Consider the following 144,179-nt stretch of genomic DNA (forward strand, 5'->3'; position numbering starts at 1 on the left):
CTCAGATCCCAGGATGAGTCAAGGATCCAGAAGTTGAAGCCACTATGGCTGAGTTTGGTTCCCAAGCATAGTGGTGCCTGCATAGTGCTAGAAGCCAGGTGCAGGAGGCAGCGGAAAAGCTCCCAGCACTGTCCTTGCTATCATGGCAGTGAAGCATGCTGGGATAGTTGGGCCTTTGATCCAAATCAGCAAGGTTCAGCACTACCTTTCTAGAAAAGGAGGTGCCAGAACTCCCCATGAACGCTTCCTGGTTCTCTTATAATGGCAATGGTGCCCACCTGAGAAGGGCCAGAACTGAGTTCTGCTGAGTTCTTGATGGGGGAAAAATGGCCCTGGCAAGGTTTATATTATTAAATCTACCATTTATAAGGATCCTTGGTCAAATGGACTTCAGAATCACGTGAAGCGAATTTACTTTCATTCTTACATATGGATATTTAACCTATAAAATGATACCATGCTACTTAGAATTGTGTTACAAAAGTGTACAAAAAAATTGGACAGACAAGCACTTGCCATTTCATCATGTGTAGATTTGGGGCACAATCTAACCAAAGTTGATTATTTATGTGAGAAATAAATACAAGCTAAGTACCTTTAAATCCCATTGATTTCAATGACAGAGATTTAGGAAAGTGTTCAACTCTCTCTCTGAAATTGATGGGTTTAAAATTTACTTAATTGATGGGTTTAAAATTTACTTAATTTGGGATGGATTATACCCTTTGTTTTTTAAAATAGCATGTCTGTTAATCGGCTTTAATATTACCAGGTTTAAATGATATAATGTAAAAAAAATACCTCTCAACATTCATAGAGCTCTTTTTAATCTAGATATGGAACACTAATTTAAAAGCCTATTGTGAGCCTTTGAAAAATTGTAGAACTAGCATTTAAATGTGGCAGTAAGCATTTTAACAAGATCAAAACATAAACTTGTGAGGTACAGCCGGGAATAACATTGAAAAATCCTTCTGGTTTCCATCTCAAATTACTGTTTACATGGATTTTCATTGAAGCCAACTCTACATTTCAGTCTCTGGATTTAGGAGTGTGAGCAAACAAGACAGCATGTTTATTTATTGTTTACATTTATTAGTTGCTTCCCAACCAAGTCCCCCAAGCAGAGTACAATAGAAGCATCTAAAACAAACATCAAGACAGAACTCAAGTAGAGCAATCAAATGTCACAATAAAGCCCAGACCCAGCACAGAGAATACAAACATGTTATATCACCATACTCAGATTGCCAAAGGGCATAGGGGGAGCTAAGAACAATCTCAAAGGGCTAAGATTTTTTTAAAAATATATAAGAAGACAGAACAATGTCAAAACTAGTAACATCTATCTTTAGATCAATATTATTGTTATTGTTATTGTTATTATTATTATTATTATTATTATTATTATTATTATTTATACCCCTCCCTCCCCAGCCAAGGCCGGGCTCAGGGCGGCTAACAAGCAATAATAAAAACAAGTTGAAAAAATACAACTTAAAAACAAGATTAAAATACAACATTAAAACACTGAAATATTAAAATGCAGCCTCATCACAGGAGGAGAAAGAAAAAAAGAGGGAGAAGGAATCAAATTGACTCCATGCCAAAGGCCAGGCAGAACAACTCTGTCTTACAGGCCCTGCAAAAAGCCACTAAAAATAAAATAAACCACCAAAGTTATTAAATATGTTGAAATATATTGCTAAGATGTTAAATGGCATGGGATAATAAAAATGTCTTTGCCTGGTGCTTGGAAAATATGTAGGTGCCAGTTAGGGCTCTCTCTGGAAAGAGTATTCTACAACCCAGGCGCCATGATGGAAAACACTCTCTGCATCATAGCCACCATAAATTGTTGGGGCACTCAGAGAACCTCCATTGATCTTTTCCAAGTAGGTGCCTATGGCAGACCCTCCAAGTGTCCCTATTTTCCAAGGATGTGCCTGATTTAGAGAAGCTGTCCTGGTTTCTGATACGATCCTGGAATGTCCCACTTTTCCTTAGGATGTCCCTATTTCCATTATAGAAATGTTGGAGGGTATGGAGTTATCCGACCCCTGAGCTGTCTGAAGGCAATCCTGTATATGGAAGTTCTTTTTAATGTTTAATGTTCTATTATGTTTTTATATATGTTGGAAGCTGCCCAGAGTGGTTGGGGCAACCTAGTAAGATATGTGGGGTATAAATAGTAAAATTATCATTATGCAATGAGACATTTCTATTTTCATCAGAGAAATTACTGGATGGTATGTTATAAGAAGAGGTGTTTGTTTAGGTCCTACTGAGGTCCACAGCCATGCTGGGCTTTACAGCTCAAAACCAGCACTTTGAATTGGGCTTGGAAATGAATCAGAAACCAAGGGAACCCAGACAGCCCTGAATAGAACTTTGGCTGTGTTATTCTGAACCAGCTGCAGTTTCCAGACCACCTTCAATGGCTGTCTTCAAAGGCACCAGTCCCATTCTCCCAGAGCCTCACCTGATTTAGATGCAAAGGAGAAGCAGAGTTGGATACCATCTGCATACTCATGGCATCCATCAATCCATCGTTTTATTTGTATGCCACCTTTCCATAGTTAAAACCCTGCTCAAGGTGGCTTACAACATATAAAAAGTTCCGTAACTACAAACAATACAAAAGTAGTCATAAGCATCAAAAAGTAAAAAACCAAGAGGAGAAAAGTTTAGCACGCAAAGCTCCATTAGCACCACCGATTCCTTCAATATCATGAGGGAAGAACTGTGCCTTTAAAATCTGTCTTCCTTGTAGCTCTTAAGACCTTAAAGCTCTTAAGACAGCAGAAAATCTGTTGTTCTTGGAAAGTAGTCACCATAACCCATTGCTTCATAGCTGGCCTGTTTGTAATCCAGACACCTGCTGTCTGCTGGCAAAGTGAGGTCCGCTGGTTCCGTAGAGCTGGATGGTCCCTCGCTGGTCCAGCCCTCCCCAGCCCAAGAACTTCTTAAGAGAGTTTTCCCCTAAAGAGCCCTTAGGCATGTCTCTTCCCTGTTGAGTTGGGTGTTTATTTACATATCACAGTTTTAAAACCCTGCCTTTTTGACAAAGAGCCCACAAGGCAGTGTTATGTTTTAAAAATCAAGAACAAACATAGACACTCCCCCAGATATGTTTTTATCTGTGAAGGATGAACAACACAAAGAGAAGGAGAAAGACCAGAAAGATCCAGCCACGACCACTGCAGGCTGGTATAGTGCCTGCAGAAGCTAAGGTTGTAGGTCCATAGCAGCCCATCCTGTTTTAGAACCCATGACCAACATAGCACAGCCACAAAGCGCAATTCAATTTGGAAGCAACTACGGTATTTTGGGAAGGCTGGTAGCATGGCTTATATGCAGCAAGCTGAATTTATTTCTTGGGGAACCTGATTTGCTGTTTCCATCCTACTGTTCCGGTCCATGTCCCAAATCAGTGTGCAAGTTTTTGTGTTCTTCAAAACTCTTCATCAGGCTAGAATGTCAACAAAGCAAATCAGGTGTGTGTGTGTGTGTGTGGAGTAGAAGGGAAAAGAAATGACTGGTGGTAAAGTTATGAGACTGTATATTGTAAGAATCCTAAGGTGGAATGTGCATGTGTTGTCACCACATGTTACAATACCAATATCTCTGCCCGATGCAGCCAGCTTGAAGACTTCTGTACTCATGTCCTCAGTGGCTACCCAGTTCAAAGGAATCATTGACTTATTTACTCCCCGCCTCTCTCTCCCTCCCTCTCTCTCTATTGGGGATGGATCAAACTGTCAGTTTTTGTTTTCTTAGTTTCTCATTGTTCCAATCTTAAATTCAGTTTTCTGCAACAATTCACGAGTTGTTGTTCTTGTTGTTTTAAAAATAAAAATCATGGAAATTCATCATTTTAATGTGAATTGCTCCAAATTTTGGTATGCCTAACATGCATGTTTGCAAAGCATTTCCCCCCTAATATGATGCATTTTATGTGTTATTTTATTAACATATGCATTTTAAAGCACACTAATCCTAGCTTATGCATTTATGTACATATTACTTGTCTGGAGGATTGCATTGCAAAATTCAGAAATGAGAGAATGTTGAGGGATGGGCTTTTTCTTTGCCTATGGTTTCGTAAGGTACAAATTTGGTAGGACCGCCTTGAAATGTGACCTGAATTGAATTTCTCCTCCATTCCCACCCTGTGCTGAGGCCTACTGCCATATCACATTAAGTATCTTAAATATGTGGGGGGACCTTCAAATTAAGGTAAAGGTAAAGGTACCCCTGCCCGTACGGGCCAGTCTTGACAGACTCTGGGGTTGTGCGCCCATCTCACTTAAGAGGCCAGGGGCCAGCGCTGTCCGGAGACACTTCCGGGTCACGTGGCCAGCGTGACATCGCTGCTCTGGCGAGCCAGAGCCGCACACGGAAACGCCGTTTACCTTCCCGCTGGTAAGCGGTCCCTATTTATCTACTTGCACCTGGAGGTGCTTTCGAACTGCTAGGTTGGCAGGCGCTGGGACCGAGCAGCGGGAGCGCACCCCGCCGCAGGGATTCGAACCGCCGACCTTTCGATCGGCAAGTCCTAGGCGCTGAGGCTTTAACCCACAGCGCCACCTGCGTCCCACCTTCAAATTACCTAGCACCAAATATATGAAAGCTTAGTAAGCATATGTTTTTTTCCTGAGGCAGACCTCCTATTGCTACAAATCAGTTTATTTCAGTCCATGGTGTAAATGAAAAAGAACCACAGACATTTATTGTGTTCAATGGGACTTTTCCCCGGGTAAGTGCATACAGGATTAAACCCCGCATATACAGTAAATATGAATGTGTTGTTTAAGTAGCATTGTGCAAACTCAGTTCTGACATTCTATTCTGCGTTCCTTGTAAGCTTTAATATGTCCCATATGTTTTGCTTTTTGGAGAGGAATGACAAAACCTGCAGTTTCACACCTGATCAGGAGCATTTCTGGAAGAGAAAAACAAACGGGAAAAAAGATTACTACAAATTTAAAAAGTGTACCCTAATATATTGACTTGTGCAAATTGCTGTAAAGTTTAGAAATAGCACCTAACATTTAGATTTTTCTGTACTTACTCTGCCACCTAGTGTTTATGCAGTTAAAGTGTTTTTATATAGCATTCCCAATGATGCATTGCACAACAAACCCTTGTTTCCCACTAGCATATACTTACCAAGGAACCATGTGGAACTTCCAGCCCTTGGGGAGGGGTTCAGCCTTCTTCGGTGCTGAGTTCTCATCATCAGCTAAAGATCCATCTATTTATCCAGGCCTTTGGAACATCCTGGTATCTATGCAAGGTTATTTGTATTATGCAACCTGCTGCTGGACTGTTTCTATGATGTGCACCATTATTATTATTATTATTATTATTATTATTATTATTATTATTATTAAATTGTCCTATACCTGCAGGTCTCAGGGAGGTTCACAGGATAAAATCACAATATAAAAACACAGAATACGTAATCAAAATAAAAACAAGAACAACCCAATAGCCACCCGCAAAACACATTAAGAGGGCATTGAATGTCAGTCAACCAAATTGTTTTGTTGAATGCAATGCTATTGTTTGATTAGGTACTGTAAAGCACACTGATTTTTTTGATGAAAAGTGATTTATAAAAATGCAGCTGCACATGTTTTACAAGTCCATCTTTAAAAAAAAGTGTGAGATGGCATCTTTAAAAAAAAGTGTGAGATGCACAAACTGTACAATGTTTAGGACACCTGTGTGCCATTTAAAGAAACCAGCTCACATAAAGAAGAGATGCTGAACTACAATAATTAAAAAAGGCTTGACTTTTAGAGCGCTTTCATAGTGGGATGGCTCTAGACTTAGAGTAGACCCACTGAAATGAACCGTACTTTAAGCATGTGTGAGTCTGTATCCAACCCATCTTTGCTACAAACTAAAATTACACTCCCTTTGTTTTCTATTACAGAAGAGGCTACACAAGTCCACTGAAATAAATAGGACTTGATTTCAAGATGCTCTAGGCATCTGGATCCAACCCATTTCACTTTACTATTATCACTGCTGGCCATCATTGCATTGAGGTAGGAAATGAACAAAAATGCAAGTGTCTCTTGTTAAAGCAGCTTTAGATATTATATTGAATGCAAAGCCTTTATAGTGGTAGTGGATGTGTAGCATGGCAGTGATGCTCCCCTGACCTTCAGCTGGTCATGTTGCTGCTGCTGACGGGGAAGAGGAGATCAGCATGGGGCAGATGCACCAGCGGCGCCAATCTGGCACCCCCACAGTGCTTGTGCCCCACAGTGCCCTTGCCCTATCCCTTTTGCCTCTTGGTAAGCAGCAGCCGCAGCATGACAGATCAGCGGTAAGGGGAGTCCTGCCACTTTCTCACATCATCTGCCGCTGATTCGTAGACATTTTATGTTCTGCAAATTCATATGGGGAGAGGTATTATGTTATTGCTCCTTTTCAATGTTCAAGGGCTGTTTATAATTGTTTCTGAATACATTTAATAGTCCAGCAGTAATTACTACACAACTGAAATTAATTCTGCTTTCAAAAATATATGTCAATCTCAGAAGAAGTTTGTCTGTGTCAGTGATTACCCAAATATATGAAAAGGACTGATGATTACGGTACATTTTTATTGTAAAGGAAAATTCATGTTGTTAGCAGTGGATACATATTAAAATGATAAATTATGTCCCACTAGGGGGAGTTGCAACATAAAGAGATTTCGATCCATATTCTGGTATAATATTATTTGATTTTATATATATGTATATATATATATATGTGTGTGTGTGTGTGTGTGTGTGTGTGTGTGTGTGTATAAGCTGTGATCTCCACAAACTGCATTTATTTTAGGTTTCAACTTCTGCTACTGCCTGGTTTGTACATTGAGGATAATGAAACAGACCTACCTTACATGCACGTTTTGAAAGGCTGCTATAAACATCAAGTTACACAATGAAACAATTTGGGATTCCTGTCCGTAAAACCTACTTCCTGCACCATTTGGTCTTATGAATAATGTTTTTACAGTCCTGATCACAATGAGTTCAATCCAGAAATGTCTGTGTGCAAATCAACAATCAGACTAGCATACAAAATAGCATACAGTAAGACTTGTGTCCAAAAGAATGCTTATTAACCATCCTGTCAGCACATGGAATTAAGCATGTGCAACAAGATTTTCCCTACTCTCCTCCCTGCTACCCCCACAATCTGTTTTGCCTCCCCCCCCCCCCGCCGCAAGCAAATTTGGGGAGGTTGCGGAGAGGCAAAGGAGTTGTGCAAGTGGGAATCCTTGCCAGGGCTGAATTTAGGTTTGATGAGGCCCTAAGCTACCTAAGGCCCAGGGTAATGGGGCCCTTTATATTTCCAGCTGTCCTTTGTCAACAACAAATTGTAACAAATTGTTGCTGTTTCTTGTGTTGAATATATGGTAATTTATGGACCAAATAGGTATCTAGACGTGTGCCATTTGCATACGTTGTCATGCAACCAGTCCATGCAGAATGTAGGCACCCTATATATAGAAATGAGCAAACCAGTGATATTTTAGGGAGCAGGCTAGCAGGCGGGGCCCATTACTTACATCATAGGAGCCTATGCAACACAAAACACTGTTGCTGTATGTAGGTTTTATTTGGTTTTTCTCTTATATTTTGCAACTGTACATCCAGTTTTCTTTCCCTTTAATTTTTTTTGGGGGCCCCCAAGAGAGTGGGGCCCTAAGCTGTAGCTTGTTTAGCTTATACGTAAATCTGGCACTGATCCTTGCACTGGTCGAACAGTTGCTTAGTGCTGCTTTCAATACAAGGCTAAGGGTGCAATCCAACCCCTGGCTGCTGCCTAGGGAGAGGGGGTGCCTAATGGAGCAGTGGAACTACTGCCATGTTCACAGCCCTGCTGTGATCCCTGGCCAGGGTTGGAGGTGGTGGTTGTGGGGGGAGGCAAATCACTGTGCCAGCCTGGAGCTAGTGCAGTGATTAGGCTTGGATCAGGCCTAGTTTCAAGATGTGATGGCAGTTGGGGATCCAAGGGATTCTGGGCGGACTCAGTCTCTCACCCTTCCTGCCCTGGGACAACCTGTTTTGGGACTTTCATTTGGTTTCTGCCAGCAGGGATTTCAGCAGGCAGGAGGGGAAGCTCTACAGCTGGAGGATGCAAGGGATGGGTGGAGGAACACCACCCAGTTCAATACCACTTCCAACGGTGGCTATTAAAAGTCTTATCCTCCATGAATTTGTCTAATCCTCTTTTAAAGCAACCCAGTTTAGTGGCCATCACTTCATCTCTTTGTCCTGAATTGTTCAACATTTAGATTCATTGAATGGCGCTAGGCTCTAACTTTATGAGAGAGGGAGAAAAACTTATCTTTCTCCTCGCTGTGCATAATTTTATACAAATCTATCATGCCCCCCCTGCCTTTTTTTTCTAAAATAAAAAGCCCCAAGTGCTGTGACCTTTTCTCAAAGGAAAATTGAATGATGCATTTGCTATCTGAGCATCTCAGAACATCATCATATATTGCTGAGGGGATCAGAATAAAAAGTAAACAATTACTCCAACAGATTACCTACCAAGAAAATAACAGGATCATGAACAACTCTGAACCTGGATTTATAAAACAAAACATCCCATGAGATTCTTTTTTCAGTTAGTGTAATCTTTTGAAGCCACACTCTATAAACAAACTTCTGTTGAAAAAAGTGACAGATAAGGTGATCAATAGGGCATTTCTCTATCTTCTGTTCTTTGGATTTTTGTTGCTTGTGTTTTTTTTTTAAAAAAATCAAAGCAAATAATTAATCATTATTTGAAAATGTATCTAAATAGAAGCTGTGGAAAATAGTCTTTGACTCTTAACTTTTTCAAAGGTTGTGAATGTATTATCATGAAATAAATAACAGAAAATGTTATTTTTAAAGCTACTGGCAGTTTTTACACTTCAAATAATCCACTTTCGTTAAGAAAACAGAAACAACATTATCTGATAAAAACAAAGAATGCTGCCTTGAAAGCAGTACATTCTCCAGTGAGTAAGTATGCATTTACTTATAAAATACGTTTTAAAATTAAATTCTATTAAATGTAAAACATGTAAAAAAAAAAAGGCTTGTTCAAAATATGTGATTTACCGGTACATTAAACTAATCAGTGCAAAACGATATCTAGGAAGATAAAGCTTTTAATATGATGTATCTAAGCTACAAAGGATAGAATTTTGGAGCATGTAATTATAATACATAAAAAGTAAAGGTAAAGGATCCCTGGACAGTCAAGTCCAGTCAAAGGCGACTATGGGGTGCAGCACTCACCTCGCTTTTCAGGCCAAGGGAGCTGGCGTTTGTCCGCAGACAGCTTTCTGGGTCATGTGGCCAGCATGACTAAACCTCTTCTGGTGCAACGGGACACCGTGACAGAAGCCAGAGCGCAAGGAAACACAGTTTACCTTCCCGCCGCAGCCGTACCTATTTATCTACTTGTACTGGTATGCTTTCGAACTGCTAGGTTGGCAGAAGCTGGAACAGAGCAACGGGAGCTCACACCATTGCGCAGATTTGAACCGCCAACCTTCTGATCAGCAAGCCCAAGAGGCTCAGTGGTTTAAACCACAGTGCCACCTGCACCCCTGTATTTATAATATGCAGATATGATAACACCTGTGTGTGTGAATGTATGTGTGTGTGTACCCGTATATGCAAAGATGGAGCCAGCAGTAGTATGCTTTCTTCATTTTCAGTTTTGTATGGCTTTAGAATTGCTGCAGGAGCTGGACAGTGGCCAGACCTATCTCTTTAGCCCTTCTGCACATGCGGAGACAGATCCTGAAGGGCAACCGTGTACTTATTTTATAGGCAATTTCATCTAATTGAATTTAGAAGCAGGATCTTACATGATTTCACATTGCGACTTTAACCAAGCAATCAATCTGGCTAATTTGAAAGTGTAGAGATACACAAATGGTTGGTTGACTGATGATCGAAGTTCACAATGAGATTATGATCGAGGTGGCAATAAATCATCATGCTACATTTTATTGTACACATACTGCCCTATAGGTAAACAAAGGAGAGATGTGTTCATTGATGGATAACAATGTGTTTTTTGTTTTCAAATCTAGAAGGTAACTGAGAACATCGTCATCATGAAACAAGGAGTCAGGCGGCAAAGGCTTCAATCCAGACTTAGTCATGCTTACAGTAGATCCACTGAAATCAATGAGACTTAAAAAACCATTGGGTTGTATCCAGTCTCAGTCCTACTCAAAGTAGATGTACTGAAATTAATGGTATTAATTAATTAATACTAAGGTATCTGAAGAAGTGTGCATTATTAATTATTAGTTATTAATTAATTCTAAGGTATCTGAAGAAGTGTGCATGCACACGAAAGCTCATACCAAGAACTAACTTAGTTGGTCTTTAAGGTGCTACTGGAAGGAATTTTTTTATTTTGTTTTGAAATTAATGGGCATGACTATTTTAAGCCCATTAATTTATTTGGGTCTGCCTCAATAAGTTCGTTGGACACAATGCACTGATTTGAGCGAGTCTGTTGTAAGCATGACTTAAGTCTGGACCCAACTCATAACACCTGAGTTTCAGAACAGTCACCATTCTGAAATACTATTATTATTATTATTATTATTATTATTATTATTATTATTAATTCATTTTTTTTATCTTGCCCTTCATCTGAAGATCACAGAGCAGTTCACGACATAAAAATACAATATTGGGCAGGGTGGGATACGTAACAGGAAAATAAATAAAAACAAAACTCAATAACCCTTCTCCCACAAACACATTTAAAAGGCCATATGGTATATTCAGCCAAGGGCCTGGTTATCCATCCTTATCTGGGTTAGATACTATGTGTTGTTCCTCTGAAAAGGCTGAATCCAATTCTAAGTTTCTATGCAGTATCCAGTGATGACTCTGTGCGAACAGACTCTGTGCATTTCCATTTGCGCAAACTGGACCATCTGATTTCTGCTGATCCCACCTACCCAATGCAGCACCGTGTGTCTCCCAAGAGCTTCTCCTGAGGGTTGTGGGACCCTCTGGAACAGAATGGGATAAGGCACAGAGAATATGACAGACAGGTGCTTAGGGCTGATGGAACAAGGTTGAGAAAGGCTGGAAGAGGGGGCTGCCATTGCTGGTGGTGGGATGGGTGAAAATGGAGGACCAGACTATGGGCATGCAGAAGCACTTCTGCTAGCGCAAGCCACCACTGGATGCAACCCTCCTGCTTTCAACCTGAAAGCCACTGTGTAGTTGAATGACACTTCAAGATCCATTGTTCTGGTTTTCATTTTTTAAAAAAATGGTGCAGAAACCAGGAATGGAACATAACAAATATACTACTATAGGTCAGGACTGGGGAACCATTCTTGGCCCAAGGGCTGCACACTCATCTGGGAGCCAGTTGCCAGGGGTGGGTGGGGCTTGTCGTAAAAGGCAAAGCAACAATGTGAATTTTAGACTTCTTTCTACAGACATTTGCACACCCTTCTGCATCCAGGCAAGTAAAAAGCATTATCAGAATTCAAGCACACATTCTACCCAGGGAAAACCCGAAGAGGGTGCAAAGCAGGCCTGGTGAGGGATGCAACCTTAGGAGAGGGAATGTGGCTGAGGAGAGGGTGAAGCTTGGGAGACTCCCAGTGACAAGACTGAGAGAAATGGAGGTCTGTGTTTGGTCCCCGTGCTTGAGGTTTCCCCTCCCCTGCTGTAGGGCATATACAGAACTATGGAAAGTTGTTCAATAGTCATCTAGCTTTCCCTGAGTTTCAGTGCTTAATTGTCAAGTCCAAATGACACCGAAAGCTTACATTCTTTACCTTCAGTGTTTTCCCAAGCCTACACGAACAGATGTTAGAAACGATGAATAAAGCGTGACTTCACAATTGCTTAGTTTCTCTGTCCTATTTCTCTTGGTATTCTGCGCCTTATGGACGCATCTGTTACTCTGATTTCATGCTTCCATTTGTTCTCTCTCACTTCTTCAGACTGTTGGGCAACAACCACAGTTACATTTGGGAAATGGCTCTGTGATGTGGTTTCCAAAACTCGGCTCAGCATTTCTCCACCAGCTTGACAGATCTATCCGCCGAGGCTGAGCTAAACACTATTGCCAGTCAATGGTAATTGTGTGTCTAATACAAAACACGGAACTTGGATGATCAGCAATTTCAAAACAGATTCCAAGGATTCTGCATTCTTGCTGTCCTCTGGGTCTCTCCCCCCCCCCACAACAAAAAATTATAAATAAACAGCACTTGCAGTATTGGATTAGTAAACAGACTGCTTTCCCATTTAAAATGAGATTTATTTCACAGCAACCACCACCATGCTTTTCTCCCCATTTAATAGGAAACAAACATCTGCCAGATTCAATTTGTTTTAGTCCTTTGAAATGGGCATAGCTTAATAATTTAAAAGTACTGAGGATGAGAGAATGGGCCTGCTGTCAAACTCTTAAGTTCAGGCAGTGAATCTCTCTAGAGTAAATGGATCAATTCCAACCTCTGATAAATGCACACAAAACAATGGCCATTTAAAACTAATATCACAAATATGTTTCTTAGACACATGAATCTTAGTAAAGATTTTGGAGATTAGAAACAAAGAGTCTGGGACTTCTTGTAAATGCACAACCCCCCTAATGATGCAATATTTACTAGCCGCTCTGTTTAATCTAACTAACAAAATTCCTAGCCTACCCATATATGATTTAAACTTTCTGATTGGCAGTAATTTCTAGAATGCATATTCAGGATAATTTACTAAGGATTAGCATCCTTTAGCCACCTTGTTACATCTTCATCCACTAGCTGTACATCTTGTTGGAACATTTTTTTCTTTTCTCTCCTGTGATTTTCAGTAGTTTTTATTACCCCTCCCCCCCCTTTGCAGGATTTAAAAACCTGTTTCTGTTTAAAAGCACTCATCGAAAAAAGCACTGCAGGCTGCATGACACATGCTGTCAAATGTGGAGAATGTCAGTCATTTATTTTTCGGTTTTTAAAAGCCACCAAATAACATGATTCAATGTGGCTCCTTTGTTCTCTCACAATGCAGTATTTCATGCTTGAATGAAAAGTACAGATGTATTTTAGTGGTCCTGGTTGAAATATATATGGAGCCATTAGCAAGACATCCATTGACTTGGACATGCAAACTTCTACAGCAGCATTCAATCTAAAAGGTCATTGTGCTATGAGCTGATTTCCTGCTTGCCTTCTAAGAGTTGAATTTGTCTCCAATAACACTTGCAAAAGGGCTACGTTCTGGTTCACATCCATGCTCTTAGGATCCAAAGACATTAATAGAAGGAGTCGTCTTCTACACTACTCAGTCAGACCCATTTTCCTTCAAGACTTGGCATCTGCGCCATCTGGTTTTCATGCATTTGTCTCAGCCACTCCTTTTGTAGGCAGCTTGCATGCCCTGGGCTCATACCCTGAAATATTTCTCTGATGGAAATAGGGATGTCCCATTCCATAATGATATCTACTATTTATACCCCGCACATCTTACTGGGTTGCAACATATATAAAAACACAATAAAACATTAAAAAGAACTTCTGTATACAGGATTGCCTTCGGACGGCTCAGGGGTCAGATAACTCCATACCCTCCCACATTTCTCCAGTGAAAATAGGGACATCCTAAGGAAAAGCGGGACATTTTGGGATCAAATCAGAAACCAGGACGGCTTTTCTAAATCAGGGAAGTCCCTGGAAAATAGGGACACTTGGAGGGCCTGTGAGCTTAATACTAGGCAAAGCCCTTCCCTGGCTGCCTATTAGGAAAGGGATAGCTAGCTGTGTCACATAAGCAGATAAACAGAAGGTGACATTGAGAGAAGAGCTTGAGGCAAAGTTGATGAGTGCCCTAGACATTGTCCCAAGATACTTGGCTTACTTGGGATAAAACTGGGAAAGGGACATGGGGTGGCTACTTGTAAGGTAGCAGGAAAAAGGATAAAAAGCAGTGAAAGCAGAGGCAAGGTAAAGCTGAGATGGGAATCAGAGAAACCGGAAGGGATGCTCACCAATCTCTACCTTCCATCAAATGAAGGATGAGCCAAAAGCTACCATCCTTCCCGACTTTGGTATACGTTCACACAGTAACATTATTGTTAATGTTCAGCTGTGGAATGTGCTCCCACAAGAGGTAGCAAGGGCCACCGGTGTGGATGGCTTTAAAAGTTGAGTAGACAATTTCATGGAAGGTAGGTATGCTAGCCATGATGGCTGTATTCTGTGTCCACTAGTCTGCCTCTAAATACCAGTCGCTGGAAATTACAGAGGGAGGGACAGGAAGCTGTGGCACTTAGGTTCTGCTTGCAGACTTCCTGTGGAGGGTGTGGCTGGCCAGTCAGGAATGCAGCAGTTGAATATGAGGTGTAACGGCCAACTACCCAAACAATGCAGCCCCTTTTTTCTGACTTTGCTCTTGCTTTCTTCACCACCTGCTGCCATCAATTGCTGAACCTGTCTCCTCTGGGCTAAATAAGACCCGAGTTAGAGGCGGTATATCTGTCTATCATTCCGCCCCAGCCCTGTCAGTCACAGGTAGTATCCATCCACCAGAGATACACAGCAACATTTTGTTGCAAGGTCCCAGTTGTGAAATACTGCACTGTATATACTGTATATACTGTACTTTATACTGTACTTAAAGTGCTCTACAACCTGAACTTTCATTCTTTTTTGCTACTATTATCCTAAGAGACAGACCTTACCAAATCCAGTTTTAAAGATGACAATCTGATGTTGAGAGAGAAAATGAACGAACCATCAAAAAAAGTTAGGCAAGGTCTCCATCCAAGTTTGCAGACAAAACTCTCTTCAGAAAACCTAAAGGGTTTCAGTCAAGCCAGCCAAGAATTATTTGAAAGGTATAAGTTACAGGTAAATTGTTCTCCAGAGGCGTATCATGACTGTGTCTGGGAGCAAAGCTCATATATGTAAGATCTGTGCCAATAAAAAGTAACATCAGAAGAGGATGTGAGCTGGCTGTGAGCCCAGGACAACATTCCACTCCCAATGAAACACTGACTTTTGAATTAGGTTCCCTCACAGTGGGGGACTAAGAATGCAGAGACACTGACTGTGGTTGAACCAGAACAAAACTGGATTAATGGCAGCCTGCAAAAGGGTGGGCATGATATTCTTTTGGAGTCTTCCCAAGTCCAAGCTGCAGACTAACAAAAGTGTGATAAACCTGGTTCAGGCTGAATTTTAATGGATAAGGTTAAACCAGTATGGGGGTGAATTGACTCTGACATGCTAAATGGAGGTTTATACTATAATGCTCATTTTATTCTGTGGGTTTCATTTTCTTTAAATGCTGCTGTTCATCCCAAGGTTTTGAGATACAATGAGCTAGATGTTTATATAAATGTTTGGAGTTGGAATAACCCTCCTTCAACTGCCTTCTATTAATAGCTATTCCAGCAGGCAGCATGGGAGGGAAAGAACGGAAGAAGGAGCTATTCCTGTGACACAGTTCCATCAGGCTTCTCGTATCCCTCAGTTGTCATCTTGCAACAGTCATTCCATGAGGCTGCACCAGACTGAGGCCACTTTGAGAAGCAAGGTCAGTTGATTGCTGGGACCAGCAATTTTTGGCTCCTCCTTTCTTTGAACTCTTTTCATTCCAGCCAATCATCCTATGAAGTACTGCTCTTAAATTTGTATTTCCCCTCCTCCCTTCTAATCTCTTTAACTTTTGTGTTGTGTATTTTAGATTGCAAGTCTGGTGGCAGGGACTATCTTATTATTGATCTTTGTAATCCATTCCGGGAGCTGGTTTGGACTGAAAAGCTTTAGACCGACAAATAAATAATATTGCAGAGTTCTTCACTGCCATGACTAGTGCTATGAGGCCAGGTGAAACCAATGTATAATTCCCGAGGCAATATGATAAATTCAAAGCACCATTAGTGTGCATGCACCAACATTTGGACGGAATCCAAGCTTTTTTTTTGAATGCTCACTGTGAAAGCTAAAAAGCAATGCAAACCATTTATGACAATCTGGTTGGAATTTGCCCCTCAATGAATAATGGGATAAATTTCTAAGGATGTTTGTCAAAGTTTTCCTTCCTCTGGGAATGAGGCTTCTAGTTTTCTGCTTCATTTTCAGGTTGCTTCCATATTTTGGTGAGTTTGGGGTTTTCAGTTTACCTATTCGTGAGGTGGCCATGGGTGATCCGCCCCCCCACTTCCAAAAAAACCAAAAACCTGTATTCCACAGTTTTTCTTCTTCTTCTTGTATTTCCTCATCTGAAAAAGCCCCATGGGAGGAATTACCTCACAATGTTTCCCCCTGGGCTTTCAATGGAGTACAGGCACACAAGAAGGCTGCAGAGGAGATCATTTGTAGAATGAAAGAAAGGGCACTCACAAACGCTTCTTGGCCACCTCAAAAGTAAAGTAAGTCTGTACCCCTGAAATATACTCAGAGTCACTGTCAGGGGTTCAGGAGCAGAGGCACAGGGGAAAGAGGAAGCGGAGAGCGAAGGGGAACAATCCGAGGGCAGCGTAGGGGAGTATGACAGTGGGCCGAGAGATTCCATGAGCTTCTCCAGCGATTTGGAAGACTCCCAGAAGGGGGCACCGATGGCCAGGGCAAGGGGGGTCCCGGGAAGGACGCACCAGAAGCAAGGGGCCAGCGGCGACTCCCAAAGCAGCAGCTGGAGATCGGGACCAGCTTCTCCACCAGGGCGTAGCGGGGGGGAAGAGTCCCATGTGTCAGGGCCAGCTTCCCCTCCAGTGGGGAGAGAAGATGAGGCAGGGCTGACCACGCCCCTATCGCTGAGTGAGGGAACGGAGGGGAAGTCAGACTCAGCTAACCCCCCCCCCCGAAGGGGGAAGCAGTGACAGGAGCAGTGTAACGGTCAGGAGGAAGGTTGCCGGCTGGCAAATGTACAGGAGTGCGGGACAGCAGGGAGGTCGGATTGGGAGCCAGGTCCTAAAGCACGCCGGAAGCAGGGGGAAGAATCCGGGGAATCAGCATCAGAAGAGTCCAGAAAGGGCGACACCCCAGAGGGCAGAAGGACCCAGAGGAGAAAGGAGCAGAGGAGGAGGTGGAGCAAAGCTAGGGTCTTGAACTGGTGTCGAGGGGGAGGAGATTCAGATGGAGCTTCAGCGGTCTAGGATTGAGACGTAGAGCTGCACGCCGCGGCTTTGAAATGGAAACTGAACCTTAATAAAGACTTTTGTATATAGTAAGAACTGGCGTTGGTCCTTTGTGAGCTGGGACCTTGGGCAGCTCTGACAGTCGCGAAGTGATTTCATGCTCTTTATTCAGCTCATAGTGGTGAGGAGGAATGAATGAAAGTCCCCTCAAAGTATCTGCTTTATATACATTATTTACACAATGGGCTGCACATGATTGGCTAATTCTGGAATTCTACTGTAAGCCAATCAGGTTGTGGATTCACTTCTATCTGGAGCATGATTGGGTGGTTCCTGCCAACCAATCGTACTGCTGCATTGTTCTAGGACCAATCAGACTGCTGCATTCTGAATCCTATTGTTCTAGGACCAATCAGACTGCTGCATTTTGGATGCTATTGTTCTAGGACCAATCAGACTGCTGCAGTTTGGATCCTATTCAACTCAGTACATAACACCCCTCCCCTCTAAGTTCCAGTCCTGCCCGGGAGGTCGCATTCATAGTCCTCAAGGTACGCCGGCGGCCTACGTGTGCGTCGCGGCCTGGGGTGTTCCCTGGTCCGGGGTTCAGGTTCTGGCTCGTGTTCCAAGGATGCTGGCTGTGACGGGGCTGTTTCGTCTGGCGCAACCGGTTCGCTCAGTCGTGGTTCTGGTTCCGGTGTCCTTTCAGCCTCGCGGGCCCTCTCTGTATTTACTGATTCTGCCTCTCCTGCTGACCCCTCCTGCTCTATGGGCCTCACTGCCCCACTGTTTCCTTGGGACTCCTCTAACCTGTCCTCCTCCTGGTTTTCTCCTGGGAATCGTCGCCGTATCTGGTCATAGCAATCGCCAGCATTGGCCCCCATCCTTTAGCACCTCGTACAACACGGGGCCAGTGACCCTGGTGACTGTGGTAGGTACCCATGCTGGGCCTGCCCCAAAATTCTTTGCGTACACTGGGTCCTGGGCCTCGAAGGTCCGGGGGTTCCTGCCTTCCCCCACCACTACCTCATCCTGAGCTCTATCAGGGTGAAGGCAGTCCAATCTGATTGCAAGGCGCCGACCCATTAGTAGTTCAGCGGGGCTCCGGCCAGTCGTTGAGCTGGGGGTGCTCTGCTGTGCTAGAAGGAATGTGGCGAGGCGGTACTCCCAATCCCCTTGCATCATGCGGCGAAGGGTGTCCTTGGTGGTCCGCACCATGCGTTCTGCTTGGCCATTGGTGGCAGGGTGGAATGGCGCCGAACGGATGTGGTGGATGGCGTTCTGCGCTGTGAAGGTTTAGAATTCTCCTGACGTAAATGTAGTCCCGTTGTCTGATACGAGAGTGTCAGGGAGCCTGTGGGTTGCAAACAGCCTGCGTAGTACCCGGATGGCTGCGGACGTAGAAGTGGACGGTACCAGTGCAACTTCCAGCCATTTGGTGTAGGAGTCCACCACTATGAAGAATGTTTTCCCCTGAAAGGGGCCAGCGAAGTCCACATGCAGGCGTGACCATGGTGCTCGGGCGGACTCCCAGGACTGGACTGGGGCCCTTGGGGGATCTGGGTGGGATTCTTGGCAGGCCTGGCAGTGTTTGACCCAGGCCTCTATCTCTCCGTCGATCACCGGCCACCACACATAACTCCTGGCAAGGGCCTTCATTCTTACTAGCCCTGGGTGTGTCTCGTGTAGGGCTGTGAGGACCCTTTTGCAGAGGGGCTGGGGAACAACGACCCTGCTTCCCCATAACAGGCACCCCTTGTGGGCCAACAGTTCATGTTTGCAGGTTGTGTAACCGGCGAATTCTGGCCCGGGGCTGCTACTGGGCCATCCCCTCCACACCCAGTCCAGGACCTGGGAGATGACCCTATCTTTCTTGGAATGGTGTGCAACTTCTTGTGCCTGAATGGGGCGGTCGGGAAGCAGCTCCAGGCTCATAACCTCTTGTGCAGGTGCTGGGGCGGGGCCTGTTTTCGGTAGTGGTAGCCTGCTGAGGGCGTCCGCATGGTCCATCGCCTTCCCAGGGCGGTGAATCAGTGCGTACTGGTAGCTGGCAAGGAAAATTGACCACCTGAGGACACGAGGAGACAGCACTTGGGGGGTCTGCTTTTCGGGGGCAAACAAGCCAAGCAACGGCTTGTGGTCAGTCACCACGGTGAAGGGCAGCCCGTACAAGAAATCATGGATTTTTTTTACTCCCTTCATGATTGCCAGACCCTCCTTGTCAATTTGCGAGTAGTTCTGCTCGGTTACGTTGAATGTCTGGGAAAAGTATGCCACCGGTACCTCTCTTCCATCCGGGAGTTGGTTCCCAGGACAGCGCCAATGCCATAGGGTGAGGCGTCGCATGCTAGCACCACCGGCAGCCTCTCGTCGAAGTGTGCCAAGTCCGAGTTTGAGACAAGCAAGTCCTTGACTGCCTGGAATGCGGCCTCCTGGCGCTGGCCCCACACCCAAGGGGCCCGCTTGTCCAGGAGTCTGTGTAGGGGCTCCGCTACCGCTGCCTTGTGGGGAAGGAAGGAATGGTAAAAGTTCAATAGTCCCAAGAAGGCCTGGAGTTCAGTCTTGCTCTTGGGCGCTGGGGCATGCAAGGGCATCACAAATGGCCCGTACCACCCCAGTTGGGTGGACCCCTTCTGCGTCCACCATAAATCCCAGAAAGTCCACCTGAGGCACTCCTAGCCATCTGGAAACGGTGCAGAACGGTGCGGAGGCGGTCCTCAAACTCCTCTGGTGTGGGCCCGGCAATCAACACATCATCGAAGAAGGGGGTGATGCCAGGAATCCCTTTAAGGAGAGAGTCCATTAGGTTCTGGAATATGCCTGGTGCCACACTGACACCGAATTGCAGCCGCTTTACCCTGAACGCTCCTCTGTGCATCACAATCGTCTGTGCCTCTGCTGTGGCCGCAGCTGTTGATATGCTTGGGCCAAGTCCAGCTTGCCAAAAATTTTCGACCCAGCCAGGGTGGCAAGAACATGGCTGACCACTGGCACTGGGTATGCATGGGCCGTGAGGGCCTTGTTTATGGTACATTTGTAGTCTGCGCAGATGCGGACCGAACCATTAGGCTTGAAGGGTGTGACGATTGGGGTTTCCCAGGGGGCATTAGGCACCGGCTCCAGCACACCTTGCTCCACGAGCTGGTCCAATTCCTCGTCTATACGGGGTTTCAGGGCGAACGGGACCTGGCGGGCCTTGATCCTGACCAGTCGTACTGCGGGGTCAAGCTGTAGAGCAATGGGGGGGGCGTATACTGTCCCAATTTCCCATCGAAAACGCCCGGAAATTCCTTGCATATGGCATCCACGTCCACTTGTAAGCTAGTGTGGTTCACCCCGGTGACGGCTAGCCCCAGTGGTCCAAACCATGCCAATCCCAGTAAGCTAATGTAGGGGCCCTTGACCACAAGCAAGTCCAGTTGCCGCGTCCGCCCTCGGTATTGCACCCTGAAGGTCCCCACCCCCATTGTGGGGACCTTACGTTTCTGGAAGTCCCAGAGGGTGAATGGGGCCGGCCTGAGTTTGGGACCCCCAGTAGGACACAGTTTCCTTAAGGTCCTTGCCGAGATTATGGATAGAGTTGAACCCATGTCAAGCTCCATGCGGCATGGGGCCCCCTCTATCTGTACCTCTACATACATTTTCTCTACGTTGGGGTGGGGCAACTGGTATACCTGGAAGTCCGTGAGCTCTGTCGAGTTGGCTTGGTGCGTTGGGCCCCGGGACCTGGGGCTCTTGGATTGGTCATCTGATGCCTGGCGTCGGGTGGGCCGAGCCTGACACACCCGGGCGATGTGTCCCAATTTTCTGCACTGCCTGCACTCTGCGTTGCGGAAACGGCAGGTCCTCCTCTCGTGACTCTCCCCGCAGCTTGCGCAGTTCCCTCCTTCTCGTCGAGGCAGCTGTGGTCTGTGTGCTGCTTGAGTGTGCTGCTGTACTCGGTGCACCTCCTCCTTCTCAGATCCTGAGTCGTCGGTGAGGTCTTCATGGTGGACCGTGCCTCCTGCGTCGACCTCTTGGCAGCTTCCGTTGCCAGGGCCTCCTCCAGAGCGACCTGGAATGTTAGGTCCTTCTTAGTGTAGAGGCATTGTTGCAGCTTCTCATCCTTCAGGCCACCGACGAGGCGGTCCCGAAGCATGTTCTCCAGCTCTGAGAAGTTGCAGAACCAGGCGGCTTGGTGGAGAGAGGTCACAAACCCAGTTATGGTTTCCCCAGGGGCTTGCTGCTTTGCGTAGAAGGCATTTCAACGAGCCACCACTGAGGGCTGCGGCGAAAAGTGCCCTTTCAGCTGTTCCATTATTGTTTTGTATGGAACAGTAGCGATGTCTTCAGGCGCAAGGAGAGCCCGGGCGATTTCAAACGTCTCCTCTCCGCAGACGCTGAAGAATATCGCCCTCTTCTTGGCGTCTTCTTCATCGGTGACCCCTTTAGCTTCTAGGAGGAAGGTGAAACGGGAGGCGTACGCTTCCCAGTCTCCAGATGCTGGGTTGAACGGCGAGAAGCTGCTGTTGGTTGCCATTCTGAGTTCCTTGTGTCCCGGAGCTGAAGCCTGGATACACGGTGCGAGGCAGTGGTGCGGCAGGTGGCGGTGCTGCGGTGCTGTGTGTGGCAATCAGCTCAGCGGGATCCCACCTTCGTCGCCAGTGAAATATACTCAGAGTCGCAAAGTGATTTCATGCTCTTTATTCAGCTCATAGTGGTGAGGAGGAATGAATGAAAGTCCCCTCAAAGTATCTGCTTTATATACATTATTTACACAGTGAATCATAGAATCATAGAGTTGGAAGAGACCACAAGGGCCATCGAGTCCAACCCCCCGCCAAGCAGGAAACACCATCAGAGCTCTCCTGACATATGGTTGTCAAGCCTCTGCTTAAAGACCTCCAAAGAAGGAGATTCCACCACACACCTTGGCAGCAAATTCCACTGTCGAACAGCTCTTACTGTCAGGAAGTTCTTCCTAATGTTTAGGTGGAATCTTTTTTCTTGTAGTTTGGAACCATTGCTCCGTGTCCGCTTCTCTGGAGCAGCAGAAAACAACCTTTCTCCCTCCTCTATGTGACATCCTTTTATATATTTGAACATGGCTATCATATCACCCCTTAACCTCCTCTTCTCCAGGCTAAACATGCCCAGCTCCCTTAGCCGTTCTTCATAAGGCATCGTTTCCAGGCCTTTGACCATTTTGGTTGCCCTCCTCTGTACACGTTCCAGTTTGTCAGTGTCCTTCCTGAACTGTGGCGCCCAGAACTGGACACAATACTCCAGGTGAGGTCTGACCAGAGCAGAATACAGTGGCACTATTACTTCCCTTGATCTAGATGCAATACTCCTATTGATGCAGCCCAGAATTGCATTGGCTTTTTTAGCTGCCGTGTCACACTGTTGGCTCATGTCAAGTTTGTGGTCAACCAAGACTCCTAGATCCTTTTCACATGTACTGCTCTCAAGCCAGGTGTCACCCATCTTGTATTTGTGCCTCTCATTTTTTTTGCCCAAGTGCAATACTTTACATTTCTCCCTATTAAAATTCATCTTGTTTGTTTTGGCCCAGTTCTCTAATCTGTCAAGGTCGTTTTGAAGTGTGATCCTGTCCTCTGGGGTGTTAGCCACCCCTCCCAGTTTGGTGTCATCTGCAAATTTGATCAGGATGCCCTTGAGTCCATCATCCAAGTCGTTGATAAAGATGTTGAATAAGACCGGGCCCAAGACAGAACCCTGTGGCACCCCACTAGTCACTCTTCTCCAGGATGAAGAGGAACCATTGATGAGCACCCTTTGGGTTCGGTCAGTCAGCCAGTTACAAATCCACTGAGTGGTAGCATAGTCAAGACCGCATTTTACCAGCTTCTTTACAAGAATATCATGGGGCACCTTGTCAAATGCCTTGCTGAAATCAAGGTAGGCTACATCCACTGCGTTCCCTTCATCTACCAGGCTTGTAATTCTGTCAAAAAACGAGATCAGGTTAGTCTGACACGACTTATTTTTCAGAAATCCATGCTGACTATTGGTGATCACAGTATTCCTTTCTAGGTGCTCACAAACTGTTTGCTTAATGATCTGCTCCAGAATCTTCCCTGGTATTGATGTCAGACTGACTGGGCGGTAATTATTTGGGTCCTCTCTTTTCCTCTTTTTGAAAATAGGGACATTTGCCCTCCTCCAGTCTGCCGGGACTTCGCCTGTTCTCCAGGATTTCTCAAAGATGACTGCCAGTGGTTCTGAGATCACATCTGCCAGTTCTTTTAATGGGCTGCACATGATTGGCTAATTCCGGAATTCTACTGTAAGCCAATCAGGTTGTGGATTCACTTCTATCTAGAGCATGATTGGGTGGTTCCTGCCAACCAATCGTGCTGCTGCATTGTTCTAGGACCAATCAGACTGCTGCATTCTGAATCCTATTGTTCTAGGACCAATCAGACTGCTGCATTTTGGATCCTATTGTTCTAGGACCAATCAGACTGCTGCAGTTTGGATCCTATTCAACTCAGTACATAACAACCCCCTTCATGAGAATTTCAATGAATTTTTTTAATAAAAAAAATGCATTTTCTTTTTTTCATTATTTGAAGAATGTTTTTTAAAAAACAAAAACAAAAAACAAAAACCCTACAACTCAGTAGAAACACAAAGAGCAAGAGAATAATGGTATATTTAAATTATCAATGTCCGTGTCTAAAATTAGCTTGTATAGTCATGTATGACAACGAAAACTGATTGGATCTAAACTGAAGAGTAAGAAATGCTAGTAAACTTTGGAGAGGGACTGTAGCTCAGTGGAAGAGCACATGGTTTGTCATGCAGAAGGTTGCAGGTTCAATCCCAGGCAATTCCAGTTAAAAGTACCAAGAGCAAAACTCTTGACACCCTGGTTAGCTGCTACTACTCAAGTGTAGGCCAGGGGTAGCCAATGTGGTCCCCTCCAGATGTTGTTGGAAGCCAAATTTCATCAGTCCCAAGCAGCTTCAGGTCAGGGTTGATGGGAGTTGTGCTCCAACATCTGGAAGGCACAATACTGGCTATCTGTGTTGTAGACACAATGGACTCTAACTTGATATGAGTAAAATTCCTGTTTGATAGTAGGGAGAGGAAGCAAGATTAGTGTTCACCAGACTATTTCAGATCTAACAACTTTAATTCACTGCACCCTTAACAGGATTTTTTTTTTATCCGTAACCTAGAGGGCTAGAAAAAAATGGTGTGCCTAAGTGGTATATTACCTAGGCATGGAAAGAGAATTGGCAATCCATTTCTTGTGGTTGGCAACCCTACATACAAGAACAACAAAAAAAGTTGTTCTTGCTTTAGCAAGTACTCAGTAGCATATTATTTCCATAGCTCTAATACCATTGCTGTTTCTCAATGAAATAGCATATTAAATTTCAGCTTTTAGGAATACATTTGGCAACAGTCTAATTGCAAAAAAATTGAATTAGCAGATGTGCTTAAACTTATTTGAGAAAGAAGCTATCTTCATTAACTCTCCTCAAACTATCACCTGAATTGGAGAGTAGTCGCTTATACTGGGAAATAGATGGAAGTTTAATTGCCTTCTAATGAAAATGGCCTTTTAAAAATGCCTATAGAATTATGGTGGTCAGATTTAGTGCAAGGCAGTTGGTTTTAATAGAGTGCAATCATATGAATGTTTACTTTATTTAGAAGCAAGACCCACTTTGCTTAGTGGAAGGATGCATAGGATTGAGCCACGACAGCATGAAAGGGATAATCCTGGCAATTGGAAATTTCATCTCTGTGCTGAATATCTGGGCATATTGTCTTGCTATCTCTGTCTTGCTATCTGGGCATATTGAATCTGACAACAATTATGAAGAAACAGAGATCAATAGTTTTGAGTGCATAAACATAGCTGAGCATGCTAAATCATCCAAAAAGTGAGATTTAAGAATAAACGGCCAAGGTTTCATTATGCTTCACAGGTCTTACTAACATTAAAGGCCAATTCTGAGGCTTTGCTAACATGGTACTCTTTTAGTTACAAGTAGGTAGCCGTGTTGGTCCGCCATAGTTGAAACAAACAAACAAACAAAATTCCTTCCAGTAGCACTTTAGAGACTAAGTTTGTTATTGGTATGAGATTTCATGTGTGCATGCATATGAAAGCTCATACCAATAACAAACTTAGTTGGTTTCTAAGGTGCTACTGGAAGGAATTTCTTTATTATGGTAATGTTTGTCATCGCAGTGGTTGAGGTTTTGCTTGTGTGCCATTAAAACAAAAACCAAAAACTAGGAAAGCAGATGTATGCAACTGTGTTTTGTCACTTTATAGATTGCAAATTGCACAAATTAACGCAGATTTGTAAATAACCTGATTTTGTAAATAACCATTGTCAGGGAACTGCCATCAGCTCAGAGGCGAGAGGTGGAAGGGCAGTTGTGTTACAGGGAGCCTCCGGAGATCTTGCGAAGCACTTCTTCCTGTGGTGAGGAGGGAAGCCCCGCCTCCAGTGGGGAAGGGATGCAGGGATCAGAAGATGCTAGGGAGAGCCACAGCACCGAGCCTGAGCAAAGCGGAGGGGAGGCAAGTCCCCCTTTGCCAACCCCACTCTGCGCAGTAGGTTTGCGCGCAGAGAGGGGAGGAGAAGGATGGGGGTCACATGACTGTTATGCTGGGGAAGGTATAAGGACCGCCCACTCCCAGATTCTGCTGGCGACTGAGCAGACATGGACTTGCGACGCTCTGCATTGTAAATAGTTTTGTACAGGTAATAAAGCCTGGAAAAGACTGGTGGGAGTCTTGCCTGTTTGCTCTCGAGCAACCACACCAGCACATAACAACCATGAATCAGATAGAACATATCCCCTCTTTTTATTGTTTGCAAGAAAGATTTGGGTAAGGCAGCACTGAGAAAACAATCTATTACCTTGGCCAAACAGGGAAGAATAATGATCAAAAACAGGCTATTCAATGCTCGTTTCATTTTAGTGTTTGCTTCCCTTAGTAGCACAGCCGAAACCTTGCAAATTAAACCTTGCATGGTGTCCACACATATTCTTGGGTATTTTCAAATTCAGCTCAGTAGTGCCTCCTGGAAAAGTGATATGGAAGATAACACTATGCAACAATGTTGGATTCTTGCAGGTTCGATACCCATATGGGACAGCTGCATATTCCTGCATTGCAGGGGTTTGAACTACAGATAATCAGAGTCCCTCCCAACTCTACCATTCTATGAAACTTAATCATGTTATTTCTCTTTATACAGACTATGGTGACAAATGGTGTGTTATAAAATGAAGCCATCTGTTTAAAATTCAAATTTGAAAAAACACTATATGGGATATGGTGTTCAAGAATGGTATTGTCTCTAGATCTTTGGTTAATATATTTCTTTGTAATGAGAGTATTTGTTGTGTTCTGCTCTTCCTTTAGTAAATGTTAAAGAAAAACAACAATTTGCCACCTTTTTTATAGCTCTTTTGACATACAATGTAGACATCTGTTAAGTTGATGAAAATCAGTGACTTGGTATTATATTGAGTTATATGCAATCAAATATCTGAGTTATATGCAATCTAATACCCAACAACACCATAAGGTACATAAATGGAAGACTAATGAATGAAATACAGCAGCAATATAATTATTCAATGATTTAGTAGGAAACTTGCAAAATGAAAGAGGCACACACAGCATCTCATTAAAAGTTAGAGATGTGGAATAAAGAGGTCCAGGAAACTCCCAATATAGCTAAAACCATGGGTAGGCAAACTAAGGCCTAGGGGCCAGATTCAGTCCCATTGCCTTCTAAATCCTGCCCACGGATGGTCCTGGAATCAGCGTGTTTTTACATGAGTAGAATGTGTCCTTTTATTTAAAATGCATCTCTGAGTTATTTGTGGGAAATAGAAATTCATTATTTATCCCCCCCCCCAAATATAGTCTGGCCCCCCACAAAGTCTGAGGGACAGTGGACCGGCCCCCTGCTAAAAAAGTTTGCTGTCCCCTGGCTAAAACGATAGTCCACTTAAACCAGGCAAAGTTTTACCTCTTCAGTGATGGCATCATTTTTCTCTGCCTCTGTTTGGATGACAAACTGAGCAATCACCATAAAGACACAATATTCAGTCATGCTCACATCTGACAGTACACTCTGCATTAAAGAGGGTATAAAATATTGAACCTCAGTCGTCAAAAAGTGAATTGCTGAGGCCTCCACAAAGCTAAGGCACTTCAAATTCTTGAGATGTGCTCCCCCCACCCCCAATCAGATGGAAGGTACAGCACATCCTTTGTATGTAGAAGGTCCAAGGTTCAACCCAACATATCTTTTTTTAAAAGGACTAAGTGATGGGAGAGAACTGGAGGCCCTTGAAAGCTATTGTCCACCAAAGTAAATAATATTGGAGACATAATTGAACTCAGCTTCATATGCACTTTTATGTTCAGAAAGATTTGACATACAGAACAGTCCACTTGAATAGGATATATCAGTATTACCACTATGTTGCAGCCACAATGATAAGCACTGAAAATACTTTAAGCCTATTTGGGGTACAAAATAACTAGAACATCTTTATAAATATTCTTAAAAGTGATATAGCCTTTGCACAACGCTTAGCTATGTATAATACATGCTCTACATCATAATTCTCTATGATGTGTATTAATTGTAATGCATCTCTATATTATTTAGAACAGCCAGCTGCTGAAAAGTGTTCCATCTATTAATATGTATGATGCAGCATTACTCTGACACATTTCTAGCGATCATTTATAAGGAGGAAAGAATCTCCTTCAGGATTAACTATGGCGTGTGTGTTTAACATTTCAAGATCATTGCACTGCATTGCAAATGTGTATTTGAAGGGGTTTTAAAAACCCAGCTGAAATGTCTTCATTACAAAAAGTTTTGATTACTTAAAAATAAAAGTAATCAAAAAACTTTTTGCAGCAGGCATTTTCAAGTGGTGGTAAAATTCACACTTTTTTTAGTTGTGGTGGTAGATAGCTACTTTCTTGATGTGGATAAGCTACTTGACCCCTTCCCTGTTTGCAAAGGGAAGGCAGGGGATCCATATGGCTAAATGAATTTGTTGCTACTGTCTTCTTGCCGGAAAACTGGAACTCAAGACAGTCACATAAAAGAGGATCCTCTGTACTCCCACCACTCCAGTATTGACAGAGACAATTTTTTCACAGAAACAGCACAGCAAATAAAGGGAAGGACTCGCAGGGTTCAAAAGAAAGATTTTGGAATCTAGGGTCAAAACTGCAGTGGCTTGAGACAGCATAGATCAAGGGTAGCCAACATGGCACTCTCCGGATGTTGTTGGGCTACAACTTCCATCAGGCTCATTCAGCATGGCCAGTAAAGAGGGATGATGTGAATTGTAGTTAAAAAACATCAGGAGGGTACATTAGCTACCCCTGCAGTAGACAGTATTTGGAACTATCTTCCATAAGTTTTGGAAAACTTGTGCAAAATAAGCTGCTTTCGATTTCATGCCACAGGGTACCTTCAATTTCTTTAGTTCCTAATACTGTATCATACTTGGGCAACACCAATTTTTGCTTTGATGACAGGTATATTCAGTCTCAGAAAAGGCAAGGCCAAGATAAGCCACTCTCTTTTTAGCTCTATAAAAGGTCTGCAAGCATTCAAGCCCCTTGAATTCTTCTTCAAGCCAGCGTTCAGAGCCAAGAGACCATGGTGCATCTCTTTCACAAAAATGTATTATTTTAATACTTTTTACAAATTGCAGTGATCTTCTGGGTCACAGAAAGCTGTACTCATGGAGCAGCAGAACTTTCAAGCTATGCTCCAGGAAACCTTGAAATGCCTGGGAAGCTTATCAGGAATGCCTCAATGAAAAGATAATGGTGGAAAATGTCCCTGAAAGGAAGCTTGGTTAGCCATCCAATTACTGACCCTCCTGTGCAATCTACAAGACTTCTATTGGCTGCATTCTACAACAAATTGTGGGAGCAGGTGGCGCTGTGGTCTAAACCACTGAGCCTCTTGGGCATGCTGATCGGAAAGTCAGCGGTTCAAATCCCTGTGATGGGGTGAGCTCCCGTTGCTTTGTCTCAGCTTCTGCCAACCTAGCAGTTCGAAAGCATACCAGTACAAATAGATAAATAGGTACCGCTACGGCGGGAAAGTAAATGGCATTTCCATGTGCTCTGGCACTTGTCACTGTCCTCCATGCACTAGCAGAGGTTTAGTCATGCTAGCCAGATGACCTGGAAAGTGGTCTGTGGACAAACACCGGCTCCCTTGACCTGAAGCAAGATGAGCGCCGCACCCCATAGTGCCTTTGATTGGATTTAATCATCCAGGGGTCCTTTACCTTACCTTGCAACAAACTGTCAGGCTACAAAGTGTGATGGTGAGCCCAAGAGTGTTCAGTGTGAGCTAACTGTGTGCCCCACAGAATATGCTCCACAACCCTATGCAGTGTACTGGAGTTCCTTGACAGGAATGGCTCCCTGAAGGAGGAAAAATTGTTAAACTGTTATTTCATAACATAAACTCAAGCCTGGTAGCCCACCAAATGAGTGGTCTAATCTGATATTAGCTATTAAAGACACTGCATTTATTTTAATTAGTTAAAATAATAGTGGCCTTGTTCAAGATTTGGGACTCGTTTTCTAATATCCTCAGTGTCAACACGTCACCATCATTATTGTTTTCCCCTTCAACACAAAGGGCTGTGCATAAGGCAGGCCATTGCTTCCCAAAGTGGGTTGTATTACTGCCTGCGGGGCAGTGTGATCACCTAGGAGAGCACTAAGGCAAGGGGGTGGCGGAAGGGCACTGGAGGTGTAAACGAAGATCACAGGCTCAAGTTCATCAATTTTGTTGAATTAATTAAACTAGTTGTTATGTAGTAAGCTAAATCCTAGAACAATAGGATCCAGAATGCAGCAGTCTGATTGGTCCGCAGGAGCCACCCAATCCAGCTCCAGTGAATCAGCGACCTTATTGGCCTGCAGAAGCAGCCAATCAGGCTTCTAGAGGAGATGAATCTGCAACCTGATTGGCCTACAGAAACAGCACGGAATTAGCCAATCACACGGGGCCCATTGTGTAAATAATGTATACAGTGGTACCTCGGGTTAAGTACTTAATTCGTTCTGGAGGTCTGTTCTTAACCTGAAGCACCACTTTAGCTAATGGGGCCTCCTGCTGCCGCCGCGCTGCCGGAGCACGATTTCTGTTCTCATCCTGAAGCAAAGTTCTTAACCCGAGGTACTATTTCTGGGCTAGTGGAGTCTGTAACCTGAAGCTTATGTAACCTGAAGCATATGTAACCCGAGGTACCACTGTATACAGCTAGACGTTTTGGGGAAAGTTTCATTCATTGCTACTATGAGCTGGATAAAGAGCATGAAATTCACACTCGACTCAGAGTATATTTCACCAGTTTTAATTGGATTTTGAATGAATTGTTACTGTTTTGAATTTGATTGTGTCATCCTCTTCCTCAGTGGGTTGTACAAACCATTGTTCTGAATAATGCTTTGTATAGGGCAGGGGTCCCTTGGTGGTGACTTTATACAATCAAGGAGGTGGTGGCCTGGAAAAGTTAGATTGTGGAGGTAGACTGTGGTTTGAAACAATCGCTCGGGGGCACGCAATAGTGGGGTGTGTGTGTGTTGTAACCTAGCCTATCCCTTTCAGCCAGACCCCATGCACTAAATTCAATGGAGCTTACCCTTGGACTAGCGAGCATAGGATCGCAGCCTCAACAAACAACATTTACTGTGCGCTGTCCGGAGAGCTTGTCAACGGGCGGTGGAAACAGGCAGCCAACAAGTCAATACACGTATAATATGGAGCAGCTATGCAAAACGATCTGTGCTACGTTGATTTCAATGCAAACGGGATCTCAAGTCTTTGCACACCGCCTTGTGGGCGGGGAGCCCCTTATTGGAATAATCAAGCGCGCGCTTGGGATTCTCGCTTGCTCGCCCCGCCCCTTTCCCGGCAACCTCCGCGCGGCGCATCTCTCCCCGGCGCCGTCGCTAGGGACGTCCGTGCGGCGAGCGAGGCTGCGGCGGGCGGTTGCTAAGGGCCGCGCCCGGGGTAGAAGTTGAGCGTTTGTGTAGCAGCTGGAAGGCGAATCCCACCCTCGCTCTTTCTCCCGGAGTGGAGGGCGTCGCTCCGGAGGCTCCTTCCCGGGAGAGCCCGCCCCAGTTCCTTTTCTAGGCCCCTCGGCGGCCGAGGGCAGAGAGCGCCCTCCTCTCGCCCAAGGTAAGCGCTCTCGCTGCGCCTCCCCATCCCGCGCAGCCTTCGGCTGCCATCCTGCCGTGAGGCGCGCTTCTCGGGCAGTTGAGCTCCCCCGAGATTGGCAGCGCAGGGTCGCGGGCGGGCACACCTACCGGGCTCTTTCCACGCTGGTCTCTCCTCGCTCTTGTCCCGCCGCCCCGCGACTCATTTCGGTGCCATTTGCGCAAAGCAGGAGTTTGCGCTGCAGGTGACGCTTTGAATGCCGTGGAAGGGAACGCTTGCCTGATAAACTGCTGCGGACCAAGTTGCTGTGAAAAGCTGTTGAAACTCTTCTGTTGAAACTGTCTCTCCCATATCAGCTGGCCACTCTGCTGTCTCGAAAAATCAACGCTCAGGTTTAAAGCTACCCATGTTGTACTGCCATCTTGCAATGCACCTTTCTTTCTGCCTCTTTACGGAACCTTCCAACTCTTGGTTTCCCCACCCAAACATAGAATATGTAAGGGCAGATGGTTGATGGTTTTCAATTCACAGCTAAGACCCATTGAAATTGGTGGAATCTTAAGTACACAGTAAACTTTTTAATTGCATAATTCTCAGTGCTGGGTTTACGTATAAGCTAAACAAGCGATAGCTTAGGGCCCCACTCTCCTGGGGGCCCCAAAAAATTTAAAGGAAAAAACCCCCTGGATGTACAGTTCCAAAATATAAAATTAAAAAACAAATAAAATAAAACCTACATACAGCAACAGTGTTTGGTGCTGCGTAGGCTCCTATGATGTAAGTAATGGCCTGTTAGCCTGCTCCCTAAATATCACTGGTTTTCTCATTTCTTTGTATAGGGTGCCTACATTCTGCATGGACTGTGCATATTTCGTTATGTGCAAATGGCTTTAAATACCTGTTAGGTCCATAAATTACCATATAGCATATATTCAACACAAACAACAGCAACAATTTGTTGTTGACAAAGGACAGCTGGACATATAAATGGCCCCATTACCTTCAGTAGCTTAGGGCCTCATCAAGCCTAAATCCGGCCCTATAATTCTGTATATGTTTACTTTGGAAGTTTCTTTAAGGAGTTCAGGAGGATTTATTCCTGAGTTCAAGGTGCAGGGAAATGTGACATTAGGGGAGCAACCCTATACACAAGAAGCTAGTGTAAAGTGGTGCCAAGTTAAACTGATTTAAAGTACCATACACCAGAGCCTAATGGGGCTACTTCTGGCTGAGCTGGCCCAAGCCTGGCAGAGAGAAAATAAACCTTTAAAACAGTTACCCCACCCTTTTGCATATCTCCTCCATCCCAGCTGAGCCAAGACCATTAGGTGAGATGTTCCAGGAACATGGCAGGGGCAGGGAAGATAAGCTGGTGTATCTTCCGCTAAGCCAAGGATGGAAGGAGTTAAATCAGAGTAGTCCAGCTGGCAACTCTCAACCAGAGATCTGCTAGATCCTAACCCTGCACATCCTGGTAGCTCTTCCTATAGATTGCTCCCTAGGCACTTCTTTCTCTGAATTCACTTTTGTTTGGGTGTAGTTATGATTCCATATGTATGGCCATTGTTTTTGATGTGGTAAAATACATAAAACATTCATTTAGTCTCACTGAAGTCCTTTGCCATGAAAGTTTCAAGTATTAACTGAGTTGTCTTCAGTACTACATGAGATTAAGGTGTTTTTCTAATGTTAATAAAACTCAGAGTGGCCCCTTGTATGGGCATGACTAACTTAGCTGACTTCATTTTGATGGGTTTTCTTTGAGTAAGATTTAGTTGGATACAACCCTAAGTTCCTCACAAGTTATTAAGGTTTCTCTACCTCTGCCCAGACGCGGGTGGCGCTGTGGGTAAAACCTCAGTGCCTAGGACTTGCCGATCGCATGGTCGGCGGTTCGAATCCCCGCGGCTGGGTGTGCTCCTGTCGTTAGGTCCCAGTGCCTGCCAACCCAGCAGTTTGAAAGCACCCCCGGGTGCAAGTAGATAAATAGGGACTGCTTACCAGCGGGAAGGTAAACGGCGTTCCGTGTGCTGCGCTGGCTCGCCAGATGCAGCTTGTCACGCTGGCCACGTGACCCGGAAGTGTCTGCGGACAGCGCTGGCTCCCGGCCTCTAGAGTGAGATGAGCGCACAACCCTAGAGTCTGTCAAGACTGGCCTGTACGGGCAGGGGTACCTTTACCTTTACCTTTACCTTTACCTCTGCCCGGAATCAATTTCCTAGTGCCTCTTGTTCTTACTCCCCCAAACTTTGATGGATTTCACATTTCTAAGAATGGAGGAATTGTTTAAGGATGCCAAGAAAACCTAACAACACTTTCTTTTTATGACCTTGATCATCCATTGTCAGCCCAAAGCCATATCTGTAGGCCCATTCATGCTAATAAAGATGATAAAATAGCATTCCTTTTACCTGTGTCACTGCTGCCTGAGAGAAAGGCAGTAAAGGAAAGAAAAAACCAGGAATTTGGGCCTGGGGAATGCAGGTAATACAGCAACAGCAGATAATAATCATATAAAATTAGAATTAGATTTATTTATCTCATATTTCTACTAAGAACTTATTAGGCTTCATTTCCTTTCAGTCTAAATCTGTAAAAGCTTAGAGTGAGTTGTGTATTACTGTGTATTACAGAAATGCGATGTTTATGCTTATTTCTTTAGATGTCTCATTTTTCTAGTGAAGATGAAGCCCTTTTGCAGTCTATGCTCAGACAGTTACTGCAAAGTGTCAAAGAAAAAATCACAGGAGCACCATCAGTAGAGTGTGCAGAAGAGATTCTTCTACATCTGGAGGAAACAGATGAAAATTTTCACAAGTATTTTTTTTGAAAGTTTATTTTTGTGTCATCATTGAAGCAACTGAATAGTGACTGCTGATCCATGTGGGGAAACTTGCTGCTGCAGTTTTGCAGCTGATGACTGGCAATAAGCAATGTTTTTGATTGTGTGTTGTTAGAACATTGCGGGTACTCATACATATAATGTTCAAGTCAGTTGATTTTAGAAATTGAGATGTTACAATACTGCAGATGTCTTTAAGAAACAATTTCCAACTTAGTTAAATGCTTGTCTGTCATTCACAGGGTGTTTTTACCAAGCTAGTCATGTGGAAAGAATTATTGCTTGCCCCAGGTCTGTGGGCAAACGGTTAATTGTAAGATACTTTGGAATGAAAAAAAAAATACTGAGCCATCTGTACAAATCTAGCAGGCTGCTTTGTGGCATTATGTATAATAACTGAAAACATTTGTGAACTCTGGTTTTTGAGACATTAGATATATCTTTACATTTTCTTTTTTTATGTGTGTTTGATAATTTTGCAGCCGCAGGATTATGTACACTAAGTATTTATGGAGAAATACTTTATTTTTTCCAGTTGGCAGATAGACCACAAATTCTTTTAAAGCTCGGTGTGAGTTAAATACCTAGTTTCTTTTCACCTCTGCAAATCTACTGTTAAAAATCTGCTAATCTTTCATGAGATCTCTACAGCAGAGGTGGGGAACCTGTGGAATCTAACAACCAGATGTCTCATCAGCCCCAGCCAGCGTGGCTGGTGGTCAGAGATGATAGGTGTAACATCTGGAAGACCACAGGTTCCTAGACCAACTCCTGTTGTACAGAATTCTAGCAGTAGCCTGATGAAATACAGTTTATGTAACATTGAAAATACAACAGCACAAAGTAAGTTATACTTTACATGTTTATTACAGCTATGAATTTGTGAAGTATCTTAGGCAATATATAAGTAGCATGCTGGGCTCCGTAATAGAAGAAGAAACTGAGAAATGTACATCTGCACAAAATCAGGGTGAAGGATCTGGCTATGATACACTGGTACAGCATGTTACTAAAAAGACTCGAGAATCAAAAGAGTGAGTACATGTACAAAACACATGTAAAAACCTACAGTGTCCAAAAAGAATGACTTTCTCAAATGTTCTTTCCTGCTTATACTTGATTTTATCGGTTCCTGGCACTGTCCTTCAGAAATCGTGTCCCTTCATTATTGTAACTCTTCTGAAAGATTGGCTTCAGATTTGGCATTGTTTGCAATATTTACTTTATGCTGCATTAAAACTCAAACAAGTGGCCCTGCAACAAAATACTGCAGTGTAGAATACTGGTTTCCAGCCATTTTATCCTGTCCTCACCCCCTGGTTTTCCTCTCCTCTCCTTGAATGTCAGCCAGCATCCCAGGCCCACTGAACATGCCCAGTCCTCACTAGGCTAATTTTGGTTTGTTGTTTTTTCCTCTCCTTTTGGATCTTTTTGAGGGTGGGGTAGATGCACTTGGTATCCAATTCCAGCTACATTTATTATTTTTTCAGTCAAGATCTAGTTTTTCAGTGTGAACAATATGTCTGTTGTGTGTGTCTCCTTCTGTTCCTGCAGCTCCATTCTGCTCCCACCCAACCATGTTAGTTTTTCCTTTGCATCTCAATAGTTTTGGTTAGCCACTATGAGAACAGGATGGTGGACTAGATGGGTTACTGGCCTGATCCAGCATATTTTTCTAATCTTCTTGGTTTGTGCTGTGGAGTAGTTCAGGGGCTGGGTTGTTGTTTTTTTGAATTGGTGTCTCCCTTCCTTAGCTTTCTACCCCGCAGAGTTTTGGTACTTGTATGTACCTCAGAATTATGCTGAGTCTGCCTATACCTCGCTCATGTGTCAGTGGTATGATTTTGATTCCATAAGTATGAGCATGGGAAGACTTGGTATTAATGTGCACCTCACATTTCATGCATATCCTGAGACACCTGTTCTTTCTGAATGACTGTTTCTGCTACTTTGTTTAAACAAGTGTGCTAGGTACCATGGAATAATGGCATGGTGTCGCAATCCTATACATGTATACTCAAGGAGTAAGCCAGTTGGGTTCAGTGGGTCTTACTTCCATGTAAATGGAATTGTAGCCAAAATTGTAGAGTGTAGTTTGACCAGAAATGTTGAGAAGATATATCCTGCTTAAAACTAATTCAGATGAATTTGTACAATAAGCTCTTTACAGTAAGTACTTTACCAAAGAATGCAACCCACCCCCCTAAGTTCAAAGTTTCACTGCATTTACAGTACATTTTACAAAATGTCTCTGGAAGGAAGCAGTGTAATAAGTACAGCCAATTTATTATCTGCAAGCCTTCACCAAAAATTACTCTTTGGTGTTTTTGTTTTTGTTTGTATTTGTTGCAGTAGTTTTTTCTTCTGCATCTTTTTTTTTAATGCTACTTTAAAGCACTGTGCTGCAGAATACCTCACTGTAACAAGCTAGAGGTATGCACACAATGTTTATGCATCTTTTCTACTTCTAAGAAGGGATTCAGGGAGGGACTGTAAACTATAATCTAATCTGAAGCCCATCAGGTGGTCCAGTAAAAAGATTTCGGTTAAGTGGGATTTTCACTGTTCAGTGTAATTACATTGGTGCTGTTGGATGTGAGGACATATCTGTCCTTGGCATTAATTGGGGATGCCTGTGTGAGCATGACACTGCTGTGTGTATACTGGTGCTTTTGTGTTCATAGGTGGTATTGGATTAGGGTATTATGATTATCAACAATTTCTGTGAATTGTAGCAAAATTAGAACTCAATTATAATTATTTACAACGGGTAAGAAGTGCATTCAATAAATACAAATTACTGAAATGTTTCTGTCAGCCCGGTTAGTTATGAGATTTTGCCAAACAAAATATTACTGGAAGTGTTGATCACTTTAAATATAGCCAGATAACCTTCAGACAGTGGGAGATTGCAAGACGAATGTGAAAGTACCAAGGGTAAGGAGGACCCCTTGTAGAAAAGTTCAGTGAACCTCTAATGATGAGATCAATCTTAGGAACATTTTAATACTAATTTCAATGATATGTGGATGGCCTTGTTCTGTGAGAGGAAATTAGAAATGTCATTGTGAAAAACTTCGTTACTTAATCAGTGCTTAATTGCTTTTATAAATTAATGTGTGGACTGCTGTATTTTTAATAAGCCATTTATTTACATTTAGGAATGGCATGTCAGTTTTGAGCCAACCGCACAAAGAAATAATTTTTAGAGAGCACAGATGAATGCCAGGCTATGCTCATTCCTGTAGGGTAGCCTTTGTTTATATATATATATATAAAAACCCCAAGGCTAGATACTGTTATTTAGGATTCTCAATCTTCATGGGTTTCTTTTTTAAGACTGTAAAGGGGAGTGATTTGGAAGGCAATGTATAAAAGCACAAATAAATATCCCATATACCCTTTACTTCCCAGTACCCTTTCCCTTTTCACTGGAAGGACGGACTACTGAATCTCTAGTGGGAGGGAATTCCATGACCTGGTCACAGCCAAGGATAAGGCCCTATCTTGCATTATTGATACATCTGTTGACAGGACCACATTAAGGACCTACCCTGCAGACTACAGTGTCTGACTAGGCAGATACAGGAAGAGGCAGTATTTCCAGCATTTGGGCTCTAAATTGTTTAGGGCTTTATATGCTAACATTAACACCTTGAGTTGGGCCTGGTAGCAAATGGGCATTTAGTGCAATTTCAGAAGGATAGGTATAATAATAATAGTAGTAGTAGTACTTTTATTGTCAGTGTTCAACCTGTGTACAATGAAATTAACCGAGCCTCCCCCTCCCAACACTCAATCTCATTGCACTCTGTGTGCTTGTCGCACAGCACACCAACCCCGAAAGTCAGTTGCACTATATTATTTTCCATTCAGCAGCCTAACAGCCCACAGATAGAAACTGTGTTTTAGCCTGTTGGTATGACTGATTATACTTCTATATCTCCTGCCTGAGGGTAGAAGATTAAAGAGGTGCTGGCCCGGGGTGTGAATCGTCCCTGAGAATTTTTCTCGCTCTCCTAAGGCAACGGACCCTTACAATGTCATCTAGCGTTCTCAGGGGACAGCCCATGATATAATGTGCTGTGTTCACCCCCCTCTATAAAGACTTTCTCTCCGTGGTTGTCAAGCCAACGTACCACACTGTGATACAATATGAGAGGACACTTTCTATTGTGGACAGGTAGAAGGAGGTCATCAATTGTTGTTTAACATTGTTCTTTCGCAAGACCCTGAGGAAATGGAGTCTCTGTTGGGCCTTCCTAACCACCTGAGAGTTATATTGTTTTTCCAAGTGAGGCCTTCACTAAGATAAACTCCCAGGAATTTACAGGAAGAGACTCTCTCCACACAACCCCCCCCCCCGGATATACAACGGGGCTAGTTCCCCTCAAAGTCTAATATGATAGTGTTCTGCTGCAACTTCCAGACTGTCCTCAATGCTAGCCCCATGCAGATTGCATTACAGTAGTCAAATCTAGAGTTCCAACAGAGCATGGACCACTGCAGCAAAGCTGTTGCAATCTAGGAAGGCACATCAACTTAAACTGGAGATAGGCATTCCTATTTGGGCCTCAAGCAACAAAAGTGGTGTAGTCTTTGAATCTGCTCCTACAGGGGATAGTGGCTTCATCCAGAACAGATTTATTCCCCACCTGGCCACAACAGCACCTTTGTCTTGTCAGAAAATATATAGAACCTAAAAACACCCAAGGCAGCCTTGACTAGGTTTCCCAAAGATATGGTTTGTGGTTCAGCAATACAGAGACTGTATTTTCCTGTTCTGTTGCTCTTTGGTCCCGATACTAGCTTGGTTGCTTTGTATCTGAATGCAAATCAGTTTGCTATGGCAATCTGTGACCTTTTCTGTTTTCCAGTTAAGTCTCCACTTTCAGTTTATTGTGTAAAAGTCCTTAAGTGAATAGGTACTAACATTTGCATGGTTTCCCTCTAGTATGGTTGGACATCTCTGAAGGTAACTTCCCAACCATTGCTTCGCCTTAGAAGTTTCTGTTCTGACTGTGATGCTACCAGTGCAAAGCCCCCACAAAAAGAGACCAATCACTTCCTTTTGACTGTACTTACCTACCCACAACTAAGTCCCATTGATGTTCGTGCTTAGGAGTGAACTTTAGTCTGTTTGTTTTTATAACATTTGTTCTGTTCTGAAGGTATAGAGAAATGATGCATTCTCTGAAGAATGTTATGATGGTTGTAGTTGAATCTTTAATTAACAAGTTTGAAGAAGATCAGATGCGCTATAAGGAAATTCAGAGGAAAGTGAAAACAGAACAGCACAGCAGTTACTATACAGATAATTGCTCTGATAGTGATTCTTCATTTAATCAGGTATGGCCATGTCTATGTAATAATCTTGTTGGGCCACCATATTTTATGCTGTTGTAACAACAAGGGTGTAAGGGGAAGGCACGGGTATGGTAAGGAATGGAAGAGTGACTAGCTGACCATAGTTGCCATTCAATCCTCCCCTGGGCTGGGCCTTACTTCCCTGCTGAGCTATGCCACCAAAATAGCTGTCATATCGAAATACACTCCCATTAGAGTTAATGGAGAGCCCTAGTTGGTTTCTGTGATTTCATCTTCATGTTCCTCGTCTTGTTTGTTGCTGATGAAATCAATGAGAAATTCTTTTCTCTGACTTACACTGCCAGACTTGAGGCTATATTTTCTTTAAATTGTTACTGCAAAATCAATAGATAAAATCCATTCCATTTAGATCGAGGGCTGAAAGCCTATTGGTTTTTATGGGGTTGTATTATCTCCACTGAAAGTTAGAATACCTTATCTGAGGGCATGCGTAGAATTCTTACAGCGTTAAGATTTCCCATCAACCTCAGTGCAGTTCTACACATCTCCACTGTGCGCACAGGGTACCCACAATATTGAAGTCAGTTTAAGTTGTTGTTGGCATCTCTGTGTCTCGAGAGACAATGGAGTGCTCCTCCAGGGGTGCAGTCAAACTGCTGTGTTAGCAGCACTGAAGTGACCTCCCGGAGGTGCAAGCCTGGGCAGTGTGTATGGAGGTCCTGGGCTGCCCAGATGACAAGACCCCCCTCTTGGCCTTGCTAATATGGCCCAACGGAAAGCAGAGCTATACATTTGACACCAGCTTCGCTGCAGGAGTTGCTGGAAGGAGGTATACAACTGCCTTAGGGCTCAGTATGCCAGAGCCTGTCTTCACATGCAGGCAGAAGCGTCTAATTCACTAATTCCATCGGCTATCTTCACTTGGTTTAGCTGGCCAGCTGTCACATTCTGACAGCTTCTAGGAGCCACAGATTAGAGCTGAGTGCAGGGTGGGGACCAAAGGTGTACATGCACCCTATACAATTTAAGTACTAAGCCTAATTACAATACTTTACTTCCCAGATAAAAGTTAATTAATATTCAAAATGTTTACTATGTACTTAAACCTTCTCAATGATTCTTCCATTGCAGGGGTTAGACTAGTTGATCCTAGGGTCCCTGCTAACTCTACAGTTCTATGATTCTGTGATTTTTTATAGCAGCACTATAAAGTTTAGGTCTTTCCAAAATGCCTGACCTTTATTTCTACAAAATGTTATGGTTGGTAAACCATGTATCACATGTTGTATAATTAAAAATAGAAAGGATATTAAAAATAGAAAGGTAACATTTTTTCCTTATATTTTATAATTAACAATACCCCCCTTAATATTTCATTAAGATAATGTGAATCCCTTAAAGATAATTTTTATTTCACTAATAATAGCTAATTATTATAGGTATTAATCTTTTTAATTTAATGAATTACTTAATGAGCATTTTGCAATGTGTTACAGAGTTATACATTCATGAATCAAGAACAATTGCAACTACTGGTAGAAAGGCTTGATCCGGCACAACCTAAGGAGGTGAGTCTAAAAGGCATTAGGACACACCCACTTAGACAATACTTTTTATTTTAGCACATCTTAAGCTCACGTTGCTTGAGTGAACTTGGATAGTCTCATTTGGAGGGGGCATGATTGGTTATTAGTTCTTTATACGAGTGTGGGCTTGAGACTTAGGAAGAGGAAGGTGAGATCTAGACTCTAAGGAAAGCAGAAGTATGGAGGCATTGTGCAGGAGAGCTAAAGGTGGACAACATAGAGGAGGGTAGACTATTCTATGGTCCACTGGTTGTCCTCCCCCCCCCCCACCGTTGCACCAGAAGTGGTTTAGTCATCCTGGCCACATGACCCGGAAAGCTGTCTGTGGACAAACGCCAGCTCCCTCGGCCAGAAAGTGAGATGAACGCCGCACCCCATAGTTGCCTTTGACTGGGCTTAACCGTCCAGGGGTCCTTTACCTTACCGTGTGTGTGTGTGTGCGCACGCGTCACCAGTTGGTTGAATATTTCTGTTTTAATATGATAATACTCTTTGTGATTTTTTAAACCCATATCTTACCTTGATGTTGCAGGTGCGTCAGGAAGCTATGCAGACATTGTGTTCTGCTCCTCCGTCTGATATATTAAACTGTGAGAGTTGGGCTAATTTACGTAAACATCTTGCAACAGCACTTTCAGATCCGGATTCCAATTTCAGTGTAAGGAAATTATTTTTTACCATTCCTAATGTATCGCGTGGTCATAATTTATAGTGTGTGCAAAATCAAAGCACATGCAAAGATTTTACGTACCTCTCAGAAATTCCATGTAGAAAAGTGACTATTGGGATTTTAAATGAAGCAGGTTAAGTATGTCTTTATAACTACTACTACTTCCTTGAATAGCATGCATAAAATTATGTGTGCAGCGTTTTAATTGTCCCTGTTGTATCGCAGGGATTGGGAAGCTTTTCTGTTTGGTAGGCTGAATCCTGAGCTTCCCCACAAGCCATTTTGACAGGTGAACAGAGCTGTCAGCCTGTCAGTCACTTCATACCATTACAACATCAGGTGGCAACTTCAGGCATGCTCACTGTCAGTGCTGATGGGTGATCACAGTGTCGCTGCTTGCAAAAGAATAATTGCAAGCTCAGTTTAAGCTCCTGATTGTTCCTTTGTAAGTACTTCCTTACCTACCCCACACTTGTTGCCACATATGACATGGTTTGGGGAAAACAGCCTTACGGGCCCCCATCTGGCTGGGTTTCCTCATCCACTCTGGGCAGCTTCCAACAGGAGATTAAAAATACATTAAGACATCAGTCATTAAAAACTTCCCTAAACAGGGCTGCCTTAAGATGTCTTCTAAACTTTAGATAGTTGTTTATTTCTTTGACATCTGATGGGAGGGCATTCCACAGGGCAGGTACCACTACCAAGAAGGCCCTCTGCCTGGTTCCCTGGAACTTTGCTTCTTGCAGTGAGGGAACCGCCAGAAGGCCCTCAGTGCTGGACCTCAGTGTCCAGGCAGAACGATGGGGGTGGAGATTCTCCTTCAGGTAAACACTGAAATGGAAAGCCTGCAGGACTATAGCAAAACTTCTGCTTCCAATATAGTAATATATCAATAAGCTATCTTATTGTTTGATACAGTGGTGGTGTGTTCTCCCATCAAGGTAACTCCAGATATTGAGGGAGAGGTCCCGTAGGTACATTTTGGCATGGCCTCTATACAACGTGTTTTGTGTATACAGTCATACCTTGAGTTGAAGTTGCTCCAGGTTGAGTGCTTTTGGGTTGTGCTCCGCAGCGACCCAGAAGTAACGGAACGCGTTACTTCCGGGTTTCGCTGCTTGCGCATGCACAGACGGTCAAAATAATGTCACGCGCATGCGTGGAAGCGGCAAATCGTGACCCGCAGATGTGCAGACGCAAGTTGCATTTGCTTCAGGATGCGAACGGGGCTCTGGAACGGATCCCGTTCGTATCCAGAGGTACCACTGTATAGCCTGTTGTCTGTGTGTTTATATATAGGCCCAAGTGCTTCAGCTGTCAATATAGGGAGTTATGTTATTATAACAATTTTCAGCTTTTGCACAATACTCTATTTAGAATGAAAAGTCTACAGGTGCATCTGGTGTATGTTAGAGCTACAGAAGCCAGTGTGGTATAGTGGTTAGTATCAGGTTAGGACTATAGAGACCCAGATTTAAATCACCATTCACTCATGAAGTTCACTAGGTAATTTTGGGCTACTGATCGTCTCTCAGCATAAACTACCTCACAGGGTTGTTGTGAGGCGGAAAGACAACAGTTTGAAACGCCTTCGAAGAATGCTGGGTAAAAAATGAAATGAAATAAATTAACAAGTCAGATATTCTTTATAACATTGCTTCTGATGCAGAACATTGAAATTCTGTTTAGATTTTATGAACTAGCTTTCATTTTTACTGTTTCAGGACAAAGTTTTGAAATTCTATGCCAAGACATTTTCTTCCTCTCCACTAAATATGACAAGGGAACTGTATACAAGTTTGGGTAAGTTCATTAAGTCAAATGGAGAAATGATACTTGCTTTCTGTAGCCAGCAACCATTTTTTAATTTTACCTCTTAAATTATTTGTCAATTATTTATCTCTTTACAGCAAAGTATTTAGAGATGTACTTCCTTTCTGAAGATAGTTATGTTCCTACCATATCAATAGGTATTGATATAAGCAACCCAGATATAATCCGTTTACTTAAAAAGGTACAAATCAGTTTTCCCATATTTCTTTTTCAAATTTAGTTATTTTCCCCATCCAGTCTTTAAAAAAAGCAAACAAGCTGTTTTTCTTTTATTCATAGATACGTCTGCTAAATGAGTACCAGAGGGAAGTACCATCTTTTTGGATTCGTCATCCAGAAAAGTATGTCACAATTATCCAATTGTTTCCTTAGTTTTCATTTGCCTGTTGCAATTTCTTTGTGCTAAATTACTAAAATCAGTGATTTATTAAACATGAAATTACTACTGCTACTCATCTGTCTTTCGATAGTGAAGTTTCTTGGTTCCATTGCTTGCTGTCATAAGTCAATCTGTGTCTATGAGGACAAAGTTCCTTGACTTAAAACTCCCCAAACCAATTATTCTCTTTGTGCTATTTAATCTATGCCAGTTGCTGGTTTCCTGATTCTACAGGTGACACTTCTGTTTCCTGTTTGGTGATGTAGGATCACAATCACTTTTCCCTTTCAACTGGTCTTCACAATATTTAAGCATGGAGAATGGTGTTCTGCATACTCTGAATTATTATTGCAGTTTAATTCCAAAATGTATTCACAGTACCCCAGTAAACATACAGTATTGCTCATTGTAACATTCTTAATCTCCTTTTGAAGGTGACTTTCTTTTGGTGTATAGAAAAAAATAGTACATACAATTTCTTGACTTTAAAAAATCATATTCACAGTAAAGTAGAAAATATTAAAATGCGCCTGATTTCTTTCCCTTTTCAAATTCCTTTTTTGAATGATGGAGAGTCTAAATACAAATGGCATCAGTACGAACATTGGGATTTTATTTAACAGCTCGTTCTTTATAACATATTTAGGTACATGGAAGAAATAATGGAGAGTACCCTGTCACTTCTGTCAGCAAAACGTGAGTCAAGCCACCCTGTTTCTTTGGATCCCGTGTACTTTTTGGCTCTAGTCGATCTCAAGGCTGTTTGGTTTAAAAAATGGATGGTAAGCAAATGTATGTATTTTGCTGATTGCAGCTTCTTCTGTTAGTCCTTCAAGGTTATTGCTTTGTTGATAATGCCTTGAGCTAATAATCCTCTTAGTCCTTTTCTTCAAGAGGTTGATATTGAATGTGTCAGTGTAATGCAATAGATGAGATAAGTTGCAATTTCTGAGGAATTGCACGGAAGGTTGCAGGTTTCTCCTTCATCTGGCTTATTGGGAATTATATGGGCTCACCAGGTTAGAATGCAACCCACAGTAACATTTCAAACTAAACCAAACCAAGTTAAGAACATAGCAGGAGGAGGACTACTTGTATTCTAAAAACCCCAAAAAACTCGCACTGCAGGAATACTATAGCACTCTGCTAGCACATGATGGATGCAACACTAAATCCCACCGTAAGCAAATTAATTGCATGATCCCTACAGTGGAAATGCATCTTGGAGGCATGGTGTCTGGACTGGGCTTAAGAAATAGATGACTTAATCTATTACACATGTGGAATGTCCCCTTGTTTTAGAAGGCTGTAGAGCAGGGGTCAGCAAACTTTTTCAGTAGGGGGCAGGTCTACTGTCCCTCAGACCTTGTGGGGGGCCGGACTATATTTTGGGGAAAAAACAACAACAAATTCCTATGCCCCGCAAATAACCCAGAGATGCATTTTAAATAAAAGCACACATTCTGCTCATGTAAAAACACGCTGATTCCCAGACCGTCTACAGGCCGGATTTAGAAGGCGATTGGGCCAGATCCGGCCCCCGGGCCTTAGTTTGCCTACCCATGCTGTAGAGTGTGGATGGTGAACTGAGGGCTCTCCATATGTTGGACTGAAACTTCCACTACCCCTGACCACTGGCCATACTGGCTGGGGCTAATGAGAACTGAAATCCAGCAACATCCACCCCTGCTGTAGAGAATGGGTAGAATTGTCCTTGGTGTCAACAGGCAGTAGTCAAAATGAAATTAAAATAGTGCTGTAGGTTTACAGACAATTTGAACTATGTTTTCCAGTAAATACAAAGCACTTATTTGCTTCTCTCCACACCTATCTCCAACCCAATATATATTAACATGGACTAGGCGCTGTGGGTTAAACCACAGAGCCTAGGACTTGCAGATCAGAAGGTCGGCGGTTCGACCCGCTATGGAGTGAGCTCCCTTTGCTCGATCCCTGCTCCTGCCAACCTAGCAGTTCGAAAGCACGTCAAAGTGCAAGTAGATAAATAGGTACCGCTCCGGCGGGAAGGTAAACGGTGTTTCTGTGCGCTGCTCTGGTTCGCCAGAAGCAGCTTAGTCATGCTGGCCACATGACCCGGAAGCTGTACGCCGGCTCCCTTGGCCAATAAAGTGAGATGAGCACTGCAACCCCAGAGTCAGTCACGACTGGACCTAATGGTCAGGGGTCCCTTTACTTTACTTTTAACTTCAGAACTTATTGTGCAATTTTGATCTTGTAATCAGTTGAAAAATAATTAAATCATTTTTATTTTCTACTTAGCGCTTTAAGTGTAATGTATGTCTGTTTTGTCATTTTAGCATGCATATTATAGCAGAACAGTGGTGCTAAGGCTACTTGAAAAAAAATACAAATCTTTGGTAAGTCTGTTTTTTCATCAGTCAATATCCTTTCTCATCAATACAAGGAACAAAGTACATATCAGTTACAACTGAACCAAGACATATCTTAAGATATTACATACTCCTTAATTGATTTTTGTTTATCAATATGGCCATTTAGGAAGTTCAGTTTCACATTCTAAATATGATGTTCTGCAGAGATTTTATAATTTACACTACTGCCTGTATATACTTCTACCAACTCAAAATTAATGTGAAAAGGGTCAAATGCAAATTTGCTAATGATGTGAGTGAAGTGAATCTTCATTAATAGAGGGAATTGTGCAATAGGCATTTCCTGTCAATTTTGATATACCTTGTCGTTTTATTCGTCAGATTATTGCATCTGTTGAGCAGTGTGTTTCCTATCTTGAAACTTGTGAATCAGTGGTTGATAAAACAGGCAGGTTTAATTCTTCCTCCACATTGCATAATGGTAAGTACTTTTTCCATATGCTGAATAATATATATTTATTTGAAGTCTTCTTTTTTGCTTACATTTTAATAATATATGTAGCAGTGTTCCAGTAGTGCTTTTTATGACAAATGTTCAGAATATGTTCTATCTCAGAATTTCTAAATAACATTTCAGCTGTGTGAGGCTTCCTTCCCACCTAGAAATGGCAAATCCAATTTTTATTGGTGGTTGCATTTTTTGTGATCTTGGCAGTTTTCTTTATAAATACATTATTGCCCATGATAGCAGTGATTGCTTGGACTCTAGTATACAAGAACGAAGCAAGAGACAGCACAGGTTTATTGACATGAACTGTCTTGTCTTTCAAGGTAATAAACATAAGAATTTTTACACTGGAAAAGAATTGCAGTATATATATTTTGTTCATTCCCTGAGCCTCTTAGGAAGATTGTTGATATATAAACAAGGCAGAAGACTGTTTCCTATTCAGCTGAAAAACAGAAAAGGTAAGTGCGTGTTAAAGAACATAGAAGCATAGAAACATGACAGTTTGTTCTGTTAGGGCCATTTTTCTAATGCTTTTTCAGCTTTGGTTCTGTTGTTTGTGGGAAAGGGCTTATACGTATCCAAAAGAGATTGTACAACAGGGTGTAAATTATGTGGCGTAAATTACGTAAGCGGGACAGTTATTGGAGTGCCTGGTGCATTATCCCATGCTGCTCTATATAGAAGGATCACACATAAATTCCTGTCTCACTATTTTTATCTGGATTTTTAAAAACCTATTTATAACAAACCTTTGTTGTTTTCTGTAGCAGTGGCAAAGCTGAGATGTTTATCAGAACTAACATAGTGACTCGATTTCGACATAATGCTAAACCATAGCTTAGTGCAGTGTAAACAACCTTCGGTTCATGCACTTTTATTCTCTTCAACCCATCTTTCCTGAGGAGGATTCAAGGAAGCATGTATTTTCTGTTTTCAACTAACTGGTGTTTATTGTTATGTCCAAACCTTGGGAGTGAAGAGAAGTTACCAGATCTGCTAGTGTGCCAGTTCACAAATTTGTATAGACACACCTATTGCGTGTACCTGTGGAAAAATGGGGAAATTAGAATACTGCTTTTGAGTTTTTTGCTGGAGACAATGACATGCACCCGAGACAGAATTGCATTGCATTGGAATACCTTGCTTCCTTTGGGGAAGTTATCATGGCTCAGTAAGAGAACTGACATCAATGGAAATGGAACTCTGGTTAGTTTAAACTATAGTTAGTTGCAATAAGACAGCATTCAATCACAGTTTATGATTCTCCAAACATGGCATAGTTTAAATTAAACAGTTTCCCTAGGTGGGATGCAACAAAACTCTAGGTCGTTTAACCCGCAATTGTCTATTTTCCACCTCCTGCTGTTGTACTGGAAGAGGAGGTGAGGACAAGTGCCTGGGGCTCGCTTGTACTTATTCATGCAGCGCTGACTTATGGTTTTTTTCCAAGGCAGGTTGGTTTAGTGTGAAGAAGTACACATTATCATCTTACACAATTACCTAAATATTCTTCCATCTGTCCTCCTTGGCCTGTGGCTGTTACAAAAAAAAGTTTGATTACATTATTGTCCAGGAGGGAGAACATGAACCCAACAGTTTATTTGACATTGCTAGAATAGCTCTACCAGTAATAAATTAAATTAAATGGTTTCTGTCTGTGAAGCAGTTGGAAATGGAAGAAAAGCTACAGCAATTTAACTTAAATTTGTATTCAGGTATTCGTTTGTTGTTCCTAATTAAATTATAAGTAACATGAAGTTATTTTTCCCATTCTCATTTTTGTAGATTTGATGTCCTTGACAGACCTTGTCGTAATGTTTACTCGTCTTATCTATTGCGCCCCAAATTGCCCAAAGACTCTTACAGTGCATTCAGGTAACATTGCCCTTTATATTTGCTCTGCTATTCTTTAATTTTCTTCTTTGTGATTAAAGGTTTGTTCACTTCCATATTTCTTAATCATTTCTGTGTCTGTAGACACCATGACATCATATTTAAAGTGAAAACTGAATGACTCTTCACATCTGATGGGTATTTGAAGTGGTGGGCTTGGCAAGAGGGAAGAAATATCACTTGTTTCTTTTCCTTTATCTGATTGTGTTGCTCACTCTGTTGTTCTTTACTATTTTGAAACAAGTCTCTTTTTATTTGTCAGGCAATTATTCTCCAGCAGGCCTTATTACTGATGTGCTTGGAATTCTTTGTGAGAGAAAAGAATGTGCAACTGAATGTCTATATACTAATACAGTGATAGAAGCACTTCTTCAGCCAATACATTATTTACTGAATGGAACAGAGGTTGGTTGTATTTCCTTCAAATAAACCTGAATAAAACTTAATGTAGAAAAATGTAATGGCTGTGATCCATTTAATTGTCAGGCACAATGTGGTCTTGCATATAACTAGTGAATGGAGATGTGTACTGCAAAATAGTGAGAATTGCATTGGGGACATTGTGTCTGTATCTGTTTCAATACAGCTGTGCACACCACAGTGAAATAAAACATATTGTTACTGGGCTAAGCTGTAATGAATTACAAGAGCCAAAGTTAAAAATGGAGCTTGGGATTTGTGGGGAAAGGAGACAGGGAAGATTATGAAGAAAGCTGCATTTCATGTAAGTCAAGGGCAGCTAACCTATAACCCTCCAGTTGTTGGATTCCAACTTCCATCATAAGGGATGTTGAGAATTATAGTCTATTGACATCTGGAGAGTCATAGGTTTCCATCCTTGTTTCAGTAAGAGAAGGAATGTGGAATGGGCATGCTAGTCTATTTTGGAAGTTAGCCCCATCTGTTTCTATTTTATATTTGGAATAAATGTTAATTCATTTTGAAAGGACTTTGGATTCTTCTGTTCTTGTTTGTCAGCTAACATTTAGATTTATCCTCACAGCTACTTTTAGCTAAATACAAATCAGCAGTATCATTTACAACTGTATTGTTTAAAAATAAAATAAAAAAAATCAAAGCTCCATTGACATAAGCTGGATGATAATGTAAGAATTCCTCAGTCTTGTTACATTAATTTGCCTTTAGTTACACAAGGTTTGTAAACAAAAGTCTCTATAAAACATTAATCTCCAGAGTTTTTTAAATGTATGTGCAGGTGCATCTAAATTCTCCTGAAACAACTCTAATACATATAGCCGATATTTTGGCAAGGATTGCTGCTGCAGATGATGGTCTTTCACTCCTTCTCTATGGAGGAGAGAAGCCCTCTGCCATGGAGGGTGGTAGGTAAGAGAATGTGTTTTAAAAGAACAAAAACAGTGTTATGAAATAAGTTCTTGTCTCTCATATCTAATTAGTTGTATCTAAGTCTTGAGAGAAGCTTCCATGATTTGAATTATAAAATGAACAGCTTGCATGTTTTGTTGTTTATGCAAATGTACCTAAGGAGATAGCTCCCATACCTGTAGAAAACAGTCTGCATGCAATACCTGAATGGTCCGTACACTGTAATTTTCATGTTATTTCTCATTAGTCATGCTTTTGTTTCTTGGCTTAAAGTATTACTGCATTTGGTTGTAATGATAAACTATGATTTCTTGTTACGTCAACAAACCTCAGGCTTGTGTACTCTCACCTACCTTTTCTCCATAAGAGGATATCAGAAGGTTTCATTTCTGTTTTAAACTAACCGCAATTAAACATTGTGTCTGAACACAGACAAATGTAGAATTAACTAATGTTTACTGTTTACTGAATTCAGTGGCAAACCTTGGATTAATGAGGTTGGCTTGTTGCAGTAGTAGCTAAGACTTAACTACAGTTTATGATTTGGATGTATCATAAACTGTGGTTAATCAACAATCAAAGTGGAATGCTTCCATCTCCAGAGCATTCTGGAGAAGGTGGCATGTAAGAGGAAATAGTTAAAGGAACATATTCCCAATTAAATTGAAGATGTGTTTCTGCTATCCTGGGAAATGTGGAGATATGAAAATTGTGTGCTTCTCAGAATACATCACCATTTTCACAGCAGTATAAATGCCTTCATACACCTTCCCTGAGCCAGGTTGCTCTGTCTTAGAAATGAACACAAACATTTCTAAATAGTTGAGATCATACCTATTTAGCACCTGGTATCATTGATTACGTCCTGTGGGTTGATATAAATCATATGTAAAACTAATGGAGTTCTTAAAAAAAATGTAAAAAGGAAAAACTTGCAAATGCAATATCACTTTCTTAACAAAGAGCAGCTATGGCAAAGGGTCATAATCTGCATTATGACCACAATCCAAATGAATTGGGTTGGGAAGGTGGTGGTGTAGAGAGTTATACAGCATCTTCCAACAATATGGTTTCAATATGGATTGGGTCTTGCTGTTGCTTATTTGTTAAGAAACAGTCATGCCAAGTCCTAAGCATGCTGTTCAAAAACATGGTGGATGTGTTAGCTTCACTAAGAATAAAGCAGTTTTATAGGTGATCTCTGTGGAAGGGGAAGAGAAGCCTTCCTGGTTTGTTTTGCACATGTTTGTTCCCATCTTACATGGGAAGATGATAGGCAGTAAGTCTTTCTTTAGGCCAAGTCTCAGCATATTGTATAAGCAGAAGAAGGATTAACATTTCAATTACTAACTGAAAAGCTTTATTTCATCATAATTCTGCCGAATCAACAAAACATTGTTTTTTGAAATGTTTCATTCTTTGTAGCCTTAGGGGTGCACATACTATCGTTCAGTTTACAAAGAAGCTTCTTGATGAAGACATTTCTGTTCTTTCTGGGTCTGAGATGTTGCCAGTGCTCAAAGGTGCTTTCATCTTTGTATGCCACCAGATGTATAGTACTTGCGAAGGCTTAGAGGTGTTGCTACCTTACCATTTACATGGATCTATTTCTGAGGCTTGGAAAAAGGTAGTCCTATCCTTGTTTATACAAAGTATATGTATAGAAGTTATGCAAAGGATGTTTATGTTTGCTTGTGTGTGCATCTGTTCCCAAAGGGTACTTTTTATGCTGAAAATGTAATGTAGTACAGATTTTATCATGCAAGTGGCACCTTAACATTATAATATCCCAAAGATGAATATTAGTTTTGCCCTCTTTGTAACAAGCATAGCAAAGAGGGAGGGGGAGTAGCAATTTCTCTTGGATCCCAACAGTGTCCACATGTACAGTGGTACCTCGTGTTACAGACACTTCAGGTTACAGACGTTTCAGGTTACAGACTCCGCTAACCCAGAAATAGTACCTCGGGTTAAGAACTTTGCTTCAGGATGAGAACAGAAATCATGCAGCGGCAGCGGGAAGCCCCATTAGCTAAAGTGGTACCTCAGGTTAAGAACAGTTTCAGGTTAAGAACGGACCTCCAGAACGAATTAAGTTCTTAACCCGAGGTACCACTGTAGTTAAAAAATTGGCAAGTCTTGTCCTCTCAGGCTGTGGAAAATATTGCCAGTATAGTATACAGATGTGTACATTCTAATTTATATTATATGTGAAATAGGCTTGAATAGATGTTGGGAGCTTGAAATATTTTTTAAAGTTGGCAAGTTGATCTGTTTGTTAATCTTCATTAGTCATGAAAAGTCCAGTGCTGCATTTCTTGCATCCATTGCTTTTGGTTCCAAGAGTTACATTAGAAACATTCACCAAGTAACTTTGTGATGCCCATAAAGTTGGTCAGCGCCCAGCGCCCCACTATCACATGGGTGGTTGCTGCAGCAGCTGCTGCTTCTCACCTTGCACATTTGCAAGCTAGTTTATCTGGTGGTATCAGGATTTATTATTAGGTTGTTAGTGGAAGTGGTGAAGGATCCAAGCATCCATTTGGCTCTCTGGTGCATTGCAGTGTTGCTGCAATTGGGTAAAGCACACTTGGAAGCAGGTAGCTGGCAGGTTTCTTTAACAGGCATATCTGGCAGTGGCGCTATAATGGTCTGGGATCTAGGCACCCACCATCACCCCTGCACACAAGTGGGTTTATCAGACAGCAGAAACAGCATTGTCATTGCAGCACCCCCACCAACAATGGCCAAGCAATGTTGACTGATAACTGCAGTAATGTCACTGCTGGGATCCGAAATGGTGGTAGGCACTCGGAGACAGGCCCTCCGACAATCTGCAGATATGTCTCCCCTTAAGATGTCTCTGATGCTTAATGAAATATCCTTACCGTACTATGTTGTTAGTGATCATAATTTAGATTTGCTACTGTTGCTAACAGTAAATTTATGTAATTACTTTTCATTTCTGACAGACTAGTTTGCTTTCGGAGAGAATTCCAACGCCTGTTGCGGGGGCAGATTGTGTATCATCAGCAAGTCAAGAATCACAGAGCTTGTAAGTACTAGTTTGGGTTACCTGCTCAGAGATACATGAGAAAAGTCCTCAAAGCTGCAACATGGGGATTAGGTAACATTTAAAAACGGGAAATCTTTCTGATAAAGCTGTATTGCTGTTACCAGGCAGAGGCAACAGCAAAGTTTTGCATGGGAAAATAAAATACAGTTTAGTGGCTCGCAAAGCCTCTTGCTTCCCTTTCCCTTTGCTCGCTCTGTCTTCCTCACTCCCTCTTGTTTCTCCCATTTCTTCTCTTTGATTTCTGTTTCCTCTGTCACTGTGATTTCCATCCCTCCCCTCTCATTTGCTTTTCAGCTGTCCAGTATGTTGTCACTTCTGCCTTCATCAGTCCTCCGTATTTTCCTGTCAGCTACATCTGCTTCCTCTTTTTCATCTGCCCCCAGCCCCGTTTTGTTTACTAATGTTATTGTTGCTTTTCTTTTTCCTTCGTTTTCAATTCTTAACACATTCAGAAAGAAATCTTCCAGTGGCTTTTTGACATCTGTCATGCAAGCCTCACATGGGAAAAGACCTGGGTGAGGCAGGCATATGGTACATGAGATGCAGTTTCAGTGGTTGGGGTGCAAATATGTCCACTTTTAGGGACCCCCCCATTTTTTCTACTTCTGCATAGCATGTAGTTCTCCTGAATATGAACATCTTTCCTCTTCTTTGGGTGTGTGTAGCTATCAGCTTTCACCGTTGAATGTTACTATTATAGAGATAATTATTATTTATGTGGTTTCTGCATTTTAAGAACTTCTGAATTCCATGTGTCAATACAGTGCTTCATACTTTTTATTTTCAATCACTTGTTCCCCAAGTCTATATTCCTAGAAATGGGAATCTGGCATATTATTTTTTCATAATGATGACATGTAACATGCAAATTGAAACAGGCTATAAATTCTGTTTAGCTTTTATAAGCTGTCATTTTTCCATGCAAGATGTATTGGCAAAGGCAATGAAGACATCACAGTTTATGGGTATATATTAATTACAATTGGTTTAAATCATTTTCAACAGGCATTTTTCTTTTTTGTAATGTCAGCATCCACTGACTATTTATAAAATGAAGTGAGTCATTTTACTGTCAGACTATAAGACAGCAATCACTTTATTTTAAAAAATATGTTGCTTACAATGATAATTCCATAGAAAAAAAATCTAGCAGCATATAAATGCATTTTAAAAAAGTAAGCACTGTATAATATAAAATCACGTTTAATAGCTTTTGAAACGACATTTTAAAAGTTTGGATTAAAACATAATTGATATATCAGCTTTCATGTGGCAATTTAATACCTAACATGCCTAAAACATACAGTCATGGGGGGGGGAAGTGCACCGTCTTTGAATTCTGTGGCTTTACATATGAAGACATAATAGCAATCATCTGTTCCTTAGCAGGACTTAAAATTATGTAAATGCAACCTCAGATGAACAATAGCAAATGGCATATTACACTCTGTCATGATTTATTTAGCAGAAATAAAATGAAATGGAAAAGCTATGTGTGAAAGACTAAGTATACCTTATGATTCAGTTGCTTGTAGAACCACCTGTAGCAGCAATAACTTGAAGTAATCATTTTCTGTAGGACTTTATCAGTCTCTTAGTTCATTGAGGTTTGCTGGCATTTGTTGATGCACAGCTCTCTTAAGGTCCCGCACAGCATTTCAATTGTACTGAGGTCTGGACTTTGACGGGCCGATTGATTCTATTCTTTTTCAGCCATTCTGTTGTAGATTTGCTGGTTTGCTTGGAATCCTTGTCCTGTTGCATGACCCAATTTCAACCAAGCTTCAGCTGTCAGGCAGATGGTCTCACATTTGGCTGTAGAATACTTTAGTATACAGAGGAGTTCATGGTTGACTCAATGACCAGTGGCGTAGCGTGGGTTGTCAGCACCCGGGGCAAGGCAAGTAATTTGCGCCCCCTAACCCGTGGATTTTAGCACTGATTTTAGCACTGCGAGTGCGAGCGCGCCCCCGCAGATGTTGCGCCCGGTGCGGCCTGCCCCCCCCTGCACCCCCCATGCTACGCCACTGTCAATGACCGCAAGTTTCCCAAGTCCTATAGCTGCAAAATAAGCCCATATCATTACCCTTCCACCACCGTGCTTGACGGTGTGAGGTGTTTGTGCTGATATGCTGTGTTTGGTTTTTGCTAAACGTGGCACTGTACATTATGGCAAAACATCTTCACTTTGGTCTTGTCTGTCCAAAGGACATTGTTCCAGAAATCTTGTGGTTTCTTAAGATGCAACTGAACTAATCTGTTCTGCCATGTTCTTTTTAGAGGGAAGAGACTTTTTCCTGGCAACCCTTCCCAGCAAACCATACTTGTTCCGTCTTTTTCTAATTGTACTGTCATGAACTTTAACATTTAATGTGCTAGCTGAGGCCTGTAGGGCCTGAGATGTAATTCTTGGGGTTTTTGCAATTTGAGCACTGCACGGTCTGATCTTGGGGTGAATTTGCTAAGACATCCACTCCTGGGAAGATTGCACCTGTCTTGAATGTTATGTTTTCCACTTTTGAATAATCTTTCTCACTGTAGAATGATGGACTTAAAATTGGTTGGAGATGGCCTTAGAACCCTTAGCCCAGTTTCATGGGCAGCAGCACTTGCTTCTCCAAGAGCACTGTGCCATATTTCCTCCTTGGCAATGTGTTAAAACACACCTGAATGCTCCAGACCAGAAAACTGCTAAAACTTTGGCTTTTATAGAGGTGGGCACACTTACTGATGATCAATTAAGCAAGCGCATTTGATTAGCAGCATCTGTCTGCTACTTGGCCTCCTATGGATGCAGTAATGGTGTACTTAGTTTTTCACACATGTTTTCTCCATTTTGGCTTTATTTCTGTTAAATAAATCTTGACATGGTGTAATATGTCATTTGGTATTGTTCATCTGAGGTTGTATTTACCTAATTTTAAGACCTGGTAAGGAACAGATGATTGTTGTTATGTCTCCGTATGTAAAACCACAGAATTCAAAGAGGGTGCACATTCTTTTTCCCATGACTGTACTAATATAAAAGAAATTTGTGGTACATTAGTAGCCTCAAAATGTGTGTGTCTCACTGAATATAGGTAGCTTTTGGATACCTATATCAATATTAGAGATACTCTATAGTTCAGATTTCACTTTCTATAAGAGTTTTCCCCCAGTGAAGAATTCAGTTTTAGAGATGGGTATTCTTAGGCGGGTTTCTGTATGTTCTCTTCTCATTGGATGATTATGTTGCTCTAGTGTTTTCTTCTTTCCAGGCCTTTCAGAGTGGTGAACAAAGTTTGGGTTAATAGTAGATCCCTTGCTGGTGCAATGCTTGTTTGCTGCAAACTATGGTTTGCCTACTAAAAACCAGCCTTGGGAACAGGCATTCCAATGCCGCATCCCACTCCAACACAGATATCGCCTGTTTTTCTCTCCTTGTCACCTTTAATAACACTTTTCTGTTACATCTGTACAAATGCTAATCATGGGTAGTGTTAGCTAGACTTACCAGAATATCACATAGATTTGCTAAAAACTGTATTAAGAAGGAACCTGGTTAGCATTAACTAGGGTTAGTGTTGGAGCAGGTGTAATATTAGGACTGCCTTCTCCCACAGATTTTTTGTACGCCAAGATCATCTTCAGGTGCCCTTCTCAATGTACCCCCACAATTTCAGGTTAGGCATATGACTTCTATGATTTTACTGTTCCGTTGTTTCTGTTGCCTTGTATGTGATTTTTGTGTTTAATTGTTTTACATTATTTGTAATACTGAAGGACGAGGTATGCATTTTATGTAACTGGCCACATTCAGATAATCAAACCATAGCTTAACGAATGAAGATATTCACAAGCTTCATGTTTCCACACGTTGCTCCTTTGCAGAAGTAAATGAACAAGATGAGAAGCTGTAGTTAAACAGAGCTTCATGTTACATCATAATCAGGAAGTTTGGTTAATGGCTTCTAAAGAAGCCAGGTTCTGAAAAGCAAGTGTAAGTAAGCTTTAGGTTTTGTCTCATTTGGAATCCATTAATTATTGAAAGTAATGGGAAAGTAATGGAAGTTATGGTTGACTATTGCTTCCTAGCTTGCTTCTATGTTCACCTGAAGGGGGAGCAAAGGGCCTGCCTGCAGGTTACTCAAGATTTGATCATCTGAATGTAGCAATTAATGATATTAAAATGTAATTAAGGCAAACAAAGGAAAGCAAGGGGATGGGAAGGGAGTTGGTATTCTTCAGGCTGCCAAATTTGCAGACCTGAGTTTGTAGCAGGTTCACATTACATTGGCACTGGACCTTAGAATACAATTATATGCATGCTTAGGAGTAAATTCTGTTGAACTCTCAGTAGGTAAGCATGCATATATATGATCTGGAAAACAACTTAAGAACTAGGGATTGGGTACCGTGAGCACAGCTAGCACCATCCTATGGTCAGTAACAATAGGTGCAACTTGCCTGCTGAGGGAAGAGTTTGCTTGTATGTGCAATTCACTGAGTTGGCATTATCACCATTATGCTTTGCTGCCTTACTACCTATTTTGTTTCTCTCTTTGTCGGGTAGTAGAAACTTAAGCAAATAATCAAAAGAGTAATAGAGTTAAACTCTTGCTTTGCTCTCGGCCTCTTTTGTATATGGTGAAAGGGTATCATTGTTGGAGGGAAATGTGTCAGAAGAGTTAACAGACAAACCTATTAGATCCAAGAGAAGGGCTTTAGACCTTCAGGGGGAGGCAGCTGTCGCGTAGGTAGAACAAGCACAGATATACAGCTGCTTTCCTAAATGAATTAATTGCACCCAGATGGTGGATTGAGTTGTGTAAGCAATATTGAATGGAAACATTTTTTCTAACAGAAATTATATACTGGTAGACCAGTCTATGTCTTTGCTATAACAAATGAGCCTTTTATGCAAAACATTACTAAAAGAACCCCTTTATTCATTGGGGGAGAGGTTACTTGGTGATGGTTGTTGTTTGTTTGTGGGTACTTTAATTTAGTTTTTATCTGTTTGCTTTTTTCCAGTATTGTACTGGAAGAGACGTTGTTGGATGACTTGCTAAATTTTGCAGCTACACCTAAAGGGCTTTTGCTGCTGCAGAATACAGGAACAGTAAACGAGTGTGTGACTTTCATGTTCAACAGGTTCACAAAAAACCTCCAAGTAGGTATAATCATTCACACACACACACACACACACACACACACACACACACAATTTTCATCACTTAGTTTGCCTGAGCAGTCTTTATTGACTATGCTATAACCTTTCTCTGTTAAAGCGGTATAATAGCATCAGAATGTTAATTAGGTGATGCTTGTTAACGATACATTTGGTTATGGAATTAATTGTTTGTTCCAAAACAAACAATATATAAAAAGCACCGTTATTCTTAACTTGTATAAACTGTGTTCCTCCTGTATAGCTAAGGTGTTTGAGCCCTTGAAATTTATGGTTTGTTATAATTTGTTTGTGCTAGGTCTGTGGATTTGAAAAGTTTGGCTATGGAGCAATTGTATCGCAAGTAGCTGCAACAGCTGCAGGTGCTGTAGCTCTGCAGAGTTCAGGTAACTTTTTGTATAGATTATCATGAATAAATCTTGGTAATTAAGGCTGCAATCCTAATCCCAATTCCCAGAGAGCAAGCACCACTGAATTCAGTAGGACTTAACTCCTATTGACATAGTTAGAATTGTGTCTATAGCTTTGACTTTTGTCAGCAAGCATCAGAGCAAATAATTAATTTTATTCTATCATCCTGCTTTGTGCTTCTGTATGGGACAGTTCAGACAGAATGCCAAATCATGGTTTTGCATTATATATTTGAAAATCTGTTTCTTCTCCATCCTCCACTTTGCAAATGCCTCCCTCCTTTGCTCGTCTGAATAAAAGGCAAGCCATGGTTTTCCAAAAGCTGTGATTTGCATCAAACAAGGAAATGAGGAAGAATTTTTTTGCAAGGGAAGGAGGGAGAGGAGCATTCAAGCCCAAAGATGCTGCCATGCTTGGTCATGTAATGTCAGATCATGATGTGGGATTCAACTAAATTGTTGTGTGCATGGGATTAAGGCTTCAACGGGGCTTCCTAAACCTGCCCTGGAGGATTGGGGAAACCCTCAGAACAGGTTTAGAGGGCTTTGGGGTTGGAGAGGTGGGAAAGTCCCATTGCATGAGCGGGCCTTGTTTCCCATGTGCACACCCCAGTGCTACATGGAATTCCACCCACTGAAGCCCTGAGTGTTCCAGAGCAAAGTCCATGTGGAACCAAACAGAGCCCCCACCTGAAATGTGGAGGTGGCTGCACCAACTGTTCCTATTATGGTGTGAAACAGTACAGATTAAGACACCATGTTAGAAATTGTGCATGTTATGAAAGAGGATAGTTTCATTAGTGAAGAGCTGTGGTAGCATTATCAGCTTAACCCTTATGGAAAGTGTTCTCAGTGTGGTTCCTGTCCAATAACGTTTGCTAGGACCGCTGCTATAAAATATGACAGAGTCCTTGTGAATAAAATATTCTCTTCCTAGGATTTATAAAAGCACTTGTTACCGAATTGTGGGGTGTTCTGGAGTGTGGAAGAGATGATGTCCGAGTAACTCATCCCAGATCAACACCAGTTGATCCCATTGATCGGAGCTGTCAGAAGGTGGTTTGAATTTTCTTTTGCACATTAATATGTGAATATAGTTTTTATCTGAAGCAGAATGTTTTCCTTGGGATGTTCCTTAAGTTGCTTGTAGCTTGCAGGTTGTAAATTATGTATTATGCTAAGGTAGAGTATTGGGGAAACAATAAAAGAATAGCATGGGATTGCCGTACCATGCTCTGATATGCTTTTTATTGAGGATGTGTTCTTGATAAACTTACTAATAAGGATAGAGACTGACTCCAGTATTCAAAAAGAAAAAGAAGTGCTAACTTTGTTTAGTGTTAATATTTTGGAAGAAGAGGAGCAAAATCAGTTTGAGTTACGTATAATCGCATCAGGATTCAGTGAATATGTTTCAATCAATCAGTTTTATTATCTCGGCCAGAGGCCATAATACAGAACATAATTACTAACAACTACAAATAAAGACAATTATCCAGAATAAAACAGTACCCATATAAAAGTCACAATCCACACTTCTTGCAAATAATCACCACCTCAGCGTAATTCTTTGGTAGAATTTAAACAAGCGTATCTTGAGAAGTAAAAACTAAGTGACTGTTCCTACTTCATAATGTAGTTGCTGTTCCTTTGGGAAGCACCCTAGACTGCCTGCATTTTATTGTACAATCTTTTTTTCTTGGTGTGATGCAGCAATATCACTCTTCAGTGATCTTACCAGTTGAGCATAGCCATGTATATTTTAAATATACATTATTCAGGCTGAGAGAGAAACTGCTATACATAGAGCTCATCCTATTTGCTCTCAGTAGCCTAGTCTATGAATGGCCATGCCTGTACTAAAGCAGGGGATTATCCAGCCTGCTGCAATGGTCTAATTGGAAGATAACGGCTGTGCTATCCTAACTCTTGTCAGTACAAGGAGATACCGTACTGGAAGGTAGTGTCCCTGTAGTTAGACTTGTATTTCCTTGGTCTGCCCTCCAGGTTTAAAGTGCAAATGTAGTCTGGGCTTCACTGAAGGAGATTCTAGATAAAGTCAGCAGCGTTTGGATTTGTGGCAGCCCTCAATGCTATTTGTTTCCTTATACCTAGATTCAACCTTGCTTGATCTGCCATTTTCCCACCCCTGCTCCTATAAAGGCTAAACCAACTGGTATTGCTTTAATGTCTGTGATTTGCAGTGGGCGTTCATTCCAGCTGTTTGCATTAGATTTCCTTTCCGCCTTCTTTTCCACAGTAGGCGCTCTGCAAATGTCTTTAATTATCTTTAAATAGCCCTGCTCTGCCTGGGATGCAAGCTTACCTTTCCATTCTGTTCAACGCTACAGCTTGAAAACACCCACACTGATAGGAGTTGGTCCAATAAAAGGTCACTCTTTATATATCATATTTGTGAAGACCAAAGTAATGCTAACGGCTTTTGTAACAGGCTTTAGATTTATTTATTTATTTTGACAATTTGTATAACTCAACGACAGTAGCCTCTAAGCAGTGTACAGAAGACTTGATACAATAAGACTAAAAATGTGTTAAAACTATAACATCAGAATTCATTTAGAACGCCTGCTGGAACGAAATGCCAGTAATCATTTTGTTTACTGTGTCACCATTTCCTGCTTTAGTCTTTTCTAGCTCTGATAAACTTGTTATCCTACCCTGCTGTTTACGAACTGATAGGTGATCAAGCGATACCTAATAAACCAGAATATTCTCTCCGTGAAGTTCCTACAGATATTATAGTAAGTAGCTTGGCTTTCAATCCTTTTTGAAAAGCTCTTTTGAATGGTTATATTGCTCTGATTGAAACAAGCTCTTTTTGCAAATGGATTTAATGTTTTCTTATTGCTTTAACTTTATAATTTTGTATCTCCTTTTGACAATCATGAGTGGTTTACAAATCTGTTCAATAAAAATAAGAAGCTTTATATGGGTTTGGTGTTCTATTGCTGCTTAGGTTCTAAGTACATTTTCAGCATTTCTTTCTTGCATGCAGCATGAGGGCAGTATATGCACAGTGTCCTCAGTGTGAATCTATTTTTCCTACAATCATAGGAAAATGTAATACTTAAATAATAATCTGCAGATGCTGCTTTCTCTTGTCTAAAGACAAATCTCTTTCAAGTGTAAGCAATGGATTTGATTATAATAAAATTATTCTTTATATCATATAAAATCTGTATATGTATAAAAATCTTTTGCATATCTAAAGAAATATAGATATATTTAATTATAACCAATGTCAAAGTAGAACAAGAGCCACAATTTTGGCACCTGTGTGTGCCAGCCTGCCTAGCAGCACCTCTTATGGTTCTTGAGAAAGGGTTCAATAAGATTCCTTCAAAAATCCACGATGCACAAGACACGCTTTGCTCATCCTGTTCAGGTTGTGTTTGCATTGGTTCGGCCTTTCCTCATGCCCCCTCATTGGATGCCAGTATTGGACACCCAGCCTCCTACTCTGAGCAGAGGAGAGGTGCAAAGAGCTTTCCTCTGTGAGTGAGCGTGGTGGTGACTGATGCACATGCCTTTTCTTCATTAATAGGGAAGGCTTGAATGCTTTTTGTATTCCTGCAATTCCTCAAATTTGCATATGCACCCACTGCCTCAAAAAGGTTGACGTTCCCTGAACTGGAATGTGATTTTCCTTTTCTTGGTCTTTTACCTGTAGCCCACTTGGGATATCCAGGGTAGAGACATTACTGTGTTTGGTGTTGCTGTGCTTTATGCCATCCCTGAAGATAATTTAACCATAAAGGTGTCTGTGACCTTTCTTTTTTGAGGGCAGTTCCTGAATCTTGGGGATGGCTCTTCCCACTTCCAGTGATGCATATGTGGGCTGTCTGGTCAAGCAGATGTCTGCCTGTGTTGCCATCGCTGTAGATGATTTTGGTGTAAATGGTTCTTTTTGGATTTCTTCATTCTGTTGCTCTTCCTTTTGACCGGAACACTTATCTTGGTGTAATGTTGATCAAGTTGCATTGGGTTGTTTCATGACAGTTTTATCCTTCTATCCCTCTGTAGTAGGACTTAGATCAGTTCTATGTGACTATAGCTGGTTTGTTTTAAGTAACATAACAAATATCTAAACAATGTAAAATAAAAAACAAAAGCAAATCTTATGCAAAACAAGGATCCATCAAAATACATCAAAATAATACAACAACAAAATACAGTAACAGAATGCAACATAATTGCAATATTAACTTTAAAACACACACACACCAATATTGCAGAAAAGTATCCTTATAATGAATAATACAAATCAGGAATTCAAGAACCATACTTGGATACTGCTCATTCAGCCATCACACTTTCTTTGCACACATTATACCACTTCATCCACTCAATTCTTACTTCAGCTGAACACTATAAACATTTAACAAGCAAAAATCATGTACTGTACAAATCTAACTGGTGAAAAGCCGCTCACCTGCCCTGCTCTCCAAAGATGGTAAGGGAGGAAGTAGATACAGCTGTGTGTGCTTTGTAACCCTACTCTGTGTCCAGAACCTAGCCTGCTACTCTCTGGTGCAGTGAAGGGCATTACTCTGCCATCATGTTGAAATAAAATTCTACTGCCAGTCTGACCATGCAATATGCTATCTTGTCTTTTGTCTCAGGTAGCATAATGTCTATGATCTCCCCTGCTACCATGGCAAGCACACTATGCCTCTCATTTAAGGAAGGGTTGTTGCTCAGTTGCATCTGCTTGCCATATGGAAGGCCCCATGTTCAATTCCTGATCTCTCCATATGGGGCTGGGAAGGACTCCTGCTTGAAACTGGGAGAGCTGCTGCCAGTCAGTGCAGACAGTACTGAGCTATATGGACCAATGATCTGACTTGAAATAAATAGTAGAGGGTCAAATCCCCTTTGGCTATTCACACATATTCTGAGGTTTTGGGAAAGAAACTGGAAACCTTACTCTTGGCTGCTACAGCTGGGCAAAAGTGTTTTCGCTCAGTGTAGACGGAGTTGGTTAGCTGTTTGAGGTGTCAAAGTACTTTGGATGTAAGATCAAATCAAAAGATGTTGCCAAGTCTCTATTCTTGGCAGATTACTTACACTCTCACATTAGCAAGGTTGTATAAATTTACTTGTTTAAGGAAGTAAACTTCCAATTAGGAACACTTTTCCATTATAGGAATTCTATTCTATACTTATTCACTGTGTTTTCCCCAGATGTACACATAGATTTAAAAATAAATGCACTGGGTATTAAATACATGTAGAGTATCTGATAATGACTATTTTTATGATTCTGTTTTCACTTGAGTCAGAGAAACTGACTGGAATGAAATGGGGAAAATACTTACTTTTTAAACACAAGAACAGTTTGCTGAATTGCTTGTTGCCAGTTTAAGAGCTATTTGTGAGGAAATGTAACAACAAATCATATACTTGTCCATATACTTTAAAAATGTGGTTTAATAAAAGTGGTTGAGTAATAATGTTGTCTACTCAAAGTGCTCGTCACATATTAATAAAATTGGTGCTTATATTTCAGGATATCATTGACAGGCTTATAATTGTGAACACAGAAGCTAAAATTCATTCATTGTTCAATTATGAGCAGTCTCATATCTTTGGCCTGAGGTAAGATACTAAATTTTCTGATTCACTTAAGGTAAAATAATCAGCTAGTTTCTTCTGTTCTGCAGTGCTGACTTGGTAAAATGCTTATGAATTGGGCCAATATGAAAATGAGGGTAGAGGTATCTGTGAGTGAAATATACAGGTTGAGTGCTGTATGGCAATGAAGACCAATATACAATCAGGGAAAATAGACTATGCACAAATGAAGTATTTCCGCTAGACAACTTTTATTGTACCCAAGTTCATATGATTCTTAGAGAAAATCCTCTCAACGCAAATCTTTGGTGTCCCCACCCCCCATTATATTGTTTATCATAGGTTGCTTTGGGGGGTTGGAAATCTTAGCTGCTTGGGATGCAGTCTACAATTTTTGCTGTGCTGACACAATAGAAAGAACTTAGGCACTTAAACCGTTACTTCTTGCTGTCTCTTGTTGGATGAGGAAAGAAATAGGATGCTGAAATTTTAATCAAGAGCTGCAGTGGTTTTGACTGATGTTTTGTAGCTTATTGGCTTTATACAGTCTTGGATCTTTGAATGTCAGGGGTTTCCTGTGCCTGGTTTGATGAACACAATCTTTTTGTTAATTTTTTTAAAGCGTTTATATACTATTTAACGATACAAAAATCTCTAAGCTGTGTATAGTGTAGCAAACAAAGAGTAGATTATTAAACCAAAAAAACACAAGCTAAACCAGTAAAACAGCAATATTAAAAAGTATAACAGTGAGAGAAAAAACTCTTGAAGATTCAAACATGTAAAACAGGGTCCAGTCTTATGGGTTAGTGGAAGAGAAGTTTCCACATCAGAAGCAACTGATGATTGCGTGCTTCGTGTATGGCAAAGGGAAGGGCATGTAGGACCGTGAAAACAGGACACGCCCGGGAATTCCCAGACATATGGCAACCCTATTCACCGTTGCAGCTCCCAGCACACACCCTTAAAATTGGCTTCAAAGGGTTGGGGGCAATGTGAAAGGTAGCTTGGAGAAGAGAGAATTGGCAAAAATGGATTCCTCCTCCTTTTCAGTTAGTGGGGGTTTCCTGTGGACTAAAGGCCCTTTTGGGAGCTCACAGACATCAGCTGGGTAATAAATGACAACAACAATAGCAATGACAACAACAACAACAACAACAACAACAACATTATTATTATTATTATTATTATTATTATTATTATACTGATAATATTATATTATTTTTATTATACTGGGCCAGGCAGTCTTTCATATAACCTGGTCCTGAGTTGTTCAGGGCTTTATATATGTTAACAAGTTAATCAGCAGAACGCTGATTAACGATGCTTCAGTAGTTACTGTCTTTTGCTGGCACAGAATGAAGAATTTTATTCCTGCTCAGTGCACTCGCTTTTACCACTTTCTGTAGGTCAATTTCTTTCACTTCTGTGTGAAGTGAAAGTGTGATTCCTAGCTGCTGTAATTTTAGACTTGTGCCATGTGCTGTGCTATTCTGGTCCTCCGTCTGTCCCCAATATCTCTCTATTTCTTCTGCCTCAGATTGGAAGGTGTTGTTAGTATGTGGCAGACCCTGTTCCCTGTTCCTGACAAATTTCCTTTGCTGAAGTAGATCAGCTTCAGTAGCTTGTTTGACAGTTGTGAGTTTACATCTAACGCAGCAACGTGTCAGAGGGAGGAGGACTCATTGGAGGGCCAGATCCACATATTAGAGCTGTTTCCCACCATATCTCAACCCATGTCTAAAACAATGCTAACACAATTATTTTATGCAAAATAATTATAGGAAAGAGACTGCCAAATCCAGTGTCAGTTCTAACATCTCTCTACATTATAGCAAAGAAATTTACTATGCTAAAGCAGTGAAACAATACTATATGCTGAAGCATTTATCAGAGATTATTGTAATTTGTGTTCTAAAATTTATACCTCATCTGTCAACATCATAGCTTACAAAAAGGGTTTAAAACAATTTAAAGCATAACGAAATTGCAGTAAAACCACCATAAAAACAGACAGTAGGTCTGCAATGATGGTCAGCTGTTGTTGGATTTCTGGTCCTATCATCCCTGACTATTGGCTATGTTGACTGGGGTTGCTGGGATTTGGAGTCCAGCAGCTTCTGGAGGGCTAAAGGTTCCCTGTCCCTTGTCTAGCTGCTCTAACATATTTATCACAATGAAACTGTCTCAAATAGGAAGTGAATGTTGCTATATCTTCTCAGAGAGTATTTACAGTCCTGTGGTTTGTTTTTCCTTTTTTTTGCAGTAGGATTTTTTAATAGGTTTCACATTAATACAAGTGAAAGAATTGCATTCCTTATGGTCTTAATCTCAGTGGTCCACAACCAAGTCGTCAGATGGATATTGCAAAACATTGATATCCCTCAAGTCTGGTGAAAGGCAGGCACCCTTTTGAGTTTTCTTAAACAATTCTCAAAAACAATTTTCCCAGGGGAAAGCCTTCACTGCTTGCTTCCCGTTCTCCTAAACTTATCATTGTCTGTTGGGGAGGCCTGTATGCTAGGGAATCTGAGAAATGAAGTTCCCAATGGATCTTGGCTCAAAAGGCAGCAGTTTCCCAAGCTCCCTAGCTGCAGTTAATTAACACTCAGGAGAATGTGTAGCTTTCCCCTAAAGAAACTAGCTCATCGTGTTCTCAAGAAAATATGTGCAAGTAGTTGTCATTAGGTTATGTGCCTGTCCTTCTTTCTGAACATATAATGAGAAGCCTCAGGTTAATTTTAGCTTTTTATTTGTACCTGAAGTGCCACAAGATTTTCCATTAGTGCATCAAGAGTTTAAATTGGATTCTCTACTTTGAAGATACATTATCTGGATTAAAACCTTTATTCTCTTCCAGTAATCTTAGTACCTGTCAACTCTAGTTTTTAATAACGTTATTTTGGTTCATTTCCTGTATTAGATGTTTCATAGTTGCTCATGCTCTCAGGAGAAGCACAGGGAAGCAGCTCTGTACTCGCCTTTCTTTGCAGATCCAAAACAGGGGGGTGGATAGAATCAGGCTCACAAACCACAACCAGTTCCTCTTAGATTTTGAGAAGACTGAGGTCCAAACTACTTATAGCATTATCATATAATTTGTCTTTGTAGACCAGTTCTTTCTCACAGAGTCCCTGATCCAAATTGGGAAGCTGGTTTGATAGGAAGGTGAGCCTGCTGCTGTAGTTCCTGTCTAGTTTGCACACAAACTTTGCTTGGGAATATGCTTCTATCAGCCAAAACTTAGTTAATTTTCAATCAGTGTATTACCTATAGGTTTTTTAAAAAAAACATTTACTGCAAATTATACAGGATATGGCAGTCTAATTTTTGTTTTGGAAAACAAAACAGATTGTATTTTCCTCCAGTTTCTCTATTGGAATTGTAATTATGTTGTATAATAATAATAATAATAATAATAATAATAATAATAATAATAATTTATTATTTATACCCCGCCCATCTGGCTGGGCCTCCCCAGCCACTCTGGGCGGCTTCCAAAAGAATATTAAAATACTATGATACATCAAACATTAAAAGCATCCCTAATAAGGGCTGCCTTCAGATGTCTTCTAAAAGTTTGGTAGTTGTTGTTCTCTTTGACATCAGGTGGGAGGGCATTCCACAGGGAGGGCGCCACTACCGAGAAGGCCCTCTTCCTGGTTCCCTGTAACTTGGCTTCTCGCAGTGAGGGAACCGCCAGAAGGCCCTCGGTGCTGGACCTCAGTGTCCGGGTAGAACGATGGGGGTGAAGATGCTCCTTCAGGTATACTGGACCGAGGCTGTTTAGGGCTTTAAAGGTCAGCACCAACACTTTGAATTGTGCTCGGAAACATACTGGGAGCCAATGTAGGTCTTTCAAGACCGGTGTTATATGGTCTCGGCGGCCGCTCCCTGTCACCAGTCTGGCTGCTGCGTTCTGGATTAGTTGTAGTTTCCGGGTCACCTTCAAAGGTAGCCCCACGTAAAGCGCATTGCAGTAGTCCAAGCGGGAGATAACCAGAGCATGCACCACTCTGGCGAGGCAGTCCGCAGGCAGATAGGGTCTCAGCCTGCATACCAGATGGAGCTGGTACACAGCTGCCCTGGACACGGATTTAACCTGTGCCTCCATGGACAGCTGTGAGTCCAAAATGACTCCCAGGCTGCGCACCTGGTCCTTCAGGGGCACAGTTACCCCATTCAGGACCAGGGAATCCTCCACACCTGCCCGCCTCCTGTCCCCCAGAAACAGTACTTCTGTCTTGTCAGGATTCAATCTCAATCTGTTAGCCGCCATCCATCCTCCAACCGCCTCCAGACAATCTTTAGCAATAGTTTTAGGGAACTGTATCTTTTAAACGAATGTACCGTGTTCTACAGAATCTGAGTATTGTCAATGGAGGAGGATAAATTAACATGTCATATATTAATGAGTGGGTGGGAATCCCTGTTTTGTTATATATTCACATCTGGTCTGTTTCCAGTGGTATTAAAACCTGACTGCAGGTACAGGAAACAAATAATTAAATAAAACATTCATGTCACAATCTGTACATACGCACATCAATTTGCATTTGTTTTTAAATTTCAAGCAACACTTGAAATCTTGAAAAGCAAGATTAACAGAAGTTAACAAGAAAAAAATGGAAAGACCTAAAATAGCATGGCTAGCAGAACAAGTACAGTAAATGGAAATAGTTCCTTTGAACTGCATTAGATTTGCAATATGAAACCGCCATTACTGATGTCAGATGCAGAACAGAGGGCTAAAGAATAGTGTCACGTTTTCCATACCTTTTGAAACAACTAGGGAACATTGGCTATGAGCACAAAAGAGCAATCAGGGCTTTTAGTCCTAGACCAAGGGATAAAGTGGTGACCAGTTTCACAAGTTTTATAAAAGATGTGCATCTGTTACGACCTCATGAAAGTGCAGTATACTTCCTGCAAAGGCATTTAGTGTGGGTAACTTGGATAGAAAATGGTCTGGATTAGTGGGTTAAAATATTCTAGTTTTAATATCAATGGGTGCTTTTGTTTCCTTTGTTTGCTAGTAATATTCAAATTAAACTGTCAAAGACATGCCATGCAGAAAAGGGCATTTGTGTATGAAAAATTATTTTGATATCACACTGATTTTCTGAATGCATCATAATGTTTCTCCCCACACTGATTACTCATAAGTAATTCATAATAATCTTTTCATACTAAAAATGTTTTAGAATGACATGATCATCAGTAATGAAAATATGAATGCTTCTCTTTTGTCCTATAAATCTTTATGAAAGCATTAAATGTCTCAGTATTGATTTTATTAATCTCTCTGTATCACTTCTTGAAATATACTAACGAATGAATGCCTGTCCTGAAGATTATGGAGAATAATTTTATGAATAAAACATTCAAGCAAATGAATAGGCTTTTGAAACTAAAAATAGTTATTACTACATTGGCTCTAGTAGCTTTGTTTTTCAGCAGCCGAATGAGAAAGAAGGCTGGGTCCACCGCAATATTATGTTGGGCTCTGAAATGAAGCATCTGGGTTACATGGCATGGATGAGATAAATTTGGACAAACCAGCCATGTAAAATTCAGTGCAATTCTGTACATGTCTACTTAGGACTGAATCATATCGCCTACTCCCATGTAAATGGGTATAGGATCACAACACTGGGAAGGCAATTTTCTTTCATAAAGGGACTAAAGGTTGTTTCCATGCTAGCTTGCTTGCATTGTTGCCATCCTTGCTTCATTCACTTTTTTCAGAGAAAATGGGTGGCATTGTTGAGATGTTGTTACTTCCTTACATTGTGCGCTCCCTTTTCTGGCAAAATTTCTGCTGATTTTTTTGGTATATAAATTAAAACACAACTGGAGGACACAGCCTGTCTGGTGTGGACATCCCAAAGGGTATTCAGCACTCCTGTGCTTTTAGATACAAGCTTCCTAGTTTGAGGTTTTTGTTTTGCTTCTTTCTGTTTTGTGTAGCAGTGGGCTCACTGATGAATAGCCTGTACAGTGGTACCTTCGGTTGCAGACAGGATCCGTTCCGGAGCGCCGGTTGGATCCCGAGGTTTCCGCAACCGGAGGGACCGCTTCTGCACATGTGCGCCTGGCAAAAACCCAGAAATATACCTCTGCGTTTGCTGCTTACGTATCCCAAATTTTACGTAACCAGAGGGACATGTAAGCTGAGGTATGACTGTAAATTGTTTCTAGAAAGCCTTTCTACATTGTTCCCTATCAGTTTCTGTTCCTATTGCAGAAAAGAGCTTTGTATAGTAAAACGTTGTTGTATTAAAAATAGAAGAAAAAAAATAAAAGGAAGCACTGGTAATTAAAGCCCCTTCTCCCTGGAACAAAACTGACAATAAGAAATTGACAGTCAGTTTAGCAGTATTCAACAAGAAGCAATAAAAAGGCAGTGTGCACATGAAAGAATATAATAGAAATACCTTGACTGTAGATAACAGTGTTGTTTCAAATGGTGTTCTAGGATAGGTCAGTGGTATTCTACATGCAAACCATATTCTGTGTCCCAGGTTCCTAATTCTGCTTTGTATTACAGCAGTTTTTCTTTTTTTAAAAAAAGAACTCAGCTCCAAAATATTTAAACTTGTGTAGTGCTACTCTGCATTTCCCATAACTTGTAATGTTCTGATATTTCAAAATATTACATCCTGCAGGTTATTAAATGTGCTCTGCTGTGATCTAGATACACTTCTACTTTTAGAATCTCAGTATAAGGTATCAGAAGTGCTCTTAGATGCCCAAAGAGAAAATACCATCTACATTTCTGAAACTTCTCGGTAAGGAATATTCATTTAAAAAATGTATCACCCCACTCTATAGTTCTGTGTAATCTTTACTTGGAGCTTTTCACATAAACCCATAGCCTTACCCTCCAAAAGAAAAATATCAGTGGAGGAGGCAGCGCTGCTAAAAATAAATAAATAAATAAATAAATAAATAAATAAATAAATAAATAAATAAATAATTTTATTTATATCCCGCCCTCCCCAGCCGAAGCCGGGCTCAGGGCGGCTAACAACAATAAAACAGTACAAAAGTGCAGCACAAACAACACTCTAAAATCATTCATTATAAAATTAATTAAATTCAAGCCAGAGCTCCGCGAAGATTGCTGAGGGAGGGAGTCAGGCTGTGCCCTGGCCAAAGGCCTGGTGGAACAGCTCTGCCTTGCAGGCCCTGCGGAAAGATGTCAAGTCCCGCAGAGCCCTAGTCTCTTGTGACAGAGTGTTCCACCAGATATTATTATTATTATTATTATTATTAATAATAATAATAATAATGTATGGCTTCATTGAGTTAAGGAATTTGGCGTGAGACTCTTTTTTCATTTGTTGGGGGTACAAAAATTATGGTACAGTGGTACCTCGCAAGACAAATGCCTCGTAAGACGAAAAACTCTCAAAACAAAAGAGTTTTTCGTTTTTTGAGTTGCTTCGCAAGACGGATTTCCCTATGGACTTGCTTTGCAAGACGAAAACGTCTTGCAAGTTTGTTTCCTTTGTCTTGCAAGTTTGTTTCCTTTTTCTTAAAACCGTGCATTCACTTCGAGGAGCAACTCATAGCACGCGGTGTGGTAGCCTTTTTTGAGGTTTTTGAAGACTTTGGTGATTTTTGAAGCTTTTCCAAAGTCCGTGCTTCGCAAGACGAAAAAATCGGAAGACGAAAAAACTCGCGGAACGAATTAATTTCGTCTTGCGAGGCACCACTGTATTGAAAGCATGAAAATGGGTTGTGTTTATTTTCCTCATTGTTGTGCCACTTGAACTGTTCTTGGAAGTTTTGTTTGATGACTGCATATCGTTCTTTACTGCTTGGCTGTAAAGGAAGCCACTAGGAAGCATGCATGAAGGGGTACAACCAACATGAGGCAGAATGAACATCCCTGATGTATTCACAACCTTTATTGACCTCGCAAGGATGGGAATAATTTGTAAGCTTGCTACTCCTTTGAAGTAACTATTCGTTAACCACAACCCATTTTTGGCTTCTGTGTTGTAATTTGATCTTGGGAAGTGCTGATATATTATCTCAAAAACCATTAGGGCTGGTCAGTGCACCATAAATAAATACTGAATGCCATAAAAAAAGTAGTTTGTATTATATTCTGGTCAGAAAAGACTAAGCAAAGCACACATAGTGCATTCCCTTCTACCTCTGAATTCCCCTGAATCCAGTGCCAGGATTTTGTTACCTTGTTCAAAACTGCAATTCAGTGTCCATGCTAACAACTGGGCTTGAAATACTTTCTCAGTAATCTAGCTCTTGAGAATCATGAGACTCATGGCAATTTCCACATGCAATTCAATTTTGTTTTGTTGCAGAGACTTTATAATTGATGGCCTATCAGTAGAGAGAAACCATATTCTTGTTAGAATAAATCATGTTGGTGGACCTACGGAACGGATCTTGCCTCCAAGAATATTGCATAAGGTTGTAAACGTGCTTTTCAGTTTTCTTCACATTTAGCCTCTTTGGAGATAAGTGCTGCAGACTGAGATTTATTTATTATTTCTACCATTTATTTAGAGCTGATTATTCCATTGAACCTCTGCTGACTAACTGCGGCTACTGCCCTTTGAGTGGGCTTAAAAGAGTTGTTCTGTGTAATCATCCTGACTCATTACACTGATAGCATTAAAGTACAGTGTCAAGTGCACTATGTTTTATATGTAGGTAATGCATGAAATATCTGAAGATTACCTGTAAGTACAGAGTGCAGAGTCTTCAAACGACAGAATGAAATAGACAAACCATCAGTAAGTTATAACATCACTTCATTATTGGTGGTTCTCCCTTAGGGTGATGATCCATATCCTTGGCCCATGTTTTCGTCATATCCTTTACCAACATGCTATCTTGCTGAATTTCCAAGAAAAACTGACACCAGGCAAGGTATAATATGTTAGTTTACTGGAGTGATGTATGTAAAAAGCACAAATATGTATTTTAGATTAATTTATGGTTATGTGTTAGTCTGTGCATAAATCTGGGTTTGTTTCGTTTTGAGGAACCTTTTTGAAAGGCTCACGAGGGTAAAGAATATGAGCTGAACATATCTGTATGGCAGCTGGAGTTTACCATATTCCTTTGTGATAGTTTTTTCTTATTTGTATCTCTTGATTTTCTGTTTGCATTGCTTGGTTTGTATTTTATCATTGAGATGCAATATGGATCTGTATTTATTCACATTTGAATCATAAGGTGTTGTCACAGAGAGGGTAGCTCCAAGCAAAATCCCTTGTGAAAGAGAGAACACAGTAGGTGCAGATATTTATGTCCAGGCAAACAGTACAATAACGGCATGCATTTCAAACACTTAAGGCTCTTTAGAGGATAAAATAAAAATCTTCGTGGAGCTTAACTCTACAAATCAAGGAATGTTACTGAATGTACCCCATGTCCCATAGGTAGCATTTATTCCCCAAAGAAGAGTCTTACGCATTCAAAACCTGCCGGGATTGCATGGTTTATCTGTGTCTACTGTGCTTTTCCCTTTCAATTCTAAGATGCACACATTATCCACTAGGCTTAACGTTTTTGTTAATATACATGTATATTACCAAGTGTTAAATTGAACACAGGATGACTTTACACTTGTTCCTTGAATTTAATACAAACACAGCAGGGTTTTTATAATAAAAGCAATCAGATACTGGGACTCAATTCCTTTACGTATGAAAATCAAACTGAGGGAAAACAGAATATGGGAACAAATAAGTTTTCCCCTCCCACCCAATAACCTATAAAGGAAACTCAGTTTTGTTCTAGAAAACCTTTCCCTATCCTAGTACTTTCTGCCTGGGGTTGAATCAGGGCTGTCAAAGCGAGGCAACTGCCTCAGGTGACAGATTATAATCCTATACTTTGCTTAAGCAGCCACATTTCTTGGTGTGGCCCTGAATCGAATCTTTCTCCTAACACTTTCCAATCTTATACATTATTGCCACCTTTCATTCTCATAAAAGGAAAGGGCAATCATGTAGAGTCAAAAAGTGGGATCCTGAGAAGCATGATAAGACATATAGAATACCTTACACTTACAAATAGATATAAACAAAAGGTGTTGAAAGTAGGAAATGAATAGCTATTCCTCCTTGGCAGTGGGAACAAGTCATGTTCATACAGGGAGAAAGGGCCAGAGGAGTTTCATCATCACCAACGATCTAATCTGCGCAAGAAGCTTCTTTTTCCCTGTGCCTGGCTACATGAAGTGAACATTAGATGAAGAACTAAATTAGGCTTGTGCCAGTGAGGGCCTTTGAGAAATGAAGCCTTTTGGTGTAATTACTTGGCATTTGAATGTGCATTTGGAATAGATTGGAAGAATTGTACTAGTTGAACAGCTTCGTGAAATACTCTGGGTTGGTCAAATGAATTCCAGTGACGGGAAAACAATTTAAGTATAAATTATTAAAATCCAAACACTATTTTAAAATGCATTTTATGTGGTGAAAGAAACAGAAAGCAAATATTTTCTATTTAATAAAAAAAGGCTAACGGCTTTTCAAGTGATGATTTCATTTAGGAAGTTGAATATTAACTATGATACTAAAATGCTGAAATGAAGCAGGAATAATAAGTATCTTAAAGAACCAAAGTTTTTAAAGTCTGACTACAGAAATGTTTTATTGTGTATACTTAAAATGAATTGAGGCAATTTGAAAGCCTAGAAACAGGTACGATATTGCACAAACAAGAACTTGGTAGAGGATGATAGCAAGGAGAAATTATCTTGATCACTTTGATATTTACAATTAAGAAATTCACTGAAATCTTCTTGGAGGCTCATAAAGAGCCATTTCTAAGCACCTGTTTGTAAAAAGCAGGACTTTTAATTTCAGGAAATTGCTGTTACTATGGTAATATTTAGTAATTCTAATACTGCATGAAGTTTAAATAGGCAGAGCAGCCAGGTGGGAGGGGAGTTCCTCCAGCCCCCACCTGCTGCTTGAGCCAAGTAACTCACCTTCACAGTTCAGTCCTCTTATGAACTGTGAACATCTTTTTGTATTTCCTTGTATAGGAGCTTTATTGATTTGAGGCAGACTCACTGATTGCTATGGTCATTTAGGCAAAAGTAAAACCATAGCTTTCATAACAATATTTTCATCTTCATTTTAGATGGCGATGCAAGCAAGCTTGCATGTGCTTTAAATAATCCAGATAAACCGCTGGAATTGATTGAAAATATTCAAAGACAGTTTTGTGAAATCATGGAAAACAAACCTACTGTTATGAGTGGAACCAGTAAGTATAATTATTTTTAAAGGGAAATTGCTTATCCTTGCTACGTTATATTGATGATTCTTTATAGTGAGGTATGATTGAGGACTGTCAAAGGGGAAGACATGCCATTTAAACCAGCTTGCATTATATGTTGCTATATCCTAAATTGGTTGGGATATGCCTGTCTCAAGCGACAATTGAGGTGAAGTCAAACTGTTGCTGGGTTGTAGCGCTTGCTGTGGCTGTAGAGACGGATGTGGGAGAGACATGTTTTGTTGCATCTGGGGCAGATGAAGGCATCCAGTTGTGCTGCAGCAGATGCACCATGGCGTTTCTTCTCTCTGCACTCCTCCCAGTGGTTATTTCTCCTCTGGTCTATGGGGAGCTGGCTTCCAGGCCCATTGGTAGACCAACTCTGTGTTCCAAAGATGTCTGCAAATGTGATATGAAGCCTGACAACATCAACTCCGCCAGACCGAAATCCCTTGCAGACAACTGCAGTGCCTGGAGACGTCATGTATCCATAGCAGTATATCCTAAACACTCCTCTAATAATCCCTGACAGAGTTACTCCAAATGAATTACTACATCAGAATTATACATTATTTAGGCAATGGCTTCCCAAAGTGGTTGATATTGATGTGAATGTGCAGGGGCTGAATAAAAGATCTAGAATTCCAAAGTAGGTCAGAAACGGCCTAGGGGTGGAAAAGATTGCCACAAGGGACAGTGTGGAAATGCAACGAGCTTCAGGAATAAAGAACATTAATATGTACAGAGTGCATCTCCCTTGCCAGTGAGGAGCCTCTGTATTTAATAGATGATTTTACAGTGTGACAGTATTCCTTTTTTTCCTTTCCATTTTATGATTCCTAGTAATGGTGATTGGTGGCTTAAAAAGGTTGATTATACATTGATATTTCTGGATGTCATTTCATTTGCATCCCTATGAATTTGGGTTGGGGGTCACTGACAACTTTATAAGCTCATCAAGGGGTCAGTGAACTCAGATGTTGGTGAAATCCTGCTCTGGGCAAATGTGTGTTTGCAAAGATGACTTTGGGAACTATCCATGAAAGAATGAAAAACAATCCTACTCAAATATGCTGTGTGCATAGAACATAGAACTCTTCTCCCATTTAGGACTTTCTTACTCATTTAAATGAGTAAGACAAGTGCGAAAGACTTCCATGGAGAGCTTGGAAAGTTTCCTGCTGAGATGCAAAAGGAAGCAGGTAGCTGTGTTGGAACGCCTTTTCACAAAGGAGGACAGAAACTCTTAAAGTGCATTGACCTTTACTGCAAGATGAAGGCCAAACTTCCCTCCTCAGAACCTCTATATAGAAGAATGTAGGCAGTGCAATCTAATTACAGCTAATTTTCTTTATGTTGAAACTGTCTAACAAATTCCGAAGTAATCCTTAGAGGATCCAAGGATAACAAACGATTCCCTTTCAGTTTACACTGAATAGATTGTCAGAGAAGCCATTAAAATTTTAATTTAAACCAGGAATGTTGTTATGAATACAAAAGCAGAATGCCTGTTTTGAATTATTTTTGCCATGCTTTTGTGAATAAACATGCGGTTGTATAGACAGCTTTAGGCTGCAATCCTGCAATGCACTTACTTGGGGGTAAGCCTCAGTGAGGCTTTCTTCTGACTGCATATGTAGTAGATTGCACTGTTAGTTGCCTGTAGGCTTTAATTTTGGTTCATTTTCTACTCACTGTTCTGCTGTGGTCAGAGTATTGGCCTATATCAGAGAGACTAAGATTCAATCCACACTCAGCCATGAAGCTCACTGGGTGCCCTTGAGCCACTCACTGTCTTTCAGCCTTTCCTCTCCTGCAGGGTGATTGAGAGGATAAAATGGAGTGGAGCAAGCTACATATGCCACCTTTGGTTCTGTTGAAGAAAGGCAGGGTATAAGGGAAACAAACTGGTTGATATAGTTCTGCATTTTACTTTGTGGCATTTTAATATTATTTTTTTATTTTATTGTTACAAAATTGTGTGCACCCTAATCACAAAACATGACATGATTTCTTTTTTAAAGGAAATTTTGTGGCATTGATGCTTTAATCATTGTGGTTTTATTGCAGATTTGGCAGAATTAATGGATATGTTTGTTTTGCATCTTTCTGAAACACCAGCAGAATGCTACTTCACCAGCAGAGAATGTGAAGGTAATTTTCTTCTCTCATGTTGTTTTTTTCTGGCTTGCAATGGTCAGCTGAAAGGTAACTGCCATACTTCTGGCTTCTGAGCCTCCCTCAGTGGCAGTGAGTGGAATAGGTAGAAATAGCAGGCTCCTTTCTCTTGATCTGGTTTGACCCAGCTGACCTTCACTTTTTGACTGAAAAAGAAAAGCAGGCTATAATTATAATTAATACATTATAATGGGAGGATGGCACATCTTGGCATTTTATGATGTAGTGATGAGGTTTTCACCTTTCTCATAGCAACATGCATAGGTTGTAGAACATTGAGTTTGCTATTTTATTCTAAACTGAGTATTTGTCACAGCATACAGCTGGTGGCAGAGGGACAAGGGACAGAATTCATAGACAAATAGGCGGATCCCCATAAGGGTTCCTTGGTGGGGCTGCCCTAAGGCCTTGGCTGCAGCTCTGGAGACTGAGGCTGGCCTCTTTGCACCCATGTGGGTGAGCGACCACTGGGATGACCCACATGACTGGCAACATCATGCAGAAGTCAGGCCACCCAAAACCAAGATCCTTGCTGCCATGCCACAACAATCTCCATTATCAACCAAAAATTGTGGCCATATTTCCCCCAGCCATTGACTTTGTGTGTGATCTTTGGTCCAGTACACTTGCACTCTGTGTCTGGGGTACAGCATGTAACTCTCAACATTAGCTGGATTTGCAGAGTCACTTTGACCCTGTAACCTTATTTTTGAAAAAAAATGTTTTCTTATACCTTTCCAAGAGGCATAAATCTGACATAAAGCACACATGATTTCACTAAAATAAGGAGGATCCCTCTGAAATACCACATAGCTATTTACATCTCATTATGGTTCAAGAGTAGCTGGAACATGATTTTTTAATTGGGTGCTTCTGTAGTGCATTTTATTCCACCTATCAATGGAAATTGAAATGTTTTAAAAATTAAATATAATTTTATATTTTCAACTTATTCCTTTGACACTTTTGTTACACTATGGCTCCCTGTTTGTCTTCTCCTCTGTATTGAGCCCTTGAATCATATACTGGAATAAACCACAGAGAATCATCGAGCATAAGAAATCTGATGTAAGGATGTTCGGTATCCCAAATTATTTGTAAAGGGAGCAGATGGATTTGAGTTTTAATAAGCCAGCAGACTACTTAGTGCAGCCCCTCTACACACACACACACACACACACACACACACACACACACACACCTTGGCTAGGCTTTGATCAACAGGGAGTATAACAATAGTTTAGCCTGGCTTTTTAATGAATAGAATCAATGTGTTATATGAAAGTAGTTTCAGGACAATGCATTGATATTCAGTGTTATCATGTTTCTGGAAATGAGAAATTGATTATCTTAAACTACAGCAGCTTTCTAAACCCTTGGGTAGTTGAAATTAGAATAACACAATTCATCCAGCTGTTGTGAAATCCCTCAGGATTTCAATCCATTATAAAATTTGCAAATCTGGAAAAATCAAATTAGTTTCGGTTAGCGTTTTAAAGATGAGGGAGAATAATAAGCTAATATATTGACATTTATACAGTTGCAGGGCTTTAAAAAATTATAATAAACAATAGCAACACTTAACTCTATATTGCCTGTCTGTCGGCTTATGTGGAAGATGCGCTTAAAGTTAAAGCTTCTATGAAAAAAGACTTCTCGAAATCCAGCCTCTGTCTTTCATATAATATATGGATGACATGAATATGATCCAAGCATATAGCTATATATAACTTTAAATATCATTCCTGAGCTCAAACCACCACAACAAAACTGACACTACATATTTTAAAATCTTTCCTCTTTGTTTCTCTTTTCCATCGCCATATGGCAGCCTGCTGGCCCTAGAGGTGGTACTGGAGTACTTGCTAGTCCTGACAGCAATGTTCCATCAGATCATCTGCTATAAATTAAGATGCTAAGGTAGTAGACTCACCATTTTCCAGCTACATTTGTGAAACCCCAGATTTAAGTCTACTCATAAGATAACATTTGGAATGGCAAACCTATTTTTGGGCTGTGCTTTTTGGGCCCCTCTGCAAGATTTAATATTTTTCCGCAGAAAATTAGCATGGTGAAGACAAAACTCATTTTAGGATCCGTCTCATAGGCATCCTAAATGTCTCTGGATTGGGTTTTTTAAATATTAGTTTTGGTATGGAGTAATAGACATGTTGGGCGTGTCTTTCAGGCATAGGTTTGAAATCTTATTTCTTATTAAAGGATCTCTAAAAGTGGGACAATGAAAATCATTTCCTGCCCGTCATTAATGGTTGACCCTACTTGGCTAGATTGTCCTGAGAGAAGACTAAACATTATAACCTCACTGGTGTGTGTGTGTGTGTGTGTGTGTGTGTGTGTGTGTGTATTAAAAGCAACCTTTGACCTTTTTTTTGGAAAATATCTCCCCTCATCCCTCCCTTCCATGTAGTTCTTGCCCATAGTTTGGCAATGAAGTGAAAGTGGACAAAGCTTCCCTTTTAATTGGAGAGCATAGCAAACATTATAAATTGGGCTCTGAGTCCCATTTGGGATTTGGCTATTAAAAGAACATTTCTTACTTTGTTGTCTTCCACGGGTTTTTTATTTTCATGCTTGCCATTTGATTACATGGAGTTACTGAGCTCTATAAAACTAAGACTGCACTTCTGCTGCTCACATTTTATTTTTTCCCCTTCAAAACTCTGAGGAGTACTTTGTTAATAGAGAAACAATTCCAGCTGAAGAGAGTCTTTAAAATTCTGGCAAATGTAATGTCATTTTAGAAATAAGTAGCTGTATATATTTCGAGCTGAACACATCTCATGTAATTAGAATTAGGACAGATCATACACATTATTTTGCCTCTCCTTTCAAGGTAGCAATAAAAGCTGAAAATCCTGGAACATGGATTGCACTTTTAAAAATTGACCTTTATGTTTTGAAATTGCTTTATTCTTACCAGTAGTAATTTAGCATGAGGACAGGATTGCTCATCTGCTAGATGGTATCTAAGGATGCAAGTACAAAGAATTATTTTATTATGTGTAGATTTGTAAGAGATTGAAATTTTGTGTTCTAGGAAAGAAGATTATTCATTGTTATCTTTTTTTTAGTTTTCTTGACCTTTATGAAAGGCATTTAACTTTTAAACGGAATTGTGTTCTAGCTGCTGTTTCCAGCCACTGTTACCATATTTCTTTTGAGTTTTAGTTTTATGTTGGATTTTATTTTTTATTTTTTCTGTCATACTCTGTAAGCCAGCATGAGAGCCATCCAGATTCCTCTTGATGGGATAAACATAAAGATAAGGCCTTCTTTAGGTTCTGCATATTCTCACTCTTGCAGTTAAGGTCTCCTGTCTCCGTCCACCATGCACTGTTTTGAGATTTCTCCCGATCCTTTGGAGCATATGGGGGGGAGGGCACAGGGGTTGAGAAGGGGAAAGGTCCCATTGCACTGGTGGGAATCCTTATGTTAGCTTCTGCTAGTACATCAGGGTGATTAGATACAGCCTCTGGGTCCAAGTGGCTTCAGGGAGAGAGACCCATTGCCTGTCCAGGTCGTTCCTATTTCAGTAGCTACAATATGGAGGTGGAAAAGCAGCAGTTTCTCAAGCAGCTTCCTTCTGTGCGAAAAGAGAGCTGGATGGATTTTGCCAAAATGGCGAAATTGAATGGGAAGATTAGACACCAAGAGGACAAAAAAAATAGAAATGAATGGATTAACTTCATAGAACATATGTAGCAGCATTGCAAACATTTAAAAATGTTAGCAGGCTTGGATTAGCACTTGTAATATAATTTGATAAAGGGTATTGAAAAAGCAGACTTAATAGATTAGATAAAAGTATTTAGTCACAGAAAAGAGAAGAGATAATTATTGGAAACTGGGGAGAGGAGTGGGGGGAAGTCCGGGGGTTGGAAGTGTCAGTTTGCAAGCCCCCCCACAGAGGCTGGCCCCTCTCACTGTCCTCAGAGCTTGCATACCGGTAACCTCCTCTGGCTGATATCCAGACAGACCAGGGAGATTTTGATAGGCGACATTTTCCCAAACGTGGGGAAATGCACAACCCTCCTTCCTGCTTCCGCAGGGGAAAGAAAATAAGTCAGAAATCTATTTACATGATGTTTATTTCTGACACTACAGCACTAGAGAAAAACACGTCCTTTCAGTTCAGTTCTTCTAGCACGTCTGACAAACTTCCTGAACATGCGCAGTCGGAAGGTTTCAAGTTACACTCTTCACAAAGACTTATCCAGCCTGTGAACGTCCTGGGAAATTCTTCTTTCCCACAGATAGGCGCATCATGTGATGTCAACAATCTGGCTGTCTGCAGCGGTGATGTTTCCATATACTGACAGGAAGAACCCCTGTAAAGATATTAAATTTGTTATGGATTAATGCAATTAATATTGTATGCAAAAATAAATTGTGCTTCTTGGATGTCAAGAATAGCACCCTGTTAACACTAAGAAGAGGAAGTCACATTCCTTTTGGGAAAATTGACGCCAACACTTGTACTTATCAATGTTAATGGCATCCAACTAGTACCAACATTTTTTGGTATTTTTTAATAGACTATTAAATTGTTACTTTAGAATCTTAATTTGACAGAAAACCTAAGAACTGCACACAATAGATCTGATTTTTAAAATGGTGTATGGTGGTGGGGAGGCTGCCTTATTCTGCTTAGAAGCCGGTAAACCCTGAATTAAGGTCAATATTGTTAAACTACTTCAGCACAAGTTCTCAGCATGACTGTATCTGGAATTCTGACAGTCACCATATATTGAAATTAAATATGAATTGTGATACATCCAATTGAATGTTTGATTTCTTCTTTAAAAAATGAATTACACATGTTCTGTGCAATTTTTATTTCTCTTTGAACTGTGAGGTGTACTTAAATTTTTCCCCTGAATTTGGCAACTTGGGAGCTGCTGCCATACCATATTTTATTCATTCTGCTTAACTACTATAGCAGCTTCACCTCTTTGTCTGATTGACAGTTCAGAGATACTCTGCGTTTTGTTAAGGGGAAAATGGTTTTCTTATTGAGAAAATTGATCCTTTGATGCTTTTGTTCTGAAAGCCACATTATTTCAAGACATTTTTAATAAAATGGGTTTCACATTGATTTTGGGGGAAATTAAATAATGTATCTTGGAATAAACAAGGTACATTTTGTGCATCATTACAATTGCAGCTTTCGTGCCTCCTCCCCTCCTCTGTAGAGGTGTTGAGCTCCTAATGTATTGAATAAAGTACAAAGAAAGACTTATAGGCCCTCTTTTTTTATAAACAGCAGATGAAAATATTGTTAGCCTGGAAAAATCTAAGAACTACCGCACCAGGCCAATGCTTCACTCATTGGTTAATATTAAGTGTACTTCAATTGTGAAGAGTTTAAAATCTGCACTGAAAGAATTGATACAAATATCTTCTGAATAGGAAAACATAGCTATAATGACAACCCAGCCATAATTTTGCACATTAATTTATGTCATGAATAGATACATATATATAAGAGACTGTGAAACAGGATAATCGGTTCGTTCATTTTGATTATAGTAAATTAGGCTATTGTTTTTACTGGATGCTACCCCTACTTGGCAAAAGGCTGAGTTGAGTCAAATATTGGAGAAGAGCACTTGATGTCAAGTTCTGTCTGCGGGATAAGTGCTTAGACAGAGCAACAGTGTTGGGAGTGGTTAGTAGTTATAGAAGACAAATCACAAAATCCAAAGCCCTCTGGGAATGCACTGTCAGGACAGAAGGTGGTGTGATGGTGTTGTTCCCCATTTTCTCTCTCCTATTGGCTTTTAGTTTTTTTTCCAAGAATTTGAATAGGGAAAAGAAGGACACCAGCCAAAGGGTCGGCATTCTTTCCCTATGGTTTCAGAGTGAAAGGGCTTTGAATTCAAGCAGATCCAAAGACACCACTTAAATCCACCCGCAAAATGCTCCCTTTTGCCCTCTTCTCTGTGGGGAAGTAGTAGCTATGGATCTTTTCATAGCAACCTGGATGAAGCTTCTTCAGAGCCCATGGAGAAGGCGAGATTCATCTGCAAAATCCTATGGTTCCTGGAACTCCATCGCAACACCCATAGGATTGTGCATAAGTATGACAGACAGTATTTAGACAAGGTGCCACTTTGACAGTTTTCTGAAGTTGTAAGGGGTGATGAACCATAAGCTGACAGTTATTTATATCTGTCATAAAATGGAAGCTTGTAGAGTTCAGTTGTTAAAAGTAAGGCCATAGATAGTCCAAAATGTTGTCTTACTGTAACTATAATAACTATTATTTATTGCTTTCACTAAATTCACTGTATTATGGATTGCCACCAAACTTCATCTTTTAAACAGTTCTTAGAAATTCAGATTAAAATGGTTAAACACTTATTTTTATAAATTATTTTTTTTAAAAAAAATGTCCAGTAGCACCTTAGAGACCAACTAAGTTTGTTCTGGGTATAAGCTTTCGTGTGCATGCACACTTCTTCAGACACCACACGAAAGCTTATACCCAGAACAAACTTAGTTGGTCTCTAAGGTGCTACTGGACAATTTTAATTTTTATTTATTTATTTTGACTGCGTCAGACCAACACTGCTACCCACCTGAACTTATTTTTATGTGACTTTTTCTTTTCTTTGCAGCTGATGCAAATGTGGAGATCAAAACTCTTTCATCTGTACAGCAGCTTGGCATTAAAATGACAATCAGGTACATTACGTCAAAACATTTCACTTAGGTATTTATAAAATGTTCATTTTTAATTTGTTATGACTTGAATGCTATTGAAACCATCCATTTGACATAATACAACATTTAAATTGAACAATTTTATGGTGAAAATCATTATTGTAACGTGAATGGCTTGGAACCACAGAACTGCACACGGTTTCTCTCACTGCTACCAGCACCTTCCAGACCAGATACATCACCAAAATATTGTAATGTTCCATGAATCAATGGCTGAGCAAGCTCTTCCTCCTCTCACTGATCCTACGGTAGAGCTATTGCTACTTCCCAATCCCTGTTGGCTCACTGCATCCATTGTGGGGGGGTCCATAGACTTTTTTCTACTATTTTCTCCCCACACCCCTCATTGAAGTCAACAGAAGGGAATTAACTACACCAGACTCATCAATGTGGCAAACTTATGCACATCAGCATGCATTACCAGGAACCAGATGATTACATCTCTCTTCCAACCACACTAGCACTCAGAAAACTCATTCTAGTGTGATTATGAATGTATGGTAATGCATAAACATACCCTAGCTTTTGGTAGTACTGCTAATCCCAATTTATAATCTCTGTAAAATTATATGTGTTGGACTATATTCTAGTGGCTGATCTGAAATTGTAACAAAAAAAATTTGGATTGATTGAAGTACATCAGATCCTCTATTGCCCATGAAACACTGGGCAACTCCTCAGTGGCAGCAGAACATCTATGTCTGGAGCTTTCTGTTGGTGACCTGCAGCAGTATAAGGGCTGGTTTGCTGGCAGGCTTCTCTCCCCACCGGCAGAACAGCACCTACATCACTTTAAGTAACCTTTGGGTGTTCTCCATGAAGCATCTTAGAAATACGGTAGATAGGGCTATACTGTGCTGAAACAACACGAGACCAAGTTAAGTGTCTATATAGGGATACTTTCATTTTATCTAAACAAAACAATACTCATTATCAAAGATGTACTAAAATTAGTGCCCCAATGCAAATGGAATACTCCAAAGGTTTGCATAATTGGTTATTTTTGTGTGTGCCAATATCAAGCTTTCAGGTCTAAGTAGTACCTGTCTTAAAATGGATTCATTAGCCTTCTTTCTTTATTTTTACCTTTTTATTCCGACTGATCAGTTGTGCTGTATAAATGATGGCTTTGCGTTTTCTCTTTGAGCTGCGTCCAGTTTCCCTCTGGGGAACCTGCTCAGAAGCCATGCACCTGCTGTAAACTGGACAGAGAGTGAATATTGTGCAATGCGGTTATCATATATTTTCTTGGTAATCCTCACAAGACGACCTGTATAAAATAGACCAGTGTCCCACAATGGAATGACCTTCCCTTACAGATATGACAGGAACCTACAGCGCAGATGTTCTGCTGTTGGTAAAAACTTTTCGTTTGATATGGGCGTTCCTGGACTCTAATCCTTAGTACCAGCTTTGCTGAACTCTAGATAATTTGCTTTATGTTTTATTGTACTATATTTATTTATAAACAACCTTGTCAATTTTTTATCCTGAAAAGTTGTCAGTAATTTTTAAATAAATAAATATTCCATTATTGCCATTGAAAAGGAGGGCAGGCTGAGGTGAAGAGTTAAAGGCTCGCCTAAGTCACCCCAGTGACTTCATAGCTGAGATTTATAATCAATACTGATGTTCTTACCAGTATATAATTCCTGGTATGGTTTGTATGTTTTTCATTCCTTTAAGTAAGTTTGAATTGTATATTTCAACATAATTACCATAATTGTTGTTTTCAGATTAGATTTGATAAAGGTCATTTAGCTTATCCTTCAAAACTAGGAATTTGCTTTTATTCTTTTTTGTTCCACTGAAGGGATTTATAATGGGGTTCGGACACATTGAATGTAATTTATTTGAGATTGATTATTTGCTCTACCCCGGAGGCCTAGTGCAGGTTAAAAAATATATAACCAAATTACACAAAAAGAAAAGTGCTTGATTACTACCATGATAAAATAAACCCCCTAACTGAATACAAAAATCATGTTTTGTTTTGTCTTGAAACCAGTTAACAATTTGAATTAGCCCGGTGCCCCAAAGGCACCCCCAAACTAGAGAGTGCTTCTAGATGATTAGGTTCTGACTAGCAGACATCTCAGGAGTGAGAATTTTATAATTGTATGACTTCTGCTGAGAAGGTCTATCTAAAGGTCCCTGTTGGTCACAGTAGGAGCAATAGTGAAATAGAAGAACATTCTTGGTTATTTTACAATATAAGCTTAGGAACTGGTTATTGGAAGGAGTACATTCCCCAGTATCAGTAGGGGGCAGCCTAGATCCGACTGTCTTCTGATTTTGGGGTCTTGCAAAGTGCTTTGCAAGACCCTTGTGACATCTTTATGACATTAGGTGATTGACAGGTGGGTGGCCTTACCCTGCTCTATATTGTCCTGCCAAGCCTTTGAAATGAGCTAGGTTGGTCCTTCTGACAGTACCACCAAAAAATGTAATTAGAGGCTTCTCAGTGTTGGTTCCATCAGTTGAGGAATGTCCCTCTCTCCAAGATTGAGCTGATGCCATTCATTTTCAGCACCAGCTGAATTGCTTTCTCTTCCATCATGCCTTCTAAATATCTCTGTGTAGTCACACAGTTACAGAGAGTAGGTATAGGCAACCATATGGGTTTACTTTGATGATTTTAACAGTATTTTAGTGCTTTATCATATTGTAACTTTTTTGTAATTCACCCTGAGATAAGTTGCGACGAAGGGCAGGACATGAATAAGTTCACACCAGGCTTTAGGAGTGAGAGTAGCTCATTCGGTACAGCATGAGACTATTAATCTCAGGATTGTGGGCTTGAGCTCCACATTGGGCAAAATATTCCTCCATTGCAGGAAATTGAACTAGATGACCCTCATGGTCCCTTCCAACACTACAGTTCTTTGAATCTGTGGTCACCTAGATTCATTAAATCAGCCAGGCCTCTGCCCTTTAGGGCTTTTAAAGTCATGAACAACAGTGTGAATTCTACATGGTAAGGTAACAGGAAGCCATTGCTTTCCTCAAGCCATTCCTCATAGGAAGTGCAGTAACAGGAGTATCAGATATTTTAAAAACATATTTATAATACATACTATTATTTTTGTAGTAAGCTGTTCTAGTATGAGTAACCAAGCTCTGAACACTATATTTTTACCAAAATACTATTAACAGATGCTTTAATAAATCCATATTAATTCAACTGAGACCTAGTAATCTTCTTCCTTGCTCTTGAACCACTAATGTTTCATTCATTTATTTAAACTATCAACATATTTCCATTGTATATGCTTTATTTGATCTTCCTAGAATGAATAATAATCTAAATCAACATAATGTGCATTTTAAAGCTGACTTAAGCTGTGAACAGTGGGGTGCAAATGGAAGCCTGAAGCAAAGCAGAATGCTTTGTGGTAGAATTTAATAAGTTTTTATACTAAAAATATCTAGTATCAATGGATATGCGTGTGTGTGTGTGTGTGTGCAAGGGAGTGAGATGGCTACACACACTTTTGATCACATGCACTGCTGGTATGCAGCTTTCAGGGGGTTGGTCAATGTTAACTGCAACCCTCAGGCCCAGAAAGGTTAGCTATTCTTGCTGTGTATATATATATATATATATATATATATATATATATATATATATAAAATACACACCACACCTATGCTTTCACTACGCTGGCACACATTATAGTTGTAGGGCAGCCCATTTGTTTTAACATTTTAAATGTGCAAATGCTTGTACAATACTCATGGAACTTTGAAGTGTCAGGCATAGCTCTAATGGCTTTAGCCCAAACGTAGAAGAGTTTTCCTGCACAGTGAAGAAGCTAGTCGAGGTGGAAATGACTAGTCAGCTAGACTCAGAATAACTATTTACAGGATTTATTAAAAAGGAAAAGAAACCAGCAGAGTTTCTGCATACAAAACAAAGTAAAATAAATCCTTTCTTTCTCTCTCTCTCTCATAACCATACACAGCACTCCTACTCCTAACACACCTAACACCAAACTGTGCTAGCATTCCTAGATAACAGAGTTGAGTGCTGGTCGTTAACCAATCAGAGTAAGTAGTTTCTAGGTCAAGCAGACCTTGGCTTTCTGTCAAGAGTAAATTGACACTGCCTTGAGTTAATTGTGTGAAGCCAGAATCTGTAAGTTTTCATGAGAATCAATTAACAGAAACTGAACAAATACTGTTGTGCCATTATTTCTGTTCTAGTCGCTACCTTGCCTTGATGAGCAGGCACACACACAATTTTAAAAAGGCAAATAGGATTTGCAAGCAGATGCAGATAGATAGTCATGGAAAGTACCAGGTACAGGTTCAAAAATTCTGTTTTGCTTATTTTTATGTTGCATATTACATTCCTCTTATGCATCCTGGTCTTGCTGTAACAGCGCCAGTTGTGGTTGGGAACATGTAATGTGATGTGTATTTAATATACTTTTTTGTACCTTCCTGCACCTAGCTTGAGGCTTCACACCCAGCTCCTGTGTCCCCAGCAAACCCACCAACAACTTTGGTTGGAGCTGGGCATAAGGAAGGTTTGGGATTATTTGTTTACATTAGTGGAACAGCAATATCTGAGTAACTGCATCATTTTTTGCATGCAGTTGCAGCATCTATAACAGAAAGAGCATAATTTTGTCAAATCAGTGCCTTAATCCATTAAATCATACATTGCACGCAGAAATTAACCAGCGGTCTCATTTAAGTGGCAGAATGTGCTTTATTTGGAGAGAGAGGTCAGGCCAGGATTCAAAGAACCGTTAAACTAGTACCACGAACCCAAGGGGCCTTTAGAGTGCTTTCTTTTGAAGACCAGCCATCTAAGCCACATGGAAAACTGTTTAATCTGGGAATGAGGGACTTTCAAATGCAGCTTATGATGCGCCATGGGTGGTGGTGATGGAGTTCAGCTGTTTGAAGAAGGAGTCACAAATATTGTTGGGTTTGTACCAAGCCCTTCCATGAGCATAAAGCAGCTCTCTGTATTCAGATTATTATTTCATGTGCAATGTTATGCATCTTAAATAAAGTAGCAAGGTTTAAAAGAAAGAAACAGCTGCAGACATGTTTTCCCAGTATAGATTGCCTATAAATATGATGTGGATTAAGGCTTCTGCCAATGGGCTACAAATCACTCACATTAATGTCTGGTGTGCTCTTTTCTATAATGAAATAAGTAAATGAAAATGTGTTATAGCTTCTAGTTAAGTTAAACCTTGTTTCTCCCCCCCCCATTTTTTTTAAGCTATGGTAAACATTTGAACCTGCTGAGAGAGAATGCCGAAGATGATCTATGCCATGTAATAATGCACTGTGAAAATTTTTTGAAACGACAACAGGCAGTTCTAAGGACATCGTTGCGTATCCTTTCTCATAATATAAACGTCACCAAGTCTTTTGTCGGTATAACTGTCAAAATAATTTTTAAGATGCCTTCTTGAATTATTTAAGATGGCACAAAGATTTGTGCCATATAGGCAGGAACTTCATAACATTTTCCTTACTCAACAGGCATATTTTCCAGAGCAGATGCTCTCCCATCTAAGTTTCTATTTACAGTGGTGCCTCGCAAGATGAAATTAATCCGTTCCGCGAATCTCTTCGTCTTGCGGTTTTTTCGTCTTGCGAAGCACGGCTATTAGCGGCTTAGCGGCTATTAACGGCTTAGCGGCTTTAAGAAAAAGGAAACAAACTTGCAAGAACTCGCAAGACGTTTCGTCTTGCGAAGCAAGCCCATAGGGAAATTCGTCTTGCGGAACAACTCAAAAAACGGAAAACTCTTTCGTCTTGCGCGTTTTTCGTCTTGCGAGGCATTCATCTTGCGAGGTACCACTGTATGCCCAGAGTTTTTTTAATCTACAGTGGTTTCCCCACTTATTCCAGTGTAGAAAGCAGATCCACAGACATCCCACTGTTACAGATTTGCATTCACAATTGGAATGAAAGAGGTATACTTTGTACATGATGCATGTGAATACCCTTAAGTCTCTGGATTTGGTATCTAGGCCTGATCCTTTTCTAATAATGGTCTGCTAATAGATGTGTTTTCGATGGCAGGGTTTTTCTGCATTTAACAACAAACCATTGGATTTCCTTAATGTTTTCCTACAGGTGGTTTGCAGGGAGGATATGTCGGCTTTGATTGGTTTGCATCTTCTGTATTTCTAATAATGATGGGAGACAGGGAAAAAACATTACATTTTCTCCACCAGTTCTCCCGTCTTCTTGTGTCAGCATTCCTTTGGATACCACGGCTGCACAGTTCTGTAAGACTTCAAAAAAGGTTTCATCTTGACAAGATTGCTCTGAACATTTTAAATTAAATTTTATATTTCCAAAGTTGTTTATAAACAGAACACAATGCAGTTACTTAAAGGTTTTTTTTAACCAAATGTTTGCCCTGCAAAATTTCTCACAGAAAAATATGGATTTGACATCTGCTCAAATGGTTAACTGGAACCAGGGAAGAAACAGGTAGACAGATAGCAGTGAATTTTAAAGTGAGCCATAAAATTCACTTTATTAGCAGTATTAAATTCTGTATGTAGGCAGATAGAACTATTGAATGGCCTTTTTATTATTATTGCTATGTGCAAGCTCATGCTTTAGATTATTAGCTTTTGTTTTATTATAAAATCATTAAATGATACAAAGTAGAAATTTTGGATAAGGGGAGGAAAAAGTAAGCTAGCTTGCATTGTCACTGCTAGTCAGAGCCTTGTTATTTTAGCATCTCAGATATTTATACAAGTTTCCTTTAACATAAATGATCACAGAATTAAATGGAAACTTGTATGTTTAATTTTTTACTCTCCTACTAACATAAACTCCCACATATTAGAAAACTGAGCAAAAAGGGCAAGTGTGGCTCCCCACTTGAGACATGTCAGCACCCCAAAACAATAAAGCCATATGACAAGAGGGACTAAGATTTGAAAAAGAGTTTAAGAAATCGTTTAGGGCATGGTCAAGAAATGCTACTCGTGAACATTATGGACATGTGACAATTCCAAATCATATTCTGGAACTTCCTCAACGCTTGCACAATTGATGCCCGTTTGTTTCTAAGGCCATTAGAGGTCAAAGCAATGGTTCACATCTAGTAGGGAAGCCACAAGCCAAATCATATTGTTAACACTGGTAACAAAGCACTCAGATCAGCAGTTAAATGTCATAAACGCAGTTTAAGGCAAGCAGGCTGTCATTCGATTCATGGAGTTTCTGGCAAGAACAGGCTTTCCTGTACACTACTTTTTAGAGATAGTAAACCTCTCCTTGCAAAGGGGAGGTCAGCAGAAAGACCCCAAGCAGTCCACTTGGGACCGAAATGCTTCTATTAGGCACCAAGGAATTCTGTGCATGCCAGGATTCCTTGAAGAGCCACATCTCTTTGCTAGTGTGCAGCTCTTGGTTTCTGTGAAGCAGTCCAGCATTAGAGGTGTGCTACAACACCTTCGACAACACTCCAAAGGATCCTGAAACACACATTTTGGAATGTGCAATGCAGCTGCTTGAAGACAGCCAAATGACTGGCCCTGGCAAGGACTGTGACCTGGATCCTAAGGTGCTTCTCCATTCACTTAAGAGAGACATGCAATTTTCACCAGTTCCACCATCCATCTGCAGCTCCCATCACCATGTCTCATATTCCGGGGTGGGGGGCAGTCTTCAGGACAAGATTATCAGGGGGCTGTGGAGGGAAGGGGGAAGAAAAGTTAGGATCTGATTAGAAGTCATGCTCAGATCTGTTCCAAACGTAAGCCTCAGATTTATTTATTTATTTATATTTGCAGATTGGTACATAAAATTTAATGTTCCTATTTCCATGTTTGTTCTTGACACATGATTATAACATGACATGTGAGGCAACCCCAATGCATTTTATAAAGGAAAGCCAGGGTACTAGGGTTTGAAGCAGTAAAAGTGCTTAACTCATTCTTCACTGCAAATTCTCTTCCTGATTCCCTTTTTCTGCTTCTGCGTGCATATTTTCCTTCCATACTGAAGCAGGTAGTCCTTTCTTCCCATTGCTGCCAAAGCAATGGTAAATGTTACTGGCTACTTTGCCGTATTTTTTTCCTAGTTGTGTTGGGAGCAAATAAAGTTTCTGCACCTAGACATAAATTAGGAAAGGCGATCACTGTTCTATTCTGCATGTGGATAATGAATGGGCAGAGGGAAGGTGACATCTTTTTTGAAGGGAGACCTTTGAAAAGCTGTATAATAAGGGTCCTTTTGGGTATTGTTGCTTCATTGACCAGATTCACCTGCCCGTTGACACAGCAGCGTCTGGGATCCATCCAATCTATTTTTGCAGTGCACACTATGTTGAGATGTTGCTGAAGGCTGAGTTACCACTAGTCTTTTCTGCGTTCCATATGTCTGGTTTTACGTCGTCACAGGTAATAAAAAATATTCCAATTTGTTTTTTAAAAAAATGGTTGCCTTGACTGTCAGTGAAAGGGAGACTGCAAAACTGGAGCCAAAGCACTTTCCTCTTCTATAGTGCAGCCCCTTAGGTGTTTACTCAGAAGTAAGTCTCATTAAGTTAAATGAGGCTTACAGGGAAATTAAGACAAGATTCCAGCTGGGTAGGACTTCCACTAAATCATTTCATGTTGAAGCAACTCTGAAAAGAAATTCACAGGAAGGAAGATTTTTCTTTTTCTCTTACAAAGCATAGTAGTAAAAAGAATAGCTTTGTCAGACCCTTAAATGCACAGCAGTGGGCAGAGTTAACTATAAATTATATTTACTGCTAATGAATAGTCAGCTGGGAATTGTAGAAAGAGAGAGCTTTTTGAAATTGAATTGCTTTTGTCTGGTAGTTCTTCATAACCATACTTGAAATCAAGTTATACAGGTGAGACCAAAAAAATGAATTATTGCTACGGCAATAAAAAACAGTTTGTTTTGCTGATATGTACTATTTATTGTACAGTTTCCACAATAAGGCTGAAAGTATTTGAATGCTTAGGAATAACAATGAGACTTGCCTCTGAATGAAAATACATAGAATTGGGCAGTGTATTAGATGCCTGCTCTTACACCATAATTTTAAGTGAAAAGAGCAAAAGTAATTTTGCTGTCTAAACACTAATTGGGATAGATTCAGAGTTTGTTCCTGCTGGATCCCCTAAGCAGAATTCTGCTCAAGACACTCCCATGAAAGAGGAGGAGTGATTTTTCCATTCCTCAAAATCCCCAGTGCTACCTTCCAAGGGATCCTTAATCCTCTAGGTAAGTTTTTCTGGAGTCATAGAGTGTAGGGGGGACTCAACAAAAAATGGTTTTCTCTGTTGGATTAGAAGCTGTCCACAAAAAGGAAAAGTCTGGTTCCAGTCCATTGTCACTGTTGGATTACAAATGAAGCAAGCTAAAATCTGTTTTAAACCTTACCTTTCGCAATCAAATTAGTACTCTTGCCTGATTTACTTTTGTAAATATTTACAGGCTGATTAACACAAGATTCATAAGTTCACAGCTAAATGAAATTGTCGTGGTAGAGATCAACAAAAAGAACAGTTATTCTAATTTTGTTTTTCATAATCAGTTTAATAACAGAATGTCAGATTTATTAAAAAGTTGGAGAGCTCCTCTTCTGTTAAATACAAACACATTAAACAAAACCAAAGTACTACTGTTTGTGACATTCTTCACTAGTAAACTCTTTCATGTAGCAATTATTCTTCCGGGTTTTTAATGTTTCTACACTAAGGGTGGAAACTTGTTTATGCCCATGATGGCCAGAAAGAAGATGTAGTGCAAATGACCAATTGGGAGATGATGATATGACACACCTCCCTCATTCCTTTTTAGTTCAAATTCTTTGAGAAAAGATGCCCCGCCCCTAGCCTAGGGGACGTGGTCTAGAGCTTTAGTTACTTTTACAAAGGGAGGTGCTGCCTTCCCAGACAAGCCCTGACTAGAGGCAGCGATTTAGGTTTTCAGTGAGCTCTGAGAACCTCCAGGGAAAAATGTTTCACTTCCAGTGGCGAAACAGGATGTGCTGCCCCCCCCCCAACATGACTAAGAGCAGGGTGTAGGGGATGGATTTCTGTCTCAATTGTTGTAAATTATGGTAGCTGACAATTACAAGGGACCTCAGAATGGAGTATTCAGAGCTGGTTGCATTATGTGGAACAGTTGCTGTTGGAAGTGATGAATTGGATTATTGTTTTTTTCCTAGATCTGTCAACAATGGTTGACTCAGTGTTTCTGGAATTACTTGGACTGGAGCGAGATCTGCCATTACATTGCCATTTGTATTTTTCTTGGCCCAGATTATCAGATTTATATGTGTATATCTGTATTCAAGCATCTACAGCAAGAAATTCTTCAGCATACGCAGACTCAGGATCTCCAAGTTTTTCTTAAAGTAATTTCTTCTTTATCTTCATGACTTAGAATAATAGAACAGTGTTGAAGATTTGATGTCAAGTTTTTAGAAAAACTTAACAAATCATTCTTTGAATATGTGTTTGTTTTCAGTCTGTTTGCTTACTTCGTAGCTTTACTTAGTGACAAAGGAAAATATCCTTTCTGTAATCCTTTAAAGAAAACAAATGCATATGCCAAATGTATATGAAATAGATTCTTCCTTGTTTGTTCACTGGGAATTGGTGATGAGCCTGATCTTGATATGTTATTCTCTTTTACAGAATGCCATATCCTTGATGGACTTTGAGCAAAATACTTTGCTTGTGAGATTTCCAAGGAGACTTGGCTGAACCCTGTTGGAACCGAATGCTGGACTAGATTGATTTTTATCTAATCCAGCAGGGCTGTTCTTAACATTTTTAATAACATTAAGCTATAGATTTGTTTATTTCAAAGCTTTACATTACTCTGCAGAAACAGTAGCTGCCTTTTATTAGAACCAGAATTGTAGAGTTGGAAGGGACCATGGGGTCATTTAATCTAACCCCCTGCAATGCACGAATCTCAGCTAAAGTATCCATGACAGTCCTGTCTCCTCATAAGTGTAGCGGCTGTATTAACTCAAAAAAGGAAGATCAGTGAAGAATTTCAGAACTAGAAATGAGCTTTTGGCAAACCTGAGTTAATTCAAAGCTGAATGAATGGTCATTGAGAAGATAACTATGTCAGTGCTTTGCATATTCTGGTAACTGATTTAGGTGGTCAGAATATATTTTTTCCCTTATCCCTATTGCCTCTCCCCATTTCAACCTGCCTATGAGTTGAAATCTGTTAGGGAGACTTTTCTGATGGTTTAGAATCAAAGCTGAATATATCATTCTAGACTGGATAATACTTTTAAAATAAGAAATATCAAGTTAATTGTTTAAACATGCCATTAGCTTTTGCCTGTCTATAACAGCCATTTTGTATAATGTGATTCCCAAAATATACTTTTAATTTAAAATCTTTGACATTCATTTTAAAATAGCATGACATATCTGTAGTCCTCATTATATAGCAGGAGACAACACACCAGAGCTATTCTTCCTCCTAATAAAATTCATCTTAACATTTGATGACAGGCCATCATGATTAAATAGTTCTTAAGATACAGAGGCCAAATAATAGGTCAAAAATTATGAAACACTCATTAAAAGTGTGCTGAACACATTTTAGAAGGAATTGTGGGGTTTGCTGTATTTTTGTAAAAGAGAAAAATAAATGTTTTTTGAGGAAAGAACATGATTTTAATTTACATTCTCTGTCAAAGTGTCCTAACTATACTTTAATAACTAGGCTTGACTTGGCAGATTTTGGAAAAGAAATCCACCATATCTGATTCCAGTTTAATTTTAACTAGAATACTCTGGACTTAATTGGTTGTAAATTACACCCTTAGAATACAATACATTGTTTGAAGGAAACACAGTACTAAGTACACAAAGCAGTGCATCATTAAAATGGAAACTAATTAAGAGGACCCAGTCTACTTGAAGCTGTGTGTAACAGTTTGTGGCTACATATAGGAATGTACAAACCTATTTACATCAAATGCACAGGCCAGTTTAATGGAACTCAGGTGTGCATTGTAATACAGACGAACATCTGCATCCATGTTGGTTATTACGTGGTAGGTTTTTTCTGCACATGGATTTCCCTTGTTAGTAGGCTGAGGCAATTGACTGCAAATCTCTCCAATAAAAGCCTTATTAACTGCTTCATAAAGCAAATCATTTCTAATTACTCATCCCATTGACATTAAAAGTCAGTGTTTGGTTGTAGCTAGGATTGTGGGCCCATCAGATCACCTTTTCTCTTCCTTTTTCTCTCCTACCCACCCACACCTCAAAAGTCTATGCGAGCATTTTCTTATCCCGATTTTTCAGATGCTGCCTTTCAAGAAGAGCCAGCTGCTCTTTGCCACGTTATTAATTCATAATAATATATAAATCGATAAAAGTGGAAGATTCTCTAACAACCCACTATTCTCCATTACAATATGTATGGTTTCTGGTGGTCCATAATACTCCAAGTGTCTCACTTTTTTTTGCACAGTGACACGCAATTATTGACAAACAAAACAGTATCTGAATTACTTTTCCCCATCAAAACCTTAATGTGGAAAGGCCGTAAAATCCTCATATTTCCATATGGTTTACACAGCACTCAAAGAAACAACTAAACTTGACTCTAGGTTAAGGGAAGCACTGACAAAGCATTGATTTCAGTGTATACCAAAAACTTACTTATTCTCCCCAGTGTTTACTAGCCATTAATGCTACAGTTGCTGCAAACGAGATGCAAATATTAACATCTGCAACACTTGCTGTTGTTTTGTAGAGGAATTCACAACCACTTCTGTTTAGAATTACCGACTTCACCGATGCTCTGCACCTTGCAAAGTTTTACCATGTCCCTAAGATTACTTTGGACGCAGGTGGCGCTGTGGGTTAAAGCCTCAGCGCCTAGGGCTTGCCGATCGAAAGGTCGGCGGTTCGAATCCCTGCGGCGGGGTGCGCTCCCGCTGCTCGGTCCCAGCGCCTGCCAACCTAGCAGTTCGAAAGCACCTCCGGGTGCAAGTAGATAAATAGGGACCGCTTACCAGCGGGAAGGTAAACGGCGTTTCCGTGTGCGGCTCTGGCTCTGGCTCTGGCCAGAGCAGCAATGTCACGCTGGCCACGTGACCCGGAAGTGTCTCCGGACAGCGCTGGCCCCTGGCCTCTTAAGTGAGATGGGCGCACAACCCCAGAGTCTGTCAAGACTGGCCCGTACGGGCAGGGGTACCTTTACCTTTACCTTTAAGATTACTTTAACAGTGGATAGCTTTGAAAATATCCTTCTCCAGCTCTTGTCAGCATTGTGGTAGGAGCTGGGGGAACAAAAGTCAGCAGTTCCTTATCCCTCAATAGCAAATCAGTACAAACGCCTCTTCACCCAGGCCTTAAACCATCTATGCCCTTTTAAAAACTGTTGGGGGTGTTATTATTTGTTACTATGTTATTCATGTTTGTGTTTTTCTATCATAAACTGCCCTGTATATAATTTTTTTAAAAAATAATAATTAAACTTGTATGTCCTTGGGTTAATTCCCAATTACCTTATTTTAAAAGGCATTCAAAATGTGCTGTTCATAATGCAGTTAGTGCTAACCTAACAAGATGGTTGGTTTAATTTGTCAGAAATAGTACATGGCATGCAACTGCAAACAAAGGGTACAGGACAAGGCAGTGTTCAACCCTTAGTTGGCCAAGTATGCATGTCACAGTAAACCATAGTTAAAATAAATGATGGTTCAGTGTGATAGAGCTGCATGCTACTCCTGTGCTGAGGAAACAAACCTCAGGTTGCCTTGTCTGCATCAGGCTTGTGGCTTGTTTATTTCCAAACTATAAGCAGTAAACTAAGAACAAACATTGGCTTCCATTTGTTCTTTATTTGGAGACAAATGAACGATGAGACCAGTGTCATAGCTGCTTTTCTTGCTGTGTGGCGGCGGTAGGACCAGGTTGAAGCAAATTGGGAAGTTTGGAGCAGCATGAAATAACACACTGCTCATTTATATTAAACAGTAATTTATTTTAACTAGGGCTACTGATAAATTGTAGCTTATTTTATACTTCAAATTATGTATACTGATACAGCTAAGAAATATGTAAAGTTTGAAATCCTCATTTTGCTTTATTAATTCCGTTAGTAAATATGTCATTAGACACCATTATATAGAAACGGATGTGTCTATTTTTCACTTTTGTCATAATGCAGTATCTGTGTATTACAATGGAAACAGAACAAATTTCTAAATGGGATGAAAAAATAAAACAAGTTGCCTCTTGGGAAAGCCTCAAATGTTAATATCCATCATTTTTTCCCTGGCTAATACTTTGCTTTTGTGCAATGTGCAGGAAGAAGCACTTCATGGATTTCAAGTGAGTGATTATTTCAAATACATGGAAAACTTGGCTCTAACCTACAGACCAGTGCTGCTAAGAGACATGAAGAACATTAGAGTGCAGAACACATAGATCAAGCAAATGAGCCTCTCATTTCAAATTTTAGTTACGTTCTTAAAAGGACACTGATTATTTGTTTTATATACTTCTCTATAAAAATGCATTCATTCTAAATGTACATACTGCCAAATCAATAATAAGGCTTTTCAGCATTCCGCTTTCACAAGACATCCTCTAAATTGGTTCATCTGAAAAATAATGTGTTTTTCTAGCCATGCACCATAGCCTTGTTTACACTTGGCTTCAGAACCTGCCCTTGAATTACTTAAATGTGCTGCTTATATTTTCTTGGAGCGATTTCCATACTATTAAACTTTGCTTCTCTTCAACATCTACCTTAAATTTCTAAATTGCATACAAGTTTGCCAATAAAACACAGTAATATGAATCCCCATTCTGAAAACCCAGCCTTACTTAATATTGATAAATAAAGGCAGAGCTACTTCCTTGAATGTAGCAAGATTGACCTTCGAAGGTCAGGAAACAGAACATCCTTGAAGATTCTCCATTCTGAGTATCTCAGTCTGCAGTAGAATTGTAGTTGTTTTTTTTAACAATGTACACTAAAACCTTGATGTTTTGATGAGCTGAACAAATTAAACTTCCTGTTATGATAATATGCAGTATTTATTGTGTTTTTGTGACTTCTCTGTTATGCCAAAATTGAAAGCGAGGAGGTCAGTTTTGAGGTTATGTGTATGAGCATTGCTAATAATATTTCCAGTTGATCTGGAGTTAAGCTGTCTGCAGGCTTCTCTAAGGTATTACATGTTTATAGGCATCTTATATGGTGCACACAAATTAGGTATATGTATTAATTAACAAGTTAAACATCATCAGCTGTGAGAGAGCAGAGCTGACCCTCTGCTTGCATGTGCGAGCCAGAGGAACATTGCATCTCCGACGCAGATGATGTGGACCAGAAGTGGAGTAATGTGCGCATGAGCAGAGGAACTATTTGTTTCTCCCACAGCTAATGAATAGGGAGGCTCTTACCCATGCATCAGCTAACCTGATACAGGCAACGCCCCATTTTAGGTGATTTTGCATATGCGTGTGGGGGGGTTCGGAACATAACCCCCACATAAATGGGGAGTCATTTGTATATTTGTTTATTAGTAAGGTCTATACTGTGGCCCTCCAAGTTATTAGGGCAGTTTATGTGCTTGTCATCAGCGTATCTTTATGCTTTATGGTGCAACTTCATAAAAAGGCAACAAATAAGGTCTTGGGATAAATTATTGTACTATAGCCTTAGGTATAGTTTGGTGTTTATATTAGGGGTGTACACCAAGCACAAGATTGGGTTCAAAGCCAATTCATCGCATCCTTATTCCATCCAAAGCAACTGCCTGATTTGGTTTGAGTTGGAATCCCAATTCTACAGTTTGTTGTTCATATATTTTGCAACAACTAATGCAAATATATCTGAAGAAGTGTGCATGCACACGAAAGCTCATACCAAGAACTAACTTAGTTGGTCTTTAAGGTGCTACTGGAAGGAATTTTTTTTGTTTTGACTAATGCAAATATAAGTTTAACAAAATCTCTAAAGGCACTCCCCAAGATACATACATGATAGGAAAGCTACAAGTATTATATTGCCAAATGCAGTCTGATGGGTGCTGGAGTTGGAAATCCTCATCTGCTCCATTTTCACTTATTTATTCCAAGTTAAAAATGGTGTGCCCAAGAACAGCTTCACTTTTTTTCAAAAAAATACTGCCACAAGGCCGAAGTAAATTATGCAATGGCACAGTCCTAGTGAGAGATGCAAGATGACTTCATTGGGTACAGGAGAAAGACAGAAAATGAGAGGCAGAAGCCTCATCCATTTCCAATTGTCACATTCCACCATGTTTTATTCATGCCGTGCTCCTTTTTGAACAGAGAAGGACACACAGAGGGCTAAAGCCAATGGTGCTCTTTTTCATGTTTTAGCGGGCAACTTGTTGTCCCTTTGAGCTGCAAAGATAGGCTTTGTAACAACACTCTGTGGGTAGTGCCAGCTGAAATTGCAGGTGCCAGGGTGGGCCTTACTAAACCTTATTGGGGTTCAGTACTTGGGTGGGGGGGTGGTTGGGGCTATAGGGTCCAGCACAGTCTGATAAGCAAAATGAATAATGCAAAGCATGCAAATATTTTATCTTGTACTTACTTGTGGGTCTTACATAGTAAGGGTACTTACTATGGGTCTCAAAAGCCAGATGTTTTTGGAACATATTCTGGCAAATTTGGATTTTATCCATTGCTGAGTACACACAGTCAAGCTTGTAAGGTTACAGGAGGAAATTGCACAGTTTTATCCAGTATGCATTTCAAAAATTTCAAGATGAAAATGAGAGCCTACCTTTTATAAAACGCAGCTGAGGAATGCTGTCTTTGGATGTTTAAGCTGATCAGATAATGCAGCACAGATTGTTCAGTATAAGCTAATGTCAACCCCCTCCAAAGAAATAAATAAAGTATAACATGTTGCTAAATATAAATACAAATACAGTCATACCTCGGGTTACAGACGCTTCAAGTTGTGTGTTTTCGGGTTGCACACCACGTCGAACCCGGAAGTACCGGAACGGGTTACTTCCAGGTTTCGGCGCTCACACTTTACGCATGCGCAGAAGCGCCGAATCACGACGTGCGCAGACGCAGCGCTGCGGGTTGTGAACGTGCCTCCCTCACGGATCACGTTCGCAACCCGAGCGTCCATTGTAGTGGCTTTTTAAAAGCATAATTTATAATAGCAATGTCTGGGAATAGAAGAAGATACTGTGGCCTTTCCGAGTCCATCTAGCTATGTATCTGAAAAGAACCTTTTCTCTCTCCCCCAATCTCTGTTTCTAATGTATAAATATTCATGCTGACAGCTTCTATTCTGATATGAATAGCCTGTTCCAAGTACAGTGTCTGTAAAATAACGGGAAGAGAACTAGAGGGCACAAATTGCAAGCATTGTAATTTCCACTAAAGCAAGCACTCTTACTTTTTTGAGCTAAATCGTAAATTGCGGTGCAAGAACATAAGGATTGTTTATATGTGTAGCAAATAGCAGTGTCTGCTGAAATGAAAAATGATATCAAAGACTTTATGTTTGTGTGTGTGTGTGTGTGTGTGTGTGTGTGTATATATATATATATATATATATATATATATATATGCACACTTATTTCAACACAGAGAAAATCTTTGCCATCATTTCTCATTTTGGCAGTCATTGCTACTTGGATTGAAGGACTGAACAGGCAGATGATATCAGACACCCACCTTCGACGTCCTATATATTTCAGCTGTGTGCTCCTGTAGTTTCTGATGCAGTAGCACCATGGGGAGTAATAACTGCAATCTAACTTCATGCTGCAGCAAACACTTGAGCCAAGGAAAACCTTTTTAAAGAAAGCAATGTCACAAATGGATATTTTGGTCCAGAATGAAAAGCATTTGTAGCAGTAGCACTTACAAGTATTTAGCACCCAAAACCAAATGGGCTCTGACAGTTGCATTTGTATTAAGCTCCATCGCCACACTGTTTTCATTCAGGTCCTGCTTGTCGGTTTCCCACAGTCATCTGGCAGGTCAGTATAACAACCAGAGGGGGACTAGATGAGCCTTTGGCCTGATGCAACTGGCCTCTCCTTATGTTCTTATTTGTTCAGTCTGCAATCCGGATTAGTTTTGTTCTTTTCATAATTGCAGGCTTGGTTTCACCTTCCATGTTTCTTCCTTTTACTGTGTTACATCCTACATATAGAACTGCAGAGTAGCGCCAGTTGCTTTCAAATGCTGGTACTCCCCTTAGGTCTTTCAGGCAAGTGGGTTATAGTGCAATCCTATCCAGGTTTACTTGGAGTACCAGGGACTGTGTACTTGTGTGTCCTGCGGTTTTAAAAGCCGTTTAATATCGATGCAAGGTAATTTTTACATTTAGGCCTCAACCTTGCAGTTTGTCATTAAATATGGAGCTAAGGAGCCAGGGAATTTCTGACTGAAATTTCACTGGTTCTAGAAATCGTTTGAGTGGCTCTAACATAAGCTCTTGGCTTATGCATCTGTTCGTTGCTGGTTCATGGGTTTGTGTAATATCTGGGTCAAATCATATCCATATCACAGGGTGATGCTTATGAGATATCTTGACTAGTGCCTCTTTAATAGCTAATGTGTAGCTGGAAGCGATGCTCAAGAGACTTTGTCTTCCTTAATAGCGCTTCTGTTTAGTGTCTGTCCTTTTCTGCCAGAGCATGATCTGCATAGTGAACCTGGTAGGGGAGCCCACAGTAAGAGAAAGGGGGGGGAGCACCTTGGCCCCAAAGTAGCAAGTGAGATAAGCAGCTGTATGAGCAGAGTGTAAGCACCACCCATTTATTTTTTAAATTTTATTTTATTAAAGCCTCTGCTAAAACTGTAAGGCACGGCAAAGGTATTGTGTGGCATGAACTGAATCCTTGTGAATTAAAGACTAGAAAAATTTACATGCTGAATCCTTTTTGGGGGGTTGGGGGAGACTGTTGAACAGGGATACCCAACACAGTGGCCTTCAAATGCTGTTAGACTCCAGCTCTTATCAGCCCTAACCAGCCTAGCCATTGGAGAGGCATGATGGGAGTCCAACAACATCTGATGCCGATGTCCAACAGCATATATGCTGCAGAAGATTGGTTTTCAGCTCTACTCTAGTGATACAGCCTTGAGGAGCTGCAAAAAACTACATCCAGGCTTTTTAAGCTGACATCTTTCCTAGTCTGCATCTGAATTGGAATTGTAAGATGCTGTCTTTTTATTTTTTAAAAGCACTTGTTTGCTGCTCTGGGCTCCTTTGCAAGGAAGAGCAGGGTGTAAATTTAAATTGGGAGTACTCTAAGCAGTTCTCGTTGAAAGGAAGGAGGCCCAAAGTCTGGCTTCTTGCCCCAGCTGAAACGTTTACACAAGACATGCAGTAATGAGGGGCGAAAGCAGGAGGGACAAGTTTGCAGGGAAGTAGGACCTCCTCTTGCATTATTTGGCAGGCCAGGGACATGTATTACAAGTGCTAAGGGGGAAAAATTGGTTAGATTTATTACCAAGACACCTGGATAACTAAGCAATCCATGATTGTCATTGCCAAGTATGTATTTCATGTGCTTCTGAATTTTCTCTTTTAACATGGAGTAAACTTTCACACTATTGCTGTGTTAAAAAAGTTTGTATCATATATTTTGAATGATGTTGCGATGTCATGGATTTATGAATAAAAGCAATAATAAACTGTTAATCATGTCTCTTCCTTGCCGAGATGAAGAGATGTTTGGGCCATTTGTGTTCGTAGAAACTTCTGACTTTGGTGTAACTGCATTATAGCCTATTGTCCAAAGGTGAAGTCACACCCTTTGCCTTACCAATTTTACATCTGGCAGCACCCTCCAGCAGCACAACTCTGCACAAAACCAAACCTCACTCACACAGCCTTGAATTGTCAATAATACTCGGTTCGTGGCTACAAATAATTCAGTTTGTGGCTGAATTTGTCTGGAGCTGCCAGAGAGCCATGGAAGCCTGCTTATGATTTCTAAATTGCTGGACTTTGACTAAGCCTAAAGCCTTTGGGAAGTTAGTTATAATGATGATAGGATGGTTTATTTCAAAGTCTCTTAAATCTAAAAAGACTGGTCAGTTGCACTACCTCCTCCAAACCTCATTAGAAAACAGATCAAGGGCCAGATTTTCCCTGTTCCCATTTTGTACCCCATTATGGATGCACAACTACTAAATAGGGTGGGCATGTCCACAATTTTATTTTAATTTAGAATACTGATTTAGCACCCTTCCTCAGAATCAGTTCCAGGGTAGGTTTACAATAATTAAAACTACAACCCGATTGTTGTGTGTTCTGTTTTGTAGCTAAGAAAAGTAGATTATAATTGTTTACCAAAAAAAAAATCCACCCAGCTAAAAATAAAGCATTAACAAGCAGCAGATTCAAGAATGGAAATAAAAACTGAGTTGTAAAATGCTTGAGGAAATACAGAAGTGTTTAGCCTGGCATTTAAAGGCTACTGATGTTGGTTCCAGCCGAGCCTCTTTGGCGAGGGCATTCAATAATTGTGGCACCACAGACCTCTGTCTAATTGACATTGGTCCCCTCACAGATGGAAGAGCACTTGCAGAAGGCTATTGGCAGATGTTAGTGTTGATCTGGGAGTAGGCGCTCCGTCAATTTGGCATGCTGGGGCTCTTTAACATGCTTGGAAATGGCAACTAGGAATGTACCACAGCCCACCTCTGAGCATTTTAAAGTGATGTGACCGGGGTTTTATTTGTACATAAGAAGATTCTGTATTTTGTAGGCCAATATCCATACCCAACTGCACAAATATAAAAGTGAGAAATGGCTATGATCTGTAGGACATACCTATGTAGATAGTTCTGGGGGAGGGGGGAGGCTGCACATTGTGCTCATACAACATACCTGGTTGCTCTGGTTCCATGCACATTCATGCTGTACTCAGTGGCGTAGCGTGGGTTGTCAGCACCCGGGGCAAGGCAAGTAATTTGTGCCCCCTAATCCATGGATTTGCGCCCCCTAACCCGTGGATTTGCGCCCCCTAACCCTAACCCCCAGATGTTGCGCCTGGTGCAGCCGGCCCCCCCTGCACCCCCCACGCTACGTACGCCACAGGCTGTACTGATTCTCCCTCCATTAATCCCATCCATGCTGTTGGTGGAACAAGTTAAAATAAGGTTACCAGATTTTTTTCAATGAATCCGGGGACACCTTTCAACTTCCTACTAAATAGATGGGTTTTGTCAGGGGACCGATTTGTAAATCCGGGGACTGTCCCTGGGAAACGGGGACGTCTGGTAATCTTAAGTTACAAAGGTGGCATCGCCTGAGTGGTGCATAGGCCAGTGTTCAGGAACCTGTTGCCCTCCAGATAATTGTGGGACCACAGATCTCATCATCCCTGGGTGGAGATCACGCTGATGGGAGTCAACAGCCCCTGGGGAAAAAAGAATAAATGGAAAGAACAACTTCATTTCCAAAGCTGCATACAAATGGCTTTTGGGAAAGTCGAGCAACAATAATTATTTGACTAAGTACTGAGTTAAGATAGCAGTATTTGTTGATTAAGTTCCTCTACATCATCAGTATGTTTGGTCTTTTCACCATAGAAAGGCTGTTGGAAGCGTTCCTATTTGAAACATGAGAAGCATACACTACAAGAATCCTGTTTTGGGGAAGCAATTAGATAGTTGGGTTGCACCGTAATTAATTCTCATTGCCGTTTGATTAAAATGCCACTGCTGTGCACACAGAAAATGACACCTCCAAGTTGCTCTTTTGCACTGTGATGATGAAGACTCTGGCTATCCTTCCTTTTGTGTATACCTGGCCTGACTGCTGCAGAAAATAACCACTCTGAGAGTGCTGCACATGATATGCACCCATGGCAGACAATTAGAGTCCATTATTTTCATAAAGCGTCACACTAATTGAGTCTCTGCATTAGGGCAGATTAGGCATCCTGAAATATCACACAGCAGCTTAGCAAGGCAATCATCTATTCATTGCTTGTGGCTTGAAAAGGGCAACTCGAAAGCTCATATAATTTTTCTCAAACATTTCAACTGCACTTTGGCATCTTGACAGGAAAGCACCCTGCCAACCCCTGTACTTAGATATTTTGTTTATCATTTGCCCCTCTTCTCATTTGCCTGTTCTCCAGCTTCTTTTTGACCAATTCAAGGAGTAACGATGGTTTACCATGGAAAACTTCTGCTTTTTCTCCAGCTTTATCTCTGAAGGAGCTGGTGCCCAAATAACAGCCTGGTCTCTTGAATTCAAGATCAGAATCAAGTGGAAATAGTTGCTCCTGGGTGAAGCTCAATGAAGACTGTTGGATTCTACCTTCCCAGAAGGAAACATTTAGCTGATTTCCACCCAGACACTGCTTTCGACTGCAGTATTTAGGATACGTCTGGGAAATTCCAGATGTATGGCAACCCTTGGGCTTCTCACAGCTATGTGGATCCCAACCTCAAGTCTTTGGAGCAGTTCATTTAGGATTTTATAATTCATTTGATTGCACTGGTACCTACAGATATGTCACTTTCTATAAGGAAGGAACTGAATAATCAAAAGCGCTTTTTCCAAAAGAGTCTTCAGTCCCATCCTATTAAGAGGGAATCAAGTAAGTCTAGAAGTTGAATTTCAATCTCTACAGCAGGGGTAACTAACCTGTGGCCTTCCAGATGTTGTTAGACACCAACCCACATAATCCTGAATCATTGACCAAATTGGCTGGGGCTGATGAGAGTTGGTGTCCATCTGGAGAGCCAGGCAGATTTGCCAACTCTACTGTACAGAGTCACATTCGTATACATCACCCCATCTCTTCAGACACAACATCGGACTTTCACTTTTGATTGTCCCAAACCGACAGAACAGAAATATCTCTTGCTAGAATACACAGCAAAGCAGGACTCGGAACAGAGTTGACTTTTTGGCAGGGCATGTGTTTTTCAGTAAATTATGTACCAAGACCGCAAGTGAGTGGAAAGAGAGGCCATCTGTCTAGATGACTTTGGATTCATTCATTCACTCTTAGGAAATTCATTCTGCATAACGCTGAGCAGCGAGTTTGAAACCATGGTCCCCAGGTACATAAGGCTTTTGAAGACCACACTGGAAAGGAAATGTAATGAATGTTGCAGCCAAATCACTTGGAGCCAGAAGTGCAGCGTCTGCCTGGGTAAAATTAATTCTTTATTCATTATCTTAGCTTTCAGTGCACACTAGATTTAAATTTAAAAGGGGGGGGGGGACAACCCTGCACTGTGGAGTGCATACCCACCCATTCTGGACTTAGTCCTAATAATCTACTGGCTGAAGTTTATATCACATGGATTTAGATCAATAATAAGAGTTCTTAACACAAGGCTTCACATGCATTTTACATCAGGAGTACTGTATTCCAAAGATAAGAAAATTCAGACGAGCCATTAACATGAGATTTCTCTCATTAAGAAATCTTATCATCATGCTTTTTAAGAAAATCAGCCAGCAAGAGGGAAGAGGGCAGTCTTTATATATGATGTATGGGGGGAGGAGGGGGGAGAGTACTATCTGTCACCAAGCAGCACGACTGGAAAGCTAGAACTTCAAGCCTATATTGATGGACTGGGGAGTCTTTGGTTCTCCAGATGTTGTGGACTCCAACTCCCGGCAGCCCCAGTCAGCCAATTAGGGACGGTGGAAAATGCAGTCCAGTAGCATCTGGAGGGCCAAGATTCCCCAGACCAAACCAAAGGAGCCCAGAAACACCAAGCCAGGCTAGGATGTTTTGCTACCTGAAGGGAATATTTGTTTATTTTACAGCTTTTCAGACTGCTTCACAGCCGGAAGCTATAGAAGCAGTGTACAATAAGAAATAAGAAATTAAACACACAATATAGAGACTCTCAATGTAATAAAACCATTTCCACAATTGTTAAAAAAAAAGAATATTCCATAAAATGAATGTGGCATCTTTCAGGGAAAGCCTTCTTAAACAAACATATATCTGGTAGCTGAACAAACACCTAGATGCCAGCTGGTCTGTCTAATTTCAGTCAGCAACTCATTCCAGTGGAGTGGAGATGCAACATTAAAAACCCGGCTTCTAGTTCAAACTAAGCATGTCACTGGCATATGTGGTACTCTCAGCAGTGCCTCATCTGAAGAGTGCAGTTGTCAGGCTGGGTTATATGGGGAGAGGAAATGCCTCAAGTAACTTGGTTCTTTTCCCTGCTCTTGAATTCCATATACAGAAGCTGATTGGAGTGTTGGACTTTTACTTCAACAATGGCAGCTGAGGGCAGAAGTCTTGTTTAGTGGGTATATGACAGGACTCTGGCACACATACCTCTGATCTCCAACAAAGAAGAATGGCTGGAAGGCTCAGGAAAAATGGTTAGAGGGCACAGTTGCCACCTTGTCTTGCTCTTTTCATAGTAGGGCCGGCCCTGGAAAGTTGGAGTCACCCCCAAGTCTTCTCTGAAAGGATGTGCCTAAACCAGCAGCTCACCAGGTTCTTCATTCTTCAAGGAAGAAGCAGCAATGATACTCCAGCATTGAGATTACTTCCACACTCAAGTGTATACCGCAACCAAGGCCATACCACTCAGAACATGCCTGATATCGTGTGGTATTTTGTTTTAAATAAGCTAAATAAAGTAAGCTAAAAATACCTAGAAAGAAGATAATTTAAAAACTAAAGTGTGGCCAGAAGCATTTCCCCCTTACACACAGGAGGCTCAGAAGAAAGAGCTCTGTGCCACAATACACACAAGGGAAACAAACCCTTTGAGGCCTTGTGTAAACTCACTCTTGGAAGTCAAAGCTTCAAGAACAAGCAGCGGGGTGAGGGGGGACATCAATAAAATTCATCTGTCCTTGAAGAAGGAATAAAATTGAGGTCATTATATTGAGATTTTCCTCCTTTCTTATGCAATTAAAATAGGAGCTGTGATATTATATCTGAGATTTGGTGCTACTGAGATCAGAACCTGGAAATCTGTAAAAGGGATTTCTAAGCTGTGCCCTGAACACTTGTTCATTTTCTTTCTTGGTTTTCTGTGATTGATGGCCTGACTTCTGGCTCGAGAGTATGCTGGTCTCTAATTATGCCTTTGGCTACATAGCTCACCCTTTCAATTAGGGCTCCCCGCTCCTTCCTCTCAGGGTTTCTATGCAGCTTCTGCCCATCCCAGTGGCTGTATGTATAGTATCAAATAAGGCTCCTATTGGCATGAAAGGGTTTAATCGGGGAAAACATTTTCTTTTTGATTATGAAGGAATGTTTCTGAATGCAGTGCTGTGGCACTAAGATTGTTCTCCAAAGAGCAAGCAGGGTCAAAATGAGAGCCAGCCCTGCAATGCACCACTTTCCCTGTTGACTCCTGCACATAGAAACAGCTGTAGCCATTCAACAAGGTGTCAGATAAAACCTTTAGCACCTTAATACTACATGCTGGTAGAGAGATGCAAAATGTCATAATGCCTGCTGGTCATCTGTTTCAGAGATTCATTACAATAGTTAAATTTTACTAGTCACTCACAGGAACTGCCCCAAAGCTGTAGTCATTAGCAATGCTTCATCAATCTGATGTGAGGGCAAGAGCTTCAACGAATACCCAGAGTTCCTCCTCTTTTTATATATCCATTCTGGTCATAGCTTTGCATACAGTGATGAGCTCTCTCCTGTGTAAAGATAAGTCATTTGCCTGCATAACAAAATAACCATGTGTATTCCTGAGTATTTTTGGATTTGGTCCATGAGTGCAACCTTGAGTAAGCTTTTATGTTATAGTTTGCTTCATTGGCCCAAAGTGGTGAACAGCATATTAATGCAAATGAAAGATAAAATAGAAATACAATAAATACACCAGAACTTAATGCCCCATGCTGCAGAGCACTCTTCCAGCAGAGTTGAGAAATTAAGTGGGGGGGGGGGGGTCGCATGTGTGAGCCAGGCCCAACTATCACTAATACCAAGGGTGCCTAAGCATTCTTCTCAAACAGTTTTCAAATAAAATTAAAAATAAAACCAGCTTCTTCCACTTGGGCTGCATTTCCTACTTGCCATAAGGTTGCAAAAGCTAAATCTGTATGGATGAGCTGTGGTAGGATCAATAAGAAAATTACGAGTAAGGGATGGCAGTGCTCAAGCTTTTTTCACCAGGACTTGCTGCTGTTTTGTTTTTCAACATTCAAAGGCTGTAGGAAAGATGTATAAAAAAGAAAAATGACATATTTTGCTGCAGCTTATCCAGGGGGCAATCACTAATTGCATTGATTGTTGGAAAACGCAACATCCAAATTAGAAATGGATCGTTCTCAACGTTTTTTCACCGTTTGCTGAAACATGCATGCACGCATCAGTGTTTGTGTTCCAATAAAATTAATTAAAGGATTCTAATATGCCTGAATCATCCGAAGGAGCTGCTCAACGAAAGATTAATATTCCAGTCCCATTTCATTACTGCTGCCTTTAGCACTGGATTCTTGATAAACAAGCAACCAACAGATTTTATGTAAAGATCCTGCCCAATCTTCCCAGCCTCTTTAGCATTTTGTTTTATTTTAAAATCATTGTTTATGTGCTTCACTTTGCCATCCTGCCCCCAGTGATTAGCTCCAGTCTGGTGCGGAGCTGTAAATCAGACGTCTAGCAGGCTAGATCAAGGTGAACTCTCCACCAAAGATCTGATATGTGGAGGTATTGTGCTTCCAGATCATTAAGTTATACCAGGCTTTTAAATTTCACCCTACCTGAAAAGCACCCACACATTCTGGTGCTGTATTAAAATAGGCTCTTCCCTTCCCTTCCTCCCACCGCTTTAAATCTTGAGTCTTTGTGGTCCATTCCCATCTACGGAGAAAAAGGCAGAGGGATATTTTCAGAGGGCAATATGCTAATATTCCATGTTCAGTGGGTCAGAAAAAGATTGACATTTTGGTTCGTGCTGTTGATTAGTGGAATTGATCCCAGATACAAAGTATGATCTGGCATACAGACCACTTAGGATGATTCTCAGCACTGCCAGACAAACAAGAATCCTAATCCCTTGTGCAAGGCTAGTAAATGTCACTCTCTGCAACTAAAGCTAAGCCTTCTGATAAAAGGCAGAGATGAGATGCTTCCATTTTGCGTAGCAACCTGGGCTTAAACAATGGGGCTTTTTACTGCATGACTGAAAGGCAGAAAGAATGCCATTATAGAATGTCACTGCTGATGCACTGATTGGGTACTGTGCATAGAAAACAGACAACTACAAGGCATGCGGGGCTAATAACTCACCGCATTGCTGTTACATTTTCGATCTTCAGAACTCACCATGAAATCATTCCCGTCGCCTCTTGTCTTAATACTTAAATTATTCATCAGTGATGTTTCTCTAGATGCTGTTATTTACACCTGACTTCCCCTCCCCCCACCCTCACTGAAGTCTTCCCTCTTCAAAAATCATCTCTCAATCTTTTGTTAAAAAGATGAACCGGATTTCTCTTCCTGGGGAGAAAAAATATTTTGTGGGATTTTTAAAAAATCTTCTTATTCACAATTCATCCTGTCAAGGAGAAACTAGAAGCTGCACATTTTAAAATGAATTGTAAGGAGTTCTTTGGTAGGGGGGGGGAGGGAGGTATTATTTTTTGCTGCTGTGCGTATTCTGTTGGGCAAGACTGGTATATCTTAAAGAGGCTTGGCCATATAACACTTCTGCTGGTAGTTCCCACCCTGTTTACTTTGGCAACCATCTTCAAAAGAATAGAAAATTACTTTTCGCCTTGATGTCTGCCATTCATTTGCACAAGCCAATATATTTCCTTCTGAACTTATTACAGTGGATGTTGTGCGGCTATTTTTTATTTTTGTTTGTTTCACAGTGGCAGAGGCGATGGGGAGAGGGAAATAAGCATTCCTTTCTGCATCTAATATTTGTGGCAAAGATGACTCAGCACAACCTTCTTGGGGTAAAATTTACTATTGTGCCTAAATTGGGGGGCATGGGGGGGGCTTAAAATAACACTTTCTGCTGTTTGGCTGATCCATTTTGAAATGGCTCTGATTCTGTTTTGATGGGGGGAGAAGGTTGCTCATAGTGTTCCATCCCAGGTCTTGAACCGGACTCAAAAGTCTGAAACCATCCACCATTAGGGTTGCTGTGCTGTGCTGTGCTTCCCACCACACAAAGAAGCAAACGCCCACAGGGTGGTACCATGTGATTTTTCTATACCAGGGTGCTTAAAAGATGGCTCCTGGCTGGGGCCTGCGTTGGCATTCACTCTGCAGAGTTGGACCCTTTGTCTAGGATAGCGGAAACATTAATATGTGAATAAAAATAAGCTGTAAATAAAAATATCCTTCAAAGCTTAAATCAGTGTCAACATATGCAATGCAAATAACTGCCCCACAGTTCAAAATGAACATCTCCCAGGAGGAAAGCTCTCCTGGCAACTAAGCTATTTTTTGCTTACCACAATGCTGCTGTTGTGGTTCAGGAGACCTGCAAGTGCCAGATAACAGCCGAAATAACTGATTATTTAGAAGGTGGCAAAAAAAAATTCTGAGTAGGATTTTTGTAAAGCCCATTATGGAGAATAGCCTTTATGAGACGCCACAAACTGTGTATTTTTTGCTAACCTTTTGCTAAAAGTTCAGACTTTACATTTTGGTGCTGCAAATGAGTAGCAGGCGGAGAAAAGGAGCTTATCTTTTCAGCCGTCAACCTCACATCAAGCTTTTTAAGCAACAGCCTGGACTCAATTCCGCAGTCAGAAATTGAATTCAAGCAAAGACATGTACCACATCTGTCCTCTGGAAGGTCCCCTGTTCTAATGGACAGAGAAAACCTAATCAACTGATGAAATGGTTTCAGTGCAGATCTGCCCAGAATGGCAACTGCAACTAAGGCCACATCTGCATTGTACATTCAAGGCACTACTATGGTATTTTAAGTAATCACAATTTTCCACTAAAGAATTCTAGGAACTGTAGTTTGTTAAGGGTGCTGAGAGTTGTTAGGAGATCCTCTCCCAGAACTACGGTTCCAATAGTGGTTTAACAATCAGTGGTGGAGCATCATGCACCAGGGGGCACAGAGCAGCTGGGGGCGGGGCTGGCGCACGTCCTAGTAGCATGGGGTGTGTCCTGAGAGTGTGGCACACCACCCACAGGGGCTTGTGCACGTCCTGGGGGCGTGGTGCACTGCTTGCAGGGGTGTGGCATGCATCCTGGGGGTGTGGCACCCAGCACAGGGGGCACCCAGCACAAGGGGGCTTCCAGCCGCGATGGCACATCACCGGGATCGCGCTGCCGGGGGTAGTGCGCTCCCCCCGCACCCCTCTTCCTCTGCCAGTGTTAACAATCAATCCATCTTTGCAGAGAACTCTGGGAATTGCAGCTCTGTGGAGGAAATAGGGTCTCTTGCCCATTGCCATTGCAGGCATGTACCCTCACTACCCATGGACTGCAGTCTTCAGGCTAAAAAGTGCTTTCCACCCCTATCTGAAAGGAATATCAGGAGGACCATATAACCAGGGGACAACTTCTATAGCAGAGAAATTTGATGACTGTGTGCAGTTATCTAAACATGCTTCATTATTAAAATGTCAATCCTAAACATGCAACTAAGAAATAGACTGGGATTGGAGTGGTCATGTCTACACTTCAAAAGGGCTACCTTTATAGATTTCTGTAGTCTCTCTTACTTCCAGGCTTCTCTTTTTCCTGCCCCATCTTCTTTCCTGGTGTGATACGTTGTCTGTAGTTTACAGATGCTGGGCCATCCTGCAGGCTCTCTGATCTTCCAGGTTTCTCCTTTCTGTTATTTGTAGCAGAGACAGACACTGACTGCAGGATTCCATGAGTATTAACCTGTTATCCTGCTTTATGTTTTGTGAAGCTGTCAGAACACTGTAAGAGCTATCTGGCTGAATAGCCCACCCGACTTCCAGCAGTGGTCGTCTTTCCCAGGGATTAAACCTGAGGCCTTCCTATGTCCCTGCTGAGCTAGAACCCTTTCTTTCCTTCATTGCTTGCTTATACTCTGGAGTGTGTGTAAACTGAAGCTTGCACAGTACTTAGAATCCAGAAGAATAAAGATTCCTCTGAGAATGACATTGCTGAAAAGGAAAACTGACCTATTTGTTGCTTGGGGGCTCCTGGTTGGTTAGTCAGCTCTCAGAAATAATATCCAGCTCCTAGACATGTAACATGCAGGATCAATAAGAAACTAATCTTACTCCAGAGTGTAGCACTGTCTTGTTTTGCTGCATTGCTAAGCGATTCTACCCAGCTGGGTTTCAGGCCTTGCCGTTCATTTGCTGCTTTTAGACACATAGGATGCTCCCTGGTGAGTACCATGCTTCCATCTTAAAGATTTCCATTTCAGGGCGAAATGCAAAACCTGCTGAAACTCATCAACCTGGAGCTAAATTAAATGATGAAGGAGGCCGAGTCTTTTCATCTGTCACTTCATCTGGAATCTGTCATTGCCCATTATTTTCACTATATGACCTGACACAGACTGACTGCATGTATAGGGATGCTAAAAAGTCCTTGTTAAGACTGAAGGGCCACGAAATACGATGTGGCATATCCTTGAGTGCATGGACACTTCCCCTGCCTGCCACCTGGTCTCCTTTCCTCATACGTGGACTGATGGAAGCGATGGAGAAAGAGCACACAGTCACACATAGAAAATTCCATGTTACAGCAACTAGGTTCAGCATATGGTCAGTGGCAGAGCTTCATGCTCTGGCACCGGGGGGCGGAGAGCAGGCGGGGGTGTGGCTGGCGCGTGTCCCAGGCACATGGCACGCCACCCGCAGGGGTGTGGTGCGCAGCCTGGGGGTGTGGCACCCAGTGTGAGCAGGGGGAAGCCACAATGGCACCCCACTGGGATCGTGCTGCTGGGGGCGGTGCGCTCCCCCTGCCCCCCTCTTCCTCTGCCAGTGCATATGGTCACAATTCAGAGATAGAACACATGCTCGTCATGTCTAACACCTCTGTGGTGTTAAAGGATACAGTACTAGGGAAGATGAAATGACCACATTCGTAGGCCTTCAGCTGGTGTGTCCTGACGCAGAGGCAGGTTGTGGAGTCATGCCGGGTGTGTCGCCGGAAAGCCCCTCCCCTCCCAGGTCCAAATGGGTGGGCAGCCCAACTGATGAAGCAGTCAGGAGGAGTGAGGCTGCCTAGCCAGGCCTGCAGGGCTTTCTGCACTGCCCCATCTCCTCACAGTTTGGCCCAGTCCTAAGATTCCACAGGCTGTCACTCACAGAGGAGAAGGGAATGAAGAGGGGATAGTTTTTCTCCTTTTCATTCTGTGCCACTGACAGAAGGATGTGGGCAGCAGAGCAGGGTCAAAGGGAGAGAGACTTCTTCCACTTTATTCACCTCTCCTCCACAAGCAGCAGAGGTAATTTTAGGATTGGGGGAAGTTGTGGGGAGGGAGGAACTGTGAGGTAGTGATTAGCAACAGGGGTGGTGGTGATGGTGGACAAATGGTAGTGTTGAGGGTAGAAGAAGCTGTGAGGAAATAGGTTTGGAGCAGGGCCAGCCTGAGAGGCTTCGCCGCCACTGCCAAAGTCGCTGCTGGCTGCCAAAGCCACCTCCCCAGAGCTGCCTTGGTAGGGGAGGAAAAATAGCCAGAGAGGAGCAGGTGGCAGCAGCAGAGAAGATGGCAACAAACGGCACAGCACATTCCTCAAAGATCTGCCATTCCTCCCAACTGTCCCCCAATCTGAGGCAACTGCCTCATGGGTTGTCCAGCCCTGTGTCCTGAACGCCTGGCCCACCTGGCAGCAAGTCAGTATGCCAAGTCCAAAGTTGAAAGTTCGGGGGTCAATTTACACAAGCGAAGTCCAAACGGCAGGAGATGCAGTTCAGGGTCAATCCAAGTAGCCAAGTCTGAAGTCCAGCAGGCAGGAGACACTCCAGAGTCAACCCCATGGAGGTCCAGGAGCATCTAAGTCAAGGTTCATCAACACAGGCAGCTGAGCAGACACAGCACCTCAGCTCTGTTGCACTTTTACACTTGGCTTGCACCCTCATCTGATCCAAGCCTACTCCAGCTGAGGAATCACACCCCTCCTCCCAGGGCTAGCGAGCCCCACCTGGCCAGCTAATGAACTGGGCTGTGAGCCCTTGCCTGCCTCACCCTCCTAGGGCACCCCTTCTGCTGATCTCCATGATCCCACCATATTTGTGGAGACAGGGGCCCCTCTGACTCTGGTAATGGGTCCTGCAGCTCTGGTTCCTGTGCCCTGACCTCCATCCCTTTGCCATCCTCTGTGACCCTGTGAGTACTTCCTACACCAACCTCTCTCTCCCCCATCCCCAGCTTGCCCCGATGTGTCCCAGTCTTGACTACACCCCTCACCAGGATCCTCTTCCTCCTTGTTGTTGTCCTGCCTGTTCATGACACCCTGGTTTGAAGGAGTTGTGTGAGAGATGTGAACAAGGGAGCCAAGGCAGCCTGTGGTGTTGGGAGCTGAGCTGCTGCCTCTGCATCAGGGAACTATCCTGGAGAGAAACATTTGCTGTGCCACTTGGAGGCTGCCTCTGATGCTGGGATTCACCTTCCCCACCCCACCCTGCCTTTTCCCCTTGTTGGCATTGCTGGACAGCACACACACCCCTCCCCCCGCAGTGCCATGACCTGACAAGGAACTGCATTCCAAGGGCCTTTCCCGGCTGGCGCAGCCTCTAAATGGTCCTCGCCATGGCTGGAAAAGTGGATTGTAGCCCTCTTTGCTTTGGGTTGTTCCCAAATAGGTATACTCCAACAGATGGTCTGGTGGTTCAATGGTTATGCCAAAGACTGTGCCAAACATCCACATCTGTAATCAATAAAGGTGTGGCTAGCTTTGACCCAAATCAATGTTGTCCTGGGAGTCAGGCATTGTGGGAGAGGAGATGCCTTGTCCAGGCAAGTAGGGCTTACTGGAAGGGGGTGAGAATGGGGGAGAAAGGGGGAATGGGAAGTATGAAGGAATGGGGGCCTAATGAGTATGCTCCAAAGGAGAATTTGGGGGACCCCCTAGAAAGAAACTAGTGAGAGTAGGCTAAAGGGGGGATAGTGGGGGCTGGAGAATAGAGACAGGGAGAAGGAAAATTGAGTGTATTAAGAAGATCAGTCATTGTGGAGGTGGGGAAACAATGGGTGAGGGGAAGACACTCTGCACATGTTTAGAAGAGGCTCTTTTGAGTAGACATGATTAGGTTGCTTGTCACACCTGGATAGGAGCTCCATGTTCACTTAGGTTTCCTGGGGGGGGGGACATGGATGCAGGAGTTAAAAGTTATATCACAATTAAAATATGGGAAGAGGACAAAGCTAGTTCCTGAAGGACAACTGTTAAAATGTCTATTGGTAAAGTGATGGGCACAGAGCAATATAGTATGCCAACTCAAATTGCTGCTGCACGGTCATTTGCCTTTGACAGTATAAAGTAGATGTGGTGTTTATTGTTGAACTAGATTTATGCTCATGTCAAATGGAAAAATACTTTCACACTATTATCCTGGGGACAGTGGGGAGTGGGGAAGGAGATGGTTGAAATCCCCTTGGGGGATGGAGCAGGGAAATGGGGAAAGAGCTCAGCAGCCCCTCTGCTGATCCTCTTTCTAAACAGCACCACCCCAAAGCTGCTATTTTAAGCAAAATCTTGGATTTGGTCACATGCATCTGCATTTAACATCGAGATGCAGGCTGTGATAGCATAATTGGATATGTTGAAAACCATTTAAATAAAGAGAATTATTATCCCAAGTAAAGATTATTAGCAATCGTGGGTTAGGAACAGCTACCCTTCAATGTATTTGTTTCCAGTCTAATTCTGATTACCGTTTTCCGTACTAGTTGTGTAGTTCATTCAGACACAGCGATGACCCCTGGGCTCATGTGAGCTGCTAGCAGAAAAAGGACACCAGATAAAAAGGGCACATTGTCTTGAATTCTGCTGTTCAATATGCTGCGGTTTTGGCGTACTGGAAAAAGAGTAAGGGGAATGACTGGTCACGTGTCAGTTTAGGGTCACCTTATTAACCCTAATAAACCGGACTTGATAACATAAATCCAACCCATACATTTCTATGGCAGCCATTTAATTTTGGCGAAAGTGTTTCCATGCATGACCACATTAAAAATGCAATCTGTTCTTTGTCCTTTCCAGCAGTAGTATTGGGGTTGTGCAGTGAATCCTTAAAGCATGCTTTGGGATTATATTAATGCACAGACCTTTGAGACAAGCACAGACTTGTTTCCAGAAAGAATGAAATAGTAGCAGGCTTGGAGAAAAATAATGGGCCATTCTGAATAACAGGCATTGCTGATGGAAATGACCTTTTCAGGTAAAAAGATATCCCAGCAGGTTATATGAAAGACAGCCCCCATCTTATGTTCTAGCTAGGCAAAAGTAGCTGGCTATATGCTTTCTCGTGCCCTTCGCACCAGGGTTTAATTTCAGGTGGAGGGTTGCAGCAAGATGGATTACCAACATCTTCCAGAACTCAGAGGCGTACCTAGGCTCCCTTGTGCACTTTGCAAGGAGCTGTATCGGCAACCCCCTCCCAAGAAAAAGAAAAACACTTTACTGCAATAGCCACATTAGAAATTACTGCATTTTATGTGACCCAAGTACTTGAAGCATCTGGAATGAGGGCAAGGTGAGGAGAAGGAATGAAAATATTCACACACCCCAAAGAATATGTGTTTTTACTAGAACAGCAGAACAAACACCCTTATTTGCATATGAAGTGGAGGTACATAATTTTCAATTATAAGGAGAAGGATGGAAATTATGAGGTTTTATTTTAAAAAATGGTTGACATTTGAACTCTCTATATAGGCAACTCAAAGCAATTTACAAACAATATATTGGTATATAGAGAATGGAATAGATGGGTGCAAGCAGATGTTTCCTTCCCTCTCTTCTTTCTTGTGTTGCTGCAGGCTGTTTTTGTTTCTGCTATTATCATTACCTAGCTTAATATTTGTTTAGTAATTATTAGGGTTGTGCAAACCAATTTGGTCAAATCTCGTTTCCTAAACAAAATTTAGACAATTCATGCAAAATCCAGACTGGGTTGCCCTAAGTTAATCCAGAGCAATCTGGAACTCAAAATACTCTCAAAAGAAGCCAGACTCCAGATTGTAGCAAAACATGAAAACAACGCCATTTAAGGAAAATTCCAGGGAAGGAGTGTGGCATTAGCCCTCCTAGGTGGGTCATAAGGAAAGAGGTAAATGAGTGGGAAGTCATTGGCCAGTGGGAACCCAAGGGGAGGAGTTAGAGTTAGAGTTGGAGTTGTTGGGAAGTTAGTTGGGAGTTGGAGAAGGAAGAGGGAGGATAAGTCTGTGGGTTGGTCGAGTTGTGTTGCGAGAGAGTGAGAGAAACTGATAGGAGGATTCAGATAGACAGTTGGGATAATCAGTTAGCAGTTATTAGGAAAGGTATAGGCCGGTATAGAAACTAAGATTAAGAAACTGACAAGAAAAATTATCTGAAACCATAAACTTGTTAAGGCTTATAAAATAAACTTGCTTATTTGATTTAATGTTAACAACTGTCTGGACTCTGTGTGTACCCAAGAGAAATGGGTTGGTGGCAGCGGGGAAGCAATCACAGTGGTGGCACAGGGGTCAATAGACCATCAAATGTCCGGGGACCCTGTGTGATCGCCACAGGGAGGAGAAGAGTTTGACTTCGATCATTGAGGGTCTCACCCAACACTGTGCAACCACAGTGCTTGCAAGGAAGAATGTGCTTGTGGAGGGGGAAAATATAGTGCTGTGTCCTGTTTTCTGTGGTTGTTGTTATTAGTTGTTTATCATTTTTGTTTCAGTTAGACTTGTGAGTACATTGTGCACAGTCCAGTACACTGGACACAGTCCATTCTTAGCAGCACACATTACAGTGTAATATTGCATATACAATATACACAGTCAGTATATATAAACAAGCACATATACTTTCTCTTTCTGGCTTGCTGCCACTTCTGCCACCTCCTCTGTTGCATTTCAGTGTGATGGCTCAACTCTCCTTGCTATTTCAGCAATGTCATATGGACTCTGTGCTTTTGCCTTTTCTGACTGCCTGGGACCAGTTTCTGTGAAGCAGTAAGGCTGGACGCTTTGTCATGGTGTGCCAGCTCCCAGTTCCGGTGAATAATGCCAAGTTCATAAAGGTATTGCATAGCCAACCGTATCTGATAGAAATAAAACATGTAGGTCACTTCGTTTAATCTTGATGGGCACAGATCCTTGCCAAACAAGCTTCTCGCCTTCCATAAATTCCAAGAGAATGTAAAGTCTATTTCTTCAAAGAAGTCTTTTTCTCTTGATTAGGCAGGGATGGTCAACCTTCTTCAAAATCTCCAGGCTGTTTCCACATTAAAAGGCTTGTCCTGATTCTCTGGTGAAACCTCTGCCATAAACCTTCACTGACTTACTGTATTTCATTCATGCAGCCTTTGTTGCAGGTGTCTTCAAAGGCTGACTTGACTTCTCCACATGCAACACTGCCAAGAATCTTTTGATATGATACACTGGTTCCTGAGCTCTTAAGGGATGCTCTTACTGATGATCATTGGAGAACAATGCAGTCAAGGAGGGTATGACTTCATCAATGTGTGCCCAAGGACCTTTCCATTGAAGAAAGTCTCCCTTGACAGGGATGCTCTTGGTTTTGGCAGCAATTCTCCAGTCCACTCACTGACAATACCTTTTAGATCATAGCAGTTCCCCAAACTGTACACAGTAACTGCACCCCACCCCACCTTCCTGCCTTTCAGTGCAGTTCTTCAACTTTGAACTCAGGAGACTTCTGTGTCTCACACAAGCACAGTGTCCACACTGTTAAAGGGACTTCTGGCAACACTGTCTTCCTCAGACTTGGTTCCCTAGTTTTCCTCTGCCTGCCTGCTCATCTTTTGGTGCAACAATTGAAGTCTGCTAGCCTGTCTGGCATGTCTGTCTGTCTTTGACTTAGCTGCCTAGGAGATGCAGCTGCACCCTTCAATTGATTTCATTCTTTTACATCTTTATGAAACAGCCCAAACATGAGCACTTACAATAGCAGTAAACTGACGATTTTTATTTGTATTTAAAACAGCCGCAACAAAATTTAGAAGTGGCTAGCATGTAAATCCCTGGATCCACTTGTATGCAATTGGGCAGGATTAATTCCATCTTGAGGGGCTACCGTGTCTCCAAATTTAATGCATTTATGTGAAAAACAGATTTGGAGTTCTATTTCGTCATTCATATGCAGGGTCTGAATTGGATCTGGGTCGATCTGAACTGAATCAAGTCCCAGTCCAGGGGTATCAACTTGAATAAAATATTAGGGGTGGGGGGGCTCAAGGGTGGGGGGGCTCAAGCCCCACTCTGCATAATCAATTACAAGATGTGGTGTGCACACACCATTTGAATGGCCATGCCCATCAATTATTTGGGGGGCCCAGTCCCCTCAAATATTTTATTGGGGGGATGAAAGGACCTTGGCCACTAGGAGTTGGCTCCTATGGCCCAATCCAAATTACTTAATCATCCTCTTAATTGGATTGGGACAGGGACATGCACAACCCTAGTAATAATTTTAGATTGAATGGCATGCAAGTGATGGAAAGCATTAACAAAATTGAATCTATCTGTCCACCTCTGCCAAACACACACATTATAGCAGTGTAGCAAGATGTAACCTAGAGGGACCTATCTGAGAACTTCACTTAATACTCCATGCAAAGATGTGTAATTATCTCCATCAGCCACTATTTGTAATCAAACACACCTTTCAGAAACGTCAATCTGGGGCAGAGAATTGGGAGACAGCAATGGGAAACGTGTAAACAGATCCACAACCCTTTCCCCACTCACTGCTTCTTGGTTGCTGCAAATTGTCCTGTCCAGAAGAAACTTTTACTTAGATATAGCAGCTTTTGGGGACTATTAACAAGCTTTTGTATTGCTCACATATGTATTTAATTCCAAGAAAGAAAGAAAGAAAGAAAGAAAGAAAGAAAGAAAGGAAGGAAGGAAGGAAGGAAGGAAGGAAGGAAGGAAGGAAGGAAGGAAGGAAGGAAGGCTATTATTAATCTACCCTTTTCTTCAGATAAGTCTTATTTGTTCAGATGGGGCTGCTCAGGGTAAATGTAATTCTTACCATGCTGGCCAAAGAGAGCACTGGGGATTAATATGGAATGCAAATAGGCAGCCTCTGCTGATGCTGCTACATTCATGAGAGGTCTTCACTTTTCATAGTTCTGGAACACGTGCAATCAAATGGTACGTTTGCCAGCTTCCCTTGATACCTTTGGATAAAATTGTTACATGAGAGAATACATTTATCACAGCAGGATGGAGACACAAACCATAGGATGTCTCTCATGTGGCAATTCAGATCCTCAGCAATGATATGATCAAGAAAATGCTTGGATCAAAACTCTATAGGTGTTCATCTGACCACGCCCAGATCGTTCCACTTTGGATAATTACCTGCCTCTTCAATTAGCCTCACTGGAAGAAGAAAAACCCCTCATGAACTCAATATGAGCTATGTGAGCAACTGGGGGAAAAACTGATGCTGATGGCAATACTCTTCTGATAATTAAAACAATTATGGGAGGCCACAGTATGTCTGGCACCAGTAGTAGATGATGTGTGTTGGGTGATAACGCCGAGGCCAGTGCCTCCCCCTCAATGCAGCGTTGCCTAGGATTCATCACTCCAGTGTCCCGTCACACTGATGTGACCCATATCCAAGGACATGAGCACACGACTAGCAGACTCCAAACAGAAGCTGAGCCTTGAGGTGTAACATCTAAGTCTAATTTATGGCGCACATCCCTGGTGCATTTTCACAATGCTGACCTTGCTGCCTCACTCTTCCCACTCTCAGGTATCAGGAGGTCAGGTAAATGCCATCACCCCACCCTACCATCCAGTATTGCCTGGTACACAGCTTCCCCCTCCCCATTGCAAAAAGGAGTAGGGAGAGTGTTGAGACAAATTGGATAGGGGATAAATGGTCATGTTAGGCTTAGCTTTCATTTGTGTTCCAGTTAGTATTTCTAAATGCCCCCTAAAAATTCCCCACTGTCCTTCCCCATCCATCTCTCACTCTCTGATAATTTTTTCCTGCAAAACCCTGAATGATAGATAACTACTCCATTCTGTAATCTTTTTCCAATGGCAAATTATCACTGTGGGTGCCAAAAAGCAACACTGAGCATCCCTTGAAACACAAACCCTCCGCCTCTAATTCTGCATGTAATGGAATAACTAGAATTATCAATAAGTAGACCCTTTAAAACAATTGGGCGGAAAAGAACACTAGTTCATCAGCAGAAGGGCTTGTATAATTTATGGAGTTCTCAGAGGCATGAAACCCCAGAACCCAATGTTAGCCAAAGTGCAGTTTGATAACTGGAATACATAATAAGAATATCACTCAGCTTAATAAAAAGCAAGAGGTGTGATGTGTTAATATCTCTGGATCCATAGGTCTCTGGATGAATTTGAAGTCAAATGCAGAAGCCAGCATCTTAAAAGTTGGTAAGCCCTCTTGCTTTTCTCAACATTTGCAGGTGTGGAAGGCTGTGGTGATTTGGTGAACATCCCCCAAAGTATGTATTAATTTTATTGTTAAGCAAATGTGGTACAGTATCACTTAGCCAACTGACTTGGATGTCCACACAGTATTAGACTATTGGAATGATTAGATAAATAGGAACAATAACTGTATGTGTAGTTTTTCTGCATAGCTGTGTAGGTTTAAGGATCTCTGAGCTATGACTGGTCCAGAAGTCCTATACCTTCTGCATTGGGGTGTGGCATTCCATTACAAAAAGGCTTGTAATTTTATGGTGCTATTTCTTGCCTACTGAGTTGGCAAAGAACTCTTGCACATAGGGCAGACTGTAAGGTTGAATATAGTGCATAGATGGATTCCATCCTCTGTTTAATAGATAATGGCTCAGTTTATCTGAGAAGAGTGCTGATACAGAATAATGGAAGAATGATACAAGCTTCTTCCCTCTTGCACTCAGGCTCCATTGTAAACTAGTTTCTCCATTGTGACAGGGAGGAAATCTTATAAATCAGCTCTCAGCATGGTCAAACACTCATACAAAGGATCCAGTTCACACTGGAAGCTAATGGCATGATGAAAGAAAACCATTTGCACAACCCTCTCATATAGACGCTGCTGCAGTGCAGTGGACTGCACCTTGCATAAACTGCATGGTCTGTGCTGAGTGAAACCATTTGTTCATCTAACTTCTGTTTTATTTGATGGTGTCTTCCAGTGTTCTCAGCTGGAGGCCTTCCCACTCCTATTTTCTTAGACCTTTCAGACTGAGATGCCAGGGATTGAATTTTGGACCATGTACCCAGCCGCTGAGCAATGGCCACTTCCCTGTTTCTGGGGTGGGAGAATGTAGGGGACATATTTAGATGGGGCACAATTCTATTTCCTGCCAACGCCACATCCAAAGCCCTGATGTTTGCACCAGCAAGGCAATGGGAGAAGGAGGGGAAAGGAAACTTTTGATTTTTGCTTTACTAGCCAAATCCAGGCTGGTGCTGCAAGGGGGCCTGGATCTGGCCAATTGTTGGTAGCTGGACTGCCTTAGGATCCAATGGACCCTTGTGGACCCTTGGTCCTCCCTCCCCTCCCCTCCCCCAAATCCCCCATTTCAGAAGTTTACAATGGCTACCACTGGTGTGGGATATGGTGGCAGTAGCTTCTTCCATGTATTCAGTGAGTGCAGTGGGACCTTGTGGGGCCTCCTTCCCCCACTGGTGGAGCTGAGCACAGCTGGGTGGATATAAATTCTCTTCTGCATTCTAACATCCTTGAGCCCCCCTGGTTCAGGAACTGGGGTTGCTCTGCAAGATATTATCCCCTGTTCCAGAAGGTCTTATACCCTGGGCTTTGGGAAGCACAGGTGGGCTACAGAAGATACAGGACAGATTCTTTAAAACCAGACACTTAAGGATCCTTCATATCTGAGCTATGACCAGTCCAGAAGTCCAGTTCCTTCCATCTTTGAGTAAAGGAATGCACTAGGAAGAGGTCTGTAATTGCAGAGGCCACTACTGAACACAACCTTATAGCTCTTGGACCTTGAACATCTGACAACACATGCTAAATGAGTGGCGACTGAAAGGTGAATATCTAGGGATGTATCCAATCGAGGCCTTACACTAGCATAGGAACATAGAAACAGAAGAGCAGCCTGGTGGATCAGGCCAATGGACCATCTAGTCCAGCATCCTCTTCTCACAGCGCTCAACCAGATCCCTGTGGGAAACCCACAAGCAGGACCCCAGCACAAGAGCACTCTTCCTTCCTGTGGTTTCCAGCAACTGACATTCAGAAGCATTGTTGCACCTGGTCATGGAGGCAGAGCATAATTATCATGTCTAGTAGCCATTGGTAGCTTTCTCCTCCATGAATTTGTCCAATCCTCTTTTAAACGCATCCAAGGAGCAGAAAGTGTTTCCACTCACACAAGGGGGCTCACCCAATTTTTGCCTACCTACCCCCAACACAGTCCTTTGTGTCATAGCTTGTCCTGTTCTACTGATGATCACATACAGTTGGGATATTGGGGAGCTTTTACCTTTGGGTTTTGTGAGTTCCAATATTTATTCCTATGATGAAAAAAATAGCATTCTAATATTTGTAAGATCCACACCCCCACACCAATTAAGAAATGTATGGCAATTCACTACAATAACCATCTCTTTATACAGCTGCAGGATTGCTAATCATACCTGGAAGAATATCAGTGTCAATTTATTAAAGCATCAAAAATCACAAGAGAGAGGAGTTTGCCATAGCCTCAAATGTACTATGGCTAATTGGTCCTTGCCACAACAACAACCTGTGAGGAAATGAAGCAATTATATTAATTTTAGAAATGCCAGGAACTGTTTGAGTGACTCTTCTGAGGTCACACAAAGGAGGCAAAGGGCAAGGGTGATCTTATTAATCGCAACACTCCGGCTCCTATTTCCTTGGCTGATCTACTGCGTGATTCTGGGGGTTGGGAATTATATGGTTTTGGTTACTTGCCAGGATTCAGTTACTGAAAACAAGAGCTCCAGGGAGCCTGCAAACAGTCTGTACAAATGGTTGCTTTGCAAACCCCATGAATGCACCAGCCCTTTTGCTCTGTGCCTCTAATGGCTCCCAAGATGAGGCAGAGTGGAATGCAGCAGGTTGATTATGTGGACTTCTTTTATTCAATGAAAAATATACTTTGCATTACAGGCAGAGGCAGATCTCTCTTTTCTGTGCACTCTGTATATGTAAGCTGCAATATTAATCAAGTGCCCCTCCTTATTACCCTCTGAAGTAATGAAAATACAGTGGTACCTCGGGTTACATACGCTTCAGGTTACAGACTCCACTAACCCAGAAATATTACCTCGGGTTAAGAACTTTGCCTCAGGATGAGAACAGAAATCGGGCTCCGGCGGCATGGCAGCAGCAGGAGGCCCCATTAGCTAAAGTGGTGCTTCAGGTTAAGAACAGTTTCAGGTTAGGAACGGACCTCCGGAACGAATTAAGTACTTAACCCGAGGTGCCACTGTACAAGAAGAATGCCTCACTTTTAGGTAATCTGGGGGGAGGAAAAGCAACTTTAATGGTGCAATCAACTTGGTTATTTGTTGAAGAGCTTCTTCCCACACCAACTGATCTGTACCTTGTGGTAGGTGTGTGAGGGGGTGGGGGTGGGACTCTTCTCTTTGTCCTGCTGGTGACCCACTAGGGCACTGGGATCGGATGGGCTTCTAATCATCTCAAAGCATTGAAGCTTTTTTTGGAGGGAGGGGGGCAAGCATTGAAGAAGAAGAAAGAACCAGAATAACTGAGACAGAACTAGCCTCTGCCCATCTTAACTGTGGTAATTAGTTACATTCCATCACATGCTGTTATGCTTTACTTACATGTGATTAATTTCACACTTTTGCGTTCTGCCTTTGGCTGACAATCTCCTCAGTCTTGGTGCTTGACAGATTCATTCTGTTTTCCCCCTTAGTCTTAAAACTCAACAAATGAAACCCGCCCAATAAAGTACTGACATATAAAATGATGTTGAATTTAAAGGAGGGGAGAGAAGAAATTCCATAATGGATAATTGTCACCCGTAAAAAAAAAAAGTAGCCCAAAGGAGGTTAGAAAGAACTCATGCTTTAGTGTTGGCGCATGTGCTGCATGCAGAAAGTGCCAAGTTTGATCTTGGCCTCTTCAGTTAAAGGATCTTGGGTAGCAGAACTGAAGAAAGACCTTTGCCAGAGTCCCTGAAGAGCCACCTTCAGTCTTGACTTGGTATAAAGTATCTTTCCATGTGCATGGATGGGGGGGATGTTTGCTTTTCACTTCAGCATGCTGTCTGGTGTCTGGAGCTGCAAGAGTCAAACTTTTCTAGGAAGAGGAAAAGTGAGAGAACAGAATCTCTGGTTCAAGTGTGCCAGTGTCTTCTAATTTTGGTGTACACTCAAATCATAAATCTGAAGCTAGAGGAACAGAATTCATCCGTATCTGCCTAAAGTTCATTTACACCTACCTATCCACTTAGGAACATCAAATAAATGCCACAAAACCTCCATGTTCCAAACCCCTATTCTTCTTCCAGATTCCAGATTTCAAGGCCTGTGAAGTTTTGGAGCCGTGGGGAGCACATGCCAGTTAGTGACATTATGGGGATTAAGGAGTAATTAAAACAATTAAGGGACAGCCCCGAGAAGCACAGAAATGTCAAACTATTTTCCACTGCGCCATGCTGAGATACTTAGGAGAACAAATAATTGCGTTTTAAGGCAAAGGGGGAGTCAATTAAAGTAGAACACATTCAATTTCACTTTACAAATCCTCACCTTTTCCTAATTCTTTGTTGTGAGCCTCAAGGAATGGAACATTGCCCTACTAGGAAAGGTAGTTTGATTTACAGATTTCAAACCTTCAGTTAAGAATGGAGAGAAACCTGACAAATGTGGATGGTTAGATGCAATGTCAAAATGAATATTTGCTTAGAAGTGTATTGGGAGAACATTGCTCTGAATAATTTACACTGTGCGGGGAAATCGACAAATTAAAGCTAGCAACCATTGCTTTCACTGGAGCCTTTAAAAAACTTCCCCATCCACCTTTAATGTGAGGGAAGAGTTTGATTAAACATGGATGAACATGAAAAAACACATACACACATTCCCCCCCCCCCTCAATTCAGTTTTGTGCTTGGCAAATAGAGGAATTTTCCTCAGTGAAATTTTATTCGAGGCCTAGCTCAGTTTCTATTGAACTCTAGATGACATCACTGAGAATCTAATACATACCTAGAAGCTTGTCAATGGGTCATGGAGCCTAACCAACTGCTCACTTCCCCCTTGCTGGCCTGTGGATGGAAGACTGTATGCCTCTGACTATCTGGGAATCACAGGTGGACGGAAATTCTGTGGTGGTCATGTCCTGCTTGCAGGCTTTCCATAGGCATCTGGGAAGCACCATGAGAGCAGGATACTGGACTAGAGGGGCACTGGCATGATGCAACAGGCCAGTGGCCTATTATGGTCTTATGTCGGTGCTATTGATGTCCAACAACATGTGGAGGACCAAAGGTTCATCACCACCACTGATGTCAAGCCCAGCTGCGTCCTCTATCTTGTGTGCATACAACTACTGAAGAAAAAGCTTTCACAGACTCACAAAACTAAGCGATGCAAGTCCATGACCATGACAATATTTATTGTTAGTTTATATAGGGCAGCAAAATACATATCCCTTCATTTCTGGATTCTAGTGATAGCTCTTTATATTGTTATAGGTTTGAGGGTGCTGGGAAGAAGAGGAAGGGAGAGAACAAAGTGAGAGCTCCATCTTGGGTAGGCTGCAAGAGATGCCTTGGACTCCAGCGCTGCACTGTTGTGGGGAACAAGCCCCTCTTGCTGTAAGATCTGGACTCCCTCCATCCTAACCCAGGTGCAAATATGTGATGAAATCATATTCCTTAAAGCTGCGGCAACATCCAACATTCTCAATTTTCCAAAGGAGCACAGACCCTGGTTGAGGACCAAGACCCCTGGAATTCCCTGGCTTGGCACGGATTGGGAATGGCTGGTAACAATATTGTCAAAGGGCTCAAGCTTCCCTAAACTGTTTTCAGTCGGAAAGTGAGAAGAACCCAAGAGGTACAGGAGTGTGTTGATGGATCTCTGTTGAGGTGAATATGTGCTGCAGTTCACACATGCGAAATCACAGCTACCATAGCAATGCATTGAGCACTCCTTTGCCTTGTCCCATTTCACCCCCCCCCCCCCCGTCCTTTGCCTGGGCTGAAAAATGCATCAGCCCACCCAGACAAACACCCAAATTAAAGAACTGTACAGCAAAACTAGATTTCCATGCTGCAATTCTTAAGATGGAGTTAATTATACTGTTGTCTTAATTTCTGGGCTGAAAGTTTAGTCAAAATGCAATTACCTGCTGCTAGATATAATTTGCTATAAGTTCTATGGGAAATATTGGGCAACATAAAAGCACTCATTCTGCTTACGTATTCAGTGAAGCAAACCAAGCCTTGTTAACATGCCAGGTTGCATAGTGAACTATTCACAAGCCCGTGGAGGCATATGCAAGTTGTATTCCTTTGTGGGGACCTGGGTAGAATCTATACATCCCACTGGTGAACCACCATGGTTACAGACAGTTGTACTTTTGATTATATGAAATGTGGATCCACCATTTTATGTTTTGTTCCTTGTTATGCAATTCTTGCCTTCATTTATTTAGAGGCTGCTCTCCCCCAGAAAGATTAAACATTCACAGCAGGCTCCCTAAAGACTCATGGGAGGGGGCAGGGGCGTAGGAGGAGGGCAGTGGGGGTAGTCTGCACCGGGTGTCATTTCTGAGGGGGGTGACAAAAAGGCACACCGTGGGGGGCTCGCCCCACCCCCTCCTTGTGCAGCTGCTCAAGCTGCCGTGGTGTGCGGTAGATCACCGCACGGTGGATTGGTCCACCGTATTGCATGCCAGATTGCCCCGCCACCGCTGCAGCACTTGGTGGATTGGCCCATTGTAGCGTGCAGTGGATTGCCCTGCCCAACCCCCTGCGGTGGATTGTCCTGCTCCTGCGCAGAGGATTCCCCCCCCCCCCGGTGTGTATGGCATGGACATCGCTCGCAGCGCCCATGCAGCTAACTCCGCCACTGGGAGGGGGCAAATAAACCTAACAGGTTTTTTTGGGAGGAAGGAAGTCATTCAGGTTTCTATCCCGTTCCTGATTACCCAGGGGTTATTTGTTTCAATGGTTTGTCTATTGCTAACCACTGGCAAGTTTAATGGATCGATTGTTCAACTTGGATTGGGATGCTTAGTTGCCATTCTCTAATGATCCATGAAGCTCACTGTGTGGCTTTGGGTTTGCTTATCTGCCAATCTCATGCCCAGTATCAATAGTCATGGTACATTTCAATTGCTTTAGCTACAGGTGTGTAGGTGTTGTGTTCTATCTATGTAAGCATTGCCCTACCCCTAGAAATACACCATGTCAGGGAGGAAAACTGCTTGTCTTCTTGTTCCACAACCTGCTCTCCTGATACACCAGCAGACTGAAGTGGGAAAATCCATGCTATTTGGGTTGAATCTAGCTAAATCAGTCACTGAAATCAGACCATTCATTTCAGTTGGCCTACTCTTGAGTATGCCTTAGTTGAATAGAACCCTTTGGGTTGTGTCAAACAAAGTTATCCTGTTGGCTCAAAGATTTCTGCTTGCACAACAGAACTTGCTTCTTGCAAACCTTCCCAAATCTGTCCCAAAGGGTTGGGGAAAGCCCAGCACACGAATCATGGGTGTGCATGGGATAGTAGAGGAAGGGAAACTTGCATTTTGCAAGCAGCAGTCCTTGCACAAATGGAATGATTTGCTTGGATACAACACTTTGATTTTTTTCTTTTTCAAATGAATGAACTGGCTCCCTCAGAGCCTTGAGTTTAAAGCAGCCCTTAGTTCTTCAAGGGGAACAGTAATATATAGAGGAGATGTAGTAAAGGGCTACCCAGTAATAAGGCACATGGAATTGCCCATTTGCAAAAATAAAAAAATCAATGAAAATAAAATAAAAATCTATTTGTAAGCTCTCGTATATTGATTTAGCCTAGCAAAGAGATTATTTCCTCTGCCGATTCATATCATGGCATAACTCGCATCTCAAGTTGGGGCGGGGAGAGAGAAGAAGCAGAAAACACATTCTCCTCTGCTCAGAGCGCCTTAATGAACCCCAGCTCAGAGACACATTAAGCACAATGTTTCCCTTCGTGGTTCAGTTCCCCTGCTTCTCTTTTTAAAGAGCACTATGTCATGTAGATAAGCTCATACCAAATAAAATCAATTGTCCCCAGCACTATTCTGCTTCCCTCAACCATTTTCCTCACAGTGGGAAGGTAAAGGAAACTGTGAGGCTTGCCAGATTCACTCTGCTTACAGGATTTAAAGCCAGTTCATGAGCACACTAATGTAATAACAAGGAATGTGCAAGAGAAAAGATACGTGAATCAAGTTTATAGTGCATGTTGATAAAAAACACACACATGAATGCTGGGGATTTTTTATTCTTATTATTTAAAAAAGTGAGATTCAATTGGGGAAAATCAGTAGAGTTTTCCCTCAAAATAAAGTAGTCTAGCTTAACAATAGTTGAAGTGTTAACAGAGCATTGCAACGTAAGTTAGGCCAGGCTTCCTCAACCTTGGCCCTCCAGATGTTTTGAGACTACAGTTCCCATCATCCCTGACCACTGGTCCTGCTAGCTAGGGATCATGGGGGTTGTAGGCCAAAAACATCTGGAGGGCTGAGGTTGAGGAAGCCTGAGTCCCTGTCCAGATCATTGGCTGAAGCTGGACCACCAGCTGAAGCTCAAGCAACATCAAAAGATCCATCAGTACCCACAAACTACATACACCTTCAGATGGACTTAACCCCATCTATTCAATCTAGGGAACCACCCATGAACAGTGCTTAAATCTTATCTGGATTGAGCTTCAGTTTATTGGCTCTCATCTAGTCTATTACCAAGGCAAGACAATGATCCAGCACATCCACTGCCAAACCTCTACATGTAAAGCAGAAGTTGAGCTGTGTGTCACCATTGTATTGCTGATGACACTCCTGATGACCCCACTTTTTGGTCTCATGTAGATGTTAAACATCATGGGGGACAGAACTGAACCTTGAGAAACCCCACATTGAAGGCTCCACAGGGTCAAAGAACATCATACTCTGGAACTGACCAGTGCCACCCAACCTCAACTCAGACAGCCACTTCAGAAGGATACCAATGTTTGATGGTATCAAAAGCCACTGAGAAGTTAAGAAGAATCAAGAGGGATACATTTTCCCTGTCTCTTGAGATTCAGCTGTTGTAACAGTGAACAGTGAAGATTGCAGTGAACTATGTATCCAGGTGGGAACAGGTGCTCACCCACCCAGGTCTCAGGGATACAGACCACATGCATGAGGGAGGTTTTACTCAAAGCTGCCCTGGCATTCAGCTACAGCAGCCACAGACCCAAGGGCTAGCTGATAGGACAACCAAAGTTCATCAGGTTGGTAGAGGGGCTGGCACATGGTACAGTTACTAACTGCCTGTGCTGTGTGCCCCTTACCTGCCTGCCACACCCCACAATATATTGCTCAGAAAATGTACCAAATGTCGTCAAGACTTGTGCATTCCCAAGGCCTGTTGGGGATTATGTATATTGATTTGGAAACATATACATTTCCCTCTTCATGGAAGGAATATGTGAACATTCTCCATGAGGCCTGGTGCATGTGCACAATGACCAGTTATTATGCACATTAGCCACTCCTTTAAAACTCCCCTTAACATACATATATGCAAATCTTGAGGCTTTTGTTAAAACGGTAAAAGGCAATATACAAGTCTAATAAATCAAACCAGCTGCTCTGTGGACCCATTGAACAACTTAATGTTCAAAAGCACAGCTACTTACTCATTTGTGACAGGCAGCAACATATCGTGCAAATGCATGTTGCCCCCTTCGTAACCTCAAGCCAACAACCACGGCTTGCAATCTAGACCCAGAAAATTTCAACTCTTTCAGTGTGACAATCACACAGGTGCTAATGAAGTCATAAGCTGCCACATGGAATGTTTGAAAGGTCACACAATATTACATTTTCCTGTGCTGGTCTGCAAATCTGTCGTGCTCTGCATCTCCACCCCTTGTGGCTGCCAGTTATTCTCTGAACTTTACCTAACTCTAGCACCTGCTGCATTTTACAGTCACATAGATTCTGACCTTCTGTGAAAAGCACTGTTTTTATAAGGACAATGGCTAGGTAGAAAACAAGCAATGTCACCAGACTAGCAGTGTTTATTAGGGCATCTCAAGGTCTGCTGAGGACCCTGTCAGAAGGAGAGTTTATCAACCTAAATCTTACCTGTAAAAGAAACAGCCAGAGGGGAAAAATAACAGTCAACATTAAGTGCCTCTGATAACAGGAAAGCAGCATTTGAGAATATTATGTACAGAAAACAATGGAGGAAAATCGGTTTCTGTAGACATAGCAAAAAACTATGAGGGGAATGCTGGATTACTCCTAGAGGCATGCTCAGGTCTTTGAACATGTGGCTGCTCAGAGGTGGATGGGGGAAGAGATGAACACACAACCTATTCCCCAACATCCTTGTAGCAGCACTATCTCTATGTTAACTGTTGGCCACCATTATATGTACAGCACAAACCTATTCATGTTTACTTGGAAGCCGGTTCCCCTCAGTCCTGTGAACTGCCAAGTAAATGCACTCACACCTTATTGTGTATTTTCCAAAGGGCCTTCTGCACTCATCCTGGAGCTTCCACACATACTCTGGAATTTCTCAGCTCCCCTCCATCAGTCTCTCTTGCCCTCAAAAAGGCTACTTAGGAAAAGCCTTTATTCATCACAGCATTTATAGGCCACCTAACAAGCCTAACCCTCCCAAGACTGCTCACAATGTCTTGGTTTGGTTAGCATTTGGTTCTCCTTTGCTCATATACTCGGAGCTGATTTAAATAAAAGTTGGTGTTGGCTTTAGACTAACCAAAATTCAACACAAGTAGGGCCAGCATGTTAAGAATTGCAGTGAGTTCTTTTAAAGGGGAGTATGTATTGTTAAACGCACTCTTGACTTTTGCAGATTGTTTTCCCAACATGCTAATGGAAGTTATTGGCAACAGTGTTTTATGTCTGTTATTTAACGGCTAACAGATATAATGGCATGTGCAGGCATTCTACATCACCATCTACCTAGTAAGCTGAACTCAAGCTTACCTGAGAGATTTAGGCAATAGAGGAGCAGGTGCACCAACCATCCTCTTCACTATACAGACTATGGAGAGCCAGTGTGGTGTAGTGGTTAATAGCGGTAGTCTCATAATCTGGGGAACCGGGTTCGTGTCTCTGCTCCTCCACATGCAGCTGCTGGGTGACCTTGGGCCAGTCACACTTCTTTGAAGTCTCTCAGCCCCACTCACCTCACAGGTGTTTGTTGTGGGGGAGGAAGGGAAAGGAGAATGTTAGCCGCTTTGAGATTCCTTAAAGGGAGTGAAAGGCGGGATATCAAATCCAAACTACTACTCCTCCTCTTCTTCTTCTTCTTCTTCTTCTTCTTCTTCTTCTTCTTCTTCTATGCAGAGGGCACCACTTTGTGATGCAAACAAAGTGACCTGTAACTGGCTGACCTGGAGGCAACGGTGGATGGAAGCAGGCAAGTAGCCTGCCTCCAAGTAGCCACTGGCAGCTGGCATCTCAACTTCCCATTATGTCCAGAGTGATATGACATCAGGGACATTGCAGGAAATTTAAATGGCAGCTAGTGTAAGCCTGGAATAAAATGTAAATGGGGACCCAGGGTAGAGGTCATCGGTGAGCCCTTATAGTTATTGGGCCCCCAGCAACTATCCACGTATTCTTGATGTCAACTCTGGCCTTGAAAACCCAAATCATTTAGATATATTTGAAAAGCAAAAGAGCCCTGGAAAACCACAGCCAGTTTCAGATCTTGTATAATCACAGGAACAGTACAAGGGGTTCTTACAACTGACAGAGTACAGTGGATTCCTGGTTGTTGGGTTCCCTCCCCCCCCCCCCCATTGTCAATGAAACAAAACCGTCTCGTCCACCACCCTGCAGAGGAAGAAGGAAAAAGTGTTTTGCATATTTCTGAAAGAAGTGAAATTGTACAAAGAGAAAACAATCGCCACCAATATATTCATGCATGCAAATTGTATCCTTTCTTACACAAATCTAATGAAACAGGACGTGATGGCAAGACCATAATAACTCAAAGTAGAGGCGAATGAATGAGAGATTTCCATATCTAAGAAAGTTAATCACATTTAAACATTTCCCAATCAGGTATCTCTTCACTGTTCAGCTGCTGCGCTTGCTATGTCCAAGCAGAGGAGGAGGAAGTTGAAATCCTAAAATTAGTTATGCCATTAGTGAGCATGAGATTTTACAGAGAACAGACAGCTCCTGACCCCAAAGAATTTACAAGATACAATTCACCACCAAAGAAACAACAGAGGAAGAGGAAAGCAGGGGAGACTGGGGTAAATTGGAGCAGGATATCTATTTTCTAACCATGTTCCAGCATGATATTTCACTATCAGCCCCCCTACCCCTGCCAACACACTATCTACACTGTTGGTGATACTCTTCATTCTTATGGGAGATGGGCAGGGAGGGAAAGCCATAGGTGGCTAATTATTTGGGTGGTGGGGTGAGGGACAGCACTCCTAGCACACTGGGGTCCCAAGAACTTTCACAACCAAAGGGACTGTTGTGCTTAGGTCCTGGTTGCAGGCTTCCCACGTGCACTGGTTGGCACCTGGTGAGCCATTGGTCTGATCCAACAGGCTCTTCTTAGGTCACTATCTAAATATTAGTTTGCTTAAAGCAATTTTAAAAAAAATATCCCAAAAACATGAAGCTGTGAAAGGGAAAGCTCATCCTAAGAAGCCTGCCTTAGGGATTTTGCAGTAGCAAGGTCAACTTTGTAAGGCTAGAATTTATATGCCAATGATAAAAAGAGCTCCTTCTTTCATTCTATTTATATCCCAATCTTTGTTTAGAAAGCTCAAAGTGGCTTACAGAGAGCTCCCAGAGGTTTTCCATTCATGCTTTGATCCCTAAAGTATTAGCACATCAAAATACTAGCGCATGTGTGTGTGTGCGCGCGCGTGCACGCGCGCGCGCACACACACACACACAGGTTTAACCAGTTTTCACTTGAAGGAAGAAAACCCTTTTAAATTTATTTCCCATTTACAGCATACAATCTCAGCTTTTAAAACATGCATCAATTTTAAATATGTGTGTCCTTTGGGAGGACTCTTTGAAATCAGTGTTAAACTATTTACCAAAGTGGCCTATATCTAAAACTCAGAATTCATTCTTGTATAAACTCTGTTTTCACATCCTCTTAATTTTTCCAATCTCAACCTTTTCACCTGGGAATGGTAAAGATTTCTCAAGAGCCAAGGGACTTATGCTCAGGTTTTCAGCTGCCCGCTTGCTGTTGGCTGTATCTTGCTACCAACTGCACATCTAAATGCAACCCTATCTGATTCCCACCCCCCAAACTTGATTGCTTTACATTATTTCTTACTTTTCTTATAACTTGCCTACTTTTAAACCAAGGACGTTTCCTTCTCTTCTACCAGTGAAAGTATGTTTTGGAAGAGAAATCCTTTAAATGCATTTTGTGTGTGAGTATGATGCCTGAATTTAAATGCAGACTTTTTGTTAAAGGGACTTCTATCATCAAATCAGAGAGTGTTGTTTTCAGCAGTGAAAAGGAAGCCACCAATTCCTTTTCAAAGGAACCCTTTTGACAAAATGGTAGCTACACCTGCCTGACTAATGATAGCAACTTTTGAAGGTTCTGTAATACAAGTGTTAATTATTATATTGTTTGGAAATCAAAGTGCACAACACACATACACACAGAAACTGCTTCCCCATCAGCGAGTACCAAGAATTTGCCGCAGCTAATTACAACATGCCCAAGCTGGCAACATTATACAGTTCATCTTTCACAGCAGAAGTGGTTTGCTAAAAGTGCCTCTTTCATCTTTCTGTCTTTTGAATTCCCCCTTTTTTGTCTCTCTTATCAGTTTACTTCACACGCACGCATGGAGGCATGGCTCTGAAGTCGCAAGTGCAGCACACAATTTAATCTGAATTGGCTTGATGGAAGACGAATGTTTTTTTGACAGGCAATTGGGATGAAGTCGGAACAAAAGGAGAGGCAACATCTTAGAATTTATGTGGAAGATGCTTTGCAGATGCAACTGCTATTTTGAGAGGCTCCTATGCGGCCCTGCTCAGAAGACCAAGCCGGGGAAGCTGAACATGGCCTGGGGTGGGGAGGGAGCAGGATCATAGCAGTAGGCAGTGCCCTCAACCCCACTGTGTACATAGGCTTTGCGCAGAAATGAGTGCTGTGTGGAAGCACAGCTTTTAATTGGCAGCGTGCTCCCTGTCGTACGGGCCTCCTCTGTGCAGCAGCCTGGATTCTGATTCCAATCCAGATGGGGAGAAGCCAGCCATGTCTATGCACTAGAGGCAGAGCTGCTGGAAACCGACTTAGTATGATGGATATTGGTAAGAGGATATGTTAATTATATTCAATCTTCTATGTGTGTGGGTAGGTTTCTCCAGGTATGGCTAGGAATGTCCCTTGCCTGAAATGCTGGAGAGCTACTCACTGTCAGTTTAGCCAGATGTAGCAATGGTCTGACACTGTACAAGACAATACGGCTTGCAAACTGGTTTTGCCTCCTGCAGTCTACACCTGTTCAAATAAAAGACTACACCATGTACAAATCTGTACATGGGCAAAGAGATATTTTAGGAAGACACCCCAGATATGCCTCGCTCCTCCAAAGCAGATTCTGTTCCACACAAGGGCTGCGTTGAACATGCAAGAGCTCATAGAAGAGCAAAATATTAACCTCTCTCTCTTCTGAGTTTTAAGTGTTGGTAGATATATAGATACACTTCAAAAATATGTGTCAAGACACTCTTAAATCGCAAAATAAATAATAAAATACAGTAGCTTTTATCAAATAAATAAATCACAAGTGTCACCTCCACATTTTCAGAGTTGGGTCCTAAGAGTCTTGAGCAGTTTCAGCACAAAGTTTTCAGCTTGGAATTGTAATTGCTATAGCCTTATCCCTGCGACTGGTTCTAGTATATTATTCAACATGTTAAAAATATACTTATCAAGGCAGCGAGGTGGAAGTTTAAAAAATGAGACTTCTTCTTCTTGATTGCACAGGACTTCTCTAAGTAGGAGTAAAACTGGGACAACATGACATTGAAATAATCTGTCTTGCAAAGTGCTTTGAGAACTTGCTGAGATAGAAACTTGATATGAAAATGTGCTTGCTATTTTTGATTTCTTCCCTGTATAGAGGCAGAGCCATACTGCTTATACCTTGCAGTGACATATCCACAGATCAAGGATAGTCACAAACAGCCCTTTTGCCATATGTGGGCATCAGATGAGTGATTAATTCTTCCTTCCCAATTGGGCAAGTTGTCCAAAGCTACTCTGGGGTCATTTGCTTATATGCAGACATCTCAGACTGCTATTCTGATGTGTAAATAAGGGACCTTAAACACCTTGGATATAAACCAGCCCTTATTGCTGAGGAATAAGGGAATAAGATGTGCTCCCACATCTTTGCCAGCAGAGTTTCATAGCAGGTATTTTTCTGTGAGCCCAGGCTGCCTGATGCCCAAGAATAGGAGGCAGTTTGCTGTTGGTTGGGGCTTTTGTGTGTGCATACAGCACATCCCTATGCTGGATTGGAGTTGTTGCATCTAGCTGCTTCTGTTGTTCCCTAATGGCTTGTATGCTTGCAGGTTATCCTTACCATCCCCTTCCCATGAACCATACAAGGGCTGAATTATGCCACTTATATGCAATATACAGGGCATGAGTGCTTGTGGCATGTGTTGTGAGGAATGGAATGTGTGAGGAATGGAATGTATTCCATGTGAAAAAGGGTCCAGACTGTGGGGTTCTGCTTAAGGCACAGGTGAGCCCTATGCTCTTTGGTTCTTTGAAAAAGCCAGCTTCAGTTTCATAATCTTTATGAGCTTCAGTGCAAAACTTTGCCAGTGTTGATTTAATTCAACATATTTCAGGAAAGTCCTGAGCAGCGGAAGGACCACAGAGGGGAAGGGGAAGGAAAGTTTAACCTTTTTCCCCCTGTCATGGTCCTGATAAAAATGGTCCCCCTTGAAGCTGCTGTTTGGATTGGAGGAAAGTCTCCTTTGGCACCAAAAAAGATTTCCCTCCCAAAAGAAAGAGCACCTTTGGGGGCGAGTGATTTTCATCGGGACCATGGCAAGGAGCTCCAGTTGGTTTTGTTGATGGGAGCTTATCAGGCAACTGACAGGTCACAGTACACATGCTGGTGGGTTGTTTTCAACTCAATGGGACACACAAGTAGGGCTGAAATACTTAGCAGACTGATGAGAAAACTATTGCTTTAAAAAATAATCCTGATTAACCAGGCAACCCATCAGAGCTGGCTCAGCCACTAGGCAGAGACGGTTGGCTAACTCTGGTGGGCAGATGCTAGGGAGTTGGACAGGGGCATTTTACCACCATAAGCTCAATGGCAGAGCATCAGTGTTGCATGCAGAAGCTCCCTGGTTCAGTCTCCAGCATCTCCAGATAAGTCTAGAGAAGATTCTGAGAGCCGGCCTGTCAGGGCAGACAATACAGAGCTAAATGGAGTACAAGGCAGCTTCCTATGTTCTCCTGAGCTAGCCAGCTGCCCACAGGTGTGCAGAGGTAGTCAGTTGGGGGTGTTTGTTTGTTTGTTTGTTTGTTTGTTTGTTTGTTTATTTATTATTATTATTATTATTAAATGTATACACCCACATTCACCAAGGGTACGACCTCTGAAGCTGTGTACACAAATAGCTGAGATGTACACCTGTACCGTTATTCACATATAACATTCAGTAAGTGAGCAGTCTGTATACACAACAGTTGAACTGCACAAATCAACAACCCTTTCATCCAAACATTTGTCGTTGTGTCCAGACAGCTTGTACCTGCCTTCAGCATTATGTGTGGAGAAACCTAGTGTCAAAGTAGGATTCAGCAGCCAGTCTGTTCAGCTGCTGCACATGGAATTGCAAGTGCTGTTCTTTCCTTAGTTTCAGAGAGACAAAATGTCATGGGCTGCTGCTGCAAGCCATTTTAAAAATATGTTATTCATATTAAAAATAAGAACTTATGATAACAGCAGGTGGCAGGCATAATCTTAGAAAGAGGGCTTCTCTTGCACACAGTAGTGACTGCATCTTCTAAAATGGTGCCTGCCAATCATGGCACACTTCGTTCATTTGAACTATTTATATACCACTTAAAACTGTAGTCTCTTAAAAAACAAATTATGTTTGAAAATGGGATCAGGACTCCGGACACGATCCACCAGGGAACTCCCCATGCACATTCAAATGAACAACAGAAGCCCAAGAGCTCAAGTGTTGCTCTTGTGCAATTCCCATCTTTAGGGGGATTGTGGTCTCCATTGGCATTCATGCTGGTTTTATTGTCCAGAGGCTTTAAAATGTGTTTGTATTAGCTCATCATTGAAGGAGGGCATCTCTATTTTATAAGCTTCACTTCTTGTGGTGAAGGAAAATCTCCAGCAATCCACAAATGGATTGAAAGTACATTACTTGTTTTATTGAGAGAGACGGTCTATAATTATCTATCTATATATCTGTGTATTTTTATCACTGATACTTTTTAAAGTTGTTTTCCCTGCTGTCAGAGACATTTTTATTTTCAGCATTTAGCACAAGCTTTTCTCTTTTAGAAAATCTTTCAGAAGCCCAGAGAATAAACTTGGAAATTATTATGGCTGCAACCCCAAACTCATTTATCTGCTCATAAATCTTGCTGGTCAATGGGTTTTCCAAATGTGCAAGATGATTTAGGATTGCATCATAAATTCTGTCTTTAAAATATGAAATATTGATCATTCTTGCTTGCCTCCAATGGGAACAACTTCCTTTCATTTGCTGCACCTTCTTCATTCTCAGCTCAAAACTAAAGTTGTGATTTATTTTGCATATTTCAATTAATCAATTCCTTTCTGCAATTGTTTAAAAATACATTAAAACAAATTTCCTATTTTCTCTAGTAGCTTAGTTATGTGTAGAACTTTAAAAAGTGTAACTAGAAATGGTGTCGCAGTGTCTTGAATTGTATGTTTACAAACAGACCTGTGCCATCTTGAATTCAGACTAAAAGACAATGGATTGCATACTGCCATTGCTGCTGGGAAGCCAATGGGTATTACAAACTCCATTTCCTAGGCACTAAAGATTATTTCTGAACACCCTCAGAAGAATCTAGCAACTCCTTGGCCACAGATGTGAGGACATCACTGCCACTGACCTTCATCCCAACCTGCCTTGCTGCTATCCTTGCCAGGGTGTGTTTTGGGAGAGAGGAGGATTGGAAGCAGAGTGGGAATGTTCATTCCAGTAGGAGCCAAGACCAGAGTTTGGACTCCACTCACAGTGGCTAGTTCATAATGGGGATTTAATTCTCACTCTTCCATAATTTGAACATCAGCATCCTCACTCTACTTTTTCCATAAGCAGCAACAGTGAGCTAAAGTGGCTCAGGAATTGAGCCAGTGTTTCCTCTACTCCTGCCCTGTCTATGGAAACTTACATCAACTGTTGCAAAGCCCAAACTTCTGAAGTTCACAGGCATTAAACTTTTCAAGAAGAAAAATGCTAATTTAATTGAGAATCGGGATTATTGCACAGTGAACTGGAACTTTTAGCTTATGAATCAAGCAGCACTCAAATGTATCTGTGTTTTAAGACTCGTACATCCTTTCTCTAATGAGACGCTACACATGCTAATGGAATCCCAAGGGAAATTTATATTCCCCCAGAGAACCAAGTCTCTAGCCATCTCTCACTTCTGAGCCCTTGAGGTTTCAGGGAGGGGGACCCTTATTCAATGGATTACTTCTCAGTTACCATGTGAGTGTGACGGAGGGTCATGAAAAATATTTTACCACTGAGATCAGAAGGCACTTTCCTCTTGCTACTAGGATATTTCTAAGACAAATGAGCTAAGCTTTCATGACATTTCTCTGCTGCCTACCTTATTAATATCAGAAAGTACTTCTTTGGTATCAAAGTGCAAGAAAGAAAGAATTGTGCTATTAAGTCCTAAAAAGCTATGCGGCATAAAAATCATCATGAGATAAAAACAGGATGTCAGCCCCATCATTTCAAACAGCTGAAAGCATTGCACAGCTTCAGTTGCCTGAAGATGCTTCCCAGAGGCACAAAATAGAAAACATACATTGGAAAACTGGTGGGGGGTTTTTTGGAGGGGGGGGAGGCATATTAAGCTGCACATAAAAATATTGTCGGTTCTTATGCAACACACTAGTTTTGCATACCAAATAGAGCAAGCCAGTACAGTGGTACCTCGGCTTAAGTACTTAATTCGTTCTGGAGGTCTGTTCTTAACCTGAAACTGTTCTTAACCTGAAGCACCACTTTAGCTAATGGGGCCTCCTGCTGCTGCCACACCGCTGGAGCACGATTTCTGTTCTCATCCTAAAGCAAAGTTCTTAACCCGAGGTACTATTTCTGGGTTAGCGGAGTCTGTAACCTGAAGCTTATGTAACGCGAGGTACCACTGTACAATGTCAACCACTCAGTGAAATGCAACCGACCACTAGTCTTATATGCACTGGCAGCCCTTCTGGGGCTTTTCCTTGAGTGGAAAGTACAAGGTGGTTGTCAAAACATCCATAATATGTGACTGGTTGGGTGCTGCAGTAAACTTTCTGGATCACTTTCTGGATCTGCAGGCCTGAGTCGGATTGATTGCTTAACGTGAATCAGGGAGACCATGGTTCAAATCCCCAAAGGCATAATCTCATCCATTAGCAACATGAGAAGTGCTCTCCTGATTCAGACTAAAGGTTTATATATTCCTGGTTCCCAGCAATCCAGTATTATAATGGTGAAGCTCACTAGAATTTTCATCCACAGTAGGTGTCATCATTACACATGCTATGATCATATTTTGAATTTCCCCTGTAAACCTTGTATTCAGATTTTCCTGAAGCTAATAAAAGGTACTCCCTGTAATCCACTAAAAATATTTTCTTTTTAGGTTTTGAATTCCACATATGCTGCTGTCTCAATTTCTGGAAGGTATTTTTTTATAGGGCTCTATTTGTTTCTTGGTTATGGGCTATGTTACATTTTTATAATCTGCAAATTAGATTATGTGTGGAGAATCTGTGAATAGTGTTGGAATTAGCACTTGTTTTGTCATCAAGGTCTAAAATACTCCAATGAGACAAAGCAAAGCCCTCATTTTGTAAGTAAATGAAGCGTTGCTGAAGGATAAACTAGGAAATCAAAAGGTTGCTAACAATATATGACATGTTCCTTCCCAAAATAGCAAACTGGCTATTTCTACAGAGGAAGCAAAAGGATGATGAAAGTGCCCTCTGTCTTTTAAGAAAGAAACTGAACAATAGAGAGGTCAGAAGGGGAGGAGGGGAGAGACAGAAG

The 144,179-nt window shown here is 41.5% G+C and overlaps 1 protein-coding gene and 1 long non-coding RNA gene across 7 annotated transcripts; one reads left to right on the forward strand and one right to left on the reverse strand.

Moving 5' to 3' along the window:
• Positions 1-4,605: 4,605 nt before the first annotated feature.
• Positions 4,606-31,550, reverse strand: LOC307213107. Of its 2 annotated transcripts, none has more exons than XR_013837388.1 (3): positions 31,505-31,550; positions 6,903-7,055; positions 4,606-4,945 (listed from the first exon to the last, which is right to left on the reverse strand). It is a non-coding gene; the product is annotated as an uncharacterized lncRNA (long non-coding RNA). The 2 variants fall into 2 exon arrangements; XR_013837389.1 differs by lacking the exon at positions 4,606-4,945 and adding an exon at positions 5,898-6,404.
• Positions 31,130-99,597, forward strand: TBC1D32 (TBC1 domain family member 32). 5 transcript variants are annotated; one of them, XM_079970736.1, is made up of 35 exons: positions 31,130-31,376; positions 34,018-34,172; positions 35,070-35,231; positions 39,369-39,546; positions 41,022-41,093; positions 41,644-41,769; positions 43,509-43,587; positions 43,695-43,798; positions 43,897-43,958; positions 44,643-44,778; positions 46,315-46,374; positions 46,732-46,831; positions 47,182-47,319; positions 48,647-48,736; positions 49,017-49,159; positions 49,971-50,101; positions 51,527-51,728; positions 53,074-53,156; positions 56,780-56,839; positions 58,191-58,329; positions 58,646-58,733; positions 59,695-59,813; positions 61,403-61,519; positions 64,288-64,376; positions 71,021-71,143; positions 72,689-72,797; positions 73,166-73,259; positions 75,489-75,614; positions 77,697-77,780; positions 84,446-84,512; positions 89,794-89,909; positions 90,660-90,814; positions 92,810-92,950; positions 94,738-94,926; positions 98,873-99,597. In XM_079970736.1, the coding sequence occupies exons 2-35, from the start codon at positions 34,018-34,020 to the stop codon at positions 98,990-98,992; spliced, it is 3,957 nt and encodes a 1,318-aa protein (XP_079826862.1). In that variant the 5' UTR covers positions 31,130-31,376; the 3' UTR covers positions 98,993-99,597. The 5 variants fall into 5 exon arrangements, 4 of the variants coding, with proteins under 4 accessions (XP_079826862.1, XP_079826863.1, XP_079826865.1 ...); XR_013837366.1 differs by lacking the exon at positions 98,873-99,597 and having other exon boundaries at positions 90,660-90,831; positions 94,738-94,878; XM_079970737.1 differs by lacking the exon at positions 56,780-56,839.
• The last annotated feature ends 44,582 nt before the right edge of the window (positions 99,598-144,179 follow it).

This window comes from Podarcis cretensis, assembly GCF_951804945.1.
Source record: "Podarcis cretensis genome assembly, chromosome: 3".
In the NCBI taxonomy this organism is placed as follows: Eukaryota; Metazoa; Chordata; class Lepidosauria; order Squamata; family Lacertidae; genus Podarcis; species Podarcis cretensis.

Coding starts and splice junctions, on each gene's coding strand:
- TBC1D32 (XM_079970736.1), top strand. CDS start 34,018: ATGTCTCATTTTTCTAGTGAAGATGAAGCCCTTTTGCAGTCTATGCTC. Junction 43,588..43,694: donor GGAACTGTATACAAGTTTGG/GTAAGTTCATTA, acceptor ATCTCTTTACAG/CAAAGTATTTAGAGATGTAC. Junction 50,102..51,526: donor TCTGCCATGGAGGGTGGTAG/GTAAGAGAATGT, acceptor CATTCTTTGTAG/CCTTAGGGGTGCACATACTA.